Here is a 144,179-nt window from a genome sequence, read left to right on the forward strand (position 1 = left end):
CAGAAGCCTGTGTAAATTGAAAGGTTCACCTATGGACAGCAAGATCCTTCTCCCTCACAATTATATTTTCAAAAGTGTTGTGGAGGAACTAAATAAAGGAATGGTATGTCGGTCCATTTCTTTATTTAGTTCTTCCACAACACTGGGGTGGGTCTTATTTTTTTTTTCATTTCTATGGATAATCTCGGGCCCACCTGTGGTTTCAAATGGTCATCGTATAATTTAGAGCTTTAGAACTTTTGAATCATATCATTATATCGTTGATAAAAATTCCCAAAGGATCCTAGAAGAAACCTTAAACTGCAGTTAGACTAAAATGTTGAACTTTTGCAAGGGAGGTACCTAAAGAGTGAACCCATATGGCCCAATTTCGAACCTAAACTAAGTTCGGAAAAAATATTACGAGACCCAACGTTTGAAAATCGGTTGTTCCATTTATAAGATATCGCGCGACCGATGCACGGTGGATGAAAGCACTGATACAAGGGCGCGATATTAATAACTTGCAAACGAATTGAGATACGTCACTGAAATTTTTCACAAACTCAGCTTGTACCGTAATAATGGGCCAAATATGAAAAATATCGGCTAATGTTTTGGTATAGACCCAGCGTTGCCGACAGTTTTTGATTGGAAATCGTCAAAAAAATCGTCAAATCGTCAACAAAATTTGAAAAATCGTCAACATGGCCCAAAACTCGGTTTGGTTACGGTTCAAAGCGATTTTTTGCTGATATTTTTGCAGTAATTCAGCATGGTAAAACTGAGGACACATTGTAATTTTGAATGACAGCTTAGCGCAAATATCCCTTGGTTGACAGTGTGATCATCCATGTTTGTCTGTACACGTACATTTTGATTGTTGGGCAGGAAATCGACAAAATTGTCATTCGAAACTGGCTGACCGCTTAATAAGGACATTCGTAGAAAGTTAAGGGAGCTGGACTCATAATGTTTTTTTTTTTTTTTTATTAGATAGAAAACTTTTCAAGGAGGATTTTCATCAATTAACAAAACAAAACGAAAATTGTTTATACCCTCAGCATTTATGCTAACGAGGGTATATACACTATCATACGGCCAAAATGTGCCTCATCGAAATAATGGTTTTAGACCCCAAGTATGTTTGGACGAAATGTGTTTCAGACAATTTGGAGTCGATTGAGCAATGTCCGTCCCTCTGTCTGTCTAGCTGGCTGGAGCGCACGATAACTCTCGAACGGATCACCCGATTCGGTTCCAATTTTGGCTTTCGTAATATTTTGCCCAAACTTAGTTTAAGTTCGGAGATGGGCTATATCGGTCCACTCCTTCCGGTACCTCCCACACAAAAGTTGGAAAATGTTCGGAAAATTTGTGGGCACGATAACTCTTGAAGGGAGTAACCGATTTGGTCCATACTTTGCCCATCGTAAAACGTGTACCAGACTTAGATAATGGTTCAATATAGACTCAATCGGTCCACTCCTTCGGGTACCTCCCACACAAAATTTCGGAAAAGTTCAGTTTTGGGTCATCTCTCGAATCGCTCTGATTTTTGTTTTAGCAACTTGTATTCACTGCCCTTCATACGATGGTACAAGTTTCATTCGGGGCAAGTCCATACTTCCTGAGAAAAAAGCCTGAAAGTTGCAAAAAAACCCTTTGACACCGTGTGAGGTGGTTGGAGCGCAGGATAACTCTAGAACGGATCTGCCGATTCGGTCCAAAATTTGTAATATTTTGTCCAAACATAGTTTAAGTTTGAAAATAAGCCATATCGGTCCTCTCCTTCAGGTACCTCCCCCACAAAAGTTCAAAAATGTTCGGAAAAATTGTGCGCACTTTAACTCTTGAAGGGAGTGACAAATTTTATTCATATTTTGCACATCCTAATACATCTACCAGATATAGATCAGGTTCGAATATGGACAATATTTGTCTACTCCTTCTGGTACCTCTCACACAAAATTTCGGATAAGTTCACTTTAAGACCTGCTCTTGAATCGCTTTGATTTTTGTTGAAGCGATTTGCATTCGCTACCTTCATTACGACGGTAAACGTTTTTTCAGGGGCAAGTCCATATTTCTTGGGAAAACAGCCCGAAAGGTGTAAAAAAACCCCTATGTCATAATATGTGGCGGTCGGAGAGCACGATAACTCTCGAACTGTTCATCCGATTTGGTTCAACATTTGGACTTCGTCATATTTTACCCAAACTTAGTTTCATGGGGCAATACCTGTCCACAACTCCCGGTACTTCTCCCCAATATTTAAAAAAGTCCTAATATTTTGTCAAAATTTTGTTTACCTTCTAAAATGGTCCATATGGGTCCTCCCTAAAGGTATCTCCCCCACAATGTTCAACATTATTGTCTTAGTGCAATTAATTCCTAATCCACATTTCAAATGTCCAAAAAGGGCCACAAAATTCTGAAGAGACCTTAAATACATTCGATCTGTCCGTAGGTGAAAGTTTCACTTCACATTGGCTGAGGGTATATATCTGTCGGCAAAGCCGACTGACACTTTTTTACTTGTAGCTGATGTACAGTCGAATTCGCTTATAACGTCGTCGTTTATAACGTCATATCGGTTATAACGACGATATCCAAAAGTCCCAAATCTCTGGGACCCTTTATAGCCCTACCGCTTATAACGACATATCGGTTATAGCGACAAATTCCGTCGGTCCCTTGACCGACGTTATAAGCGATTTCGACTGTACCTGTATTCAAGACATGTGCCTACATGTAGCCAATTCGTCTGGAAATAGCTATAAAACATTAAAACAGCTCATAAAATCGAGTTTGACACATTGTTTTCCTTAAAGCCTTTCGTGAAATTTCGGTCAAAATATAGTTTTCGTGTCTTATTTCATGAAATTCTGGCTTACGTGAAAAATCGTCATTTTGAACCATAAAATCGTCAAATCGTCATTTTTCAATTTTGGGCCAAAAAATCGTCAAAATGACGATAAATCGTCAAATTCGGCAACACAGTATAGACCCCATATAACGGTACCTTCCGAGTTTCGGTATTTTGAGGATTTAAGTCAGAATTTCGTAGCAAATTAGCTGTAATTTCGTACTTAGGGTTCATAGTGGTCACAAAATATTTCCACCAAAATTATGGACATAGGTGCACGTTTTGATATAGCCCCCATTTAACCGTACCCCCCAATTTAAGGTATTTTGAATATCATGACCACATTTTTAAAGCAACTTGGCTGTAATTTTGCATTCCGTGTTCTCACTGCGTATAAAATCTTCTTACAAAACATTTTCAATACTCATTTATGTTTTGATGTAGCCCCTTTTATGGTACCCCTGATTCGTTGAATTTTTAATTTTTATCTCATATTTAATACCATATTTAGCTTAAATATGGATTATTGTTATTTTGCATTAGCTCCCATACAAATGCACAGCTAAATTTGTATGAATTTCATGCAAAATCCCTTAATTTAAAAGTGCAGTCATCAAAAGATTTGCAGGTATTTGCAGCCCTAATGTGGTTACTCCTTATCCGGAGAGTCCAATTAATTTCCCCAAAACCCATAAAAACACAAAAAAATTGTTTTTTTTTTTTTTTTTTTTTTTGAAAATTTATTGCTATATAACTAAGAACCTCCAGACCCCAAACTAATTTTTATAATTTAAAATTTAATTTAAAAATAAATCTTGTCCGAATTTATTTAACATTTAAACAAATATGACGATAATTTTTTGCAACATTTTTTTTAAAATCTGATGCAAAAAAACTCTTTTAATTCATTAATTGGATTAATCGAGCTAACATGGCCTAATGAGTTTTGTATTGAAAAATGAATTCTAGCGTAATACCCACACACTCAACCATTACGCTACGATCGTTAGAAGACAAAGGCTGATTTTGATAACTTCTATTTATACAAACACACTCTTTTATTTTTTATTTTTGCCTTATTAAGGCAAAGGTCATTTATAGTGATATTTAATTAATTCTCTTTCGAGTTGAGCTTATTAGACCTATTATATACATTGAAAAATTAGGAGTCTACAGAAGTCCCACACATTCAACCATTACGCTACGTATAACGGTTAGTTAAGCCGATCTTTAGGCGTATTGAATGTTGTTTTTGTGGCAGACGAAGGCAAAGCTTGGGAACTAGTGTATATATCGCACTTCATTAGATAAATGCATATCCGAAATTATGTCAGTTAATTGAAACTCCAAACATTTCCTATAGTCCTGCTTGGTAATCCCATTTTTCAATTTGATAGTGAATAACTGAGTGAATATTTACAACAACAAAAATGACAAAACAAAATCTTTGTCTGCAAAGTGCTCGTAATCGATACAATGGAAAATATTTCGCAATTTTATAGTTCGATTTTTTTACTTTCGCGCCGCTATATCAGTGGTTTCGACCAGTGTGCGATGTTAGCGAATATTTTTGAACTTTAGTGGTAGAGGATGTGGACCGAAAAGTACCATCTTGGAACTATGTCTAATATTTGCAGGAATATTCCGATATCCATTTCGACAGTTGTCGTGTCGGACAATTATTTAAGGAAGTATGGACTTTCCCTTGAAAAAATATGTACCTTCGCAATTAGGGCAGAAAAGTAACGGTACTATAACAAAATAGGCACATGTCATTATTTGTCATTATTTCGTGCCAATTGTCACGCGTCTGCTTTCTATAAGCTGCTGATTTTTTACCTTTTTAAAAAACCCCATTTCAAGCCAGACTGCTGTTTAAAAATAAAAGTTTTTCTATTATAATAAATAACTTTATAGCAAAGAATGTTTGTATGTTTGTATATCCTAATTATGTTTTAGATCAAAAATATTTAGATTTTCTGTTTTATGCTTAGAGAGATTAAAGTGACCAGCTGTACCAAATTTTCGACAAAAGTTACAACAAAAAAATTCTAGACATTAATGGGTTAAACTGCCCTTTTCCAAAATCTTGTGTGGGAGGTACCCGAAGGAGTGCGTCGGAAAAAATTTTAAGTATGCAACAACATGTATTCGCTGTCCCCATTACTATGGTACAAGTTTTTAAGGGCGAGCCCATACTTCCGGAGAAAATGGTCCGAAAGCTTTAAAAAGCCTCTACGATCTAGTGACTAGTGGGCTCTACAACTTTCGTACTGGATCAGTATCCAAATTTTGCATATTGTAATACTTCTGCAAATCTTAGACAAATTTCGAAGATGGTACATATCGGTCCACTCCTTCACGTACCTCCCCCACTAAAGTTTAACATGGTATGCGCCATATCTAATAACGGGAACAACGGGTTTGTCCATACTATGAATCTCTTAATAGTTTGTCCACGCTTAATTCGAAAATGGACAAAATTCGAGAATCCTTTGGAAATGTTTACTAAAGTTACTCCTTGTGGTCCTGTTTGCAGCCATATTATGTTTTTCTTGTTTATATTGGTCTAAAAGCTCTAAAGTAACGGTGACCAACTAAAATGTCTGGCGGGTGCGATATCTATCGAAAAGAATGACTCCCAAATAAGACCCATTTCCAAATGGGACGGACTTTGGTTCATTGCATCAGGTTTCACCTCCTCAACATGTTTGATTTATCTAGGGTGAGGGTATATTCCTGTCGACAAAACCGACTGATACGTTTTTACTCGTTTTATTCGAGAAGACCATACTCCCTCTGATAAAGACACCGAAAGTCAAAAAGATCCCAGGTCCCGTTATTCTGGTCCTTCTCTAAAAACATGAATAAATGTTACGTGAGATGCAGCATTAGGCCTTATTAAGGATCGCTTTAAAATTGTTATTATATTGTTGTTGTATTTATTTAAAAAACAGCTATCACAAAACCCTAGCAGCAACAGCAGGAGAATAAGTCCTAAATTTACCATATATGTGATTCAAATCTGGGGCCGGGACTTAAAGACCATTGTAAATTACAAAAGGCCTTATTTATATTTTCTTCTGTAGTGGTTTCTTTTTAGTTACCCCATTACATAACCTAATCCAAAATAAGTTCATATTTATATTAGGGTTAGATAGAGGACCTCCAATAAAAATAACTTGATATGACAGTCATCCTGCTGGCTAAAATATCTTTCCTTTTACTCTGGTTTTGACTTGTGTCAAAGGCTAAATAAGTCAAGTAGCTGCTGCTGTCTCTGTAAAGAAGGACAGGGGATAGGTAACGAAGAAAATATAGGCGAGAAAAACACAAAGTAAAGAAAGGATGTCAATTGAGTTGTGTGTGGTTTTCTACAGTATATTAGCATAATCTAAGTAACACTAGTTGAAGCGTTAGCTTTCATTTTCTTTCATAACACACACTTACGTACTCACACACACTGGAAAATGTATGACTACAAACACATGCAGATGAGATACATAACAGCAACAAATGTACAGGCAGGCAGTACATACCAGCTGTCTGAACGACAAAAAAACAATGCGTGATAACAACAACAAAAGTGAAAACAACATTGACAACGGCTACAGCAGTAACGGAAGCCATTGTTTTTAGGAGGAATCTGTTTAGAAGAAATTTTCTACTGTTACTGCTGCTGAAGCATCTGCTTGTGCTGCTTAATCGCACAGATAATGATGGTTTATCGTTTCTACTTATGCGAAGTTTTATTGCTGAACAGTAACAATATTTGCTTGTTTTGCCTCTCAAGCAGGTTGTTGTGTCACAGTCGCGGCAGGCAGTTTGTTGTGTCACTGTCGCCACTGGCTGTGCTATGCGGGTGTGACTTTTTCGTCGTGTTCTTGTATTTTACACTTTTTCACTACACCTTGCCTTGCTTTTTGGCATATTCATTTTTTTTTTAAATGGGGATTTACGTACATTTCGATATGGTTTGCCGGCGATAAGCTGAGTAATAAAACATGTAATGATCGTTTATAATTTCCTAGCTTTACTTTTTTACCTCGGCGAGTTAACGCTTTCGCAATTTTGCCATAGGAGAATAGGGTAAAGCGTGAGTTACATATGCAAATACCTGCCAACCTGATAAATTCGAGGAATTTATTAGCAAAATTAATAAAGCCAGACAGTAACCTAAATACCATTTCCGGTATTAAAAATTTTCACATTGTAAATTTCCAAATTACTTTAATAAGCATAAACAATTCCAGATAAATAAAATCAGACCATAAATAATTCCAAGTAATCAGCTCATAATATTTTCTCACTTTAGTAAAACTACAACTTAGCACTTTATTAAACAATGTAAATGATTTCGTTCAAATCAAATTGTCTTATTTTTTAAAAACGTCTCGGCGATCGGTTCCAACGTTTTTCGTGTGCTCTATGTTGTTACCCAATTGTGTTGTTGAATGTTGGCAAAGTGGGAGGGTGGGGGCGAATGAGCAATCCATTTTAGTTGTACTTAATAATCATACGCTCCGTAGAAAATTTATCATCGATATGGGAAGTTTTATAAATTGGTCTGGTTATTAAACGATTTTGTGGGTAAAAAATATTTAGAAGTTTTTTTCGCGGTGAATATATGAAGTGGAATTTTTAAAGTAGAATATTTGATGCCGGTCATACTTTCTATATTCAATCTTGAGTCACAGTAAAGGGGAATTTCATTAAATGTCATCTACAGATAACTAAGTTAGTTTGTCACAATCTTCTTCATAAAGCGTTTATAAGCGTTTTACATTTCATTAAGTTTCAAAAATCTCCTTAAAATATTTGCTTTTTCTTTAACAAAAATACTAACAACTCTTCACAATGCCTGTCCTTCCTTTCAAATTCCAAAAACTAAAACAAGCTTCCATAGCGGAGCAAAAACGAAAAACTATAACTGTAAATCTATCAAGCTGACATCAATCAACGGGTAAAATATATATGTGGCGAATAACTTCGTTCAGACAGGCGAAAACAAAAAGAAGAATGAACAAAACAAAGTTCTAAAAATGTTTTGAACAAAGCAAAGCTAGCCAAAAGTGAAGTAACACGATTGCAGTTAAAAATTTTTGCTTGTACCCATATTAAAAACCAGTAAGGAAAGGATCAAAGTCGGGCGGGGCCGACTATATAATACCCTACACCACTGTGAATATGTAAAATATAAATCGGAGCTATATCCAGATCTTAACCGATTTTAATATAATTTGGCACATTTATTTCCAGACCGAATTCAGTCACACATTCCAAATATCATTGAAATCGGACTTATATATCGTGTTTGGAGCCGAAAATACACGAAATCGGCCGAAAATATATATGGATGCTATATCCAAATCTGAACCGATTTCGATATAATTTGGCACATTTATTTCTAGACTGAATTCGGTCACACATTCCAAATTTCATCGAAATCGGAAATATATATAGCGTGTTTGGTACAGAAAATACGTGAAATCGGCCGAAAATATATATGGGAGCTATATCCAAATCGGAACCGATTTCGATATAATTTGGCACACTTATTTCTAGACCGAATTCAGTCAAACATTCCAAGTTTCATCAAAATCGGACGTATATAGCGTGTTTGGTGCAGCAAATACGTGAAATCGCGCGTATATAAATATATATGGGAGCTATATCCAAATCTGAACCGATTTCGATATAATTTGGCTCAATTTAAGTGGCGAAATTTCGTGGCCACTGGGAACTACGTATGTAAAATTTCAGCTAGTTCAAGCAAAAAATGTGGCTAAGATCCCTAAAATACCTTAAATCGGGAGGTATCGTTATATGGGGACTATACCGAACCGTGGACTTATCTTGACAATTTTTAGTGGAGCAATTTCGGGGCCATTGAGAACCTCAAATGTAAAATGTCAGCTAGTTTGGGCAAAAAATGTGGCTAAGATCCATAAAATACCTTAAATCGGTAGGTATCGTTATATGGGGACTATACCGAACCGTGGACCTATCTTGACAATTTTTAGTGGAGCAATTTCGCGGCCATTGGGAACCTCAAATGTAAAATTTCAACTGGTTCGGGCAACAAATGCGGCTAAGATCCTTAAAATACCTTAAATCGGGAGGTACCGTTATATGGGGGCTATACCAAAACTTGGACCGATATAGCCCATCTTCGAACTTGATCTTCCGACGGCTAAAAAAATGGTATTCCCCAGTTTTCAGCGAAATCGGTCAACAAATGCGACCTGTATGTTGCGAACGGACGGAAGGGCGGACATGCATAAATCGACTCAGAAAGTGATTCTATGTATATCCCTAGAAGGAACTATGGGTCTATGTATGTTACATACAAATGCACTAACACATAATACCCCTTACCACATAGTGGTGTAGGGTATAAATACAAAACTTTATTGAATAAGATTTATTATTTATGCGGAGAAGTATTGCTTTCGAATTGGGGAAGAACAGAGAGGACTTCAAAATTTTAATGTAGTTGGAGTTGAGAAAGTTAAGAGTTTTTTGAAGTGTTGTTGTTTTTCGAAAAGCGGCAAAATAAATGCTATGATTGGAGTTATATGAAGTGGTATAATATGTTTAAACAATTACAATTCGCTTAACAGAAAATATAGTCGACACGGAACAGACCATACCCTACATGATACAATACACAATTATTAGCACTCCACATCGCTTCCAGGAATATAAACGTTTGAAAAAATGTTTGAGAGTCATTTTGGTTGACGAGTTTGTTTTGATATTAGACCTAGGGATACGTTCAGTAGTTTATACCATATAGACTCCATAGCATATATAAAACTAATAGAATGTAAAGAGTTTATGCTATCTTTATATTGATATTTTCGCTATTGCCCGACCCAAAACGGGATGAGTACTATAAAAACGTAATAATAATAATAATTATAATAATAATAATAATAATAATAATAATAATAATAATAATAATAATAATAATAATAATAATAATAATAATAATAATAATAATAATAATAATAATAATAATAATAATAATAATAATAAAAATAATAATAATCATAATAATAATAATAATAATAATAATAATAATAATAATAATAATAATAATAATAATAATAATAATAATAATAATAATAATAATAATAATAATAATAATAATAATAATAGTAATAATAATAATAATAATAATAATAATAATAATAATAATAATAATAATAATAATAATAATAATAATAATAATAATAATAATAATAATAATAATAATAATAATAATAATAATAATAATAATAATAATAATAATAATAATAATAAAATAATAATAATAATAATAATAATAATAATAATAATAATAATAATATAAATAATAATAATAATAATAATAATAATAATAATAATAATAATAATAATAATAATAATAATAATAATAATAATAATAATAATAATAATAATAATAATAATAATAATAATAATAATAATAATAATAATAATAATAATAATAATAATAATAATAATAATAATAATAATAATAATAAAATAATAATAATAATAATAATAATAATAATAATAATAATAATAATAATAATAATAATAAAATAATAATAATAATAATAATAATAATAATAATAATAAAATAATAATAATAATAATAATAATAATAATAATAATAATAATAATAATAATAATAATAATAATAATAATAATAATAATAATAATAAATAATAATAATAATAATAATAATAATAATAATAATAATAATAATAATAATAATAATAATAATATAATAATAATAATAATAATAATAATAATAATAATAATAATAATAATAATAATAATAATAATAATAATAATAATAATAATAATAATAATAATAATAATAATAATAATAATAATAATAATAATAATAATAATAATAATAATAATAATAATAATAATAATAATAATAATAATAATAATATTATAATAATAATTATTAATAATAATAATAATAATAATAATAATAATAATAATAATAATAATAATAATAATAATAATAATAATAATAATAATAATAATAATAATAATAATAATAATAATAATAATAATAATAATAATAATAATAATAATAATAATAATAATAATAATAATAATAATAATAATAATAATAATAATAATAATAATAATAATAATAATAATAATAATAATAATAATAATAATAATAATAATAATAATAATAATAATAATAATAATAATAATAATAATAATAATAATAATAATAATAATAATAATAATAATAATAATAATAATAATAATAATAATAATAATAATAATAATAATAATAATAATAATAATAATAATAATAATAATAATAATAATAATAATAATAATAATAATAATAATAATAATAATAATAATAATAATAATAATAATAATAATAATAATAATAATAATAATAATAATAATAATAATAATAATAATAATAATAATAATAATAATAATAATAATAATAATAATAATAATAATAATAATAATAATAATAATAATAATAATAATAATAATAATAATAATAATAATAATAATAATAATAATAATAATAATAATAATAAATAATAATAATAATAATAATAATAATAATAATAATAATAATAATAATAATAATAATAATAATAATAATAATAATAATAATAATAATAATAATAATAATAATAATAATAATAATAATAATAATAATAATAATAATAATACGCCCACTTTTTTCAAATTTCAATTTTTGTCATTTCTACAAAAACTACTGAACCAATTTTTCTGAAATTTCCCATTTCGTACTTGGTGTTAGATTTTTCGAACAGTAAAATCACTTTTTTCAAAAACAGATGTGCAAAGTTGACTGTTCGAAAATTCGAACGCTGGTACTTAACCTACATATCGATGGGTATATCAAAACGTGGAAATTTACTACCAAATTGCGGGAAAAGTTATTATAGCACCATATAAGTCTAAATACAAAATTTCAGCCATTTCTAAAGGATAGTGCGGCTAAAATCCTGAAATACCCTTAAATCGGTAGGTACCATTCAACGGAGTCTATATAAAACGTGGACCTATGCTGACACATTTCTGGAAGAAAGTTAAGTAGCTGCAAAAAAGACTAAATATGTATTAATTTACATCCATTTCTGTAGGATAATGCTGCTAAATCCTTTAAATCTCCCGAAAATCGGGCGGTACCGTTCAATGGGGGCAATCCAAAACGTGGACCACTGCTGACACATTACGGGGAAAAGTTTTGTAGGCCCAAAGAAGTCTCAGTACCAATCTTCAACCATTTTTTCATACAAAAATGTTGAAATAAATCAATAAAATGACAAATAAATCAATTTTATTTTACTTCTATACATATAACTTAAGCGCCAGTGTTCGAAATTTCGAACACCACTTTCCGGGAAAACGAAAAATAGGAAAAATTTTTTTAGTTGATTTTTTATATCAGTGGGTCCTAATTACCCCAAAAAAGTGTTTTGTTTTTAAAAAATAAATGAAAGTTTTGTCTCGGTACGATATGGGTAAAAATAGGCTACAAATGTTGTTGAATTTCGGAAGGTTCGGGGTACCTATACCCTATGTCTTTAAAATTGATATCTAATCTATAAAAGATATAGTGTGTGTGTTCCGTATAGACTCAAAAACGGCTGAACCGATGTTCTTGAAAATTTCAGGTAATGTAAAGGTAACACCCATTGTGAAAATAGTCTTTATATATATTTAAATTTCGGAGAGGGCGGAGTACCTCCCCCATGCCCTATTTTTATAAAAACCCTATTTTATCACGCCCACTTTTTAAATACGTTACATACCCAAAACTACTGAACCGATTTTCCTGAAAATTTCATAGAATGTACAGGGAAGACCCGTAGGCTATACATTGTGTTGAATTTCGGAGGGGTTTGGTACCTCCACTATGTCTGATTTAATAAAACCGCTATTTTAGCAAAAATGAAACGAGTGATTGAATTAATTCTTCCGAACAACCACCCTCTGAACCACCCCGTTCCGAACCACCCTGCTGCGGACTTCCACCCTCCGAACAACCCCGCACCGAACTTCCACCTTCCGATCCACCCTACTTCGACCTTCCACCCTGCTGCGGACTTCCACCCTCCGATTCACCATGTTTCGAACTTCCACCCTCGGAACCAACCCACATTGAACTTCCATCCTCCGATCCACCCCGCCCGGAATTTCCAACCTCCCATCCACCCCGCTCCGAACTTCTGTATATCGAAACACTTTGCAACGAACCACCCTGCTCCGAACTTCCACCCTTCGATTCTCCGACCCTAGGTACTCTTTTTGGGACCTTAAGACCCGACCTCGCCCAATTTCTATCTCTGAAACTTCTGAGCCGATTTTCATACAAATTTCAGGGAATGTACCGGGATAATTCTGGTGAAAATAGGCTGCATTTTGTCCCCTGGTGCTTGGTGAAAATAAACTATATATTTTGTGGAATTTCGGCGGAGCGTTGTTTGAAAATTAATTCGATAGACAATGGTGGTTGTGTCTCCGTCCCGAGGGACTTATTTGTGGCTTTAAGACCCGGCCACGTTCACTTTTTTAAATGTGTTATATCTTCAAAACTTCTAAACCGTTTTCCATGTAATTTTCAGATGATGTACAGGGATGGTCCTTGGTGGAAAAATGCTATAAATTTTGTTACATTTTGGAGGTGCTGGTTATACCCTGCGTCCTATTTTTTAAATGCGCTATATATGTAAAATGTACAAACCATAAGACCCGACCACTCCTACTTTCTTAAATATGTTACAAATCAATGGAAATAACAGATCTTATGCATAGCGAAGCTATGGTCTTTTTGGAAAGCACGTATTTAAATTAGAACCCAGCAAAATGTTCGCTGCCAAAGATGCCATTCAATCATGGGTGCAAGTGATCTGGCATGTCATCTTTTTAGCATCTTCATTGATGAATTTTATAAGAGCGTGGACCCCAAAAGATGCCATTAATTTTTGGATCCAAAGCATGTCATTTACGCCAATACTTTGACATGTAATTTTCACCAATGCTGTGGCTTGTCATTTCCACCAACCATTTGCAATGACATTATCATTACGACGAGAGTTTTAACAACATTGGTTGTGATTTCGAGTCTCCGACAACATCAAGCCTATTGCAAATATTTAATCTTATATATTTAGAAAAATGTGTATAATAAAAACACAAAATTCATCTCTATTGGATCGATGGAATGGGTTCAAATGCTGATGAAAAGATCGGATCTTTCACGACTTCCTTTGCATTGGTTCAAATGCTAATGAAAAGATCGGATTTTTCACGACTTCATTGCATTGGTTTAAATGCTAATGAAAAGGTCGGATCTTTCACGACTTCGTTGGAACCAATGCAAAAGATGCCAAGAAATCACGTCATCGCATGGAACCCCTTCCTTCAAATTTTGCTGGGAAGGCAACATATCGATAGCTATAGCTTCATCAGGTATATAAGATGTACATTATAAAAAGGTGGAAGGACGACACAGTTGGCCCTTAGGTTGCCACTGAACATTCATGTGAATGAAGGGCACATGTGCAATATTAAATATAAGTTATCACCTGGAATGAATTTACAATGGCACATAATAATTTAAGAAGCAATTCACCTTTAGAATTCAGACAAACACTTCCAGTTATACTATTCCAGCAGATGAAATAAATGCATGCCTCACGTCATCAGCTTTTTGGCGGTATGTAAAAATTGCATATCGACACAAACAAATCTGAAGATTTTTTATTTATAATCACTTGCAGATCCTAAGCGATGCAATAAAAATACAATCGCTGGCATAAGGTAACATAAAACTGCTTCAAGGACCAGCAACGCGGACCGGGTCGGCTAGTTAGTAATAATTATTACTAATGTTGCAGATTTTTACAGTTGTATAAAGGAAAAGTTGCTGGAAAAATATGTTTCAGCAACATTTAGTAAGTAAAAAGACACACATATTCTTTCCTTCTAATGTCTCAGCAACATTTTCTCTGGCAACATTTTCCAACGCCACACGACTCTGTTGTGTTTGCCGGCTTTTCTAACAATGTAAACAATTTCATTTGGGGGTAACATACGAATACACGAAAAATGTTCGTGTAGGTTAAGAGAAAAAGAAAAATACGAGTAAACAGCAACAATCAGGAGAAAATATTTCCCCCCAATTGTGGGATTGATGATGAGCGACGTATATGTGCTTCTGTGTTGTATACAAATTGTGGCTACTAGGAATCCACAGTCCCAACAGAAATCTTTAGTAACAAATGAAACGTTGAATGAAACGGAATTCAATTCAGATAACAGTAAAAGCACACGAACGGTCAAATGATTTACTTGCATTTGAAGGGTACTAATTTTAAATAATAACAGAAAAATAAATTAAGGGTTTTTAAATGTAATAAATTAAAATTAAAAAAGATTAAATATTATAAAATATTAAAAGTTTCGAAAGAAATTAGTAAATTTGGAAATAAAATTATATTGTTTTAAAATGCATGAATGTGAAGCCCATTACAAGAAAATATGTTCCATATGTCCAAACCATTCTCCAAACCAACCCAAAGAAGTGTTGATTGAATAAATGTAGTGTTAAATTTTGTTAAAAAAATAGTTAAAGGCTGTCGAAGAACAAAAATACCTGGATATAATCAAAGGATTTCTTCACAAACGCCATTCAAGGAGCTCGATGGATAAAAGTTAAATTATTTTAATAGCAGATTATATGCCGGTAATATAGTTGAACAATTGGTATCGAGGGTTCTTTTAGACCATTCCTAATTATACCCTCAGCATTTATGCTAACGCTTTATGTTTTGTTGCAACATCTTGTATTCACTGCCCCCCCCACCACGGTGCCAGTTTCATCAGTGGCAAGTACACACTTCCTGAGAAAATAGCCTGAAAGTTGCCAAAAAAAAACCCTATGACAGTGTGAGGTGTTTGGAGTGCAAGACAACTCTCAAACGGATCTATCGATTTGGTCCAAAATTTGGTCTTAGTAATATTTTGTGGAAACATAGTTTAAGTTCGAAGACAAGTCATATCGGTCCACTCTACAGGTACCTCCCCCACAAAAGTTCAGAAATATTCGGAAATATTGTTCGTACGGTAACTCTTGAAGGGAGTGGCCGAATTGGTCCATACTTTACACATCCTAATATATCTATAAAGATCGTGTTCAAATATGGACTATATTTGTCTACTCCATCCGGTACCTCCCACACAAAATTTCGGATAAGTTCAATTTAAGACCTGGGCCCTATTCCTCGAAACAACTTATCGCTTTTCATTTTGCATTTATCAAAATGTAGTTATTTTGAAAAGTGATAACCTTTTTTTGTTCCACAAAATTACTTTTCAATTTCCCTTGCACTTAGCAAATTTGTCTATCACTGTTCTTTTAGCACAGTTGTTGTGCTCTCTTGCTCAATTTTTCCGCCATATTGGTAAGTCTCTCAGTTCTCTTGCAAAGTGTGAATGATATTTGTTCCACAGAACGTTTTATCATCTTTGCATTATTTTTTACTTGGCAATAATAAATAAGACATGTAAAATTGAGACGAGCGAAAAAATTAAATGAAACTGATATTATTAAAAGTAAATAAAATAAAATTAAATAAATTAAATTAAACTGAAATAAAATGAAACAAAATAAAATGAAATAAAATAATATAAAATAAAATTACGCGAAATAAAGTAAAATAAAATGAAATAAAGTAAAATAAAATAAAATAAATTTAAATAAAATTAAATAAAATAAAATAATATGAAATAAAAATAAAATAATTTTAATAAAGATTAAATAATAATTAAACGAAATAAATTAAAATAAGATCAAAATAAATCAAATGAAGTAAAATAAAATAAAAAAACAAAATGAAATAAAATAAAAAAATAAAACAATATAAAATGAAGTGAAATAAAATAAAATTAAGTGAAATAAAGTAAAGTAAATTGAAATAAAATAAAGTTAAAAAATAAATAAAATAAAGTAAAATAAAATTAAGTGAAATAAAATAATCTAAAATAAAATTAAGGAAATACAAATAAAATACAATAAAATTAAGCGAAATCAAACAAGTAAAAAGCGTTATGTTCGGCATAGAGTAATTAGTTTTCTTTCTCCACAAAATGGAGAAGTTACTTGTCAAATTATAACTAATTCGTTCTAGAAATGTATCTAAAAACCTTAAAATAGCTGAAATCGAACGGTACTGCTATATGGAGGCTATAAAAAAACGTAGACCTATATCCATAATTTTTTGTGGAGACGTTTCTTGGTGATTGACTGAATTATACCTAATTCGGCCTGGAAATGTAGCTAATAACCACAAATCAGCTGAAATAGGGCGGAATATGGGGGCTATAATAAAAGATGGGCCTAAGTCGGTAAGTTTTGGACGCATATTAAAACTAATTCGTTCTGAAAACGTAGCTAAAAGCCTCGATTTGTGAGGTTGTTCGCAGTGTGGAAGTTCGGAATGGGGTTGTTCGTAGGGTGGAATTTCGGATAGTGAGAGTTCGAAGTAGGATGGTTGATTCAGAGGGTAGAAGTTCGGAAAAATCTTTACAATTTCTTGTCATAACCGTGTTTTTAGTATTTCCGAACAAAATCTCGCTTTAACAATGTACATTGGCAAAGAGAACGTTTACCTCGCAAATTTAAGGCAAACTTATCAAAATTTGATCTGCAAAATCAAAATGCAGAGTTTTTTGTGGAACGAAAGAGCAAATTTTTTTGCAAAATCTTAGCAAAATACGCTTTGCCGTTACAACTTTTCACTTAGCAGAAATAACGTTTGTGGAACAGAAATCAAAAAAGAGCTACATTTTTTTGAAAAGTAAGCAAACTCACTTTATAATTAGCAACTTATCACTTATCAAAAAATAATGGTTCTGTGGAACACTTAACTTTGAGCATTGTCAAAAATATTGATAAGTGCAAAATGAAAAGTTGATAAGTTGTTTCGTGGAATAGGGCCCTGCTATCGAATCACTTTGATTTTTGTTGAAGCATTCGCTGTCTCAATTACGATTGTAAACGTTTTTCAGCGGTAAGTCCATTCCAACAGCGCGAAGGGTGTAAAAACCCCTATGGCACCATATGTAGTGGCTGGAGATCCACTTCCATAATGGTCAATGTCGATCATTCCTTTAAGTATCTCCTCCGCAAAACTTTTGATCTTTAATCATAATAAACATTTTTGTCGGTTCATACGCCCAACGTTTTTAAAACCCCCTAAAAACATACGTTTTTTGGGAAAAAATTGTTTCAATATACACATGCTGAGGTATTTCTCTGTCAGCAAAGCCGACTGATACTTTTTTACTTGTTCTTATTTTCGTTTCTTTTGCTAGGTAAACATTGGTCCTGCTAGCTGGATTATATGTACGTCTCTAGCCTTTACAAGGAAAAACTCAAGAAGCAACGACTACGTCGCAGCAACAACAACAAAGGATCTATGATCACCCACATCCAACAAATTGATATTATAACAATCACAACAAAGGTATGTACACTGGGGTTATGACTTTTTTACAACCTCTTATTCCAGTATCATAATTTGATGAGTTTTTACCTAAGATTAGATAACATTTTAATTCTAAGGAGATTGGATAAAAAAAGCTTATTTAAAAAATTGTCTATATGAGCTTTTGTGACAAATATCTCCATTCCTCTTTATTTGTTGCTGTATTTTCCCAAACTTCGATATGGAGTTTTCTGATATCGTATTTCACGTGTGCCGACATGCGGTCCGTATTTATACGCCTTTTTGGCGAGTTCAGCATCTCTCATTCTTATGACATGTCCTAGCCAACGCAGTCGTTGATATTCCCCACCAACGTAGTTAGCCACGAAGATTTTTTCAAAAAAAAAATTTCTCAAGCACACCAAGCGCTGCCGTATCTGTTTCCACAAGTACCCATGCTTCGGAACCACATATTAGCACGGGGAGTATCAGTGTTTTGTAAAGTGTTACTTTACCGCAGGATAAGTATCTGGTCAATGGTGGACTTGCTAGGTCTAAAGCCGCATTGGTATGGCCCAATTATTTCGTTCACCATAGTCTTTAGTCTTGTAGACAATAGGGAGAAGAGTTACGCCCCCGTAGTTATTGCATACAGTCTTATCTCCTTTCTTGTGGACGGGACACAGGATGCTCAGGTTCCAATCAGCGGGTACGCGTTCTTTCTGTCAAATGGTGCTAACTAGCTGATGTATACACCCTATTATTAAATGGTGCTAACCAGCTGATGTATACACCCTATTAGCGGGTCGCCTCCCGTTTTGAACAGCTCGGTTGGTAGGCCATTGGCTTATGTTGCCTTATTATTTTTCAATTGGTTTTTTTGCTGCTTTACCTCATCTTGGCCGGGCTGTATACATTCAATACTTCTGGGATTGGATCTGTGGTACCTTCGTCGTCTTCGCTAGTATTGGATATCAACAGTTTGGACAAATGCTCTTTCCACATACAGAACACACTATCTCTATAAGTTACCAAATTACTTTGCAAGTCTCAACAGGAGGATGTGCCTATACCAAAGACATCACACTATGTTTTACTCTTTGGTAGTATTTTCGGACTTTATTCTGGTCCCTGTACCTTAATTTTTTCACAATCCCGTATAAACTCAGCCTTTAGGCTAAATATGCCTCATCGAAATAATGGTTTAGAACCCAAGAAATTCGATTCAGACGATTTGGAGTCGATTTAGACGTGTCCGTCCGTCTGTCTGTCCGTCTGTCTGGGTGATGACATGATAACTTTCGAACGGATCAACCGATTTGGTCCAAAATTTGGCCTTCGTTATATATTGTCCAAACTTAGATTATGTTTGAAGACGAGCCATATCGGTCCACTCCTGTCCTGGGGATGTACCTCCCCACAAAAGAAATTGTACGCACTAAGCACTCGAACTGATTAACCGATTTGTAATATTTTGTCCAAACTTAGTTTAATTCGAAGATGGGCAATATTGGTCCACAACTTCCGGTACCTCTCTTTTGGGGAAAATGATTTTAGTTTTGTAGCCAGTATTCGATCAGTCCTTAGGTGAAAACTTAAATTCACATAAAAGCCGACTGATAATTTCATACTTGTTTCTTTTTTTTTGCAGAAAAGGCGTTTCTCCTCTTCAAATGTCCAAAAAGTCACAAAATTCTGAAAATCCCCTAAATAATTTATTTTTGGGGAAAATGATTTTGGTTTTGTAGCCAGTATTCGATCTACCCGTAGATGAAAATTTGATTTCACATGAAAGCCAACTAATACTTTCTTATTTTTTTGCAGAAAAGGCGTTTCTCCTCTTCAAATGTTCAAAAAGGGCCACAAAATTCTGAAAATCCCCTAAATAATTAATTTTTGGGGAAAATGATTTTGGCTTTTTATCCAGTATTCGATCTGTCCGTAGATGACAATTTCAATTCACATAAAAGTCGACTGATACTTTCATACTTGTTTTTTTTTTTATATACCCTACACCACTATGTGGGGAGGGTATTATAAGTTGGTTTTGGCCAAATAGTTTGTAACGCATCGAAATAATGGTCGTAGACCCATACAGAAATATAGTCCGTCCATCTAAACCTTGTAATCACGCTACAGGTCGCAATTTTGATCGGATCGTCACGAAATTTTGGATGTTGGTGGGGGACCCGGAGGGGAAGAACCCTATTGATTTTGGTGATGGTCGGATAATATTTAGGGGTCGGAATGGGCAAAAAACTTATGTGGATAAAAATTCAACGTTTTTTTCCAAAGCGAATATCTCAGCTTCTATACGGGGTATACCAAAAGCAAAACCTGACAATAAAAGTAGAAAATATCGCCTTTCTAGTGATGTAAAGTAGGTTCTCGTAGGTGATCAAACAACGAAGATATCACAATAGTCACAAATAAAACCCAAATTTTCATTTTTGCAATTTTAATTATAATGACGAATATCACAGCTTTGGTTGGGGACTATCCAAAATCAAAGCCTGGCTGTGAAAGTAGAAGATCCCATCTTTACAATGGTGTAAACTAGGTCGGCGTAGGTGACCAAATAACGGTGATATCGCAATAGTAGGTAATACATCCCATTTTTCCACTTTTTTGGAAATCACGCTACAGGTCGCAATTTTGATCGGATCATCACGAAATTTTAGGGGCTAATGGGGATCCTACAGAGAAAGAAGCCTATTGATTTTGGTGATGGTCGGATAATATTCAGAGGTCGGGATGGGCAAAAAACTTATTTGGAGAAACAGTCAACGTTTTATTTCAAAGTTAATATCTCCCTTCTGTAGGAGGTATATCGAAAGCAAAACCTGGCAAGGAAAGTAAAAAATATCACCTTTACAACGGTGTGAAGTATGTTGTCATAGGTGGTCAAACAACAGAGATATCGCAATAGTCGGTAATGCATCCCTTTTTCCATTTTTGTGCAATCACACTACGAAATTTTGATCGGATCCTCACGAAATTTTGGGGGTTGATGGGGGTCTAACACAGAAAGAAGCCTATTGATGGTTGGCATACATCCCACTTTTCCATTTTTTATTTGGGTTGTAATGTCGATGCACTTAAATGCGTTTCAAAAAAATTGACCTGTGTTAATGAAAACATTCAGAGCAAAGGCGCTAAGCTATCCCAATTTTAATATTTTTAATTTTATTAGTCAAAAGCTTATGAACAGGGGTAGTGGTGTAGGGTATCACATAGTCGACCCCGACCCGACTATAGCCTTGGCTCACTTGTTTTTTTTTTGTATAAAAGGCGGTTGTCCTCTTTCCTTTCCTTGTAAAGTAGCCCTATATGCCGCATTTTTCTCTTGGATACCAGCACGACACTCTTAGTAATACAATGGGTTCCATGGTAGAGGTCTCTGGTATCGAGTTGTGGATTTTGCGGGTGCTTGCATGTATGCGGATATATGTATATAACTGATATAACCAAAGTGGAATAACCTTTTGTTATACCCTCAGCCTTTAGGCTAAGGAGGGTATATACACTTTGATACGATGAAAATGTGCCTCATCGAAATAATGGTTTTAGACCCCAAGTATGTTTGGACGAAATGTGTTTCAGACAATTTGGAGTCGATCTAGCCATGTCCGTCCGTCTGTCTGTCCGTCTGTCTGTCTGTCCTGCTGGCTGGAGCGCACGATAACTCTCGAACGGATGAACCGATTCGGTTCAAATTTTGGCTTTCGTAATATTTTGCCCAAACTTAGTTTAAGTTCGAAGATGAGCTACATCGGTCCACTCCTTCCGATACCTCCCCCACAAAAGTTCGAAAATGTTCGGAAAGTTTGTGCGCACGATAACTCTTGAAGGGAGTGACCGATTTGGTCCATACTTTGTATAGCGTAAACTTTTTACTAGAGTAATATGAGGTTCCAATATGGTCTCAATAGTTCCACTCCTTCGGGTACCTCCCACACAAAATTTCGGAAAAGTTCAGTTTAGGGCCATCTCTAGAATCGCTTTGATTTTTATTTTAGCAACTTGTATTCACTGCCCTACATACGACGGTACAAGTTTCATCAGGGGCAAGTCCATACTTCCTGAGAAAATAGCATGAAAGTTGCAGAAAAACCCCTATGACACCGTGTGAGGTGGTAGGAGCGCAAGATAACTCTCGAACGGATCTGCCGATTCGGTCCAAAATATGGAATTAGTAATATTTTGTCCAAACATAGTTTAAGTTTGAAGATAAGCCATATCGGTCCACTCCTTCGGGTACCTTCCCCACAAAAGTTCAAAAATGTTCGGAAAAATTGTTCGTACGGTAACGCTTGAAGGGAGTGGCCGAATTGGTCTATACTTTACACATCCTAATATATCTACCAGATATAGATCAGGTTCAAATATGGACTATATATGTCCACTCCATCCGGTACCTCCCACACAAAATTTTCGGATAAGTTCACTTTAAGACCTGATATCGAATCACTTTGAGTGTAAAAACCCCCTATGACACCATATGTTGTGGCTGGAGTTCCACTTCCATAACGGTCAATGTCGATCCATTCCTTTTAGTATCTCCTCCGCAAAACTTTTGATCTTTAATCCTAATCAACATTTTTGTCGGTTCAAACGCCCAATTTTTTTAAAACCCCCTAAATACATACGTATTTTGGGAAAAAAATTGTTTCAATATACACATGCTGAGGGTATACCTCTGTCGGCAAAGCCGACTGATACTTTTTTACTTGTTTTTCACTAAATTAATCATCATATCATTTTATATATAAATATACTTATATTCCAGGCTTTCGCATCACCGAGTACAAATATTCGCAATTTGATCTAACATTCGGGTCAATATCTAGGGGAGTATGGACATTCCGAGAATAAAATTATTGGGTTGTAATAAAGGTGAAGAAAAATAAAGTAAACTGAGCACTAGCCTAAAAATGTTTAGGTTTTTGTGGATGGTCTCAGATGAAGTGATTTCAAATGTTCGACTGAAATATCCCATAGCGGCAAAGGAAATAAAATCATATTTCCTTTTTATACCCTCCACCATACTATGGAGGGTATAAATAAATTTGTCATTCGGTTTGTAACACATCGAAATATTCGTCGGAGACCCTATAAAGTATATATCTTCTTGATCAGGGTAAAATTCAAAGTCGATACAACCATATTCGCCTGACCGTCCGTCTGTTGAAATCAAGATACAGCTCGCAATTTGAAAGATAGAGCTTTGTAATTTGGTATAGAAGTTTTTATTACTCCAGAGATGTTTGGTATTGCAAATGGGCTATATCGGTCCACGTTTTGATATAGTCACCATAGGACGGTACCACACGAATTTCGGTATTTTGAAGGTTTTCGCTTTGTTATCACACCGAAATGGCTGAAATTTGGTATTTAGTCTTCGTTGGGGTTATAAAACTTTCCCCTAGAAATTTGGCGCCTTCCCAGCAAAATTTGAAGGAAGTGTTTCCATGCGATGACGTGATGTCATGGCATCTTTTGCATTGGTTCAAACGAAGTCGTGAAAGATCCGATCTTTTCATTAGCATTTGAACCAATGCAAAGGAAGTCGAGAAAGATCCGATCTTTTCATCAGCATTTGAACCCATGCAAAGGAAGTCGTAAAGAATCCGATCCTTTCATCAACATTTGAACCCATTCCATCGATCCAATAGAGATGAATTTTGTGGTTTTATTTATACACATTTTTCTAAATATATAAGACAATTATTTACAATAGGCTTGATGTTGTCGGAGATTGTGATTTCGAGACAACCAACGTTGTTAAAAGTCTCGATGTAATGATAGTGTCATTGCAAAGGGTTGGTGAAAATGACATGCCAAAACATTGGTGGAAATGACATGCCAAAACATTGGTGAAAATGACATGTCAAAGCATTGGTGTAAATTAAATGCTTTGGATCCAAAAATTAATAGCATCTTTTGGGGTCCATGCTCATATAAAATCCATCGATGAAGATGCTAAAAAGATGACATGCCAGATCACTTTCACCCATGATTGAATGTAATTTTTGGCATCAAACATTTTGCTGGGTTCATATTGCCCCCATAGAATGGTAACTCCCAATTTTCGGTATTTTGAAGGTTGTTGCTTTAATATTCCACCGAAATGGATGAAATTTGGTATTTAGTCTTCGTTGGTTGTATATAATTTTCCCCCAGAAATTTGTCCGTACAGGTCTGCGACTTTATATAGCCCCCATAGAATGGTACCTCCCGATTTTCGTAATTCTGAACGTCAATATCACACCGAAATGACTGAAATTTGTTGTTTAGTCTTCCATGGGGTTATAAAATATTCCAGAAGGGAATTATCAGAATAGGTCGACGTCTTCCTATATCCCCCATAGAAGCGTATCTCTTATTTTTAGGTTTTAGCCACATTATCTTACCGAAATATCGAAAATATGATATTTAGTCTTCCTTGAGTATAAAAAATTTCCGCCAGAAATTTGTCGGTAGAGATCGACGTTTTGATATTGTAGAACGGTACCTGCCGAGTTTTGGTATTTTGAAGGTTAGCCACATTATTTTACAGAAATTGCAGAAATTTGGTATTCAGTCTTCTTTATAAATGAAAGGAAACTAACAGTTCGATTTTACATAAATACAACTCGTGGTGGAGGGCTAACGGCCGAAATTTACGCCTTCATACTTGTTCTTTTTAACAACAATTTATTTATGTCTAATGTGTTTCCCCAAAATACCTGGCACAGAGAAGGCACAAAATAACAAATTTTCCTGTTCATTATATGAAGGTTCTTTAGAGCCTGCTTATACAAACAAATCGTATTTTAGCGTAACCACAAATTAGTGTCTATGAATAATGACGACGATGATGGTGAGGTTCTATACAAATTCTAATATTCAATGGATACTAATTGGTACTATTCATGCATTCTAAAAAGGGTATCAAAAATTATATTAACACACAACGAAATAGTAAATAAACTTCTTAATTGAATATGTACACGAATATGGGTGTAACATTCAAATATATGCAATGCAATTGATATAACCATCAATATGATGATTTTCAGCACACATACACAAAACTATTGCAGCCTGCTGGTTTTAGTTGTTAATTGAGCAACATAATAGTGCTGAATGAATTGAATGGTGGTTATTTTGAGGTTCATTTAAATGTCATAATTTCCAATGTCAATACATATTCTCCCCCATTTATCCCTCTCAATTATGGGAGATTACTCCAAATAACCGCAGATAAATGTCTTGTCTCAAGTGCAGACTGTTGCTTCTGCACCCAAGGATCTAATACATGTTTACGATATCCATGCTTGCATATCCTTAGTGCTAGTTGTTAAATGAAAACGAATACCACAAGGACTTTAACAAGAACCTTATGCCGGTCACATATAAACAGCTATCACTCCCACACCCACTCACGCAAGCATATTTCAGCGTGAGTGGGTGTGGGGGTGGTTGTGGTGCATATGTGACCGACATAAGGCTCTTGTTAAATTCCTGTGTGTAGTATATAGGTCCTACATTTTAAATACGACAAACACGTGTAACAACGCCAATACAATGGGCCACAAACAAACAACAGCAACAACGACATAGTTTTTTTGTTGCATGGTTAATGCTAGTGACAGACTGCAAAAAATGCGCAGAAAAAGAGAGTAATATAAAAGTATTTTTATACCCTCCACCATAGTATGGAGTGTATATTAAGTTTGTCATTCTGTTTGTAACACATCGAACTAATCATTTGCGACACTATAAAGTATATATATTCTTGATCAGGATAAAATTCTAAGACGATCTAGCCATGTCCGTCTGTCCGTCTGTACGTCCGTCTGTTGTAATCACTCTAGCGTCCGCAATAATTGAGATAGAGAGCTGAAATTTTGCACCCGAGGGTATTTTTTCCATAGGCAGGTCAAGTTCGAAGATGGGCTATATCGGTCCACTTTTTGGTATAGCCCCCATATAACGGTACCTCCGGATTTGAGGTATTTTGACGTTCTTCGCCACATTTGCAGACCGAATTAGCTATAATTTGGCACTTAGGGTTCCTAGTGATCAATAAACTTATATCCCAAAGGATATGGGGATAGGTCCATGTTTTGGTATAGTCCCCATATAACGGTACCTCCCGATTTTCGGTATTTTGAGAATTTTAGCCACAATTTTTAACCGAACTATGTGAAATTTGACATTTGAGGTTCTCAGTGGTCATGAAACATCTCCACGAAACATCGTCAACATAGGTCCATGTTTTGGTATAGCCCCCATATAACGGTACCTCCCGATTTTCGGTATTTTGAGAATTTTAGCTACAATTTTTAACCGAACTAGCTGTAATTTGCCATTTGAGGTTCTCAGTGGTCATGAAATATCTCCACCAAGCATCGTCAACATAGGTCCATGTTTTGGTATAGCCCCCATATAACGGTACCTCCCGATTTTCGGTATTTTGAGAATTTTAGCCGCAATTTGTAACCGAACTATCTGCAATTTGACATTTGAGGTTCTCAGTGGTCACGAAACATATCCATCAAATATCGTCAACATAGGTCCATGTTTTGGTATAGTCCCCATATAACGGTACCTCCCGATTTTCGGTATTTTGAGAATTTTAGCCACAATTTTTAACCGAACTATCTGAAATTTGACATTTGAGGTTCTCAGTAGTCATGAAACATCTCTACGAAACATCGTCAACATAGGTCCATGTTTTGGTATAGCCCCCATATAACGGTACCTCCCGATTTTCGTTATTTTGAGAATTTTAGCTACAATTTTTAACCAAACTAGCTGTAATTTGCCATTTGAGGTTCTCAGTGGTCATGAAATATCTCCACCGAGCATCGTCAACATAGGTCCATGTTTTGGTATAGCCCCCATACAACGGTACCTCCCAATTTTCGGTATTTTGAGATTTTTAGCTACAGTTTTTAACCGAAATAGCTGTAATTTGACATTTGAAGTTCTCAGTGGTCATAAAAAATATAACGGTATCTCCCGATTTTCGGTATTTTGAGTATTTTAGCTTCAATTTTTAACCGAACTAGCTGTAATGATCGGTATTTTGAGAATTTTAGCTACAATTTTGTCTATTCAAAAATAATCGTCAATATAGGTCCATGTTTTGGTATATCCCCCCATATAACTGTACCTCCCCATTTCGGGAATTTTCAGTGGTCACGAAATTTCTTCACTAAAATTCGTCAACATGGGTCCATTTTTGAGGGTCTACATTGTATAGCTATAAAACTTTTCCGCCAAAAAATTTAAAGATAGGTTGACTCTTTGATATATCCCCGTAGGTGGTACCTTTCACCTAGCTGAACACATTTTTAGATTAGATTAGATAGCACTGTGCAACAAAATGGAGGTGAAAGTCTGGGGCACGGAAAATTCCTCTTGGGGAAGAAAGGCCTTGGTGAGTATATTATGAACCCTGAAGGACAGATCCGCCGTGAGTCGAACTTCCGTGTTATGGCGTGATGAAATTTTTGTTAGAGACTCTGTGGGCCATCAGGAATTAGCGTTATATCTTTGTTCACTGTTGCTTAAGTGCTCTACAAAAACAACAAACAACGATATAATGGTAATTCATGATGGCTTACAGGGTCTCTTGAAAAAACTTCATCACGCCATAACGCGGAAGTTCGAATCACGGCGCATCTGTCCTTCGGGGTTTTAAATATACACACACCAAGGGCTTTCATCTCCAAAAGGAATTATCTCTGCCCCAACATTTGTGTTCACAGTGTAATTTAAGCAATAGTGGGAGGCAGTAAGAGTCTAACCATTGTCGAAAAGTTGTTCCACCTAAAATTGTAAAAGGACCCTAATTATTCCATTTAATTAAGACTATTTTATGGTGGAGGGTATAAAAAGTTCGGCCCGGCCGAACTTAACGACTTTTTACTTGTTTTGAACTAAAAGCGGCAGAATGTTAACAGCACAACAACAAAAAAAGGGTGTGTTAGTTAGTGCTTTCTAAATGGGTAATGTTGTGAGGCTTTCCTGTATACTTTCAGTTTAAACGCCAACAACATATGGATATTACAGGAATATACTACACTGCGCTGGCATATCGCTTTAATTGACTTCATAGTTGTTGCTGTTCGTGTTGTTTTTGTATTTTATGGAGTACTTGTCGTTTTGGTTTTTTCACTTTCTGCCGTAGTTATTGTTTGTTTGTTTTCATGTTGGAATGGTGGCGATGATGATGATTCTGTTAAAGAACAATATGAAGTGGGTGTTAAAAAGTGGGTGTTGAACAATTTTTTAACCGGCACATATTACTCCAACTGTTATATATTACTCCCACTGTCTGTTTTCTGGCACCATAAAAATCTTTAACAACCACCAACCCTTTTCTTATTTAAACTTTCAACTATAAACAAAAAAAAATCCCAGTTACATCTTTTGCTACTCAAACCAACCCAACCACCCACTTCACTCATCCATATTCATAGGTAGATGGGCATTGTTTGCAGCATTTGGAGAAGAGCAGAAAATCGTTAGTGACGCAACAATGACAAAATCAATTATTTTTAACAACATTGTTGTCGTTGTCATTTTTGTTTTCTTCTTGTTGGTAGATTGGGGAATCTGTAGTATTTTGTCGTATTCTTTTGGGTCTCAGTATGAGTTGTTCCCACAATTTTTTAGAATTTAAAAAATACTCCTGGGGCTGAGGCTCAGTTTCTCAGCAAAGTTTGGGGTGATTGATTTTATTGCGTTTTTTCTGCTTGAATACTTCTTAGGCAATTCAAATGAATTTATCTGTGTTTTCAAAAGTGTTGCATATTTTTAGGCCATCGGCTATCACATTTAAATATTGTTGAAAAACAAACTTTATATTAAAGTTATATTAAATATATGTGAGTAATATAATAACCATAAGTTCATAAATATTTTTCGGGAATATCGCCGAAGGACCAAGTTAGGACTTCTCACCTACCTAAGAGTACAGCCCGATTCCCGATTTTATGTTTAGCTCAATGACATGGAGCCTTCTGTTTGTTGTCTAGTCCGAACAACATAGTACGACTCACGTTATGAAGAATGAAATACTCAGAGGAAATAACTCCATCATTTCGTTGAGGCGTTTAACCACCCACACTGCACAGTGGATCCACTTGTATGGAGATAGTGGCTAAAAATATTTGGAGTGTAAAAATCAAGCCAATGCGCCGGTTACAGCTTTGTGCTGCTGCGAAGAGTGTTTTAGGAAACCACGAGCGTTACATCCCCCCTTTCTCCACTGTGGGGGGGTATACGGTAAGAGTTGTTTTATGCTGTTAATACAAAATGACATGAACAAAGGTCCCGATTATCTTATGATGCAAAAATAGGCTTGGGGAAAAAACATAAAATCCAACCAATTTAGCGTATTAAAAAATATCAAAATTTTTGTCTGAAAATTGGAAAATTTTTTAATATAGATTTATAGTGTTCTTCCTCGAAGGCACGTACCGCCAACGTAAGACAAATTTGGAAGAAGATACCTTCATCTTGCACTGATGCCAATTATGTTAATGTACGTGATCAGATAACAGAGTCATACGCTAATATATCCATAGAAACCCTATTCTAGGGCAGCTTTAGTCAGCGACCCACCATTTATAGTCTGGCACTATATGGCAGCTGATTTTAATACTGAATAATCTTAAACCCATGACCTGTGTTTACACCAACGGCTGAATTAGAATTGCGAGGGGAAAGGGAATGGACTGTAAGTATGGAACTTGGATGTGTGGACAACAAACGAGCTCTCTGAAGCCTAAACAAAATCAATGCAATAACTTTGTTTTGATTTTGCGGCTCACCAATAGATAAAAACGAAAGCAGTGCAATAGAAATAACCCAAAAAGGAATACACAAAAAATTGAATGCGAATGTTGATGAATATACCTTTATTTTCGTATATTGGAACCTTACCAAGTAGGTGTTTATGCTTCAGCGGTTAAAAAAAACAAGAAAGATTTCAATGTTAGGTTTATCTCAAAAAAATTGAATAGTTACTTTTCAGAATTAACATCAATTACTTTCGTTTAGTTAATGCCGATTTTACACTATATTTAAAGTATTTGGGAGATTTTCTTAAAAGTAGGGATTTCAGTTTGGACATATTCATTCCGGCCCCCATTGCAGTACAGCTGCAATAAAAGCTAGATTGTCTATCGCTTATAATCTAAATAAAATTCATTTATTTACTAAGGATTTGATATGATAATTCAATGTTTCTAGATACTTCAGATGGAACTTGACTTAAGAATTAATAAAATATTTAGATATACGCAAAGATATCGTATCTTTTGGATTAGAGTTTCACCTTCTTCTGTTCAAGTGGAGAATGAACCGTACAAAATGATTCCAAAAGTTGTATTTTGGGCTGAAGGTAATCCTGGTCGCACAAAAATGCCGTCTGAAACCATACGTGAAAAAACGTCTACCCCAAGGATTATGTCGACAGGTGACCGAATGTTAAATGTCTGGTCAGCCAAAACAAAGCTCTGAAACTTGGCCTTTATGTCATCGGGAAGAGATTTCTTCGGGGTTACATAACGGATTCGACCATTGACTTTAAGGGTGACATCCAACTTAACGTCGGGGTTAACCACAGAATGTAATGTTAGTGCACAAAGTGTCTCATTGTCCAACTCTATTGTTGCAAATTCCAGCTTCTCTATAAAAGTTTTAGAGATACAACTCATACGATAGGCAGTGTCCACCAAGCACCTTGCTAGTGTATCCCCTTCTTTGGTATGTATCTTTACTATTAAGGTTGGGAGGATAGTAGCTACGTTCTGTTTGAGGATCGACGTTAGAGTTGTTGTGCAAGTGGCTACATGTTCGAATGATGACCGCATTGGCGTATAACTGGATATCGCTTCCTTTGACGTGTCCGAGGTAGAACGATGGGGTATGTTGCTTTTGGAATTCGAGCGCTTGGGAGAGTTTTCTAAGCTAGTGTGCATGTGTAGTAGAGAATGGTGTTCTTTGTGACAATACCCACAACCCGTTTTGGTAAAGCACGTCTGTTGAGAGTGTGAATGGGCCAGGCAGTTAGGACAATATCCATACTTTTTAACAACCTCTCTACGCTTCACGGTATTCATTTCGCGAAATCTCCAACAACTTTTGAGTGGATGATGCTTCTTGCACACTCTACAAACAAATCTTGGGTTTTGTTTACGAGAAGAATTCTTAGGGCTCATATTTCTGGAATAAAGGAAATGGGATTAGATACATGGATTGGTATGGAAAGGTAAAGGAAATATGAAACATGTAATATAGGAAAAGAGAAACAATACTTATTCATGAGTCTGTGATAACGACGAGTTTTGTAATTGGACGTGTAATGGTGCCTTTTTGAGTAAGAACATCTGCAACCCTTACCTTCCTGTCGCTACCATAATATACTTTGGTTATTTTTCCCAGACGCCAACTGTTTGGGGGTAAATTCTCTTCCCGGATAACTACAATGGCGTCCTTCTTCAGATCGGTTTCCGGTTGTTTCCATTTATTTCGCTTTTGGAGTTCTTTTAAGTACTCGTTCTTCCATCGGGAGCAAAAATGTTGGTGGATGGATTTTAGACGTTGCCAACGATTTTGAATGGATATTTGGGCATAGTTGGCTTCAGGATCTAATGGAGTTAGTATTGGACTACCAATTAAGAAGTGTCCTGGAGTTAAGGCTGCTAAATCCGAAGGATCCTGGGAAATAGGGGATATGGGCCTGGAGTTCAAACAGGCTTCGATTTTACATAGCAATGTTTGCATCTCCTCAAAAGTATATTTAAAACATCCTGCTGTCTTCTTAAAATGCAGCTTAAAGCTTTTGACGCCGGCTTCCCATAAGCCACCCATATGTGGAGCCCCAGGGGGAATGAAATGCCATGAGATGTTCTGATAGGAATAGTTGGAGATAACTGCTCGGTGGGATGTTTCTATGTATTCTCTTGTGAGGACTCTTGAAGCTCCCACGAATGTAGTCCCGTTGTCAGAGTGCAAATGGAGTGGACATCCTCGTCGCGAAACGAATCGGCCTAATGCTGCCAGAAATGCGGAAGTGGAAAGGTCAGAGGTGGCTTCGAGGTGTATCGCTTTTGTGGAGAAACAAACGAAAACACACACGTAACCCTTGGTAATTCGGCAACATCGACCTGAATAACTCTTTATATCAAAAGGCCCGGCGAAGACCAGGCCAGTGTGAGTAAATGGACGGGAGAATTCACACCTCTCAGGAGGCAGCGGTTCCATGAGTTGGTTTTGACACCATTTTTTATAGAGAATACAGGGCTTACACTTGTGAATTGTAGTTTTTATCAAATTCTTTACCTTGGGGATCCAGTATTGTAGGCGAATCAAACGTAGAACAAGCTGATTGCCACCGTGCAGACTAAGAAGATGAATGAAGCTAACTAACAGTCTGGAATATTGACACTGATAAGGAAGAATTATTGGATGCCTTTCGTCTAAGGATAGTATGGACGACCTTTCTAGGCGACCATAAGCCCGCATTACCCCATCATTGTCCAAAAATGGATTGAGATTAAGCAAAGCGCTGGAGGACAAAATAGCTCTCTTTGAATTAAGAGAAGAATATTCATTAGGGTAAAAGGCCTTTTGCGTGGTTGAGATGAGTTTTTTACGAACAAATTGAATCTCACTAGCAGTTATAGTGTTATCAGTCCTTTGATAGTTTGATCTATATTTAGGATGGGTAGCCAAAAAGAACCGATATATGTAGGAAATGACACGCAACGCTTTGGGAAACGATGAAAAGTTTTCGAGGATATCCTCGAATTTTTCAAAATATGCAAAATGTACTTTTATGTGCTTCTGCTCCAATTCCGTATCTTGGATTCTAACCTTTTGATGGATTTCAGGCCAATGTTCAGAGGGTTCAGCGAGCCAACTCGGCCCTTTCCACCATAGATCCCTATCTAACAGATCATGGGGATAGACACCTCTGCTGGCCAAATCAGCTGGATTGTACTCGGACTCTACATGGAACCATTTGGTAGGATCTGCCACTTCGATGATCTTGGACACTCGGTTCGCCACAAACATGTTCCAGTGACATGGAGGCTTCGCTAACCAGGACAATACAATCGAAGAATCAGTCCAACAAAACAGGGAGTAATTGGACACGTTTAACTGTGGAATAAGTGCGTCAATCATTTCGGCCAAAAGTGTGGCACCACATAACTCGAACCTTGGAATTGATAGCGTTTTTATTGGCGCTACTCTTGTTTTCGAAGATACCAAATGAGTGCAGATGGAATCTGGATAAATAATCCGTATGTATATTACAGCGGCATATGCTTTTTCTGAGGCATCAGAAAAACAATGGAATTGAACCTCACCGCCTGGTACAAAGTTAATCCAACGAGGGATTCGAATCTTCTCTATACCTGGATAATGATACTTAAATGTTTTCCACAATTGTAAGGAATCAGGCTTTATTTCCGCATCCCAACTGGTCTGGTCCATCCAAATCTTTTGCATTATGATTTTAGCCATTATAATGATCGGGGCCAACCAACCAGCGGGATCAAAGAGTTTGGATATTTGTGAAAATACTTCTCGTTTTGAATAGGACTCAGCATCTGGAAGATTACACGTGGAAAAGTAAAACTCATCATCCAGAGCGTTCCACCTTATTCCAAGGGTTTTAGCAGCGCTATGTTCGTCAAAATTCAAAAAATCGGCATGCAAAAGATCTTCCCCTGGAATACCTTTTAAAATTTTCTTTGTATTGGAGGTCCATTTCCTCATGATAAAACCTGCCGATCTCAAAGCTTCAACTAACTGTTTCCTAGTCTCTATTGCTGAATGAATGTCATGGGCTCCGACTAAAGCGTCATCCACATACATAGATGTTTTGAGAACCTGACTAGCTAAAGGATACTTCTGTTGTATATCATCTGCTAATTGGAGAATTGTCCGTATAGCAAGATACGGAGCACAATTGAGGCCAAACGTTACCGTACGGAGTTCATAGTCCTTTATTGGCTCATTTGGATCCTTTCGGTATAAAATCCTTTGGAAGGGAGTATGGATAGGGTTCACAAGGATTTGGCGATACATTTTCTGTATATCGCCATTAAATACAAACTGATAGAAACGCCAGTTAAGTATTAGGATGGTTAAATCGTTTTGGAGAACTGGGCCTGTGTATAAAACATCGTTTAGACTAATGCCATTCGAAGTTGGAGACGATGCATTAAATACCACCCGAACTTTGGTGGTAGTGGAGTCTGGCTTTAAAACCGCATGATGCGGTAAATAGTAGCACTGTGAACTAGACGAACTATTGCTCTGAAATTCTCTAATGGAAAACATGTGGTTCAGTGATAGATATTCCAGGATATTTTTATCGTATTCTTCCTTGAGACTAGGGTTCCGGAGAAGGCGATTTTCACTTCGGAAGAACTGTGCCATGGAAATGGATCGAGAACGTCCTAGACACAGTGATTTAGGGAATTCTTCCTTAAATGGAAGACAAACCACGTATCTACCTCCTTTGTCTCTGTAAGTAGTGGATTTGTATAACTCCTCACAGAACTTATCTGCCGACGAGATCACACGTTTTCGTGGAACGTTCTCCACCTCCCAAAATTTGGAAATTCTTTCATCAAGAGAGATTTCATTGAACAAGGAGATGACATTGGAGAAACAAGAGGTATTCTCGGAAGGCACGGGTCCTGTGAGGATCCATCCGAACACAGTTTCATGTGCCATCAGAGATCCGCATATATTATTCGTGCACTTTGGTAACATTATTGATGGCAAAATATCGGCGCCTAAAAGAATGTCAATCTTTGAGCTTACATAGAAACTAGGGTCCGCTAAAGTTAAAGGCGGCAGCTCTCTAAGGATATCTCGGTTGATTGTTTTGGAAGGAAGACTGCACGACAAATGGGGAACAATGAGTGCAGATATGTTTATCTCAAAGTTCTCGTTTAAAGGCGAACCCAAACCAAAATTGCATTCCCTATGAACGTCGGCTGTGACTGTGTTATTCAGCCCTGAAATCGTGGCTGTTACACGTCTAAAGGGTAGCTTGAGAAAGTTAGAAAGCTTCTCGGAGATAAATGTACCTTCTGACCCCGAGTCTAAGAGAGCTCTAGCTCGATATGTGACACCTAGATGGACGACGTTGACAATTGCTGTTCCAAGCAACACCCCTTTGACATTCGATGCGAAACAATTTTGAACAATTTCTGCGGAAGGGCGAGAGGATTGTGCCTGTTGAATATCCTTGCTATTGGTGAAGGAATTATGCGATCTGGAAGTATTCTGGACAGTGTTTGGGAAATCGGACTCCCTATGGAGCAGTGTGTTGTGTCTCTTGTTGCACTTGAAACAAGAGTTCTTGCTCTTGCAATTTTTTACCGTGTGTAAGCTAGAAAAACAATTTAAGCACAAATTGTTGCTTTTGATTTCAGCTAGCAGTTGATTGTATGTCATGTCTAGGAATCGAGGACATTTCCGTATGATATGGAAATCCTTTGGACATAATCTACACTGCGTCTTACACACGTTAGTCTGGAATGTATTTATCTTCCCAGGTTTAATTTTAGAGATAGAAGTCGATTTGATCTTGGAGTTGTCGGGCCTTCGTTCATTGGATGGTGAGAAAAGTATCGAAATCCGACCATTTTGGAATACTGGTCTTATCATTTAAGGTATGCTCCCATAGAGTGAGAGTGGAGTCAGGTAAACAGTTTGAACAGAGGAAGATGAAAATCGGATTCCAACTCTCAGTATCAATTTCGTAAAGTTGCAGGTTGGATATGCATGAATTTATACTCATTTGCAACTTTTTAAGAGAACTAGAAGTTTCTGTTGGAATTTTGGGAAGATGGAACAGATTTTTCAATTGTTCATTTATCAGCACCCGCTTATTTTCAAATCGGGCACATAAATTTTTCCAAGCTGAAACAAAGCCGTCATTGGTGAGAGGGCTTTTGGAGACAATATCATGCGCTTCACCCTTTGTTTTCGGAGTAAGGTGAAAAAGTCTTTCCACTGGAGTTAATTTTGAATTTTTAATACAAAGGGCTGTGAACAAGTCACGGAAGGTCGGCCAGGATTTATAGTCACTATGGAAAGTGTTCAACTCAATCGGAGGTAAATTGAAACTATGGACCACCGACCGGCTCGGGGATGGGACTGAATGAGAAGGGGAAAGGACAGCTGTGGCTTCAGTCAACTTCGAGATACACCTACAATAGGTAGAGTAGGACCTTTTGTATTTATCTTTGACTGTCTCTGCAACACTAGCTTGTTTGCCTTCTTCATCTCCTTCTTCTTCGTCTTCCTGTTCGACTTCATTAGCTAAATCTGCCAAACATTGTTCGTAAACCTGCTTCAACCTTTGCCATATGGATTTTACTTCTTCGCGGTGGATATCTAAGAATGCTGAGGTGGTCAATGGAAGTTCATTCGCATTAAGGGATGCTTCGAATTCCACTAAACTATCTGCTAAGCGAATAAGTTTCTCCAGAGACATGTTTAAGAGTCGAAGGAATTGAAAGATTGAAGCAATCAGTCCTACCAAATTTACTAATGAAGTCCAAAAAGGCCTATTTGAGACAAGAGTCCTGTTGCTTTAGTAATATTTGAAAATACAGTGAAACCGTGATTATTCGAATTTCAAAGGACCAGGCAATTTAAAGAATTATCGATAGTTACGATTTAACGAGTTTATAATGTTAGTTTTCAATATGAAATGCACTAATTTCTGAGAAAACAATGCGAATCGATCACAATGTCAGTCGAACGTTGTAAGTTAATATTCTTCAAAGGTTGCATCTAAAAAGTTTTGGACTAGAGCAAGGAATTTCCCTCAAAACATATCGCTAAGGTTGGTGATATGATTCTTTGAGGGGAGGCGACTCCTTGATGTGGTCTACCAAAAAAGGTAGTAATGTGTGAGGTCAAAACAGGCTTTGGAAAAACGAGTTATTAAGGGAACCAGTCAGTAATCGCTATTCTACGGTAGATGCCTGAAGGTTTTGGAAAACCAACATAGAAACAAGTAGAAATAATTCAGGAAATTGACTTCGATTCTATTTTTGATTTTCAAATCTTGACCAATACTTGGCCACATGTGAACATGTATTGGCTAATCCCTTGTATGTTTAACGTAAGCCTCGAAATAACAACCTGGGACAGGAAAAGATTACCATTCGATTTATCTCAGTGACAGCAGTGTCTGCAGAGCTGTGTCAAAATTGTCGTTACTTAACTTCTCCCAATGTTTTTTAATTGAAGTCGACAGTAAAGATTTCCACAAAGAAAACGTAAAGCTGTTGTTTGTGCTTTAGGCAAATATATACAGTAATGATCTAGAATAATATGCGTTGATGACTCCCGTTTAGCCTGCAAAATGCATAAAGCCCAAGATGATGCGGTGTATAATTTCTCCAAAAACAAAAATAAAGTTTTATATTGAATTGATAAACAAAAATATCATGTGGCTTGTTTTTAATCTTGATTTTTCATTAATGTGATGAGTTAGAAACAGACCACTGTGCTCTGTATCATTGGAAGTATATGTTATTCTTATTGTATCTAGATACGAAAAGTAGGTCAAACAGTGTGCACTGGAAATGATAACAGCTGATCGCAACAGTAGAGAAGTAAAGCACCAAATAAAAGGGCATTGTCCTCACTAATGGAAAGTGCATGGAAGAATTGAAAATAAATTTAAGAGAGTAGTTCTCAGAGAAGGAATAGCTATGTAGAAATTGTGAGCAGTTACAATATTTGGAATCAGTAGCGGAATTGTGAGAAATATCAATAGGGAGAGCCCGTCATGTGCGGAATCGAGAGAATATTGTAAGCCAGAGAACTTGAGATAGGAATGAGTGATATTGTGAATGAGCGGACATGCGCACTCCACTCGCCGAAATGGATGAATTTAACAAAGAATAACAAACAGAGATAAAATGAGTGATTGCTGATTGAGTGCAAAATTATTACGGACAGAATGGAGAAAGCGATATCAAAACGGGTGCTACTAATGTTAAATATCAGCGATAATGTTAACGACCACGTGATTTTAAGTTGTGAGCTCGATTTATATTACACAGGTTTAGTATTGTAACACGTTATAACCAACGTTTACATTATGCACCAAACTTTCTAATACGATTTCTGTCCAATCATAATTAGAGTCAATAATAAGTATGTAACTTTAAGCGCTGCATGTGAGCATGTAACCGAAGATTTATGAACTTTTAGCGTAAATATGTGACGCTTGTAAAATAAGTTAGTATAGCTCTTGAAAACCACTGAGCTTAAAAACAGATTTGTGTTTCACTTACAGTTTGCTCCTCTTCTGTGGCGTTCTTTGGTTACTACCCAATGCTGTTGATGGATTAAAATGGGATTTTTCACTAAAGCACAAGTACACAAATATCACGTACAAATCTTGTTATTTTAATATTAAAAAATGTTTCGGTTTCAAATTAGTTTTTAACTAGACCAATAAATATATTTTACGTATTTATGAAACATGTAAAAAACTTTTTGCATCAGACGTAATGTCACCATGAATTTAGTTACAACACTTCTGCCAGAACACTAAAATCACATGCAAAGCAGAATGTTGAATATACCAACAAGGTTGAGCGGAAATCTTCTGAGAGTCGTTTGTCAATCCGGTTCGTTGTGGACCAATGTTTACACCAACGGCTGAATTAGAATTGCGAGGGGAAAGGGAATGGACTGTAAGTATGGAACTTGGATGTGTGGACAACAAACGAGCTCTCTGAAGCCTAAACAAAATCAATGCAATAACTTTGTTTTGATTTTGCGGCTCACCAATAGATAAAAACGAAAGCAGTGCAATAGAAATAACCCAAAAAGGAATACACAAAGAATTGAATGCGAATGTTGATGAATATACCTTTATTTTCGTATATTGGAACCTTACCAAGTAGGTGTTGATGCTTCAGCGGTTAAAAAAAACAAGAAAGATTTCAATGTTAGGTTTATCTCAAAAAAATTGAATAGTTACTTTTCAGAATTAACATCAATTACTTTCGTTTAGTTAATGCCGATTTTACACTATATTTAAAGTATTTGGGAGATTTTCTTAAAAGTAGGGATTTCAGTTTGGACATATTCAACCTGCTTTGGAAAATTATTCTCGAGGTGGACACTGGTGGGCATCATGACTAAAACCTTAGGTCAAATTTAAGTATATGATCGAATTGGCATTACAAAATACACTAAGAAAATATGCAGCTAACTAGAATTCCACAACACGCTAAACACTTAAATATAGGCTGTACTCACAACAAAAAATATTAGTCAAATGTTCCGACTTTAAGTAGATCGCGTTCGAATGAAACAAACACTAATATATTTTTAAAGAGGTCCATGTCATAGTTGCCAGATGTTGCACCAAAATTTTAACATTCATTTATTTATTTTTGGCCAATGGGTGGATCCACTGTGCACTGGTCTGAAATCCATTTTTTCTGGCCAAAACTATTTGTACGTCCTTTTTGTATTGATATTTAGTTTTATTTATAATTACTGTCACAAAATATTAATTCAGAATTATTTTCACCCTGAATTTCCAAAAAAACGTTAAAACATATTAAACAGGGTGATCCCATTGTTTGGGGTCTAACCAAAACTTCGACCTATGTTTATAATTTTTGGTGCGAAGTGTTCATATCTTCTAAGAAATCAAAATGCAAAATTACAGCTAAATCGGCTCAAAAATATGGCTAAATTGTCAAATTATCTTAAATTGGGGGTACCCCTATATGGGGGCTATACGGTATAGCCTATACCCCAACGTGGACATATGTCCACAATTTTTGGTTGAAATATTCTCTGGACTCACAAAATAAAAATACCAAGTTTTCAGGAAAACCGGTTCAAAATTGTGTTTCTTGGAATTAAATTTGTACCAGCCGAATATGAAATATTTCGGAATTTGATGTAGCCTGAAAAAATTGTGCATCATTTATCGCAACGAATCGCACTTTGAAACGATTTTTTATTAAAGTATACACATCAAAGTAATTTTGATTTTTTTTCTAACATCGACCACTAGCGATCAAAATTATTTCGGTCCAGAACAATTTTACCATTGAAACAAAATGTAAGAAATACATATGTTGATAACTTTGTCCTTAGACCGATTTTTTCTTCTGTTCTTTTTGGAAAATGAATCTATGTACATTCGTCTTTCTTCTCCATATTTGAGTTTTACCTTTACGTTTTTACTTATAGCGATTTTTTAACCCACAAATTATCACACAATACTGGGCACTCAACTCGATTAATAACACAGTAAACAAATCCCTACTTTGACTCCTTCTCGTCTACCGGTAAATGCAAATTTGAAATAATCAATCTCTGATTTTGTTGTTTTGGAGTGTTTACTTCCATATTGCGAAGAAAAAAACTCAAAAGAAGAATGTCAAAAAATTGACTTTTGGCCAAAGAATTCACAATTGGGGCCAATGTGCCACCGTTTAAAATGTGATGTTGTCTAGCATGGGACTCGTACTAAGGAATGCAATGTATAAGTCCGACATTCCGGAGATAAAATGGGAGAAAACCAGTAACGAAAGGATCAAAGTCGGGCGGGGCCGACTATATGATGTCCTACACCACTGTGAATATGTAAAATATATATGGGGGATATATATAAATCTGAATTGATTTCGATATTCGATTATTACTAGACCAATATCCGTCACACATACCAAATTTCATAAAAATTGGAGAGATATAGGGTTTCTGGTGCAGCATATACGTGAAATCGGCGAAAATATATATGGGAGCTATATCCAAATCTGAACCGATTTCGATATAATTTGGCACATTTTTTCTAGACCGAATTCAGCAAATACATGAAATCGGCCGAAAATATATATCCAAATATGAACCGATTTTCACCAAAAGCAATATGGCTAAAAAAATTATATTCTCAAATTTTCAGCTGAATCGGACTATTAATGTGACCTGTACGTTGCGAACGGACGGACATGCACAAATCGACTCAGAAAAGGAATTCTATGTATAGGCCTAGAAGGAACTATGGGTCTATCTCATTTTCTTTTGTATGTTGCATACACATGCATAAATTATAGGTTATAAATATTATTCGAATAAGATTATCTATAATAAGTGTGCGTTGGACACCGCTGATGTGCGGTTATGTGGTAATAAATCATCAAGATATTCAAACTCGGTAATTATTAGAAAACCCAAATTATTAAGCTATCCATAGACGTGTATCATCATCTTAGATTTAACAAAAGTCTTCCTTTTTCTCCCTGGAATGTTCTCAGAAATTCTTTAGGATATTTTTAGGCGATCGCCTATTTCACTGGTATTATTATTCTAATTTAGCTTATTCTTGTTTGATGGTATTATTCTATTTTTGAATGGCAATTCTGAGAAATATCTGTTTCATTATAGCTTAATTATCATAAAGAACGAAGAATATTTTCCATATCTTTTTCTTTTCCCTTTCGTTACTTACAATTAACTACTCGTTGCCGGTGATGAAATTAATATGATAATAATACCATACTAAGTATGGCATACTGTCTGGTGGTAGTCTACAGTGCCAGGCAAGTTAAAAGTCGTGTTACGGATTTTTGCAAATTCACACAGCCAAACCGAAATAAACGAAACTGAAATCAATTTCACTTTCACTCAACAGCCAAAGGAAACTTTGGTGTTAACTTTTAAAAAAATTGTACAATATAACTTTTACTTTTGCAAAAAAGTCATGACACCAAAAACACATAAAAACATCAACACTTTTTTCCTGGGTTCAACACCCAGACGAGTTATTGTTCCTTCCGTTATCTTTCTTCCTATACCAGACTTATGTTTCTACCAAAACAGAAAATTGTGCAAATCACTTCCAATTAATTATACTAAACTTTCAAAATTGCATTATTTGACAAGAAAAATATTTTGATTTTTGTAATGAAAACAAAATTAAATTGATGAAGGGGAACGTAACAGTGAAAAGCACAAGGACAACAACAACATAAAATACAAGTTTAATACCACAACATTATCTGATTTGATTGACAATACCTCACCCACCATCGTCATGATTGAAAATCGAAAAAAAACATTGAACATTGAATACCGATACTTCTTCCCCCCTCGCAAACAATGTTCGTTTACCATTTTTCGATATGTTATTGTTTGCAGGGAGTGCGGGTAAGGAACTGTCCAAGCAATAAACTTCAATTAACAGAAATGCCAATCCATAATACCAAAAACAACAGCAGCCCCACAATTTAATGCTATTTTGTTGTTATTCATCCCTTATTTGATGTAATTTGTTGGTTGGGAGACTACGACGACCAGACATCTACTGACGCACTGCCGAAAATGATTACATTAACAACAACATCGGGTATTATGTCAATTTTTGATGGCTTTGATGGCACTTTTTCGGTGTATATTTTTAAATTTTAATCAGGATTAAATTTAAAGGACGTTTTTTGGGATTTTTTGCTGGATTTCCTTTCTTTATGAAGTCCTGTAATGTACTTGGTGTTTTTTTCCCAATGGAATGGGATGCCGTGGATAGTTCTATATCTCTTTAAATAGTGTTGAAAAGAAAAACCCAAAATTCCCTCCAAAAGAGGTAACAACAAATCAGGTACATGAGACACACTCTAGAACGCCATTTCTTTGTGGGTAGAACATCTTCAATATTTGTCTGTACTCCCAGATTATCTATAAGGGCTTACTGCCCAATTTTGTCAGCTTACAAAAGAAGTTGACGTTTAGATACATTATAAATTTTAGGTAATTGTATTGAAAACTGAAAGTCACCGAACGGAATATATTTCTCAAAAAGTTTGTTTTCCATTCGAAAGTTTGTAAACTTTTCATTAAATCATTCTAATGGAATGACCATATTATGTGTTCTTATGTCTATTGCTTTTGGAAAAAGTAAAATAAACTTTGTTTTTACAGTCAGGTTGATTTTATGAACACCAAAAGAAAACGAAGAAAAACACATAACAAAGGGTCAAGTCAGTGATTTTCATTCCTCATTTTCTTTCTTTAAGAACTCAAAAATTTTTGATGTTGTCTCGAAAAATAAAGCTGTAGTTGGTATTTCTTTTATGGTTATTTAAATTGTATTGCAAGGAGTTGAAGGACTAGAAAGAACAAGCAGATGGAAGTGGGTTGTCGTATGAACAAACATAAACTTGAAATGTTTTACAAAAACCTAATGTCCATGCGTTAAATTACCTCATCTCACTTCTCCCTCCATCCTGACAACTTTTGGAAGTAAGGATGTTTTATTTTTAAGTGTGTGTATGTTGCCAATTGTATGAGTAAATAAATGGCATATATTGTTAACTGAGAAGAAAAGGAGAAAAAGCTGAATGAAATATATGGCCCAAAGGGTTGTTACTTTTTTTCTTTTCCTTTTTATTTATTTATTTTTTTTTTTTTGCAAAAGGTAAATAAGGCTACTTCTTTCCAAATGGCTTTAAACAACATTGGCACTTAAAGGCTTAAATATTTCCATTGGAAATATATTCTGGGATTTTTGTTATAAACAAGTAAGAGAGGGCTACAGTCGGATAGGGCCGAAAATGTGATACCCTACACAACTTCCCCTGGGCACTAGTTTCCCGCGGATTTTATTTATAAAATTAAATAATGGGACTAACGAAAATGTTTTAGCAGTGAAAATTCTCTACAACATTTTTGAGTCAATTTCAATACATTGAAATACATTTCCTGCTACATCTTCAAATTGTCTTTGAATATCAGGTTCATTTTTGGAATACACCTAAGATAAATAAATATATATACCATGCAATTTGTTATATTTGATAATTGGGAAAATTGCGAGTTTATTGAAGATCGATCGTCCAATGCGATCGATCGTCGATGCGTGACAATGCACGCAGTTTTGTGATTTTCAGGGCATTTCGAAAATAGTTCATTGTGGGCATATATTGTGATATCAAAAATATATTTTATACCGGTAGAAATAACTAACAATGAATAGAAATTCAAAAATGTTGCATGCAAACAAATTTATAAATCCCAAAATAATTCATATTCAATTACACGACAAAGAAGATAGTATAAGTCTGCCGTATAAAAATATATTTATTTTGAAACACGAGTTTGCTTCAATATACGTGGAATCTTTAGGTATCGTAATATGGGGCTGTACCAAATCAAATCATTTTGGAAAAATTTGAGAATTATTTTTTCGGATTTGTAATTTTAGTTGGAACCGACAGGGGTTTTTGGAACTTCTGGACTATTATCTCAGGAAGTATGACTTACCCCGGAAAAGGGGCCAGAATAGGGACCGTGAAAAGAACCTTCTTAAAAAAATAATAATCAAATAGATCCGATACGGGTCCTCAAACTGCACTTTTCCAAATTCTGTGTGGGAGGTACCCGAAGGACGAACCGATATAGTCCATATTCCAACCTGATACATGACTGGATGAAAAAATACGATGTGTAAAGTTTCGACCAATCAGAAAATCCCCTTGAGAGTTATCATTGAAATAAGTATTTTTTCTTCAAGCTCGAGGTCAATATATCAATTATCTTTTATTGTTCGATATTTCGCAATTCTTTGAATTGCATCTTCAGGAAGATCTACAATAAATATACCATAAATTACACTTGTTTAATAGCACATTAGTTATTTTTAAATAAGCAAAAATAAAAACTTACAAAACCGCAAAAAACACGTCGAGAAATAGTCTTAAAATATTTACTTAAAACTAAGGTAGCATCACTACCATCGTCAGCTGTTGTAAATATTGCACTGCTTTCCTTTTTTGTATTGCGTTTTGTTTATTTTCGTGGATTTGTTTATTAGGCCTCTATAACTGAGAGCGCTGTTGTCAATATCTGTTTTAAAATTCATACGATGTGTTGTTGGTACATTGAGAATGCAAAGCATCTCCATCGTATATCGTTTGTTGTTGTGTGTTTCGTTCTCTAATAGTCGCGTTTTTAATTTATTTTTGGTTGTTCCAACGTAAAGTTTTTGACATTTTTCTTTTTCATTTCCTGCACAAGGTATCTGGTATACAACATTGTTTCTCTCCATTTTGTCGATTTTGGTTTTGGTATTAGTGAAGAGTTTGTTTAAGGTATTATTACATTTGTGAGCTATAACATATTTCTCTCTATCAAATATATTCGAATTTTCCACTCTCTCCGAAAAATGGGGAACATAAATCATTGACTTGTATATCCTATCTGCTTTGTTTTGGGGCTCTTTACCATTATTTCTTTCTTTTTTATGATCCCTGATGAGCGTATTGATAATATTTTGCGGAAAGTTGTTGTTACGTAAAATATTTCTTATTTTTCTTTCGTTTTGGTGATGAAACTCATCATCACTTATTGTCATCACTCTGCGTATTAGATTTTTCGCTGTGTTGATTATTATTATTTTTGGGTGTTTAGAGTAGAAATTTATTATTTATTATTTATCTTGCGGATTTGCGGCGCAAGTACAACCTGCTGAAAAAAATTCAAAAGGATTCGAGAGGACTCTTAAATTTCTTTTTTCCAAATTTTGTGTGGTAGGTACCCTAAGGTATGGACCGATCTAGTCTTACCCGATCTATATCTGGAAGGAATAAAATATATGGAAAGTTTGGAGCAAATCGATTCCTCACTTCGCCAGTTATCGTTCACACAATTTTTCAAAAACAATTTTTAACTTTTTTGGGGGAGGTGTGGACCGACATATCCTACATTCCAACTTAAATAAAGCTTGGGCAAAATATTACGAAGTATAAAATTTGGTTCTAATCGGTAGGTCCGTTCGAGAGTTATCGTGCCCACCAGCAGGTAGACATTAAGGGAGACAGATGAACGGACAGGGCTAAATAGACTCCAAATAGTCTGAAGCGAATTTCGTCCAAACATACTTGGGGTCTAAAACCAATATTTCGATGAGAAACATCTTTGGTCGTATTTTCTTTGTATCCCCTTTACCCTAAATCCTGAGGTGAAGCGACCCCATGCTGCAATATTTGTAAAAAAATCCAATTTGACAACTGAACTGAAAATTTCTCTGTCACGATAGAGACAAGTTGTAGCATGGCAGGAAATTGTGGTTCTCTACACAAAACCCATTATATATTAGGCAGTAGGCCAGTTATCTAGCAGACACATTATTGATATTTGCATCAGGGGAAAGGTCAGTAGTTATTATTCCATATGTAGGCTTCTCTTACCTCGTGCAAAATTTCGTGACTATTGAGCTATAATTGCGAACTCTAGAGTGTTAATTACTACACTACAAACAAAAAACTGGATATATTAGGCTGTAGCTCTGTTATCTGATCACGTACATCAACGTAATCGACATCAGTGCAAAGGTCAAGAGATCGTTTTCCAAATATAACTCACGTGGGAAGAATGTGCCTTTCAGGAACAAAGATATAAGCTGTATATTAAAATGTTTCACAATTTTCACACAAAAGTTCTGGTCCATTTAACCCTCTAAATATTATCTGATCGCCATCTCTTCTTTGTCATATTCTCTTACTTTATTTAAAATTTCGAGGCGATCGGACTATTATTGCGACCTATAGAACAGCTACAAAATCGGATAAAAATTATGTTTTTGGTCCATTTCACCCGCTAAATATTTCACGATAATCACCAATTAAAATAGCGATCTATTCTGATATGAAACCGACATCCATACAAAATTTCGTAAAGATCGGTCCATAATTGCGGCCTGGAGTTTGTTTACAATTTATAATGGACAGACGGACACACGTCTTAAAATCGCTTTATCTCGTCGAGATGTGAAGATTGGTATACCACATTGGGGGTCTCCGACGAGTATTTCGCGGTGTTACATGAATTTTTACCAAAGCAAACGTATAATACCCTTTCCACATAGCGGTGTAGGGTATAAAAACATTAAATATAATATATAAAATATGAAATATAAACTATAATTCCAATACTTGTTGTTCTTTAAATAAATGAATAAAAACCAAAATCTTTGTTTGTAATTTGGGAAACACTTGAAAAGATTTCCCACAAACACGAATATTTAATTTACTTTCAACATTTATTGTGTGAAAATTTGGTGGGTATTCAATTTTCCACATTCCTTAACATATAACAGTTTTTCTCATACATTACTTTTGCCCCAATAACTTTTTTAATATCTTTCTGTCAGTCTGTATATCCATTGTATATCTATCCGCTGAATTAATTCCCTCCACACAGCATTCTTCGTTTGCTTGGAAATCCGATTATATTCAACTGGTATGAAGGATTGTGATAATTGTTTTTTATGTTAAAAGTAATTCCTATTTTTTCACTTGTGGCGTTTAATTTTTTCTGCAAAACTTACAAATGTTTTGCAACTACTGCAACATATTCTGCTTTTGCTGCGTTTCTTTTTTCATTTTATTCCAAACAATTTATATCAATTTTCCTTTGTGTGTTGAATTGTGGTTTAAGCTGCAGATTTGCGGATTTTGTGTAAAGTTTGTGTATTTTCATATGGGATAATCGCATTTTTTCCACTTGATGTTGGCAATCAAACTATTACGAGTTATTATTAATATTTTAATTGTATTTTTTGTGGAAGAGAAACAACACTAAATCGGAATTTGTATCAGTAATAATGTTTGTTTAAACAAAAATACAATTAAATTAAATGTATTTACATAAAATTACAGGAATTTATAAATACGGAAGAGAAAGGGATACATAGTAATAAAGATTGTGAGTTTTTGTTGGAATTTTTTCTTTTCAAGAGACTGGCACATTTGGTAATTAATTTTTAGTACGGCGTATGAACAAAAAATGTTCTTTAGTGGACCTTCTATGTAAATATACCTCTAATGTATCGAATAAATACGTATAAATGAAATGAAATATTCATTTGTTAACCAAAATCTTAAAATTTTTAATTACAAATTTCTAGAGTTTTTATTTTATTTTTCCGCCTGTAGCTTTTATTTGCATTGTTAACACATTATCATCTGTCAGCACCGTGTGATAGACAAATAAAAATCAAGGACTTTAATTGTGGCATTTTTTGTTTTCTTTTCAATATTCACTTCCGAAAAATGTGGAAAATGTTATTACTTTTGTTGCTGTTTATAACAATGCACATGGTGAGGCGAAGCTGGCAAATAGATATCGTACTGTGTTGTTGCAGCATGAGGGTCATTATGTTTTTACGCAAATAAATAAAATAAATGTAACATAACCAAACAAATATTTGTGAGAAAATTAGTTTTTGGAAATGAATTCCTGTAGATTATTGCCATAATATATTTCCATGGTTTTTCTGGAAAACTGCAAATTTTCCGGAGAGCAAAGCAAAAAGATTTCGTGTAAATTTTGTCTGTAATGTAAAACATAAATCTCAAAAATGCATTCTTAGAAAAAAACCCTTATTCTTGAACCGTTTTTAAGGAAAAATATCACTGCGCCTAAATATGAAGATAAAAGCTTGGTGGGTGAAATATTCTTTTTGCCGATGAAAGTCGATGAAGTTAATATTATGAACCCAGAAGGACAGTTATGCCTTAGGTCAAACTTCTGAGTTTTATTATTTAGTATTTAGTATTTAGTATTTAGTATTTAGTATTTAGTATTTAGTATTTAGTATTTAGTATTTAGTATTTAGTATTTAGTATTTAGTATTTAGTATTTAGTATTTAGTATTTAGTATTTAGTATTTAGTATTTAGTATTTAGTATTTAGTATTTAGTATTTAGTATTTAGTATTTAGTATTTAGTATTTAGTATTTAGTATTTAGTATTTAGTATTTAGTATTTAGTATTTAGTATTTAGTATTTAGTATTTAGTATTTAGTATTTAGTATTTAGTATTTAGTATTTAGTATTTAGTATTTAGTATTTAGTATTTAGTATTTAGTATTTAGTATTTAGTATTTAGTATTTAGTATTTAGTATTTAGTATTTAGTATTTAGTATTTAGTATTTAGTATTTAGTATTTAGTATTTAGTATTTAGTATTTAGTATTTAGTATTTAGTATTTAGTATTTAGTATTTAGTATTTAGTATTTAGTATTTAGTATTTAGTATTTAGTATTTAGTATTTAGTATTTAGTATTTAGTATTTAGTATTTAGTATTTAGTATTTAGTATTTAGTATTTAGTATTTAGTATTTAGTATTTAGTATTTAGTATTTAGTATTTAGAATTTAGAATTTAGTATTTAGTATTTAGTATTTAGTATTTATGATTAGTTTGTGATTCCCTTTCTGTATACGAAGTAGCGGGCACTTTGCTAGTAAAATAAAAATATATACAAATAAAAAGTGTAACATTATAGAAATATAAAAATATAAAAAATACAAAAATATGTGTTTGCCTCTACGTGATGTGGAAATATTCACACAATCGCGGAGGAAAACTTAAACATACTCCTATAACAACCCTGCCAGAAATTGGAAGTGAGTTTCGCACTCCCTCGCCCAAGAGGTAACTCCAGAGACACGACAAGGAAGATCGTTGGTGAATTACACAAACAGTTTCGATAGCCTTATTGTGATTACGTTTTATCGCGTATGCCGACACTTTGGAGTGACTCCTGAGTGACTTCCAAGGTGATTGTTAACATTTATTTAATGATTCAACACATTTGAACAAATATAGAACATTTTCTTTCTCATGATTATATGAGACGGTGGTGCAGTGGTAAGCATACTCGCACTCTGAAGGTCCGGGTTCGCTTCCCAAGTCAGGAAACAAAACATCACATTTTTAAAATGACAAAATTATTGTAGGCGGAAATTGCAAAGAATAATTTCTCTAAAAGATAAGAGAAATAAAAAAATAAATAAAAATAAAAATTAAAAAAATAAATAAACATAAAAAATAAAAAATTTAAATAAATTTTTTAATTTCTAGAACTATCGCGGAAATGATCTTCTAGAAGTGTCGCTGGAGTGACTTCCAAGACGACACGCCGGCGTGGTTCATTTCTTCACAACGGAGGTCACTTCAGGGTGACTTCTGCGAATATCGCCGAGACTGTTTTCATCGCCCTGGGCGACACGCCTAAGTCACTTCCGCGATAGTTTTTGCTTGCAGGGTGTACTTGTATATTCCCATCCATGTCAAAACAAACACAGTTATATGTATTGTAGTTTTCAGATTTGATTAAAATATATTGATACATTAAAAACGCATAACAAGTCAGTTAAAAAGAGAAGTAAAACATAGAATACAACATTCATGAAATAATATTATATATGTATGTACACTTCTCCGTTCCACAGCAGAATTTATTATACACTCCACGTCAGTAGAATAGAACACCTACATTTTTGTTAATGTTAGCTTATTTATCCCAAAACGAATGAATCTGCGTTTTCAATCATGTGGGGATGTAAGGTCGATAATGTTCCATATCAAACACAGAAAAAATTATGTTTCTAGTTCTTCGCGAAATGATTTTCTGATAATTTTTCCGATAGTACTATGAAAAATAGGCATTTATTTTTGGTCATCAGGATAGAACAGTCCCTTTATTTTCGCGAATTTTTGAGATATTAAAGCCGAATTTTCTTTCAGTCGATAAAAAAGGCTTTCTAATCATTTTTCACCAAAGAAAACCTATAAATTATTCCGCGGACACCGAAATAACAGCGTTAAAGGGTGTAAATTGACAGATATTGGAAACATCTCGGAATATCAATAGGAGTCGCGCAATTATGTCATATTTCTTCACAATATGATAGAATATGACACAGACAATCTCGACGGATACAATCGAGTGCATCGGATGCTGATAAGATGGAATATTTTCAAAATATTTATGAAAAAGGTCAAAATTTCTTAAAAAAACATGATGATTTGTTCAATAAAATGGATTTTCCGCGAACAAGTCTGCCATTTAATGGTTTGGAAATATGCCCCAGATTTAGAGGAAAATAATCTGATATGAACATAACCGCTATTTAATACACTGAGGGAAATTTTAGCACATTTTTCAAATTGAACACACCCTTTGGATTTTGAATTTTATATGTGTTCTTATTTCGGTGTCCGCGACTGTTCTTAACAGTGTTATGCTCCAATATAAATGGACCAGTTTATGCTCTCCATACCGGATTTTACGAATTAGTAGTTTTTTTAACTGAAATCGCAAATGTAAAAGCCCCGTTTTCGCGGGAAAGCACAGTCATGGAAATTGAGGTTTTAGGTTTCGTATGTTGTTTTATAAGGTGCTAAAATTTCGCTCAGTGTATTAAAATAACGGTTGTTTTCGTATCAGATTATATTCCTTCAAATCTGGAGCATATTTCCAAACCTTTGAACGGCAGACTTGTTCGCGGAAAATCCATTTTATTGAACAAATCATCATGGTTTTTTAAGAAATTTTGACCTTTTTCATAAATATTTTGAAAATATTCCATGTTATCAGCATCCGAAGCACTCGATTGTATCCGTCGAGGTTGTCTGTGTCATATTCTATCTTATTGTGAAGAAATATGACATAATTGCGCGACTCCTATTGATATTCCGAGATGTTTCCAATATCTGTCAATTTAAACCCTTTAACGCTGTTATTTTGGTGTCCGCGGAATAATTTATAGGTTTTCTTTGGTGAAAAATGATTAGAGAGCCTTGCTTTATCGACTGAAAGAAAGTTCGGCTTTAATATCTCAAAAATTCGCGAAAATAAAGTGACTGTTCTATCCTGATGACCAAAAATAAATGCCTATTTTTCATAGTACTATCGGAAAAATGATCAGAAAATCATTTCGCGAAGAACTAGAAACATAATTTTTTCTGTGTTTGATATGGAACATTATCGACTTTACACCCCCACAAGATTGAAAACGCAGATTCATTCGTTTTGGGATAAATAAGCTAACATTAACAAAAATGTAGGTGTTCTATTCTACTGACGTGGAGTGTATTAGTCCCAATTTACATTAGGCGAGTTTACTTGCGGCAATTGTCAGTTTGTAGGTGAGAGAGGGTGCTGAGAGGCAAAGGGTTACCATATGCCTCACCTCTCTCTCCTACAAAATGACAATTGCCGCAAGTAAACTCGCCCAATGTAAATTGGGACTAACACTTATTTATGTCTGGTTAACTTTCTTATGAATACTTCTCCTTCTTTATTTACTCACCCGTTATCCGGATATAAGTGATCGTACAATTCACTTTGTTTTTTAATATTTATCGCATTATATTTATGTTATAGTATAGTGGTTGTCAGCTCTCTGTGTCTTGCAGCATTCAGCAGATCAGTTTCGTCGGTATAACCTGTCCAGTCCATGATGTTTTTGAGCCAAGATGTTTCTTTTCTTCCTCTAGCACGCCTTCCATGAATTTTTCCTTTTAAAATTGCTTGTAAAATGTTGTATTTGTTGTTCCTTAATACGTGTCGAAGATATGCTATTTTGCGACTTTTTATTGTTGTTATTATCTGCCGGCTTACATTCATCCTTCTTAGTACTTCGTCATTAGAAATTTTCGCAGTCCATGGTATTTTCAGTACTCGCCGGTAAATCCACATTTCGAAGGCTTCCAATTTTCTTTCATCAGAGGATTTGAGCGTCCAAACTTCTGTTCCATATAGCAGCACCGACCAAACATAGCATTTTATAAAACGTACTTTCGTTGTTACGTTTATGCCATGGCTTTTCATAAGTTTGTTGTATTTACAAAAAGCATCTCGCGCCATCTCTATACGACTTTTAATCTCTTTCGAGGTCGTTTATTAGTATCCCTAGATATTTAAAAGATCGCACTCTTTGTATTTCTGTACCTTGTACTTTTAAGGTCACACCTGCATGGGGATTTTTTCTGCTTATGACCATATATTTCGTCTTCTTCATGTTTATTTTAAGGCCATATTTCTCACTTACACGTGCAAGTTTCTCTACAAGTTTCTGGAGACCGGATATATTTCCAGCCAGTAACGTGGCATCGTCCGCATACCTTATGTTATTAATTATTTTCCCATGAATTTTTATTCCGACGTTTTCTCCTTCTAGCGTTTCTTGGAATATTTTCTCTGAATATACATTAAACAATAAGGGAGATAGAAGACAGCCCTGTCTAACACCCCTTGAGATGCCAATTTATTTTGTTGGTTCTCCACTTACTTCAATTCTTGCCGACTGATTCCAATAGAGACTTTTTATGCACATAAGTTCATTGTCTTGCATTCCTATATCATGTAATATTTCCATTAATTTATCGTGTTTGACGGTATCGAATGCTTTTTCGTAGTCAATAAAACACATGAATACATCCATCTGGGCATCCCTACATTTTTGTGTTATAATTTGGATGCAGTATAGTGCTTCTCTTGTACCCATTCCTTCTTTAAACCCAAATTGGGTATTTCCCATGTGTGCTTCAGATATTTTGTATATTCTACTATGAATAATCTTTAGAAATATCTTCAAGGCATGACTCATTAAGCTAGTGAGTCTGAAGTCACTGCATTGTTTTGCATTATTTTTCTTGGGTATTGCGATGAAGGTTGATTTTAGCCATTCTTGTGGATAGTTTCCAGTGTTGTATATGTAATTAAAAAGGTTGACTAGTAGGTGTATATTGCTGGAATCAATAAGTTTCAGTAATTCTGATGGGATTTCGTCCGGTCCTGTAGCCTTTCTGTCTTTCAATGATTTTATAGCGCGTTCTACTTCGCTCTGCGTTATAGGCGCCCCTCTTCTTGGAATTTCCGAAACATCCTCATAAGATGATCGTTCGCTATCAGTAAAAAGATTGGTAATATATTCCTCCCATATCTGCTTCCTTCCCTCCAAGTCAAATACAGCTTCATTGTTTTTGTTAATTAGAACTGGATTGGTTATTTTCTTTCCATATACTCCGGCGGCTTCCTTTAGCTACTTGTGGAGGTTAAAATCATCGTGTATACTTTGTAGAAATTCAATTTCCTGGCATTTGGCATTCAAATTCGCATTTTTGGCTGTTCGGGTCGCAGATCGTATCTCCTTATTTATCTCGCAGTATTTTTCATAGTTTTTATTTCTGTACTTGCTTCGCTCATTCCATAGTTCTCGAATCTCGTCGGTAATCCATTCTTCTGTTCTTGATGATGTTCGCTTTCCCACAGTGTTTATAACATCTTTCACCTTGTTCCACAATTCGTGCATATTTGCTTCACTCAACTGTTGTAGTTGTCCATTTATATTGTTTTGCAGCTCATGTTTAGTTGCCGAGTCTTTAAGTTTTTCAATATTCATTTTATTTTGGGGCTGTTTTGTCCGATTTGATGCGAGCTTAATTCGTATATTTGCCACGAGTAAGTTGTGATCCGATGGCAAATCTGCTCCTGGGTAGGTCGAACATTTTGTAACACTGGAGAAATATCTTTTATTTATTATTATGTAGTCTATTTGGTTTCTCACAATTTGGTTTTCATTGTCCTGTGGGGATTTCCAGGTGTATAACCGTCTGGGATGTAGGGGAAAACACGTATTAGTCACTTTCATACAATATTCCTGACAAAATTGCACTAGTCTCCTCTATCATTTCGTTCGCCTAGGCCATATTTTCCCGTAATATTTTCAACTTCTTGGTTTCCGACTTTGGCATTAAAGTCGCCTTGTATTATTGTTATATCGTGTTTTTTTGTCATCTTTAGTAACTGCGCAATATCATTATAAAATTCTTCGACTTCATTCAAATTTGCATCTCCAGTGGGAGCATAGACTTGTATGATATTAAAATTTAGCGGTTTTCCGTTTATTTTTAACAACATTGTCCTGTCTGACTTTGGAACGAATCCCGTGACACAGGCCGCTATATGATTTTTAACAATAATATATGCTCCTCTTCTGTGAGCACCCTCCTGGTTTCCTGAATGATAGACCGTCATATTTTCTGATCTGAAATCACCGCATTCCGTTCACCATGTTTCGCTGACACCTAAGATATCAATTTGGAGTCGGTTCATCTCGCTTATTGTGTTATGAAGTTTTCCACTTTCGTAAAGACTTCTCACATTCCAAGTTCCAATTACAAGTTTTTGTTTAGTTCTACCTCCGGGGATTCTTAGCACCCTCTGATTGCCGGAGACTGAGGGCCGTTTGTTTTGCGTTGTATTGTTCATGTTTTGTACGATTTTCAAGGGATTATACATCAGTGGTTTCCCCTTGCCTTCTGATGGGTCTATAGTTTCCTTCTATATTTCAACCGCTCCACTGGAGTACAGACGCTGCTTGCTGCCGCCGAATCTCGATCAGACGCTGCTTTTTTCCTTTTTTTTTTTTGGTTCACCCCGCATATTTTATTTTTGCGGTACCCGTCATATCTGATGAGCGTTCCCCTATCCACCACCTGGGGAGGCGTCCGATGGGAGAAAAGAAGAAGGAAAAAAAACTCCGCACGGACTTATGAATACAATGTTTGTTATTACAATATACTTGTTTTGTCTCTGAAAATAAACATGAACAAAAACAAGAACGCATACATTCAAACCATAAAGGTGACTACTTTACCAATACACAAAGAAAAGCGCCTCGTTTTGCAATTGTTTCTTTATAAGCCTGGAAAATTGTAACACTTTTCATATCTCTGTGTATGTTTTTTGTTAAAGCCATACACATAAATAATATTAACAATGTATGGGTTCCACGCCAATGTTTGGGTTCGCGCAGTCCTTGTCGTATATGTGTAAATTTGTTGGAAAATTTTTGTTTATTTGTGTTAGTATTTCTCACACAAAAAGGAATTAAAGTTGTTTCTCATTGCGGTTATGTTTTTCACCAGCTACAACAGACAGTCTCACACCTCTGCCATTGAGAACCTATACGGGACTCTCTATATGTATGTCTGTCTTGCCTGCATGTCTAAATTGCTTGTATGTTTGTTTTTATAAGCAATTTTTTGTTTGGTATGTTTATATTTAACTTGTTGTCGCAAGAAAATGTAATCGGGAGTTGTGTGAGAGTGTGTGTTGGTATTCTAAAGGACAGTGTTTTATGTACATACATTTTATTTATATTGGAGGATATATATTAAAAAACACAATAAAAACAAAAAATATTCTTAAAAAATCCAAGTTTTGTGGCCTAATGTTCGTTGAAAACTATTCTTAAAATAAATATTCTGAGTTGTGTGAGAGTGTATGTTGTTATTCTAAAGGACAGTGTTTTATGTATATTTGCTTTATATTGGAGTATATACATAAAAAAACAATAAAACAAAAAAATATTCTTAATAAAAATTTCTACGTTTTGTCGCATAATGTTGGTTGACAAATATTCTTAAAACAACCGTTTTGTGGCCTAATATTGCTTGTAAAAATATCCTTAAAAATATTCCCATTCTTTTGGTTGAAAAAAATCTTAAAAAATCCAAGTTTTGTGGCCAAATGTTGGTTGAAAAAGTAAAAAACCCACGATTTGTGATTGTGATTTTTTTTTTAAATCCACTTTTTTTGGCCTAATGTTAGTTGAATAAATATTTTTGAAAATCTCCGTTATAAAATAAAAAATATTCTTAAAAAAGCCACATTTTGTGGCCTAATGTTGGTTGAAAAAATGTTCTTTAAAAACCCACATTTTATGGCCAAATGTTGGTTAAAAATATTCTTAAAAAAACTGTTGGTTGAACAAATATTCTTAAAAAAAACCCAGGTTTTGTGACATAATGTTTGTTGAAAAAAATTCTTAAAAAATCCCCGGTTTGTGGCCTAATGTTGGTTGAACAAATATTCTTAAAAAATCCCCGTTTTGTGGCCTAGTGTTGGTTGAACAAATATTCATAAAAATATCCACGTTTTGTGACATAATGTTGGTTGAAAAAATGTACATTTTGTGGCCTAAAATATTCTTATTTGGTTGAAAAAATATTCTTAAAAAATCCAGGCTTTGTGCCCTAATGAAAAAATTGAAAAAATATTCTTAAAAAAACCACGAGGATGACGTAGGGGATGGAAGATTCCAAGGAACGGTCCTGACCGGTTTTAACATGGCAAAGCCCAGGATTTATCGTGGTCCCTCTTTCATCTCACGTGGACACTGACCTCCCCGTGGATCGCCTGGGGAACTGCTTTTAACACCCGATAAAGGTAGTGAGCTAACATTTGCCGCGCGTTCACCCATAAGAACGTTAAAAACTTGGGTTTGGGCGTCGGGTTAGTAACCCTCCCCTAGAAAAAACAGCCTACTATAAAAAAAACGAAAGAAAAGAAAAACAAACCCCTCTAAAGTTGACGAACCCCCCAAACGTTTTAAGGACCATGATCTGCGAATCTGCACCTGGAATGTTCGCACTCTTTATAGAGAAGGTGCAGTCTTCGCATTGGCAGACGTACTTGAAAAGTACAAGGCCGATATTACTGCCATACAGGTGCCGATATTACTGCCTAAAGGTGACGCACTGTATTATAGCTGCCATGACGTAAAGCATGAGTTTGGTTGCGGATTTGTAGTTAGTCGGAGACTAAAACATCTGGTATCCAACTTCACCCCAGTGAATGAAAGACTTGCTACAATTCGAATAAAAGCTAAATTCTTCAACATCAGCTTTATTTGCGCTCATGCTCCCACTGAAGAAAAGGACGAACAGACCAAAGATATATTTTACGAGCGCTTAGAAGAAACTTATGTCCGTTGCCCTGCCCATGACATTAAAATTATACTAGGCGGTTTTAATGCCAAAATTGGAAAGGTAAATATCTTTGGCCCAACAGTCGGGAATTTCAGTCTCAACAGTGAAACATCTGACAATGGTATGAGGCTGATAGACTTTGCAGCTACAAAAAACATCATAAGGGCATCTGGCTGTCTCCAGATCAAAGAACAAGTAATCAAATTGATCTTGTTGTGAAAGATGGAAGACAATCATCGAGCGTGTTGGATGTACGATCGTTCCGAGGCGCAAACATTGATTCGGACCACTACCTTGTTGCTGCAAAGGTACGTACCCGTCTAAACCTTGCAAATAAAGCACCGACAGACACAACGCGGAAGATGGACATCGATAGGCTGCAAACACAACAGATAGCCACAGCATATTCCACTCAACTAGCCCAATTGCTTAATGCACTCCTTTTCCCATTGCACTATAGGTCAAACAGCCCATTTTACTGGCCAAAAGTCAGATTTCGCACTTTGTATTTTCACTTATTTTGTTTTACTTTCTTGTAAGAAACACTTCAAATATAATAAAAATAAATTTTGTTTTTGTATGAGAAATTATACCGTTACATGGCAGGCTGCCAAATATGTATTATCCGAATATCTTTAAAAACATGTTAACGAAATATGTTTACTTGTATACGTTCAGGGTGAAACAAAATCACAATATTAGCATAAGTAACGATTTGATTATAAAGTTTTCGATATCTATTTATTAAAAATGCCCTCCTATCAACATTTCTGTGTATAAATAGTTATTAAATGGGTGTTAACTTAGAATTTTCGAAGAAAGTAAAACATTTTGAGGTTATGTACGCTTTTAAAGTCTCGGCAACGTTCGGCAATGAAAGTGAAAATTGAAATTGGTTCATTAACTCGTACCGAATGCAGAAAATTTTATGTGATTTTGCGTAAATTTGCTCGACAAGAATTATACAACTTTTTTAGTTTACCATATTTTCCATATTATTGATTTTTTTGAAGTCAGGGTTAAACCTCTTACCAAATAATGTTAGCCAAATTGGAGTCTACAGCATTCTGCTGTGTTCTAAAGTCAAATTATTTACAAATCTTTTATAAATATATACAGTTATAGTAAAAAAATGTCACATCATATTGTGGAATTTTCAAGGTAATCATTTTAAGACATATTCACATTAAAACTAAAACGAAACACAACAAAAAAGCTTCTGAACTTATCGGACGTCGATGCCTTCAATTCTGTAGACAAATAATAGACCTTCTAGTTTTCGTCCCCAAAGAGTTAAGGTACCAGTTGTGTATTTGGTTCATAAAGGGTTAATTTTTTGGCCCACGTTGTTCCATTTTTCTCCCTGAATCTAAAAACGCTATATTAACTTAAACCGAATATTTGTTTTAACTTTAAGACTTTTGGCCAATAAAATGGCCCGTTTGACCTATAGTGCATTGTGTTGGCATAATATTGCCTACTCCATGCAAACAGCCGCAAAATCCATACTTGGATACTAGAGACCTCCACAAAGGAATTCATGGTATGACCAGGAGTGTCGTGCTACCACCGAAGAGAAAAATGCGGCATAAATAGCTACTTTACAATCAGTAGCAACGCGTAGCACACAAGAGAGATATCGGGAGAAAAGGACAGAAGAGAAACGTCTTTTCCGCAAGAAAAAGAGAGAAATAGAAAAGCGGGAGTGTGAAAAATTCGAGACGTACAGGGGCCAGAATGAAGTCCGAAAATTGTACCAAAGAGTGAAACATCAAACAGATGGCTTTGGTACAGGCACATCCTCCTGTAAAGACCAGCAAGGTAATCTGTAACAGATACAGATAGCGTGCTCAGGATATGGAAGGAACATTTCTCCACAGATCCAATCCCAGAAGATGGTATATAATGTATACCGCCCGGCCAAGATGAGGTAAAAACAGCAATCAACGGGCTGAAGAATAATAAAGCAGCAGGAGCCGATGGCTTACCAGCCGAGCTGTACAAAACCGGAGGCGACACGCTGATAAGGTGTATGCATCAGCTAGTTAGCTCCATCTGGCAGGAAGAACAAGCACCCAACGATTGGAACCTGAGTATGCTGTGCCCCGTCCACAAGAAAGGAGATAAAACTGTATGCTCTAACTAAAGGGGCACAAGTCTTCTCCCTATTGCCTATAAGATAGTGTCAGGGATATTGTGCGAACGACTAAAGCCAATGGTCAACGAAATAATTGGACCATACCAATGTGGCTTTAGACCTGGCAAGTCCACCATTGACCAGATATTTACCCTGCGGCAAATCCTGGAGAAGACCCAAGAGATGCAGATCGACACATATCACTTTTTTGTCGATTATAAAGCAGCATTCGACAGTCCCCTCCGATCGAAGGTATTTCATGCAATGTCTGAATTTGGTATCCCCGCAAAGCTCATCCGGCTTTGTAAGATGACTTTAACTGATACTAGGTCCTCAGTTAAAATTGGAAAGAACCTATCCGAACAGTTCAGTACCAAAAGAGGTTTCAGACAAGGAGACAGCTTTTCAACAGTTTGCTGGAAAAGGTAATACGAGATGCAAATGTAAAAAGAAATGGAACAATTTACAAAAATAGCCACATGTTACTTGCTTATGCTGATGACATAGACATCATGGGACGATCAGTAAAGGATGTAACTGATACCTTTAGGAAGGTCGAAGCAGAATCTGCGAAAGTGGGTGTGGCGGTAAACGGCGAAAATACCAAATTTATGGTGTCGACATGCAAATCGTCCATAGAACTCGGACTATCTGTGGAAGTTGGTACCTATAATTTTGAGGTAGTTAAAGAATTCGTCTACCTCGGCACTGCCATAAACACAACAAACAACATCAGTTGTGAAATAAGAAGAAGAATTGTATTGGCCCACAGATGCAACTACGGTTTAAGTATAAGCAATTTAAAAACAAAGCCACATCTCGTCAAACAAAAATAACACTATACAAAACGCTGATACTACCCGTGCTAATGTATGGCTCCTAAGCATGGGTACTTGCGCGTGCAGATAAGGCAGTAATTGGTGTGTTTGAGACGAAAATTCTTCGAAAGATCTACGTGCCGATTTGCGTTGACGGTGAATATCGACGTCGTATGAACCACGAACTCTTTTAGCTGTACAAAGACATGAATATGAATAGGCCATATCATAAGAATGAGCGATGATGAAACCGCTAAAAAGGCGTATGAACACATGCCACATGGCGGTTCACGCAGAATCGGCAGGCCTAAGCTTCGATGGAGCATACAAATGGATGAAGAAATGAAAAGGCGCGGTATTCCTGAAAGCGAAGCGAAAAACAGAGAGAATTGGAGATCTTTTCTTAGTTCGGTCTATGGAACAAATGTTCTGTAATGGGCCAGCTAAGTAAATAAATAAGTAATGTTTGCTTAAAAAATATTCTTAAAAACCCCAAATTTTGTGGTCTAATGTTGGTTAACAAATATTCTTTAAAAAATTTCGTTTTGTGGCCTAATGTTGGTTGAACAAATATTCTTAAAAAATCCATGTTTTGTGGCCTACCCACCAAAAATTTGGATCCGGTAGTCATTACGTAACTTTTTACAAAGTAATGTGAACAAGCTTCTTTTCGCATTACAAGTAATCTGAAAAGTAATGGGTTACTTCTTAAAAAATTTACAAGGTAAACCTACTTACTTTACTTCTCACTAAGTAATGACGACGGTGGCACAGTGTTTGTGTGTCCGACTATAAATCCTAGGGTTGTGTGTTCAACGCTCACCGTCGCCACGCGAATTTTTGACAGAAACAAAACCTTTTTGTTAATTAAAAAATAACATTTCGTGGTGCACATGTGCACTGCGCATTTAAGTTCTTAAGCAACCCTTAATGTTAGCGTGCATGGCACAGTGTGTTGAGTGTTTGACTAGAAATCAGAGGGTTCGTGTGTTCAACTCGGGCAGGGAGCGAAATTAAATAAAGTAAAATAAAACTAAGAAGTGTGTTGAAATTAAAAACAAATTCTCCAAAAATCTCCCTTTTGTGGCCTAATATTGGTTGAAAAAATATTCTTAAAAAAATCACCTTTTGTGGCCTAATGTTGTTTGAACAAAATATTCTTTAAAAAATCCCAGTTCTGTGGCCCAATGTTAGTTGAAAAAATATTCTTAAAAAAACACATTTAGTGACCTAAAAAAACCTAGTTTTGTGACCTAATGTTGGTTTAAAATATATTCTTAAAAATATCCACATTTTGTGGCCTAATGTTGGTTAAAAAATAGCCTTAAAAAATCCAAGATTTGTGACCTAATGTTGGTTAAAAAATATTCTTGAAAAAATCCACGATATGTGATCCAATTTAGGTTATTTTTTTAATGTCTACTTTTGGTAAAAACTTATTCTTTAAAAAATACTCGTTTTATGGTCCAATGTTGCTTAAAATCCACGTTTTTGACAAAATGTATTTTGAAAAATATTCTTTGAAAAACCACGTTTTGTGGTCTAACGTTGGTTGAAATAATATTCTTTAACAAATCTACGCTTTGTGGCCTAATATTGGTTGACAAAATATTATTTAAAAAATTCACGTTACAGCAATGAATGGTTAGCTCCAATGGAAACCCAATCTCCCATCTTGTTTATAATTTTTTGTACCACTGTCCAGCATACTTCAATGTCACCTTTCTTTTCATAACCATGTGTCGGATGTGTATTCATCTTGACATTGTTTGTCCCTTTTGTGGCGTTCTTAATTAACGTATTTACAACAGCAGGTGATATACATACAAGGTTTGTTAGGAATTGTGTTATCCCTCCTCGACAAAATTTTGTTTTGTTGCCTTCCTTCTCCACCTTTTAGTATAATTAAGATTTTAGTTTTTTCTTTGTCATTATTAAGCAACTGTCAAGGATTTGGGATTTGTAGACATTAAACTAAGTTTTTGTTATTTTGCATTGTGGGAAATGGCCTCATTGGGATTTTTTAAAGCACAGGTATAACGAAAAAAAATTGATAATATTTTAACAAATTAATATGAAACATGATTTGTGGGGAGAGACGAAATAAAACTGCCTTTGTTTTAAAAGTTACCATTATTTTTTCTAGCCAATATTTGCAGGTCTCTTTGAGATATTTCTTCTATCTGGGGAAAGATGTGTAAGACTATTATTTAATCTCTTAATTAAACATTTCATATTCAGATAGTGTCACCTAATATTGTTAGGAAAAAAGGCAAAATAATTATTTTCAAACACCGCAGCCGTATTTACTTAGCGAAAAAATGTGAATATGTGTCCCATTGGAATTGTTTGTTGTGGCCTCTAGGTGAACGAAAGTCCTTTTTTGCGCTTTATTTTTGCAAAACATTCCTTAATCTAGCCCTCTCATCCTCATCAATCTTACTTCATTTATTTTATTTTCTTGTAAATGTTAAATTAAGACCTTTAAGGTATATCTAGTTTTCCCTTTTCGTTTTTTGTTTTGTATGCTTTTTAATATCTTCAGGATTTACAACTTATTCTCTTTTGTGTGAGGCAAGAGTGGACTAAACATTTTTTTGACATGTTCCACTTCCTTTCTGGAAGGAAATAAATTGAATTTTTTCTGGGAATTGACATTCAAAACACAAAACATTTCGTGCCAAAGCCATTGAAATTATTTTGCGGATCCTTAGTAGCCGGACAATGTATTCAAATATGAATTTCTGGGGTATTTTTGTGGGTTTTCAATATTTTTTTGTTGTTGTTTCCGTTGTTGTGGAAATAAACCTTTCTCCTAGGTTTCCATGTTAAAATATTCGTATTAAAAGAGTCTTAACATTTTTATTTTTTTGTTTTCTGCATTTGTTTAGGACGAACATATCATTACGAACATTTGCAGAATATTATATGAATTTATGTTATTAGTTTTGTGGATTTAAGTATTATTGTTCTGTTGTTGTATTGAAATACGATATGCCATTGGATCGACGTTAAAACAGAATGCTGAGGCATGCACACTTTTGGATGACGCAGAAATTGCGGTCACTAAAGTTAGCGCATTTATATTTGTTTATTCATTATCTAAAAAAATTCCTGAATCCCAAAAACAAAAAATGCTCTGTTTACTATCAATTATTTTTGATTTGTTTGAAAAAAAAATTATATGGCGAAAAAATTGTAAAAATGTCAAATTGCTGATTCTGGAAGAGAGCAATAATTTAACCTACTCTTGTAATAATTATTGTTGACCTTTGGACTTTTATTATCTTTTTCTTACTTTTTTGGCTCGAGGTCAGAGAGAAATAAAAACTAAAATTTTGTTTTTATTTTTAAGATTTTTTATTATTTTGCCAATATTTCGACCATAATCTATGGTCATCATCAGGGCGTTTTGACTTTAAAAGAAAAACAAAGATACAAATATATAAATATTTAGCAAAAATATTTGTACACTGTAGAATAATTACATTTGTTGTTTTCTTTCTTGCACTACATTCCACGTCTCGATCTTGTTCGAGTTCAGAATTCAACTAACTAACTTTTTGATGTTTTTCAATTATGCTTCTGTATATCTGCGCACAGTGTTCGGTGTCCGTTTTGTAATTGATGCGCTTTTCTGCAGGAATATTTATGATATGTAGCATTTCTAACATATATCTCCGCTTATAATTATTTTCCTGCGTTAGGATTTGAACTTCTTTAAAGTTGGGCGTGTGTCCAGTTAAGGAACAGTGAGCTGCTAAAGCAGTTTTTTGTTCCATAGGTTTATTTTTGGCTCTCTGGTCGGATTTATGGCCACTTAGCCTAGTCTTTAGTTTGCTTTTTGTATTACCAACATATGCCTTGTGGCATATGTTGGACTCGTCACCATTACAGCTGATTTTATAAACAACATTTGATTTGTCGTCACGAGGAATTTTCGATTTTGTCCGGCTGAAGAAATTATTATTGGTGTTATAGTTCTTTAAAGCTAGTTGATATTGGTCCGAATTGTAAAGGTTTGATTTAGAAAAACGTTCAGAAAAGCCAGGGACGTATGTGGACCTTTTATATATTTTTTCTTGTTTTGGTTCTGTATTCTGAATTTTGCTAGACGTTGCATGTTTCAGCAGTTGATTTATTGTTTTGATGGGGAAATCGTTCATCTTCAGGATTCTTCTGACGTCATTTTTGTTTTTTGAATGGAACTTTTTGTCGCTGATTTGAAAGACTCGCCGAATAAAATTTGTTGCGGTATTGATTTTGATGCGACGAGGATGTTTTGAGTAGTAATTGATGAGGCGTCCTGACGCGGTAGGCTTTTGATACCAATCTAATAGCAAAGAGTTACCTTGCCTATGTATCATTGAGTCAAGGTACGGCAAGTTATTGTTAATTTCACATTCCATTGTGAACTTTAGTTGCGTATTGTACGCGTTTAATGCTTTAAGTGTATTGTCTATTTCGTCGTTTTTTATAATGCAAAATATGTCGTCGACATATTTCGTCAATAGTCGTGGTTTCACAGTCAATTTTCCAATTGTTTCATCGAGTAAGTTCTCCATGACTATGTCGGCTATCACCGGCGAAATCGGTGAACCCATCGGCATCCCCTTTCTTTGTTCATATACTTTATCCTTATACAAAAAATATCGTGCGTCTTTGATGCACATAGTCAAAATGTCGATGAATAGATTCAAAGGAATGTTGGTATGTTCCTTGATTATATCCCATTTTTCTTTTATAGTGTTGATGGCTAAGTTCACAGGCACACTTGGAAAGAGAGATATGACGTCGAACGATATGAGCATTTCTTCTTTGCCTATGCGTTGATTATTGATCCTGGTTTTGAATTCTATTGCGTCTCTTATGTTGTACTTGGAGTCTTTTGTAAGAACTTTAAGTATTGAAGCTATGTATTTCGACAGTTCATATGTCGGTGAGTTCGTGAAAGAACATATTGGTCGCAAGGGGATTCCTTCTTTATGGATCTTTGGAAGTCCATAGATTTTGGGTGGCACTGAAGTCTTGTTTAATAGCTTGTTTTTTTCAAAGTCGGTTATTATTTTCAAATTGAATAATTGCATTATTAACTTATTGCATTTATCTTGAAGTCTTGTTGTTGGATCTTTGTTAATTCGTCTGTATGTGCATAAATCCGAAAGTATTGCATTCATTTTCGCTTCATATTCACTCTTTAGCATAGCTACTGTCTTACTACCCTTGTCTGAGTTCAGAATTAGAATATGTTTATTTTCCCTCAGGTATTTCGTTATCTGTCCCACTGTGTCTATGGTGTAGCGATCTCTTTTGTCCAATTTTGTTTTTCTCATGTGATCATTTATCAATGTTACTAAATTTATTCGCGCGTTCTCTTGTCGCTCTCTGTTTTCTAGTGTTTGTATACACTCTTCTCCCTCTGCGATAATGTTAAATAATGGAAAAGTTGTTTTAGTTGTTGGGAGACCGAACTTTGGTCCGAGAGAGAGTAACCATTCTACGTTAGTCGGAATGTCTGTGTTTGTTGTATTAACAAACCACTCTTTATTATGTTGTATATTGAGTTCAGATTGTTGTTTTTGTTTCAGTGTGTTCAATTTATTGATGTGTGTCTCTTTTTGTTTTTTGTTCTCTGTTTGTAAAATTATATTCTCACTCTCAATGAGTGATGTCAGATCTTCGGCATCTAAGAGATTCTTGAGTTTCTCTTTCGTGTTTTCTAACCTCTCTTTTATCTTATTAGACTGTTTGTGTTTTTCTTGTATTAGTAGCTTTAGTATTTTTATGTTGAAATTGTATATGAGTGTGTCTAATGGAGTCCTTATGTTTGTTGGTATAATGTTGTTGAGTTTGAATATGTTGCGTGTATTCTTTGTAGTGTTAGTAATAAAGTTTGGTATAGTACCTGATTGCTTACATTTTATGAGAAATGTTGTCGCTGACTTTAGGCGTGCTGATTGCCTGTTACATTTTGTATAATCCTTGATGATGTTTTGTGTATCCTTGTTATACTTTTGCTTTATATGTTTATATAGATGCATGTTGTTTGTTTTATTTTTACTCGACGTGCCTTCCGTGTTATGATTCTTGTAATAATTATTGTTGACCTTTGGACTTTTATTATCTTTTTCTTACTTTTTTGGCTCGAGGTCAGAGAGAAATAAAAACTAAAATTTTGTTTTTATTTTTAAGATTTTTTATTATTTTGCCAATATTTCGACCATAATCTATGGTCATCATCAGGGCGTTTTGACTTTAAAAGAAAAACAAAGATACAAATATATAAATATTTAGCAAAATATTTGTACACTGTAGAATAATTACATTTGTTGTTTTCTTTCTTGCACTACATTCCACGTCTCGATCTTGTTCGAGTTCAGAATTCAACTAACTAACTTTTTGATGTTTTTCAATTATGCTTCTGTATATCTGCGCACAGTGTTCGGTGTCCGTTTTGTAATTGATGCGCTTTTCTGCAGGAATATTTATGATATGTAGCATTTCTAACAGCGACAACATTTCTCATAAAATGTAAGCAATCAGGTACTATACCAAACTTTATTACTAACACTACAAAGAATACACGCAACATATTCAAACTCAACAACATTATACCAACAAACATAAGGACTCCATTAGACACACTCATATACAATTTCAACATAAAAATACTAAAGCTACTAATACAAGAAAAACACAAACAGTCTAATAAGATAAAAGAGAGGTTAGAAAACACGAAAGAGAAACTCAAGAATCTCTTAGATGCCGAAGATCTGACATCACTCATTGAGAGTGAGAATATAATTTTACAAACAGAGAACAAAAAACAAAAAGAGACACACATCAATAAATTGAACACACTGAAACAAAAACAACAATCTGAACTCAATATACAACATAATAAAGAGTGGTTTGTTAATACAACAAACACAGACATTCCGACTAACGTAGAATGGTTACTCTCTCTCGGACCAAAGTTCGGTCTCCCAACAACTAAAACAACTTTTCCATTATTTAACATTATCGCAGAGGGAGAAGAGTGTATACAAACACTAGAAAACAGAGAGCGACAAGAGAACGCGCGAATACATTTAGTTACATTGATAAATGATCACATGAGAAAAACAAAATTGGACAAAAGAGATCGCTACACCATAGACACAGTGGGACAGACAACGAAATACCTGAGGGAAAATAAACATATTCTAATTCTGAACTCAGACAAGGGTAGTAAGACAGTAGCTATGCTAAAGAGTGAATATGAAGCGAAAATGAATGCAATACTTTCGGATTTATGCACATACAGACGAATTAACAAAGATCCAACAACAAGACTTCAAGATAAATGCAATAAGTTAATAATGCAATTATTCAATTTGAAAATAATAACCGACTTTGAAAAAAACAAGCTATTAAACAAGACTTCAGTGCCACCCAAAATCTATGGACTTCCAAAGATCCATAAAGAAGGAATCCCCTTGCGACCAATATGTTCTTTCACGAACTCACCGACATATGAACTGTCGAAATACATAGCTTCAATACTTAAAGTTCTTACAAAAGACTCCAAGTACAACATAAGAGACGCAATAGAATTCAAAACCAGGATCAATAATCAACGCATAGGCAAAGAAGAAATGCTCATATCGTTCGACGTCATATCTCTCTTTCCAAGTGTGCCTGTGAACTTAGCCATCAACACTATAAAAGAAAAATGGGATATAATCAAGGAACATACCAACATTCCTTTGAATCTATTCATCGACATTTTGACTATGTGCATCAAAGACGCACGATATTTTTTGTATAAGGATAAAGTATATGAACAAAGAAAGGGGATGCCGATGGGTTCACCGATTTCGCCGGTGATAGCCGACATAGTCATGGAGAACTTACTCGATGAAACAATTGGAAAATTGACTGTGAAACCACGACTATTGACGAAATACGTCGACGACATATTTTGCATTATAAAAAACGACGAAATAGACAATACACTTAAAGCATTAAACGCGTACAATACGCAACTAAAGTTCACAATGGAATGTGAAATTAACAATAACTTGCCGTACCTTGACTCAATGATACATAGGCAAGGTAACTCTTTGCTATTAGATTGGTATCAAAAGCCTACCGCGTCAGGACGCCTCATCAATTACTACTCAAAACATCCTCGTCGCATCAAAATCAATACCGCAACAAATTTTATTCGGCGAGTCTTTCAAATCAGCGACAAAAAGTTCCATTCAAAAAACAAAAATGACGTCAGAAGAATCCTGAAGATGAACGATTTCCCCATCAAAACAATAAATCAACTGCTGAAACATGCAACGTCTAGCAAAATTCAGAATACAGAACCAAAACAAGAAAAAATATATAAAAGGTCCACATACGTCCCTGGCTTTTCTGAACGTTTTTCTAAATCAAACCTTTACAATTCGGACCAATATCAACTAGCTTTAAAGAACTATAACACCAATAATAATTTCTTCAGCCGGACAAAATCGAAAATTCCTCGTGACGACAAATCAAATGTTGTTTATAAAATCAGCTGTAATGGTGACGAGTCCAACATATGCCACAAGGCATATGTTGGTACTACAAAAAGCAAACTAAAGACTAGGCTAAGTGGCCATAAATCCGACCAGAGAGCCAAAAATAAATCTATGGAACAAAAAACTGCTTTAGCAGCTCACTGTTCCTTAACTGGACACACGCCCAACTTTAAAGAAGTTCAAATCCTAACGCAGGAAAATAATTATAAGCGGAGATATATGTTAGAAATGCTACATATCATAAATATTCCTGCAGAAAAGCGCATCAATTACAAAACGGACACCGAACACTGTGCGCAGATATACAGAAGCATAATTGAAAAACATCAAAAAGTTAGTTAGTTGAATTCTGAACTCGAACAAGATCGAGACGTGGAATGTAGTGCAAGAAAGAAAACAACAAATGTAATTATTCTACAGTGTACAAATATTTTTGCTAAATATTTATATATTTGTATCTTTGTTTTTCTTTTAAAGTCAAAACGCCCTGATGATGACCATAGATTATGGTCGAAATATTGGCAAAATAATAAAAAATCTTAAAAATAAAAACAAAATTTTAGTTTTTATTTCTCTCTGACCTCGAGCCAAAAAAGTAAGAAAAAGATAATTTAACATACTTTAAAAAATTCTAGGCATAAGTATTGTTGTGGTTTCTTGTGACAGTGATTACTGTAGTTTACCATAATTTGCTGACTGCCACAAACATTTTCACTTTTCATTAAATATTAAACAAGCAAAGTTTACAAATTGCAAAATCATTTTCAAATGGCATAGAGCCAATGAACCTTATGAAGAGCTTTCTCCAAAAACAAAAAGAGCTTAAAAGTAATTTTAGCAAAACAAATCAAAAATTCATTTTTAGGGAGGATGCATTCTTATAACTGTCTTCTACCGCCACATTTACTGTCAAGTCATCTTTCAACTTTTCTACTGTTGTGTCGTGTGATATTCTAGACAGCTGTCAGTTTTGTTATTTGTGTCTGTCATGGTTTTTAATAAAAATAAAACCTCGACATTTGTGTGTGTCTTCTCTAGTTGTCCCAGGCTAAACTATTTAGGACTAACTTTATCTACTTTTGGTATATCAGGCAATCTTCAGTTAAATAATTTAAAGAATATAAATGCCAAAGGTTCTACTTACTTTTGCATGCCAGCATAGTCTCAATTGCCTAAACATAGTTAAAGTTAGTTGAAAAGTTTTCATGAAATATCATTCACATATTAATCATTGATTGCCATATTATTTAAGGTTATTACTTTTGGATTGCTGTTTGGATTTTACACTGGATTGGAATAGCAGGAACACATTTAAATACGAAAAACTAATATTTAATTTAGACAAAAGTAGTCTGGACAAGAATTCACGGTAGATATTGCTTAACTACCTTAAATTCTGGCTCTTTGAATTAATCTTTTTCTTAATGGGCTAATACCACTTACGAATATTAATAAAATTAGATCAAATTACAATTCTATATATTAAAATTTTCATCATTATTTCTTTATAATTATTCCATTTAATTATCTGTATTTTTATTCATTAAAACAATAAATTCCCTTGCTTTTAATTACCATTTTAAAGGCAAACTATAAAAATTCCTAAAATCATCATAAAATGTCATCAAAATAGATATCTCTGCAAAAGCCACAAATCGTTAGAAAAATAGTCCAAGTATTTAATTATTGTCATTTTAATGAGCGACCCAATAAAATTTATTATGTCATAAAAATGTTGCACAGCAAGACTTGCACTTTTTTCTTCTTGATTTTTAATATAAAAACCCGTATACGAAGGATTCTTATGTGTCTCTTAATGAAATGCAATTCTGGAAGAAACATAACATTTCATCACAAATATCCACACCCACATACCAACGTACACCAACTGGCAATTCAACACACATTCCGTTTGTAGTTGTACAAACACTTACATATTTTTGAGTTACTGCAATGTTTCTGGTGATGTAGCAAGAAGCCATTTTACCAATGTTTTTCACTTTAATTTTTATGACTTTTCTTCCTCTACCCCAAATAGTTGAGTTATTCTCTCCTGGGGTTTTCTTGTAAATAGAAACAACTCCCTTTTTCATTTCATTACATGTCGTAATGTAATGTTTTCCCGTCGTTTCTCTTGGTTTGCTCTTCAGACAATTTAAAAGCATTTTCTTAATGAAATTTTACTTTGTTATAAATGTCATTAGACGTCGTCAACATCTCAAGTGCAAGTGGGTTTAGTCGTTTCATTAAATGTTTATATTTTTGTTCCAGGAGAGTTTTAAATGAAATTTGTTTAATATGCTAAATATAACATTGAAAAATGGGTCAACACTTTCTTAAAACAATAATATGTAATTTAATAAGTTTCTTCAAATAATTACGGATTCTAAAGGCTTTATACTGATTAGAATATTCTTCCGAAGACCTTTAGAGAAAAAAATCGTTGATAGATGGAAATAATATTATATAATGAATAATATTTTTCATCAAGGTAATTATACTGTGACACAAAATGGAACTCAAAGTCTGGGGGGTGGAAAATTCCTATTGGAGATGAAAGCCCTTGATGAGTATACTAAGAACCCAAAAGGAAATTTTCGCCATAAGTCAAGTTTCTGAGATATCGCGCGATGAAATTTTTGATTTTTTCCCTATAATACTTGGGAAAATAGCTTTATATCTCTGTTTGACGTTGTTGTAGCTACGTTTTGAGGTGACATGACTTCAGTCAAATCGATTGGCGAATCTTTTTGTAGAACATTTCATTCTTCTAACTCAATGCCTTTCATGTCCTTTTCGTCCTTTATTTCTTGAACCGTACCACAAGTACCACAAGATGAGATTTTTCAGCATCCAAATATTCTACAAAAATTTTGCTCAGAAGATTTTAGGTACGGTTCTCTTTGACAACTAATCGATTTTGTCCTGTTTTCATTGTCATTTTTGATATTTATTCGGACTTGGTTGAGAATTAAACTATTTTTTGTTTTTCTATATATTCGTTATTGGTTATGTATAGGTATGTAGACATAACAATTCGAAGCCTCCAAACAATAGTATGCTAAGTCGACTTAGCATGTTTTCAAGTTCTTTACATTTTTATATTTAACGTCCTTTAACTTAAATTCTGTCAAATTTTGGTAATAATCGGACAATCCGAACAGAAGTTATAAACAAATATTTACTTAGCATAGTACTGAAGGTCAAAGAAATTTCCAAACTTTTAGGGCTTGTCCTGCAAATCTCACTGTTCAGAATTAGCAAACTATTATTTGGAGGTGTCGAAAGTCCTTTAACTTAAATTCTGTCAAATTTTGGTAATGATCGGTCAATCCGAACAGAAGTTATAAACAAATATTGACTTAGCATAGTACTGATGTTCAAAAAAATTTCCACACTTTGAGAGCTTCTCCTGCAAAACTCACTTTTTAGACTTAGCATACTATTATTTGGAGGTGTCGAATTGGTTATTGCTTATGTAGACATCTGGGGTGCATCTGAAATATTTACCACAAATAGCTCTTGTGATGATGAACACGTTAATAACCAATTTTCTTGGAAGATAGATCTGGTTATCTCAGTTTTTGAACCGTATATTCCGACATTAAAACCGATATTTGAACCGGTTTTAAGTAACCGATTAAACTTATATGTATACCATTAAAAAGCTTATAGAGTTGTCAATCAAATTAACTTAATTCGCTTATGAAAAATTTGCTAGTTGCAGTTCTAGAACAAAAAAACCGTTTTATTAAACCGTTTTTAAGGAAAAATATCAGTAGGCGCTAATATGGAGATCAAAGGCTGGGGGGTGAAAAATTCTTTTTGGCGATGAAGATAATATGACGAACCTGGAAGGACAGTTTTGCCATAGGTCAAACTTCTGTGTTATAGCGAAATGAATTCTTTCTTGAAAAACTGTACATACCTACATGACAAAACAGCTAATGAAATTTGATCACGCCATAAATCAGAAGTTTGACCTATGGCAAAACTGTCCTTCCGGGTTCATCATATTATCTTCATCGACATTCATTGCCAAAAAGAATTTTTTACCCCCAGCCTTTGATCTCCATATTAGCGCCTACTGATATTTATACCCTGTACCACAATGTGGAAAAGGATATTATAAGTTTGTTTTGGTAAAAATTCATGTAACACCGCGAAATATTCGTCGGAGACCCCCAATGTGGTATACCAATCTTCATATCTCGACGAGATAAAGCGATTTTGAGATGTGTGTCCGTCCGTCCGTTCCTCCGTCTGTCCATTATAAATTGTAAACACGCTCCAGGCCGCAATTATGGACCGATCATCACGAAATTTTGTATGGAGGTCGGGTTCAGATCAGTATAGATCCCTATTCTTATTGGTGATGATCATAAAATATTTAGCAGGTGAAATGGACCAAAAACATAATATTTATCCAATTTTCTAGCGGCTCTGTAGGTCTCAATAATAGTCCGATCAACGCGTAATTTTAAACAAGGTAAGAGTATATCACAAAGGAGAAGCTTGCAATTTGAGATGGCGATCGGATAATATTTAGAGGTTAAATGGACCAAAACTTTTGTGTGAAAATTGTGAAAATTTTTAATATACAGCTTATATCTTAATTCCTGGAAGTGACATTCCGGGCAAGTGAGATATACTTGAAAGTGGAACGCTTGACCTTTCAATTGATGTCAATTATGTTGATGTGCATGATCAGATAACAGAGTTACAGCGTAATATATTCCGTTATTTGTTTGTATTCTAATAATAAAAACTCGCTAGAAGTCGCAATTATACATCAATAGTCACGAAATTTTGCACCGGGTAAGAGTATAGGTCGAAAAAGATGCCTACAATTTTGAATGATGATCTGATATTCTATATCGGGTGAAATGGACCATTACTTTTGTATGAAAAATATAAAAATTTTATTTTTGGTCGATATTTTAATTCCTTGAGGACATTTATATTTCGCAAAGTAGCCTACATATGGAAAAAAAACTACTGACCTTTCTGCTGATGTAAATTGCAATAAAGTGTTTGCTAGATAACGGGCCTACTGCCTAATATATAATGGGTTCTGTGTAGAGAATTACATTTTTATCCCATGCTACATATTGTCTCTCCAAAAGTTTATGTAACAACACGAAATATTCGTCCCAGACCCCATATTTGGTATGCCAAAATTCATATCTCGACGAGATAAAGCGATTTAGCGATGTGTGTCCGTCCATTAAAAATTGTAAACAAACTTAAGGCCGCAATTATGGACCGATTGTAACGAATTTTTTAAGGAGGTTGGGTTCGGGCCAGAATAGAAATGATTAGTTTTTGGTGATGATCGTGAAATGTTCACGGGATGAAATGGACAAAAAATAAAATTTTTTGTAGCGGCTCTGTAAGTCAAAGTAATAACACGCAAAATTTTAAACAAAATTTGAGTTTATGATGAAGACGAAGCGTACAAACCAACGTGAAGATCAGATAATACTTAGCGGGTTAAATGGACTGAAACTTTTGTGTCAATAACGTAGCGTTTAACAACGGAAGTAGTAGTACTACATAAGTGGGTTTCATTACATTTTAGTTTGTGCGAACTAAATTTTCCTTTCCTGCTACAAAAATGTCTTTGCTAGATAACTTTTTGGTTTAGGCCATAAGTTTTATACATTACATCTCTGATATTTGATAATTAAATTTTCACAATCACTGAAAAGAAGTTCCGTGGAGAGCGATTGTCCAGGGATAGTGGTATAGGGCAGGGACGTACGCAGGATTTCATTTCGGGGGGGGCACAACTTGACCAAAAATCATAAAAAATTCAAATGTTGTGTAGCGTTACGTAAAGCTATTTTAAGGGGTTATGGCCACTTATAAGCATGAGAAAAGCCATTTTCATGCATTTTTCATAAAAAATCTATTAAACCTTAAGTTACCTTCTATTTTTTTTGTTTTTTGAAAAATCTTACATTCAAATGCCCGCTTATAAAGCACTGTTTTTACTAAAGCAGTTTGCGGTACCCACTGTAGTTTGAAAAAGAATAAACCGATCAGCATATATTTTAGTGGGATCATTACGAACCTAATAATCTTGTCCATTATAGAAAAGGAATTAAAAAAATCAATTTTTAAAAGTTTTGAACAGTTAAAATCAATATTTCGATTTTAACAAAAACAAAACACTGCACAGTGTCCGATTTTCCAAAAAACCTGGCCAAAAATCGAAAAAAAATTATCAATTTACACTAAAAAGTTTCAGATATTGTTTATAGGATCCCAGTGCGTGTAGTTATGAAGAAATATATACATTTCTTGTTTAATATATAAAAGCAGGTCGAAGTGACCCTATTTGGATTTTTTTTCTTTTCAATATTTAAGTTGTTTATAAATCTATGATAATATGCAAAATAAACAACGGTTATTAAATATTTTCTTTTTGTAATTGTAACTAAAGGTATGTTAAACGTATTTAAGATGTTCAGTGTCGCCAATGAATTGTGCGTTCTTTAATAATTGATGTCCGTACTTGTTAATTTTTTTCAAGATCAATTTTCACAATAAATTATGAAAATAGTTGTGAGTAAGATGGAGTTGGGCCGTGTAATTTATCATTTCATACATTTTTATGTGATATTTTGTCTTGCAGGTATGTACAGATTTTCTTTCATTCAGAATGTCAGAATATATGTAGTATAGGGTCACTTTCTAGCGTTTGGGTATAATTTGGAGTTTTGGTATATTCCAAGACCTATAGTAAAATTTTATGGCGAACAAATTTCTAGAATATTTTGGTCTGATCCGATCACATTTTATACGAGATTTTAAAGATTTGTGGAAAAAGGGACCAAAAGAACCCCTTTTATGACTCGCACTAGGGTTAATTTTTTTAAGAAAAATATTCCTCGCTTTCTTGCCAATATGGTTACCAAAGACATTATCCACCTAAAGTGCAAGGAATCCAAGTGATCTTAACTCAAATATTTCCAAAACTGTAGAAATGGTGGAAGCTTGCAACCCTATTTTAGTTTCTTGGTTTTTTTTTTTTTGGCAAAATTTATACCGATATTTTCTTATTTCTTTTCTTTGGAAACTTATAGTGAAATTTAGCAGAGAACTTTTTTGTCTTTGACGGCATTCTTCTAAAATGATGCTTTGTATGACAATTTTGCCAAAACTCACATGAATTACGCCCTTAACCCTAAAATGTGTTTATAATTTTGCATATTTCTGAAGTTTAGGTAAGGTATAGAGTTTTGGTGTATTCTAGGACCCATAGTAAAAATTGATGGCGAACAAATTTCTAGAATATTTTGATCCGATAAGATCACATTTTGTAGGAGGAGGGAAAATCGGACACTGTGCACTGTACAAAATTGATATTTTTCTGACTCCGTCAGCAGTTTTATTTAAAGACTCTCTCGGTTAAGCACATGATTTATGTGTACATTAGTCCCACAAAAACATACAAAGTGTCACTTCGAGGAAAAGACGTTTTTAGGTTCTATGCTACATACAAAACACAATAAATGTTTCCCTTCGAAAGCTCATATCTCGGTAAATTTTTGTCCGATGGACTGGAAATTTTGGCACATATTCTATTCTATATTTTATATGAAATAATGGTACAAAGTATATAAATTCAATAGAAAGAATTCATAATATTTAGTCCCAATTTACATTAGGCGAGTTTACTTGCGGCAAGTCTCAGTTTGTAGGAGAGACAGGGGGTACTGGGTATGGAAGTGGAAAAAAAATTGCTCGTACCGGCAATTCTCAGGCAATTCCTTTTATATTTTTCGTTTTTGACATTATATTCATTGTTTTGAAAACAGAATTGTCTGTATAAACGCAAGAGGCAAGTTTAAAAGAGAACGGCAAAAATTGCCGCAAGAAAAATCGTTTAATGTAATTTGGGACTAAGGATACAATTTTAAATACATTGAACCTCGATTATCCGTGAATCGATTATCCGGGAACCTCCATTATCCGTGATAGAAAATAAATGTTGGACTTTTTTCAATTTCTTCTATTTTTCGTTATAAACGTCATTACCCGGGAGTAAAAACACACTTTCCAATTAATTTGATTAAGCAAACAAAAGGTAAACGAACGAAAACTGGAAATTCTCCCGTATTACACAATTTGTGTATTTATGGTATCACAAAAACCATGGGACAAAGTCAATTCAGATGAATCTGATGATGATGATATTATGTATCCTTCTAACATTTGGTGGATTAAAGTAACAAATTTAATAAAAATTGCAGATTTTAATATTATTGTACAATATTATGCCATTTTTACTTAAAAATATGTTCAAAAACTACATAAAAGCCTTGCCTCCATTATCCGGGAAAATCGATTATCCGTAATGCCTCCGGTCCCGACCATCACGGATAATCGAGGTCCGACTGTATTTACAGAGTAGGATATTTAGAATTGAAAATAGACAATATCGGGCCACGTTCGGCAATGTCGCCATGTAAAATTTATTGAAGTATATTGAAGTTTTTAATCATACAGGTCCATGTTATGGTTTATCGCAGAATTTTACAACCACAAAGAATTGCCGTTGTCTTTGCTATAGCAAGATTTTCACTATTTCGATGATCTTAGCCTAATTTTTAAGAATATCGGCTGTCGTTGTCGGTGATATGTTTCCAAATGAAAACATTAAGAAAAATTTAACAGTTTTCGAGATATGGTGCGAATTATGGCATTTTTACATATATGTATTATAAAATTTATTTTTTTCGATCCTTATTGAACCCCACATAATTATTCACTAATAATTATTTGAGAGACACTCCTCTCAATAGTTACCGCGCCCATAAGCTTTTTAGTTGGCCACCGTAGTATTTAGAGCTTTGTCAGGAAGCATAAACTTGTCCACGAAAAGTAGGATATCGCTGTAAACAAAAAATCATCGAACAGTCTTTAAACTGCAGTTATGTTAGACTTGTATAAGAGACCTGAAGATGTTGTCCAAACATATGTACTTTTGGAAGTAATCTTGCGAACCATATTAGGTTCGATTTTAGACCGAATTGGTTAGTCCCTTCGACCATTTTAGTGAACATTTTTGAAATTTTACGGAGGTACCGATATGACTTAAATTTAATTTGGACAAAACATTACGAGATCCATAACTTGGACCGAGATACAGACGGACGGACGGTGGTAAGTACTTCCATCTTGGCTGAAACGAATATCGTCCAAACATATGTGAAGTCTTAAATCATCATTTTGATGAAATCTATACGATACAATCCTAGTGTATATAATCTCGTAATCTTTATACATTTCATTCAATAGATTTTTTTATATATTTCCATTCCCATAATACTGAACTCGTTATTTTTGCTATAACCGAATAAGTTTTAAGCCTCGAGAGCTGTATATTCGAATAAATAATAGACATGGGGTATATTCATTAAGGAATTAGCATTTGATAGTGGTATGATATTACATGAAGAAGTAATTCAGATTTTATTGGAAGTTTCTCTCAAAAACAGCATACAAACAAAACTTTTTAAAATATTTTCTTACAAAACTTGTTAATGATGTACATTTTCTGTTCAGAAACTTAAGAAAATATAAGTTTTAATTTGAAATCTTCAAATATACAAACATTTTTATGAGAAAAAAATATAATAACTAGTTACAGTAGCTTAAAAAATTTTGTTCCACCAAACCATTTCGGGGGGGGGGGGGCCGGGCCCCCCGTGCCCCCCCCCTGCGTACGTCCCTGGTATAGGGTATCCCATGGTCGGCTCCGTCCGACTATAGACTTTTCTTACTTGTTTTTCTTTCACATGAAGAAAAAAAATCTGCCAAAAATTACGTAGTTTCCTCTGGGGGTCTCCTTTAAAGGCTAAGCACACTAAAATGTTGGCTAACATCCAGTTTGAAACTTGGTCATGAATTGCTTATAATTTGTACTGCATGTTATCCTTATGATTTGTATTGCCCCTTCATTTTCACATATTTTGAAAGCTTAAAGATTTTTGCACGCTGAAAAATTCCGTCCAGAACATACTCGTGAAAAAGGAAATCTGACAAAAACTTTCTATCTTTGCTATTTTTCAATGTAAGATTCGGCAGAAACAATATTGATGTGTTCGAACGAATGTCCTATCTAATGAATATGTAAGGAAAATATTCCCTTCGGGGAACCTGTAACCCCTATAGGGCGCGTCCCCAGGTGGCGGTTAGGGGAATGCTTCCCAGATATGGGTGGTAGTACGGAAATCAAATACGTCCCGCGGACCAACAGGTTGCTGCGTCTGTCCTTAAGTAAAGCGGCAGCAAACAGCGTCTGAACTCCATGAGTAGCGGCTGAAAACTAGATGGAAAACTGTAAACCCTTCAGAAGGCAACGGGAAACCCCTGGAGTACTATCCCATGAAAATCATGCAATTTATGAATATAAATAATGAACGGCCTTCAGTCTCCGGCCAAACGAGGGTGCTAAGAATCCCCGGAGGTAAAACAAAAAATAACGTGAATATTGGTACCTGGAACGTACGAAGCCTATATGAATCTGGAAAATTAGCTAACACCATTAATGAGATGAATAAACTGAATATTGATATACTTGGAGTTTGCGAAACATGGTGGCCTGATAATGGAGAATTTGCATCTCAAAATGTCAAAATATTTTACTCAGGAAACCTGAATAGAACTCAAAGAATAGAACTTAAAAGACCACATAGCACAATGCGCAACAGGATTTGTACCAAAATCTGACAGAGCAATGCTTATAAAGTTAGAAACAAAACCCTTAAAACTAAATATTATACAAGTATATGCGACCACTGCAGACAAGAGCAAAGAAGAATTGGAAGATTTTTACGAAGATGTAAAATACCTAATAAATATGACAAAACCCCATGATAGAACTATCATCCAAGGAGACTTTAATGCCAAAGTTGGACAAGATATTTTACCAGGCATAACAGGCAAATTTGGACTAGGCGAGAGAAATGATAGAGGTGACAGACTTATTCAATTCTGTCAAGAATATGGGTTGAAAATTACAAATACAATGTTCTGCTTGCCAAAAAGAAGATTGTATACCTGGAAATCCCCTCAGGACAAACCAACAAATATAATACGGAACCAGATAGATTATATTTTGATCAATAAACGCTTTTCTTCATGTGTAATGAAGACATCCACATATCCAGGGGCAGATGTTCCATCGGACCATATCCTGTTAATGAAAGAAATAAGAGCAAAATTGAAGAGAAACTCAAAGAGAAAAACACGTGGAAAACTCAATACTGGAAAACTGGAGGAACCAAGGGTAAGGACAAGAATGAGGGAGATCATTGATCAAGAATTTAGAAAAATTGAAGCTGCAGACGGAATTCTGTTAAAAATACGCTAAAATCCATAGCGGACAATAATCTAGGAATCACAACAAAACCACAAAAGAATGAATGGATGACAAAGGAGGAACGATGATGGAGGAACGTCGAAGACATAAAAATCGAATTGGTTTTAAGGAATTTGGTTTTAAGGAAGGCATGGGAACCCGCGAAGCTCTTTCATCCCTACAAATCCTAGTTGAAAAATGCAAAGCTGTTCAAAAAGATGTATACATATGCTTTATTGATTACGAAAAGGCATTCGATACAGTACAGCACGACAAGTTAATAGAGATTCTTACGTCCATTGGTATCGGGCAGAATGAAATTCGATGTATAAAAAGCTTGTATAGGCATCAGACTGCACATGTTGACGTAAACGGAGAATGCACGGAAGACATAGTAATATCAAAAGGTGTCAGACAAGGATGTATATTATCCCCCTTATTGTTCAATGTATACTCCGAAAGAATATTCCAAGAATCTATCAATGATGTCAAAAAAGGAATCCTGGTTAATGGTATTTTCTCAACAATATTAGATATGCCGACGACACAACCATACTAGCCGATAGCATTGCAGGGCTGCAATACCTACTTAATAGACTAACAACGCACAGTGAAAGCTATGGTCTAAAGATAAATATTAAAAAGACTAAGTACATGGTTATTTCCAAAGAAAGTATGAGTAATCAAACACAATAAAAAATTAAAGATATGGACGTGGAAAGAGTACATAGCTTTAAATACCTCGGCGTCACAAAAAATGACAAGTGGAACATTTCAAATGAAATAAGAAGCAGAATCGAAATGGCGAGAGAAGCTTTTGTAAAATACAAGAAAATTTTTTTAAGTCATGATATTACTATAAAGTCAAAACTAAGATATCTGAAAACATATGTATGGTCTGTTTTGCTATATGGAGTCGAAATGTGGACCCTGAAGGCAGTTGACATGAAAAAACTTGAAGCTTTCGAGATGTGGACTTACAGGCGAATTCTAAAAATACCATGGACCAAGTTTGTAACGAACAATGAAGTACTGCGAAGAATACACCAAGAAAAAGAGCTTATACGTACAATAAAGAAACGAAAAACAGCATATCTTGGACACATCATGCGAAACAGCAAATACAAACTACTCCAAAACATCATCCGATGCAGAATAGAAGGCAGACAGTCCAGGGGAAGAAAAGAGAAGTCTTGGATTAACAATATTCAGGAATGGACCGGCATAAACGATGCCTCAACTCTACTCAGCAGGTGCAGAAATCGACAATCTTTTGCTGAAATAATAAACAACTTATAAATACATATAAGAACTTAATATAATGTAATATATTTTATGTAATTGCACTGATCGCCATAAATTCGTAAAACGAATAGGCAAATAAAGAAGAAGGAAAATATTAGAAAAATTTAAAAATTTGTGCACATTTTATTCATTTTTAGTGGTATAGGAATTCACTCTCGGAGTCGACCCGGAGTGGGAGTCGGAGCCGGAGTCGTGAAAAAAATCGTCTGGAGTCGGAGTCGAGCCAAAAATACCTCGACTCCGAAACCCTGCTCAAAACTACGGTAGTGGGTAAATAACCATCACCCATTTAAATTTAGACTAAAGTGGATACTAATGTTCATTTCTTTCTCTTCCTTTCTTCTACTTGTAGAGCGGCCCAAAATCTATCAGCACAAAGTACATCAGCAAAATCATCACGCGCCAGCGATGTGTCAAATACTTCCGCACGCAATGGTAGCTTCTGTGGCGCCTTGCAAAGGGTGTCACCGCCAGCCACTCGGTTTGCAACGACGTTCAACAAACAAGGAAAATGGTGGTAAGTGAGATTTAGGACTACCTAATAGCTTTTGCATGTCAAATGAAAATCTGAATAAAAATATTTCTATGAACAAATTTTCCGACATGTAATAAGTAACAAAAAATGCTTCTTTGAAATCCATAATGTTTGTTTATAATATTAGTATTTTTTCTTTTTATTTTCATCATAATTTTTGTTTTTACAATTTAATGATTCTCGTTTACAGGTTAAAGTTATGCTGCGTGTTTCCGATAATAACACAGATCCGGATACACCACTCTTTATAACAGTCGATAAGAAAAATCGTCAAGTTACACTCACAGATCAAGCTGCGGCTTCTAATTTGGCTGCTTGTTCATCGCGCCCAAAATGCCTTCGATAATCTTTTTACAGCGGAAGATCAACAGGTGAGTGAAATAGGGAATGCTGGTCTGCTGGTGTTTTTATTGGCAAAACAAATGAGTCGTGTATCACCAACACAACACACCCACCAATTTCATGGCGTTCTAGTGCTTTTCATTTCTGTTTCTTCTTGTTGTTTTTATTTTGTTCTCCATCTAGTCGGTTGTCTGTGCATCTGCTTCGTCTGAAGTAATCCCTGCCGTTTTAGAAGGTTCCGATGGCTGTCTATTTCCAATTGGTTATTCAATTTCCGGTAAGTTGCCTTTTTGAGACTGCTGAGCCAAATGCAGTAGACTGCATACTTTCTGTCCGTGCATTTATATTCATTTCCTCATCATGTGCATGCACATTCACACACAAGGAAATTGCAATAAATTCCCTTCGTGCCTGAGTTCGTTAGACAACTAATCATGCTTATCTTGCAGTATTTTTCATGTTATATTCTATCATCATGTTGCAATCTTCACTGATTTCAGTTTGTTCTGTTTTTTTTTTTTTATACCTTGACTCTTTCATGTTTTTGTGCGTATGCCTGTCTATAGGTTAGTCCAAGACTATGCTGGGCAGTGGTAATCCACCCACGGAATCGGGTTGCATCCATGTGCCATTTCATGGCCATATAAAAGTATTAATGCACGTCGCCAAAAGAGTGGTGCACGATTTTCGGTGCGTGTCAGTGCTTTGGGTGTTAGTGCCACGAAACCGGATACAACGTCAAAGGATTTAGTAGCTGCCCATGTAACGGGTAATTGTGGTGTTATGAAGAAACAAATTATGAGATATTTATGTATGTATGTATTGACAATTTTATTAAAGTGCAAATGTTTTTGGTCGAAATGAGCTGTTGTCGAAATAGAAGATGTGTTTAGAATATTTTTCTAGAGGTTCTTTAGGTTTCGTGGATTGATTAGTATATTTTTTCTGAGGGCCTTAAAATAGCTTGTAATTTTTTAAAATACTTTTTCAGACGACCTGATCTATATAAATTATCATTCTAAACGGCCGTATGGTAGTATGCAATTTTTTGGTATATATTTCTAAGGACCTTAGATCTCGGAATTTTTAGAATATTTTTGTAGAGAACATTGTGGTCCCTTAAGTCTTCAGTGTTATTACCTTCGCATGTTTAGGGATTACCGACCGTTGGGACTTCTCAAAAGAAATTAACAGCCGAATAGAAATAGCGAGAGATGCCTTTTTTAAACACAAAAAAGTATTAACAAGTCACGACATAAATGTGACAACAAAAATAAGATTTATCAAGTGCTATGTTTGGTCAGTCCTCTTATATGCTTCCGAAGACTGGACACTTAAAATGTCCGATGAAAGAAATTTGGCAGCTTTTGAAATGTGGACATTCCGACGAGTACTGAAAATACCCTGGACTTCAAAAATATCAAATGACGAAGTACTTAGAAGGATGAATGTGAACCGACAGCTAATCTCAACAATAAAAAAGCGTAAAGTCTCATACCTTGGACACATACTTAGAAATAATAAATACAAGATTCTACAAACAATCCTTAAGGCAAAAATCGACGGAAAGCGCGGAAGAGGTAGAAAAGAAACAACCTGGCTCAAAAATATCCAGACATGGACCGGCTATAATGATGAATACACACTTTTACAAGCCGCTAAGAACAGGGAGCTGAACATCATTGTGTAACAACAAATAATTATAAATATATACTTGGTATCATATATGTATCATTGAAATATTATTGTACGATCACCAATATCCGAATAACGGATGAGTAAATAAAGAAGAAGATGTTTAGGGATTAAGGGATTTCAGGATCATTATTTTTAAGCTATTGAAGAATAGTTTTCTAAAGGACATAAGGAGCATTAGCTTAGGATATTTAACAAAATTTATTTAAAGGGCTTTTGGGTATTTGGATTCAGTTTTATAAAGATCTTCATAGCAATAAGCTTGGAGTTCTTTCGAATATTTTCCTAATAGACTTCAGGGCCATAAGGTTGGTATTTTTATACCCTACACCACAATGTGGAAAGGGTATTATAAGTTTGTTTTGGTAAAAATTAATGTAGCACCGCGGAATATTCGTCGGAGACCCCCAATATGGTATTCCAATCTTCATATCTCGACGAGATAAAGCGATTTTGAGATGTGTGTCCGTCCATTATAAATTGTAAACACGCTCCAGGCCGCAATTATGGACCGATCGTCACGAAATTTTGTATGGAGGTTGGGTTTAGGCCAGAATAGATCCCTATTCTTATTGGTGATGATCGAGAAATATTTAGCGGGTGAAATGTACCAAAAACCTAATATTTATTCAATTTTCTAGCGGCTCTGTAGGTTGCAATAATAGTCCGATCAACGCTAAATTTTATATAAGGTAAGAGTATATGACAGAGAAGAAGCTTGCAATTTGAGATGGCGATCAGATAATATTTAGAGGGTTAAATGGACCACAACATTTGTGTGAAAATTGTGAAAATTTTTAATATACAACATATATCTTTATTCCTGGAAGTAAGCTACCTTTGGAAATGGAACGCTTAACCTTTCAATTGATGCCAGTTGTGTTGGTGTGCATGATCAGATAACAGAGTTACATCCCAATATTTTGAGTTATTCGTATATAGTGTAATCATAAACTCGTTAGAGGTCGCAATTTTACCCCAAGAGTCAACAAAATTTTTACCGGGTAAGAGTTTAGGTCAAAGAAGAAGCCTACAATTTTGAATGATAATCTGATATTATTTAGCGGGTGAAATGGACCATTACTTTTGTATGAAAAATATAAAAATTTTATTTTTGGTCGATATTTTAATTCTTTGAGGACATATGTATATCGGCAAAGTAGCCTACATATGGAAAAACATGATGATGCAATTTGCAATAAAGTGTTTGCTAGGTAACGGTCCTACTGCTTAATATATAATGGGTTCTTTGTAGAGAGTCACATTTTCCTCCCATGCTATAAACTGTCTCTATCATTCCCAGTGTTTACATCATTGGATTTTTATACCCTACACCGCAATGTGGAAATTTTGAGTTTCACAGTTCAAAATTTTTTTAAAAATCGATATTTTTAATTCTTAAGATTTTAAGGTCTTTTATGATACCGCAAACGCATACGCTGATCGGTTTATTAGTTTTCGAGATACAGTGGGCACGCAAACTGCTTAATAAGAAGTAAGAAAGTATCAGTCAGCTGTGTCGATAGAGGTATACCCTCAGCCACGTACCTAAAGAATAGAAGTTAACAAAATACTCTCGACGTCTTTAGGGAGTTTTGTAGCTTTTCGATCAATTTCTTTGGAAGTATGGACTTGCCCCCTAATAAAATGTATCTTCAATGTACAAGGGCTGCAAGGGTAACATCTTGCAAAAAATTTCAAAACGATCCGAGACGAGTCTTTAAACTGCACTTTTTCTTAAATTTGTGTGGGATGTTTCCGATGGAGTGGTCCAATGTAGTCTATATTCGGACCTTATACAAGTCTGTAAGAAATAAGACGATTTGCAAAGTTTGCAACGAATCCGTTCCTTCCATTATCTCAGGAAGAATGGACTTTCCCCGAATAATTTCACCGTCGTAAAGGGGCCGCAAGAAAAACCTGTTGCAACAAAAATCATGATAGTCCGAGACCCGCTGTTAAACTATACTTTTTCCTAATTTTGTGTGGGAGGTATCCGCAGGAGTAAGTCGATATAGGGCAAGTTTGACCCAATTCGGTTACTCTCTTCTAGAGTTATCGTGCGCACAATATTTGAGAAAAATTTTGAACTTTTGTGGAGTGGTCCGATATGGCCTATCTTTGAACTTAAACTTTGAACTTAAAGGTATAAAAACAGTAAAAAATGGATGAAAAAATATATTTTTGTTCTCAATAACAGACAATAACCCCTAAATGTAGTGTAAGATAAAAAACAATGCAATAACAAGGATGCAAACGGTTGGAATTACGGTTTAATAGTCATTGAATTTTGCAAAAATATAGTAGTTGAGATGAAAGGACGCCGTTTGGACTTGGCTATAAAAATGAGATCACAAAACATTAAGCCAAAATATAATATGCCTCCACTCATTGAAAAGAGAAGTCCCATGTTAAATCCACTGTAGATATATCCGATGGTATTCAGCTGATGAAGTAGCACTATGAACTTTACAAGACTTCAATCTATTAATTTTTATATTTATACCCTACACCACTATGTGGAAAGGGTATTATGAGTTTGTTTGGTAAAAATGCATGTAGCACCGCGAAATATTCGTCGAAGACCCTCAATGTGGTATACCAATCTTCATATCTCGACAAGATAAAGCGATTTTGTGTCCGTCCGTCCGTCTGTCCATTATAAATTGTAATCAAACTCCAGGCCGCAATTATGGACCGATCGTCACGAAATTTTGTATGGAGGTCGGTTTCACATCAGAATAAATCGCTATTTGAATTGGTGATGATCGTGTAATATTTAGCGGGTTTGTAGATAAGGTAAGAGTATATGACAAAGAAGAAGCTTGCATATTGAGATGGCGATCAGATAGTATTTAGATGGTTAAATGGACCAAAACTTTTGTGTGAACATTTTTAATATACAGCTTATATCTTTATTCCTGGAAGAGACATTCCGGGCAAGAAAGCTGTACTTGGAAGAGGAACGCTTGACCTTTCTATTGATGTCAATTGTATTGGTGTACATGATAAGATAACAGAGTTACAGCCTAATATACCCTGTTATTTGTTTGTAGTGTAATCATAAACACACTAGATGTTGCAATTATAGCTCAATAATCACGAAATTTTGCACGAGGTAAGAGTTTAGGTAGAGAAATGCTTACAATTTTATATTACTTAGCGGGTGAAATGGACCATTACTTTTGTATGAAAAATACAAAAAAATTTTTTTGGTCTATATTTTATTTCTTGGAGGGCATATACCGGTAAAGTAGACTACATATGAAAATAGAACTACTGATCTTCCACCGGATGAAAATTGCAATAAAGTGTCTGCTAGATAACGGGCCTACTGCTTAATATATAATGGGTTTGGTGTAGAGAACCACATTTTCCCGTTCCCAGTTGTTGCATTATTGCAAATTACATGGTGCCCTAACGTTTTAATTGTCCAACTGAATTTTTATACATACATTGCAGGATGGGTTGCTTTGCCACCTTTTTGCAAAACGATTCCTAAGCCAGGCAAAGTCAAATTTTCAACGGTGGCAAAAAATCCTTCTGTAAGGTTTGCGACATTTTCTGAGTATTTCAGCCGTATAAAACTTTTCTACAAGTGGTTCCTTAGGGCACGCCGTTCGGACTCGGAGATAAACTGTGGATCCCATATCATTGAGCGAATATGAATTGGGGTGCACTCATTCATTGATATGAGAGAGATGTTTGTGAAACAAATATTATATTTTTATTTAAGTTTGGTGTGATACGGTACCAGAATCCCCAAAGTTATTTCTAACAATAAGTTTATTTTTTCCATAACGAAATGTTGATTTGTGAAAAGCTAATTCCCAGTGGTAAAGGTGTAGGATATCACATGGTCGGCCCCGTCCGACTAATTTAATTATTTTTTTAAAGGTCTGCAGGGATATTAGCTTGGATTTTATAGAAATGTGTTAAGGGCACTTCGGAGTTCCGTTATGTTTTTAACAATTTTCCAAAGAACTTGCGGTTCATAATCTTGTATTTATTTTTCTAAAGAATTGTTCTTAGGGATTTTTTGACATTTTTTGGAATATTTTTCAAAAGGCTTTAGGATCGCATGGATTTTTTAGAATATTTTTCAATAGGATCTTTGGTTTCCTTAAAATAGCGAATAATTAAAAAAGAAAACACTTTTTTAGACTACCGTATTGTAGTATGCAATTATTTTCCAAAAGGATCTGGAAATTTTTAGAAAATTTTTGTAATAAGAAGACCTAAGGTCGAGTTACATTTTTTAGAACATTTTTCTGGAGGATCTTAAGGTTGGCTGGATTTTTAAGGATATTTCTAAATGATCTTAAGTTCGTTCGAAATGTTTTATAATTCATTTCTAAAAAAATATTATGATCGCGCGATTTTTTAATACTTTTCTATAAAAACTTAGGGTCTCGTGGAATTTGCAGAATATTTCACAGTACATTTTTGGAATTTTTTTTCTAGAGAACCTTAGGGTCACCTGGAATGTTCAGACTACTTTCCAAGACGACCTTAAGATCGCGTGGATATTTTACAAGAGGACTTAAATCTCGAGTGGAAGTTTTTAAATTATTTTTCTAATGGACCTTAGGGTCGCGTGAACATATTCAGAATATTTTTCTTAAGGGACATCGAGTCTCTTGGAATTTTGCAGAGTATTTTTAAGGGGCACCTTAAGGTCGTGTGAATATTTTAAAATTATTTTCTAGAATGTGTTGGGGTTGCCTGCTTTTTTAAGAGATTTGTGTAATTTTATAGAAAAAAAATTATAAGTGGGCTTTTCTTAAGGGGTCGCGTGGAATTTTGAAAATATTTTTTTTCTCGATGTCCTTGGGGCTGTGTGGAATTTTGAAAATATTGGTCTAAATTGTTGGTGTTCAGGGGTCAAGGGATAGACAGTGGGGTGGGTTTTCTAACTATAGTAGTAACGATTTCACATACAAATTGTAATTCAAATATTCATATATATTTTTTATATAGGATTTCAGTATATGTAAATCTAAAACTTTTCTTTAGACAGTTGGTGTTGCGTGGATTTTTCAATATATTTTTTAGATAGCTTCGGGTTGCGTGGAATATTTAAACCCTTTTCTTGTAGATGCTTGGGGTTGAGTGAATTTTTTAAAATATTTTTTAGAGAGCCTTGGATTTGCTCGGATTTTTTTAAAATATTTTTCTATATGGCCTTGGGATTGCGTGGATTTTTTAAAATATTTTCAAGAAGACTATGGCATTGTGTGGATATTTTTAACTTTCTAGACGGTCCAGGGGTTGTGTGGATATTTTTCTAAATATTTATCTAGAGGGCCTATATTTTTCTTGAGGATCTTACAGTAACGTAGATTTTTCAATAATATTTTTATGAAGAACTTTTGCATAGCGTGATTTTTTTAATGTTTTTTCAAATTCCGCGTGGAATTTTTTAGATTTTTTTCTTAAGGACATTGGACTTTTTTTATGTTATTTTTAGAGGATATTAGGTCGCTTGAAATGTTTGAAGGTATATTCTAGGAAACCTTGGCTTGTCTGAAATTTTTTAGAATATTTTTAAGGACCTCAAAATTTTAGAATATTATTCTAAATTGCATTTTTTTATTTTTAAACAACAGGTCAAGGTTCATATGTTACTCTCCTCCACTATTACGGTTGAAAATAACCTGTATAACACTTGGAACACATACCACGCTATTTAGTACATGTTAAAATTGTCTCTAAATGAGAGTTTTTTAAATATTATTAAAATTTCATTGACAAAACTAATAAAAAGTCCACGTTTGGCCCCTTCCCTTGGCATCCATTGGCAATACCTTGTTAAACCCTCATTTCCATATATTATAAAGCCATAATCGTTGTCATTACATATTAAGTTTGTATCCCGACATGTTTACTCATTCCACGTTGGATATTACTATACGCCACAGACGAACATTCATTTCCTTTTTGGATTCACAAAGTCCTTAAAAGAAAATCGACAATTTAAATTGTTATTATGGCCCCAATGCAGATCAAAGTATTTATCCTTTTTGTTTGACTTTCGCTCCTTCACATAGGGACATATAACAAATAGCTTTAACCTGCCAAAGCTATCAAACGGCTGGCTATAAGACGCCTTCCTTTAAATTCTTTTGTTTTGTCCTATTTTTCAGAAAAATTCCTACCTTTGGTGTTTTAAGCATATATATTATAGCAACATTTAATATAAACAATGGTGGTGGCAGTAGGGCACACAAAAATTGTTAAGGGAATGAAATGGCAAAGATAATCTAAAACTGTTCCCCAAACTTGAATAGGGCACACTTATCCCACGGCCCCAATTTAAATGTTCGTTCGTTGTTCTCCTTTACATTATGACAATATTCACTTTACAACAATTTAGTTATTTTCTCCCCCTCTCAGGGTGGTTTGCGAGGGATGGCGGGCTGTTTGGTTGGTAACCACAATAGTTTATGCATTTTTAAGTTGTATTTCCCCCTCTACACCTCCCGCTTGCTCCTGTTTGCCTTACCAAAACCATTTGCATTTTATATTACTATGAAGCGTGTTTGTTTAACGTTTAATTTCACATTGTTTAACTGGCATTTTGCTTTGCCGTTTTTTTTCTTCTTCTCTTCGACTGCTTTCTCTGCTTTTCTTTTTGACTTATGTATGTGTGCTGGTGGGTGCTGCATAACTTGGCCCATAAACCAGACTCTGATGACTCTCCGGTTTCCTGGTTGGCCCAACTGAGTTGCGTGGCCCCACTGCTGAACGTGCTGCCTTGTTCTTAGAAGCTGTTCTGGCAGGATACTTACCCTACATGTCTATCAGTACAGTGTATCACGTAAAGGTGGAAGTAAGTAAAGTTAGAGGGCAAACAAAAAATAATTTAGTGCGTTTAAGCATGTCCTCAGAGCCTGCCAACATATTTTGCTGGATGAATTCCCACATTATCGCTGGGAATTGTATTTCATTTTCATGGAATTTTTCGTTTCTTTTCCTTCTCCTTGAAAATATAGTGGCCGAAGTCGTTTGCATCTTAATATTATATTGGCCGTTTTGAGTGGCCAACGCCATCCCACCAACAAGGATCATCCACTGACTGGCTTCTGTTATGCAAACCCAGGTAAGTAATGCCGATAAATGGAATGGAATGCAGTGCACTTCCAAAGGATGGTTCTAGGGGAAGGGAAATGATAATACGTGATAATGAATTCTTAATCATTATGTATGGGTTAAGCATTTTCATGTCATTCCTGGTAGAGAGTCATAGAGCCCTTTGCCACCCACTTCCGCCTTACCAAGTCTTGTCTGTCCAACGTCAACTGTTTGATTGTTAAGGGTCTTTGAGTCCACTAACATGCAACTGCATTTCCTTTGTTTTGTTCTGTTTTTAGTCGCATACGGATGCCTTGACAACCTTACAATTGGCTTCACGTATACACCGAATTCGAAAGAGAAAACATTGTTTTCCCTTGTCTAACTGGCCTCTGTTGCTATTACTTCTGATTAATTTGAAAACTTAGATGATATATATTGTTGTTAGGCCAACAACATAGACAACAACAAAGTAAGCGGCTAAAAACTAAACAAATTTGTTTGCTTTTCTTCTTCCATTCTCTATCCCACTCTCTTTTCTCCACCCAAAGGTCATCAATCTACAGGTTCATCAGCGGGTTACGGTGCTGGACTCTCAACTGACACAATCACTTATATGGGACCAGGTGCTGATGCCACGGATGGTGAACATCCCCCAGTCTATGTACCCTTCTTGAGTAGTGGTGATAATCGTGGTGTGAGGAGCAAAGCTCTCAAAGATTGTGGCGTGGAGAAAGAACAACACAGCCCTTCAAAAATACCAATTTCAGCCAAAAAGGTGGTTAGCCTAAAACAAATACCACAGATTCCCAGCATGGCTGGGAGGACGGGTAGTTTGAAACGTGGAACCCACTCGCCCCCACGGCAAGCTAGACCAGCACGAAACATCAACACAAGCAACAATGAACAAGCACAACTCTTTTTGCCTCTATACAGTGTCAAAACATTGCCCTATTCGGCTTCATCGCCGAAAATTGTGGCCGGTTCTATAAGGCATCCTGGTATGACCATGATGTTTTCGAAGGCTTCAAATGTTCCATCGCCCAAGGGTTCGTCTTTAAGGCATCCCGGTGTGGATGGTACAGCTTTAACCGGCAACAATGAACCGGGTGAGGGTCCTGGTAGTCCCATGCGCAAAATTACCGAAGAAAAAGTAGCTGAAGCTCACCATATAACGCGTGAAGTAAATCAGATAAAATAATATGAAACCTCGATAGATGATCCCAAATTGCTCCTGGCACAGCTGGCAACGTGCCCCTCTCAAGCTCATGGTTATTGTTTCATGGATTCCTACAAAGAAATCCATGACACTGCAATGGGTTGAATTCCAAACACCACAAGTCTTCCAAACGGTTTCAGCTGGCTCGTCACCCACTCACACTCATCGCGAACAACAGCCCCAACATTTGCGTAACATAACCACATGTCTCAACTGAAGCAAAAGACTTTGGACAACACCGAGGATATCTATGCCACAACTATATCCTGCCAACGGGGGCGATCAAGATTCTCTACACAGTAGTCAACTAAAATTGGTAAATCCCATGGGTCCTGGTCTCAACACGGCGGTACGGGAAGCCCACCATTATCGGCAAAGTTCGACACATTCTCAGCCAACACCGCAACACCGCCACCAGCAGCAACAATCAGCATCCAGCCAGCAGCATCCCAGTGCCAATATGCAATATAATAAGGAAGAGACTGATTTACACTCCTTACATTCACACACAAATGTGGCTTATGGTCACATTGGGGGTCAACATCATTCCCAGAAGGCATCACCTGGGCATCACAAATCCGCAAGAAGTGCTTCAGAGTCTAATTTTCCCATGGATCGACAAAATGATTGTGAAGAAGATTAATTTACCTCTGCCATTAATTTACCTCTGGGTTCGCAGGAAATTTCCCATATAAGCTTAGATGCATACTGCCAAGGCATGTTTCCAGGTAATCTCTATATCAGCAACATCACCATCACCAGCAGTCGCAGCATCAACACCAGCAACAGCACCAGGAACTCTGACGCAAAAAGAGCAGCAACATTTATTGCAACGTCAACTGTCAATCTTCTCATCTTTATTGGCAACAAAGTATGGGCATGTCCGATTGTGGTTTACAGGTGACTGAGGAGGAAATTGCCCTTACCATGTCAGGAGGGTAAGTTGTTGTTCTTTCTTACATTTGTTGAATGGGGTGAGGGGAGATTTTTAACGGAGAGATTTTAATGGGGTTTTTGTATTTTCTTTTTCTTCTTCTTTTTGCAGGGATCATCCTTTGGCTGGTTTGTGTCATGTGGAAAATATGCCCATTGTGTCAAGTTTCAACGTGGTTGGCGATGCCTTCAGTGATTGTGCCATGGTAAGAATAATTGACAAATTAGGATGGACATTTCGACAGAGATATGGAAGTAATATAATTAAATTTTAAAACCGCAAAGACAAGCGGATAACATGGATAATTTTCTTAAAATGTCACCGTCCATAGTAGCCCAACACTTTCTAAGTTTTCTTTTCCGTCTTTGTATTTTTCACTTTCTAGAACCAATTTGATCAATTAACTCTTTTACTTGAGATATTTACCTCACATGGAAGTAACACCGGTACTTCGTTCTGGTTGATGATATTTTTTTATTATTTTCTTAAAGCATATTTACTTATATACAAATATCACCCCCACGAGAAGATCTTTCTATATATATAAATAAAAAATAAAAACTATATTTTAAAAATTATAGAGCATAATTATTAATAATAAATGTAATTATTAAATGTAATTCTATATTAAAAACAACAAAATAAACTGAAAAGAAAAAAAAAACAACAACAAATAAAATACAACCCAAAACAACAAATTTTATATGTATAAACTAAACACAAACAATGGTGTTTTTATTTCCTCCATATGTGGTGAGGTGATGTATTTGTATGTGGAACTACATAAAAAGAAACATTAAAGTAAGTTTTATGGTCGAAACACATAATTTTGCAAACTTTGCTCGCCCATTGCATGTATAAAGGTTGTAAATTTGTGCCTCAATAAAAAAGAGAGAAAACAAAAACGTCGTATTCTCTTTTTTCTTTTTGTTCTTTTTCCTTATCTTCCTCTTCATGTTAACGAGTTTGTTTTGACTTTTGTGTGAAATACCCTTAAATGTTGTCACATACTGCGATTAGTATTAGGGACATTCTTTTCAGCACGAAATTTAATAGACCTGGGCCTGGATTCTCACGGTGCTCTTGAATCAAATTTAAACGGAAGGTGCTTACAACAATGTTCTTACATACTTACTTACTTAGCTGGCCCATTACAGAACATTTGTTCCATAGACCGAACTAAGAAAAGATCTCCAATCCTCTCTGTTTTTCGCTTCGCTTGGAATACCGCGTTTTCATTTCTTCATCCACTTGTATGCTCCATCGAAGCTTAGGCCTGCCGATTCTGCGTTCACCGCCATGTGGAATGTATTCATACGCCTTTTTAGCGGGTTCATCATCGCTCATTGTTATGATATGGCCTAGCCAACGCAATCGTTGCATCTCGATACGTTTAACTATATTCATGTCTTTGTATAGCTGATATAGCTCGTGGTTCATACGACGTCGATATTCACCATCAACGCAGAATCGTCCGTAGAACTTTCGAAGAATTTTTCGCTCGAACACGTCAAGAACTGCTTATCTGCTTGAGCAAGTATCCAGGCTTCGGAACCATACTTCAGCACGGGTAGTATCAGTGTTTTGTAAAGCGTTATTTTTGTTTGACGAGTTGTGGCTTTGTTTTTGAAGTGCTTACTTAAGCCAAAGTAGCATCTGTTGGCCAATACAATTCTTCTTTTTATTTCACAACTGAAGTCGTTTGTTGTGTTTACGGCGGTGCCGAGGTATGCGAAGTCTTTTACTACCTCAAAATTATAGGAACCCACTTTAACATTTGGTCCGATCTCAATGGACGCATTGCGCGTCGACACCGTCAACTTGGTATTCTCGCCGTTTACCGCCAGACCCACTATAGCAGATTCTCCTTCGATTTTCACAAAGGTATCGGTTACTTCTTTTACTGATCGCTCCATGATGTCTATATCATCAGCATAAGCAAGTAACATGTGGCAATTGGTGTAGATTGTGACACTTCTTTTGACGTTTGCCTCTCGTTTAACCTTTTCTAGCAGGATGTTGACAAGATCACACGAAAGGCTGTCTCCTTGCCTGAAACCTCTTTTGGTACAAAATTCTTCGGGTAGGTTCCTTCCTATTTTAACTGAAGATCTTGTGACAGTTGGAGTCATTTTACAAAGCCGAATGAGCTTTGCGGGGATACCAAATTCAGACATGGCTTGGAATACCTTTGATCGTAGCGGGCTATCGAAGGCTGCTTTATAATCGACAAAAAGGTGACTTTGCCGCGGGGTAAATATATGGTCGATGGTGGACTTGCCAGGTCTAAAGCCGCATTGGTAAGGTCCAATTATTTCATTGACATGGGCTTAAGTCGTTCGCACAATATCCCTGACAATATCTTGTAGGCGATAAGGAGAAGACTTATGCCCCTATAGTTGGAGCATAATGTCTTATCTCCTTTCTTATGGACACAGGATGCTTAGGTTCCAATCGTCGGGTACGCGTTCTTCCTGCCAGATGGAGCTAACTAGCTGATGCATACACTTTATCAGCATGTCGCCTCCGCTTTTAAACAGCTCGGCTGGTAGGCCATCAGCTCCTGCTGCCTTATTATTCTTCAGCCGGTTTATTGCTGTCTTTACCTCATCTTGGCCGGGTGGTATACATTCAATACTGTCTTCTGGGATTGGATCTGTGATATCTTCGTCGACTTCGCTACTATTGAATACCAACAGTTTGGAGAAATGCTCTTTCCATATCCTGAGCACGCTATCTGTATCAGTTACCAAATTAACTTGCTGGTCTCCACAGGAGCATGTGCCAGTTCCAAAGCCATCAGTTTAATGTTCCACTCTTTGGTAGAATTTTCGGACTTCATTCTGTCTCCTGTACATCTCGAAATGTTCACACTCCCGATTTTCCATTTCTCTCTTTTTCCTGCGGAAAAGACGTTTCTCCTCTCTCCTTTTCCCCTGATACCACTATCGTGCGCTAGGCGTTGCTAATGACTGTAAAGTACTGGACACTCCTGGCCATATAATGGATTCCTTGGTGGAGGTCTCTGGTATCCAAGTACCGATTTTGCGGCTGTTTGCATGGAGTGGGCAATGTTATGCCATTGTCCTGATATGTTATCGGGACGAGGAGTGCTTTGATTAAGCAGTTGGGCCAGTTGAGTGGAATATGCAGTGGCTATCTGTTGTGATTGCAGCTTACCGATGCCCAACTTCCGTGTTGTGTCTGTTCTCACTTTGTTTGCAACGTTTAATCTGGTATGTACCTTTGCTGCAACAAATTGGTGGTCCGAGTCAATGTTTACACGCTCGATGCATGTCTTCCATATATCACAAAATGATCAATTTGATTACTTGTTCTTTGATCTGGATACAGCCAGGTGCCCTTATGAATATCGAGATGATTAAATCTGGTACTGCTAACTACCATGTTTTTTGCAGCTACAAAGTCTATCAGCCTCATGCCATTGTCAGATGTTTCACTGTGGAGACTGAATTTCCCAAATGTTGAGCCAAAGATATTCTCTTTTCCAATTTTGGCATTAAAATCGCCTAGTATAATTTTAATGTCATGGGCAGGGCAACGGTCATATGTTTCTTCTAAGCGCTCGTAAAATATATCTTTGGTCTGTTCGTCCTCTTCTTCAGTGGGAGCATGAGCGCAAATAAAGCTGATGTTGAAAAATTTTGCTTTTAATCGAATTGCAGCGAGTCTTTCATTCACTGGGATGAAGCCGGAGACCAGATGTTTTAACCTCCGACCAACTACAAATCCGCAACCAAACTCATGCTTTGTGCCATGGCAGCTATAATACAGTGCGTCACCGTTAGGTGTTGTTGTGACGCCTTTCCCGTTCCATCGTGGCAGTAATGTCGGCTTTGTACTTTTCAAGTAAATCTACCAATGCGTAAGGTGCAAATTCGCAGATCATGGTCCTAAAAACGTTTGCGTGAGTCGTCAACTTTTGAGGGATTTGATTTCCTTTTCTTTCGTTTTTTCATATTAGGCTGTTTTTTCTAGGGGAAGGTTTTTAACGTTCTTATGGGTGAACGCGCGGCACATGTTAGCTCACTACCTTTAACGGGTGTTAAAGGCAGTTCCCCAGGTTACACCACTGTGAGGTCAGTGTCCACTTGAGATGAAAGAGGGACCAAGATAAATCCTGGGCTTTGCCATGTTAAAGCCGGTCAGGACCGTTTCTTGGTATCTTCCATCCCCTACGTTGGTTTCATTTTAGCGGATAATTATATTTAAAACTCTTGGGGATCTCAGTATCGGAGGGATTATTTCATACGTTTCCTCGTTTTGTCATAGTAATTGCGAAGTTCTTCTAAGCCAGTTCTAAATCTTTAGGTTTCCTTGTTTAGGTAAATATACAAATCACATTTAGATTATATGTATAATAAAAATATAACTAGGTCGTTTATTTATAAATTAACAATATACATTTGTTAAAAATTAAATACTACATTAATATGAACAACATCTAAAAGATGTGAGGAATCATACAGCCTATAAGTTTCCTTATCCGATGTATAATTATATAAATGTTGCCCATTTACTCGTATAAACATCATCCTCTCACTTTTGTTTTATATTCCTCAGCATTTTGCAATAATTGATTTACCATAAAGAAACATTTTCCGAACAATTAACGAAATGCAATTAAACCGAAAACAACACCAAGTCCACTGGAACATACCTGACTGAAATGTATGATTAAGTGGTCGGATAATGAAAGCGGATATCGTTGCGGAATTGTGTCTGGTTTGTCGCTCAATCGATGATATTTAAATTATCTGATATTTGCGTGTGCAGCTACAGCCAAACCTGCAGCTTACACTGCAAAATGTGAACAATTCGCCATTAGCAATCAATGGCAAGTGACACCAAACAACAAATTATAATTTTTTTATTTTACCATGTCTTCTTTTTTCGCGGAGAGAGAGAGAGATAAACAGAAAACACCGTATATGCGAACATTATATGAATTTAAATTTGGCGGCTTATTTGTTTGGACAAAAAGTGTTGTAATGGCGGAGCAGGTACGCCAACCTTCAACGAATATTAAAGATATAGACAATACAGCGGCGGAGGTAGGCGAAAGCACAGAATTATGACCATTGACAAATCGGCAAATTAACACCTTACGTGTTGTGTTGGAGGCAGTGGTGCCAGGATGGAGCGGGCATAAGCAAATTATATTCAATATATTGGCTGTAATCACAACATCTACATGCAACTAACACATAACTTCAACTATACAAATGCATGTAAATACATACATATTTATAAACCCACGATTTCACTTCCCTTAAATGCATAATGTTTATTGTTGAAAATTCGCATTACGAATGACTAAGTTTTGCTTAATGTGTAAAGGGGCTTATAGTTGTCATGCCGTTCGGCTGGTCGGACGGTCGTGCGGCCCATAATAAAGAGAATAATAATTTGCATATTTTTGGCATTTATATAAAATTCATAAAATCTATGTGCGAAAGCATTTTTGTTAAATCGACCAACACTATTTTGTATGCATTTAAAGGCATGTAGGTAGAGGAATGACCACTGGAAATGAACGGATAAAATATCCAGACGGGCTGTGTTGCGCCATTCGCTATGTCATAGTGTATTCAAAACCTTTTGACACGACAGCAAAGCAGACATATTTTTGGACAACGTAATGCAGTGTAGGTCTTCGGCAGTCCTTATACGAATATACAAGTAGATATGTATGTATATGTAAGTGAGTACGTTTCATTACAAATGCGCTAGAGTTCCAAATCGGATATTAAACTTTAAGTGGCTAGCTACCAGAGGAGGCAACAATATCACCTTACATCTTTTAATAAATTCATTGTAGAAGTTTCCGATGTTTTAAAATGAAATAAAGGTAGTTTCGATCTAAGAATGTCACAGTGGCAAAGAAATAACAAGATAATTTTTATTAAATGTCACTGGATAGAAGAGGTTAAATAAGCTCCTAACAGTAATGTTAATACAGGGTGTGGTGTGATCCCAATCCACATGCATCGCATGTGTTGGGTATCGTGGGATAAATTCGGACCCAATATGAATTAAAGCGGCTGCATCGTCCCGATATTAACTCGGCTGAAAGCATTCGTATTTGCCTTGGCTGATGGCGTTCCTGAGCTCCGATGGATTGTCTCCAAGTATGGCATTCACACTGTACCTTTTTAAGGCCTGCTCAACTGCATCAGTATATATGTTCGACAGGCTCGTTGATCTAGAGGTTCTCGTTTATACTTTTGGAACTCTCTCTTTCCAGATCAGGAATATCTCTCCTGACGTGCCTGCGTGACGGAAGCCTATCCTGTAAAGTTGTCGTTTCCTCATGGTGATGGTCCACCGGTGTCATGAGGACGCACCCCGTTGCAGTCCTCAGGTCGATATTCTGGCAGGTTTTAATATTCTTCCCCTTCGTAGCGCTAGCTTTTGCATACCACACTGGCGCAGCCTATTGGTTGATATATGATATCTAGGATTTGCCTAAACTAAACATGCTGTCGAACGTTACATCCAATCTGTTGGGGTAGTTAGTGGTCGGAATCAGGACATCATCGACCAATATGTTCAGGGGGAATCGCCTCCAAAAAACAAAACAAAAATAAAATAAAATGGAATTAACTTGTGAACATTTTCGTCCGATAATTGTTAACAACTTTCGACGTGGATAATCACCGCAAGAATGCATCAATCGAATTAAACCTTTGTATGTCGATAAAGGACCGTCCTATAGCACTATGAAAAACTGGTTTAATGAATTCAATCGTGGCCGAAACTCGCCAAAAAAAAAAAAGAAGTACGCGAGGGTAGTCCAAAAACGGCAGTTGTGCCAAAAAAAATTAAGCCGTGTGTGAATGGATAATGCAAGATCGCCATCTTATATAGAAGTATCTTTGGACATTAATTCCACAAACAAACATTTAATATTTCATGAACACCTGGAGGGGTTTTCTCATTGGATCCCTTGTTGATCGGTGCAAGAAATTTCGAAAAAAATCGATAGCGGTGCTTCAAAAACGTTTATAAGATGTATCGAGATGACGAATCATGGAACTATGCGCATGAAACCGAATAATAGCAGCAATCGCCAGAAGATGCTGTAAAAGTTTTCAAAAACCATGTTTTGTAGGTGTCTCAATCAGGCCACTGTAAACAACCCAACACACGGTCGTATGTCAAACTGTGCTGAGTACGCTTAGATTAACAACTGTCAAACTTTCCAAAAAATGTCAAATGACGTCTGGCGGTACTGCGTGTTGCCTAGGCCTGAAAATTTTCTAGTGCCCCTCGTATTCCTAATATGCAAGAACTGCTCAAAGTTAACTGTGTCAACATTTAACCTATCACATATATCATCAACGATAGGACCCGATGCCATCATCCGCATAAATTAAAATCTCTATGCCGTGTGATGGGTGTCGAATTCCAGAAAGGTAGATGTTAAACAATTTGGTAGATATCACGTCAATGTGGGAAACAACTTCTTATTTTTGAATTTCCTAAATAGTGGACGTCCACATATACAGTTGATTATTCATAGTCTGGAGGAAGTCTTCTCTATGTCCTCGAACAGCTTGGAATGGTCGACGGTTTCAAATGCCTTTGATGAGCCCTTTTCCCATGACTGGACGATCACTCGACCCGTTCTGGTTCAGTTGTCGACTGATATGTGTGGATATGACGAGTAATACTGCTGTGGTACTGCGAATACATGCTTAAGTTGAGCAAATGAGCATAAAGGAACTACTTCCTATGGAAACTCAATGCTGGTGACGCAAGGGGAATCGGGCTTTACGATTCGCCTCTGCTGGCATTTTTGCCTGACTTCAGAAGCTTAACCACCTGCAAACAATCCCACGGCAGCGTGTTCTTCGTACCGGGTTGTCCTGAAGCCAAATCCGTTTCGGCCAGCAGCTGTAAGCCCTTACCAAACCTATGCTGCTACAACAACAACCTACAATATTTCCAGAACTCTGGTACACTATCGGGGACAAACGATAAACAATGGGCACTTGTTGAATACTCAACTCCGAGTCTATCCCGTTTCTTAAGCATTTCATTGAAATTCAGAGTGGGCTCAAACCTTTGGATGAATTCGAGCTTTGGATGACGTCGCATACCAGCCTGTTGGCTTCAACTCATGGTCTTCAGGTTTGGTCTTATTTCTGGTATCGACCATTAGTTGACTGCAACTGAAATGTTGATTTCTCAACTACCCGAGGATCTGAGAGAATGGGCGGCTTTCTGAAGCGGTGATTGCAAATTCTCTGAACCCATGTCAAAATTTTCCGTATTGCATGCTGATGTTGGGCAACACGAAAAATGCTTCTCCTAATGGGGAAGAGTAGACCCTCTAGAATATTTGCTACTGGCGACAAGAGGGAGATCGGCATGTACGATACAAGCCTGATGGCATCCTTGCCTGGCTTTCTGGACCACCCTGCAAATTTTTCAGGCTTCTGGTACAACGTGAATGGCTAACGATAGATTGAGGACACTTGTTAAATACTCAACCACTGTTTCATCCAGTTGCTTAAGCATTATCATTGAGTTTCCTTGTGGGTCCAATGCTTCGTGTTTCGGATGACGTCTGCGACTTTCCCGTCGAAAATTGTGTTGGTACCTCCTGGACTGGGAGGTCTCTTCTTTTACATCGTACCACACTCCCATTTGCAAATCACTCTCGGGGTGCTCTATAAACTGCCTGTTAAAATTACACGCACACCTCTTGGCATCAGTTACTGTCAGCCTACTAGCATGTTGACTTCTAGAATAAGTTCTGTTACTTTTGGGGTTTCAGGGTTCGTACAACGATGCTCATCGTGCTCATTTGTTAGTCGCGTTGCCTCCGGAAGGTTCTCTCAGCTATCCGAACATCTGATATTCCTTCAGACTCTCTGAAGCGGTGATTGGCAAATTCTCTGAACACTGTCCAATCAGCTTTTCTATGATTCAGAAAAGTATAGAGTTCCAAGGTTATGAAGGGGGTTTGTCCATTTACGAAGACTATGACAGGAAGGTGGTCCGAGTCAAGGGAAATGACTGATTGCCAGGATAGGTCATTTATCACACAATGGTGATATCTGAAGAACTGTGGCAATCTCCTCTTAACCTCGTAGGAACGTCTTCATTCGTCGTGCAAAACGAGGAGCTATCAATTTGCTTGGCCATCAATTTTTATTTACTCTGGTCATTGCATAGGACGGAATGCCAAAGCATTGAAGTTCCCTAGCACCTGACGGTTATTGTCTTCAATAGCGAACTTATGTCGGACATAATATCGAAGTCACTAGAGTCAAGCTCAAATGAGACCTAGTATTGGACAGACTGGTGTTTAATAGACTGGTTTTAACTCAAAGAAATAATATCGATTTCGGATTTTTTATGCGGCACCCTCCTCTAGAGTTTTTAGTTTTGTTAAATTTTAAGATTACCAACGTTTGAGCACGTGCCACTTGGGCCTCAAAGTTTCCATGGGAATTTGTATGTGGCCAAAGGTGAATTTTCACGAAATTGCTCCAAAGTCCACATTTGTTGTCATATCTAAGACAATTTTACCAGTTCATTTCTGTGGCTAAACAAGTAATCTTACAAAAAATTTTTAAAATCTGCTGGATTTTAATATACGGCTATATTATAGGGCCCCAATTGGCCAAATATACTATTAGAGCAACATCAAAATCTTAACTGTATTACATATATTCTTGTAGGATTTAGTTTCTATCCATAGCAATGAACTGGTAAAATATTCCCATCGATTGGACAGTAAATGTTGACTTTAGGGCAATTTCGTGAAAATTCACCTTTGGCCACATACAAACTACTATGGAAACATTGAGGACCCAGTGGTAACACGTGTCACATATTACGTTTGTGCTCAAATGTTGGCAATCTTAAAATCTAACAAAACTAAACACTTTGGGGGATGCCGCATAAAAAATCTGACATAGATTTTAAAAAACCATCCTGTGTATATGGATGGCAAGTCCTCCTTCCGCAAAACGTTAAAAATATCGCAACGTTGCAAGTTCCAGGTGACTGTGAACTTTGTTTCCGTATCGCGGCGACCATGATGTTTCTCTGGGAGCTGAACAACAACATGGAATTTAGGATGCTGCATTTGCTGACGTTGGGCAGACTGCTGGGGTTTCTCGTATTCTGACGACGACAAAGAATCTGAATTATGTTGTATCGCAGTAGCCCTGAAGGGTTTGACTGACACATTAATTCTTTAATTGAAAAACTCATTTGTTCCGAACTTTGCATCTCGCAATATTCCGCCCAAACTTAGAACAAGTTCGAAGATTGTCCGTACACTCCTTTGGGTAAATGGTGTGCACGATAACTCCCGAAGAGTATAATCGATTTGATATAAACTTTGCACACCGTAATATTTCTTCAAGACATGGATCATGTTCGAGCATGGACTGTAGAAGTCCACGCCTTCCGAAAATTTTGAAATTTTATGTCCCAAAAGCTCTAAAAACAACTGCCGAGATGAAGTCAAATGACTGATGAAAACTAAAACTTATGATTGATTATCCGATTTGACCGAAACTTTCCAAACGTACAACAAGTTCTAAGAAGGTATTGGAAATCGGCTATATCGGTCCATGTTTTGATATAGGCCCATAGAATGGTACCTCCCGATTTTCCGTATTTTAGATGTCGTGTCCTCACTATCTCACCGAAGGCACTGAAGTTGGATATTAAGACTTTTTTGTGGGGTACACAACTATCCACGAGAAATTTGTCGGTATAGGTCCATACAGCTTCATAGAACGGTACTCACTGATTTTCGGTATTTTAAAAGTTTTAGCGACATTACCTTACTAAAATGGATAAAAATTGGTATTAGCTCTTCTTTGGGACTACAAAATGTTCTCCTCCATAAATTTGTAAGTATATGTCCAGTGTTAATATGGCCCCCATAGGAGAGTACTTCCCAATTAATCTTCTTTGGGGCTACAAGATTTCCCCCAAAAATGTTTACGCAAAATTCCATGTGTTGATATGGTCCCCATAGAACGGTACCTCCCGATTTTCGGTGCTTTTAGGGTTTTATCTACATTATCTTACCAAAACGGCTGAAATTTGATATTTTGTTTTCATTGGGGCTACAAAACTTTCCCCGAAAATGTATCAGTATACACGTGTCGACATGACCCCCAAAGAACGGTACCTTCCGATTTACGGTATTTTGAAGGTTTCAGCCACACTATCTTACCAAAATTGCTGAAATTTGGTATTTAGTTTTCTTTTAGGTTACAAAACTTTTTCCCAGAAATTTGTCGGTATAAGGTCCTCGTTTTAATGTAGCTCCCATAGGAGCCAGGGTCCATAGGGTTCTCAGATTGGAAGATACTACGATACCACTCTATGTATAGTCTTTCTAAGGATTATTTTACTATAGTGACTGTAACTTGGTATTTTGGATTCTCAATGGGTAGAATGAAATGAATAATATAGGTTCATATTAATGAATGAGTATGAAGCAACCCGGGTGTCACCGTGGTGCAATGGTATGCACACCCGCCTTGCACACATAAGGTCGTGGGTTCGATTCCCCGGCCAGGCAACTTCAAAACACTTTTCAACGGCAAAAAGGCAAAATATCCCTCAGTAATGTTGGCGACATTTCCTGAGTTTTTTAGCCATGTAAAACTTCTCTACAAAAGTGTTGTCTTAGACACGCCGTTCGGACTCGGCGAGGTGCACTCATTGATATGAGAGATGTCTCCCTTGTCCCCTATGGGATGTTTGTGGAACAATTGTTATATTATATTATGAAGCACCCCCAAAAGAAAGCGATATTCTTCTGTTAGCGTAAAGGAAGAGCTTAGTACTTTCATAAACGGAAGGAAACCAATTGTTCCATTTTACGTTAGTTCAACTCAAGGTGGAGGGTATGTTAGCTTATGTTTTTTATACTGTAGGAAGGCGGTATTCAGTTTTGGTGTTCTTTTTTAGCTTAATCAACATTTGCCATTCAAAACCCATATTATAGTATAGTTTCTTGCGTCGCGTCAAAAATGCTTTTTAAGATGCATTTGTGTAAGGTAACACAATACCGGCCTTTACACACATGACAGCAGCCTACTTCTTATACCCTCAGCATTTATGCTAACGAGGGCAAAATGTGCCTCATCGAAATAATGGTTTTAGACCTCAAGTATGTTTGGACGAAATGTGTTACAGACAATTTGGAGTCGATTTAGCAATGTCCGTCTGTCTGTCTGTCTGGCTGATTGGATGAGCCGATTGGGTCCAAAATTTGGCTTTCGTAATGTTTTGTCCAAACTTAGTTTAAGTTCGAAAATGGGTTATATCGGTCCACTGCTTCCGGTACCTCCCCCACAAAAGTTCTAAAATGTTCGGAAAAATTGTGCGCAGGAAAACACTTGAAGGGCATAACCGATGTGGTCCAAACTTTGCACATCGTAAATTTTCTACCAGACTTAGATGTGGTTCCAATAAGGACTCAATCGGTCCACTCCTTCGGGTACCTCCCACACAAAATTTCGGAAAAGTTCAGTTTAGGACCAGCTCTCGAATCGCTTCGGTTTTTATTGTAACATCTTGTATTCATTGCGCGTCATACGACGGTTCCAGTTTTATCTGGGGCAAGTCTATACTTCCTGAGAAAATAGCCTGAAAAATACAAAAACAAAACCTATAACACCGTGTGTAGTGGTTGGAGCGCAAGCTAACTCTCGAACGGATCTGCCGATTTGGTCCAAAATTTGACCTTCGTAATATTTTTTTCGAAAGTTAGCTTAAGTTCGAAGATAAGCCATATCGGTACACTCCTTCATGTACCTCCCCCACATAAGATCAAAAATGTTCGGAAAAATTGTGCGCACTATAAGTCTTGAAGGGAGTGACCGATGTGGTCCATACATTACACACCCTAATATATCTACCAGAGGTATATCAGTTTTGACTATGGATTATATTTGTCCACTCCTTTGCGCACCTCCCACACAAAATTTCGGATAAGTTCACTTTAAGACCTGCTCCCGAATCACTTTTAATTCTGTTGAAGCAACTTGCATATGCTGCCTCAATTACGACGGTAAAAGTTTTTTTTTTTCCATAGCACCAAATCGCTCATTTACTCAAAGAGTGACACATCTCAAAAAATCGACTTTCGAGAAAAACGCGTTTTAAGTTGGCGATTGAAATTTGACTACCCAACTAAAAACGGTTATTATACAAAAACTAAAATAATAACTTGGACCATATTTTGTAAAAAGCTAGCCAGATATCTGTGCTAAATTTCTGTACAAGATCAAGCATGATTTAAAGTGTTTTAGTGCTTCATAAATTCAAAAAACTTTTGTGTTGAATTATGCGAAACTCGTAGTAAAGGAGCTGTAACTCGTCGAGTTTTAGAGATATCAGCATGAAAATTTGACACAAGATAAAGTAGAAGTCGTAGAAAAAATAGAATTGCTAACTCAGAAAACGCATTTTTTCAGTTATGCCACTCATTGAGTAAATTAGCGATATGTAGTCGCTGGAGAGCACTATAATTTTCGAAATGATCAACCGATTTGGTCCAAAATTTGGCTTTCGTCATATTTAGTCCAAACTTAGTCTCAGTTCGAAGATGGGCAAAAATTTCCGGTACTTCCCCCTCAATATTTAAAAAAAAAAAATCACTAAAAATGCAAAATGCAGTGCACGGTGTCTCTTGAACGGGGCAACCAATTTGTTCAAAACTTTGGATCTTCTAATATGTTGTCCAAATTTAGTTTAACTTCCAAAATGACCGATATTGATTTTCTGGTCCAAAATTTATGCGATGACCCACAAAAATGACTAGTGGGTGCGATATTTATCAAAAATACTATGTCGGTCCATTCTTTAAGTACCTCCTCCGCAACACTTTTGAATTTTAATCCTAATCCACATTTTTGTCGGCAAGTTCAAATGTCCAAAAAAGACCACAAAATTCGGAAAAAAAAACCTTAAATACATTCGATATGTCCGTAGATACTACGACTGATACTTTTTTACTTGTTGTATAAATTATGATTGTCGTAGAGAAATGAATGCAATAAAATATTTATAACCATACACATAAACTGGTGGTATAGAGTCAGTGGAAATACACATCCCACCTGCCCCTGCAACACACATTTAAATTGCGTAGCACAGTTGCGACGGGCATTGGTAATGCGTTTCATATCCGCAAACAAGCCATTGCACTGGAGGAAATTTCTGAACGCTATGCAAAATGTCGAAATACAATAGCAACAGGAACCTAGTTCTATGACAGAACAATAAATGGCTATTAATGTTGTGTCGCTGGAAATTTACCTCCTCCAGCGCCCTTTCTGTCCACACATCCTGCCAGTTCCTTTCTGCTATAAAATTATGCAATTGAATGCATTTGAATATGTCAGGATATCTGTGTGAATGTATTCGTAATGGTATGCGATTGTGTTGTGCAAAATATAGAGAAAATAAAACATTGCCGCAAATAATATCGATTGTAAGGTGACAGTAATTTATAATACCTTGGGGGGAATAAATTTTACAATAACGGACATTTGAAAAACTTCAAACTACAACTGGCAGAACGAAAACTCTTCTTCTCTATTGTCAATGACTTTTGTTGGAGTTTTGCAATTGTTGTAGATATTATTGTAAAATGTATTTGTATTGGGGGAATTGCTGTTGTTAATTTTCGAAATTATAAAAATACTAGGGGACCCGGCGAACTTCGTCTCGCGGTCTGTTAGATTTATTACTGAAGTCGATGGCTTTGTTGTCGAGTTCAATTGCAAATATTTCTTTGTTTTGAACTATTTAGGACGATCTTTGACGCAGATGCCCATTAGACAACTGTACTTTCTATAATTGTCAGTTTGACGAAGAAAGAGGCTACTGAGAGGCAAAGTGTTTCTATTTTCCTCGAATCTCTGTCCCATAAACTGACAATTGGGCAACTGTAAATCGGGAATAAGATATATTTATTAAGAAAATAACATATTTTGCGACGCACATTTGAAACAATGTAGTATCATAACGCCCCCATTCGTTTCATAATCGATGGTTTTCTTCTTATCAGTACCTCCTACTGGCTGGTGTGTCTGGCTGGTGTGCACGATAACTCTCAAACGGATCAACCGAACCACATTTTGAACTTCGAAAAACCTTGCCCAAACTTAGTTGAACATATTGGTCCATTCCTTCGGGTACCTCCCCCACAAAAGGGCGCAATCGATTTGGTCCAAACTTTGCAAATCGCATTACTCCTTCCGGATATAGATCGGGTTTGAATATGGACCATATAAGGAGTACCTTCGTGTACCTACCACACACCATAAATGAAGTTTAGGAGCTTCTCTCAGATAGTTTTGAAATTTTTTTCAGCAGTCCATACTTCCTGAGATACTGGCCTAAAATCTCCAAGAAATCCTGACGGCATCATCTAAAATGCCAAATCCTGAAGATAACTTTCGCAGGGAGTTTCTGATTGGTCCATACTTTGCACATCGTATTATTTCACCCAGTCCAGTCGGTCCAGTCCTTCGGGTACCTCCCTCACAAAATTTGGGAAAAGTGGACTTTGAGGACTCGTCTCGGATCTATTTGATTTTTTTTTTGCAGAAGGTTGTTTTCACGATTCCTATTACAACGGTAAAATTTTTTTCCGGAGTAAGTCCATGACACCCTGCCGGCACATGCTTAAACTGCTGGTATGAAGGATAACTCTCAAATTTTTCAACAATTTTTTCCAAACTTGGTTTAAACTGGCTGTTTAAACTTGTGTTTGTTTCTTTTTTGTTTTTGGTCAAAGGCTGAGGGTACAGCTGACTGATACTTTCTTACTTGTTTTTTTTTCCAATTTTGAATATCATACTTTTTCGATATACATACATACGTATGTATTTGACCATTTGCAATTGCGTTCCAGCTCTGCGGGAACTAAACTGATTTTCAGTGGGGGTATCAATATATATCTGGTACTGCTCAAATTTTATACGCCATAGATCGGAAGTTGATCTTTCGAATATGTTTTTACTTACGGTTCAAAAGTATACATATGTATGGTAATATGAGGCGGCTGTGCCACCGGGGAGGCTTTGACACCGCAGATTTTCTTGAAAACTACAAATGCTACAAAAAATACCGTTAAAAGGAAAATTGTGAGTTTAGCGAAAATCTATCATATCCCAAAAGCTGGCATTTGTATCAAATATATGATTGAGGATGCAAGCAGTATTGTGTTTTTCAGGGTATTGCGAAAAAAGTTCATGGTAGGTATATTTTGTTACATCTGGTTTGCCTTTGGTGATATCCAAAATACATTTTATACCGTTAAAAGACAACTCCTACAGAATAGAAATCCAATTAATTCGTATTAAAAAATAATTAAAAATGCCAAGATTATTCGTATTATGAAACAGGTTGGGGGTGGGCGCCTATGCCAGGATGGGGTGGGTTAATGTGAGAAATTTGTCGGGATTTACTTATATTGTTTATATTATAGATATACCACACTATAATGTGAAGTCAAAATCAAATATTATGCTAAATGTATCGTATTGACGTAATATTATATCTTTTGTATCGAAATTCAACATACCAACTTCAATTGAATTCTAGGATCTGTTTCTTGTTGTCAATGTTAGTATAATTTTTGATTTTTCAATAGATAAAACGTCCCTTTATTGTAAAATGTTGATATTTAAGGAAGAAGTATGGTAAATGAATATTTAGAGTCCCTTGGCGTAGGTATCCACGTCGGTGACGGGTGGGGCGGGGCGGCTTGGCCAATTTTTAGACATTTTATAAATTCTCAAAAATTATATTTTTAAAACAAAATTATAAACATTTATATATCAAAACTTATAGCCAAGATATGCTTATATTTTTTTATTGGAAAAATTTGAACAAAAACGTGGCACACCCTCCCCATGTTACCATATATGCCACAACCTCATTTCCAATGAAATTACCTCTGAGCTCTAGATTTTTCAAATAACCCACCAATTTTGTGGATTTTGTGCTTTTTTCCTCAAAACTGTGGAAACCATTTCCAGCGTTTTCATCTTCATCGTTTTAATCGGAATCTGACCGAAGCCACTATTAATCTTTACAAACTCTAAACTAAACTTTCTCTTTTTAACAAAGTTTTCGCTGTTAATTTTCTAAAAAGGCGCTTAAAAATAAATGAAAATCGATTTAATTGTTAATAAAAAATGTCTATACAACTTTTAGAAATTGACAAAACAGAGTAGTACAATGGACCCTGACAGTTGGTGCATATACAATTTCACCAAAAACTGTAAAAAAAGTGTCACTGTATACTCCTGACACGAAGCTACATAGAAATGTGTCAAAAAATTTTTTGCACAATTTTCGCAGATTTTCGCGATTTTTTTTAGGTTTTATCCTTTTCTGTCATGAGACCATTCCGAATTGGTGCGAATTGTCAAAATCTGTTCAGCCGTTCTTGAGTTATAAGCGTAGTAACTAACATCATCCTTTTTTATATATATAGATGACAAATGCTGAAAATGATGTAATGTGAAGTTTCTGTTTCAGAACGTTTAAATGAATCATTAATTCTTATTTAAGAATTTGTTTTACTCGAAGAGATAACAAAAACCTGCAAACAAGTAGTAAGGAGACCACAAACTTTACACTAAAAAGTAAAATGAAATGAAGCCCTACATAATGGCAAAAAATTTATTTGCTTTACCACAAAGCTTGAAAATCATGAAAGTAAATGTCTTTTCCACTAACTATTTAAAATATGGACATAAGATTTCCCCTAAAACACATTTGTTTCCGGGGAGCCCAAAAATTGGCACTTAACGTATATCCATCCCTCTTTTAAAATATTTTGTTTTAACTGTATACAAACATATATTTTATAGGGAAACTTCTCGCATATAAATGAGTACACATCGATTCATATTAGCTCAATGATAAGGGAACGCCTTTTTATCTCCGAGTCCGAACGTCACGACTAAGGACCCCACTTCTAATGGAATTTTACATAGCCTAAATACTCAGGACATTTTGCCTACATTATGTTGAGATTTTGGCCTGGGATTCGAACGGCAATGGCAGGTTGAACTCTTTCATATGACAGTTACTCAATTCAAAAATTTTCATCTTCTAGGTGCAGTACTGACTTAATATCGTTATTCGCCTTCTCATTCGTTAGTGTAGGTCATGAAATTGTCGGCTATCTCCAATATTGCTCCCTTCTTTTGTAATTTCGCTTACAAAAGATTTCATAGAATAGTTCATCAACCGCAGGAAAAAGCAACAGCACAACCCATATAATCCAAAATTACCACACCCCTGCTCACACTTTAATTAAAACCTCTAAAACTTATTTAGCATGTAACCCTTAATTTTCCTCATATTTAACAAAGAAGTTACATTTTTGTTCGTTGGTTTTTACTTTTCTACGTAAACCGGTTTTGGCAGGAGTGACAACATCATTATCCCTTTATATGGTGAATCCTTTGTACTCCAATATGGATAACAACAGTCTTTTGAAACTTGTACATTATTCCAAAAAGTGTTTTTGGAATAAACCATATGCTTTATTTCGTTTCTTAAATAGCTTTTTCGAGTACTGTGCTATCATGTTTACATTTGAGTATTTTTATAAAGTTATTCCTTTGGAAACACACACCAACAACAATATTATTGTCTTATGGTGTCTGACAAAGAACTTTGAAAATATCCTTTCGTAATATTTGTTGAATTATGAACAAAATAATTTATCATCTGAACTATTTCAAATATGTCTGTTTGTGGCTTGTGTCTCAGAAATCGTTCAAAACTAATTTAGGAAAATATTCATCTTTTTTATTTCCATAACTAAACATGGTTGCGGTGTGCTGATATGGCGACGATATGCAACAAAGTTTTTAAGGTTTACTTATGTAAACGAAGTGTAAATGTCAACAAGTAAAAAGGTATTAGTCGGCTTTGCCCACAGAGATATACCCTTAGCCTATATGAATAGAAACTTTCATCTACGTACAGAATTTTGTGGCTCTTTTTAGACATTTTAACTTGCCGATAAATATGTGGATTAGGATTAAAGTTCAAAATTTTGAGGAGGAGGTACTTGAAGGAATGGACCGACATAGTCCATTATGGAAGTTGATCTTATTTTTTGGAGGTAATATATTTTCGATTGATATAACGCCCACTAGTCACTTTAGTGGGTCATGGTATAACTTTTGGATCAGTATGCCCGGAAACATGGACTTGTCCACGGAAAGCATAATCTCGCTGTAAACGGGACCACAACGAACAGCATCGGTATACATGTCCCAAGGATCTCCGAACAGACCCTAAACTGCACTTAGAAATGTTAAACTTTTGTGGGGGAGGTACCCTAATGAGGGGACCGATATGGACCATTTTAGAAATTTAACTAAATGTGGACAAAATATTAGGAGATCAAAATTTTGGACCAAATTTAGTGGAATTTTTTAAATATTTAGAGTTATTTTGTACTCCAACCACTACACACGGCTTCTTACGGTTTTTTTTGCAACTTTCAGGCTATTTTCTCAAGAAGTATGGACTTGCCTCTGAAAAAACTCTAGCCGACGTAAAGGAGGTAGCGTATGCAAGTTGCTTCAACAGAAATCAGTGAATTTATCCGAAATTTTGTGTGGAAGGTACCCGAAAGAGTGCACAAATACAGTTCATATTCAAACCTGTTCTATATCTGGTAGACATATAAGGATGAGTAAAGTATGGACCAAATCGGTCACTCCATTCAAGAGTTATCGTGTGCAATTCAAGAGTTATCGTGTGCACAATTTTTGAACTTTTGTGAGGGAGGTACCTGAAAGAGTGGACCGATATAGCTTATCATCGAAATAAATTAAGCCCAAAATTAATGAAGGCCAAATTTTGGACCGAATCGGCAGATCCGTACGAGATTTATCTTCCGCTCCAACCACTACACACTTGCAACTTTCAGCCCATTTTCTCAGGAAGTATGGACTTGCCCCTGATGAAACTTGTACCGTCGTATGACGGGCAGTGAATACAAGTTGCTACAATAAAAATTAAAGCGATTCGAAAGTAGGCCCTAAACTGCACTTTTCCGAAATTTTGTGTGGGAGGTACCCGAAGGAGTGGACCAATTGAAAACCTCATCTAAGTCTGTTAAAATTTTCACGATGTGCAATATATGGACCACATGGGTTACTCCCTTCAAGAGTTATCGTGCGCACAAATTTTTCGAACATTTTCAAACTTTTGTGGGGAAGGTACCGGAAGGAGTGGACCGATATAACCCATCTTTGAACTTATACTGAGTTTGGACAAAATACTACGAAAGCCAAATTGTGGACCGAATCGGTTGATCCATTCGAGTGTTATCGTGCGCTCCAGCCAGACAGACGGGCATTGCTAAATCGAATCCAAATTGTCTGAACCGGATTTCGTCCAAACATACTTGGGGTCTAAAACCATTATTTCGATGAGGCACATTTTGCCCGTATGAAAGTGTATATATCCTCTGGATAAATCCTGAGGATATAAAAATATTCGTTTAATGGCATTCATTTTCTATTGTTTGTGAGATTCTTTCAGAGGATTGAAAGTAATATCTTTTATCCTATCTTATATCCTTATTTTACTTTTTGCTTTAGAAATAAGAGTTAAATTTTCCTAACATTTAATTCTAGTAACATTGGATTTAATTTTTTTATGTAAATTGCATTAATCGAGAATCGTCTGTAGTCAAATGCCTTACAAGATAAAGTGATATATTAAGTTTTTAACAAAACAAATCACCTTTATATGGAAAGCTAAATAATGGATTTCACTTTTCTATTAGTCCTTTTCATTCTCTCTGGTATCATCTCATCATCATTAATATGAAATCAGTAGGCATTTGCATCTCTGTACGTTTGTTTGATGGTTGATGATCCTTGTTTGTATACCATTGGCTTGTTTGACTCCATTTTGTTAGTTAATGACTTCTATGTAGCATGTCATTTTGACACTTGTCTGTCACTTTCCAAGTCCCATAAGATTGAGTGGTGGTGGCAATTACTTGTGTCTATGTGTGTGATATGTGCACCATTTGAATAGATGAGTTGGTATGTAGTAGTAGAAGATTGATAAGTGGAAAGGTGGGCTGGATTGTCTGGATTGTTTTTCTTGGATTATAAAAGCAAAACTTTAAAATCCGACCGACCACACACGGTTTGGCATATTGGCACATATGCTGTTGCATGATGCGCAGCAGAATACCAGCTTGCCGCTGTGAATTGTTTTAACTTTGTTTGCATTTCCCTCAGTGAAACGTTTAGTAAAAAAGTGAGCAGCAATGTTGGCTCTTTTTGTTGACATTATATCAAGCATAACATTGGATATAAGGACTATTACAGGTATATTTCAGCTAGAAATTATGGTTCCAATTGGCGCACTTTAATTAGTCCAGAAGTAAGTAATGCGAAGGAAACACCTTTTAGTTTGTCGCGAATATTAACTCTCAAATTAAAACCACGATACAGCATGCTAATATATATCTGTAACGAGGTTCCATTAAGGTCTATATCGGACATATCTTCGGATAAATGGTTTTAAGTGCAGCTAAAGGGCTGTTCGATGATAGTTGTGAAATTTTCAATGAAAGTAGTCCCTGTGGTCCTGATTACGATTAATCACAATGACATAATTGCTAGAGGGCTTTAAAAATCTTGCAGTAACCAACTTACAGTGGGTCGTGGACACAATATCTGTTAAAAGGAGTGGCTCACAAACATTGAACATGTTCCAAGGTCCATTCCTTCAGATACCTTTTGCACGAAAGTTCAGAAATTTTGCGTTTCAACTATGGTTACGGCTTAAAAGAAACTGGAGACCCTACGTTTTCATACGAGTAGAAAACGTAGGGTCTCCAGTTTCATCCCTGTGGATGAAGGACTTGCTACAATTCCAATAAAAACTAAATTTTTCAACATCAGTCTTATTTAGGCCTATGATACCGAATGATCTGAATTCAAGGACAAGGGCAAGCAGGCCAGAGTGTCCATTGTGATCAGAGTTGCCGTAGATCAATTGAATATGAGATTTCACAATTGACATTCGGGAAGGAATCCGAAGCACTGAACGTACTATATTCCACATACATAACGATCACAATGCCGTCTAGAGGTGATAGAATACAGAAAAGGTAGATTTTAAAGCTTGTGGATCTTGGGGAACTTCCTGTTTCACTTTTTGGGGCTTGTTCCTGAAGTCCATGAAAAACTGGTATGCACACATGTAAATGATCAAACTTGACCGTAGGGTATTCTGCTCGTCGTTCTCAAACAGCGTGGTTGAGTTCTCAGCTAATATGTGTGGAGATGGCGTGCAGCGATTTTGTAGTGCTGAGTTGCTTACGGAACCAATGCTGATGATCGGCATCTGGATAGCTATTTCTGAGTAAATGGTCAAGAGCCTTTGCTACTGACGGAAACAACGAGATCGGTCCGTAAGATTGTCCTTCGCTGGCATCCTTGCCTGCCTTTAGTGGCAGGACCACACCGTCCATTTTCCAGACTTCAGGAAGGAGATGGGTGGCTAGAGACAAGTTCGAAACTTTGGTGAGGTACTCGACACACGGCTCATCAAGCTATTTCCGCATTGCCATTGACATTTCATCAGGGCCCAACGCGTTCCATGATGACATTCCCAACATCATTCATTTTAAATTGTGGTGCTTCCTCTTCAGCAGGAAGAGATCTTACGTGATGTAGTACTCTTCTCTTCCCTCTATCACACCCGGGTTGCTCGACAAACTGTCGATTAAAATAACTTGCGCACCACTTCCGTTCGGTTCGGTCAGTCAGCGTAACGTTGCCAGGGTTCGATAGTAACTTAACCATTGTCCACAATACACCTATTCCGGCTACAATGGTGCAACTCTTCACATGATGTAACCACTTGTTCCGCTTTTACTCAACGATTAACCTGTTAATTTCCAGTGTCAGCTCTCTGACTCTTGGGTCACTGGGATTGACACGACATAGGCTCGAAGTTGCCTATGCACGATGGGGCCAATAGCAGGTTTTCGAGGCAAAAAGTCAATTTTTGAAGTGAACAATTTGAAAAAAATAATAACGGATTTCGATTGCCAACACTCTGAATCACTAAAAATAAAAAAATAAATCAATCTGGTAACATCACATAGCGACATACTGATCTGACAATGGTGACATATTTTCGTATGCATCATTTTCCGACATTCATTATAAATAAGTAGTGAAAGCATTTTAGGCGCCAAAAAGAACATTTCAACATTTTTATATTTTTTAAACATGGAATGCTCTTCAATGGGTATGTAAAATAAGATAGTGTTAACAAATAATAAAAATGTTAGGTGTGGTAAATGTATTTTTGAGTTAAGATGTTATGTCTTTTTTGGAGTATTTTGCTTTGTTATCCATGTGTTCTCTGGAGTATAACTTTTGAGATCTAGGTAGATCTAGGATATTATATATATGTGGTGAAAGGTTATAATGTGTACTATCATTTTGTGAAAAAATTAGCTGCGCCTATCTGCGCCTTTTCATAAAAATCTGATTTCAGATGTCGTAATACTTAAAATATGGACATTTTTATGTTTTGGTTGGCGAATAATCGGAAACCCATTAATGTTACCAATTGGATTTCGGAAAAATTTAATAGACGTATATAATAATAATAATAATAATAATAATAATAATAATAATAATAATAATAATAATAATAATAATAATAATAATAATAATAATAATAATAATAATAATAATAATAATAATAATAATAATAATAATAATAATAATAATAATAATAATAATAATAATAATAATAATAATAATAATAATAATAATAATAATAATAATAATAATAATAATAATAATAATAATAATAATAATAATAATAATAATAATAATAATAATAATAATAATAATAATAATAATAATAATAATAATAATAATAATAATAATAATAATAATAATAATAATAATAATAATAATAATAATAATAATAATAATAATAATAATAATAATAATAATAATAATAATAATAATAATAATAATAATAATAATAATAATAATAATAATAATAATAATAATAATAATAATAATAATAATAATAATAATAATAATAATAATAATAATAATAATAATAATAATAATAATAATAATAATAATAATAATAATAATAATAATAATAATAATAATAATAATAATAATAATAATAATAATAATAATAATAATAATAATAATAATAATAATAATAATAATAATAATAATAATAATAATAATAATAATAATAATAATAATAATAATAATAATAATAATAATAATAATAATAATAATAATAATAATAATAATAATAATAATAATAATAATAATAATAATATAATTTCAAAGATATCGCAAACTTTGGCTTTTGTGGCGGAATCTTAGCCGATTTTTACTAAATTTGGAACCTTTTTTTATTAACTTATAACAAACCACAGACAAAACCATGAAATTTGAACATATGTATATTAGGGTTATGACTTTTTGACATTTTTCCTCAAAAATGATTTCCTGTAGCAGGGATGAATGAACTTTTGCCTATTAATCACTATGCTATCGTTTATTCCATTGAAATATAAAAAAGTTCACGCACAAATCGATTTAAAAAAAAAAATAATTTTTTGAAAAAATATATGAAATGAAAAAAAATTTTTTTTCAAAAAATTATTTTTTGTTGCTCGAATGAATAAATATAAGCCTACTAATAACTATAATAACGTTTATTTCATTCAAATATTAAAAAAGTCGCGAAAAAAGTCACTTTGAAAAAATTTCAATTTTTTTGTTTTTGTTAAAAAATTATATTTTTGAATAAAAGCGTTTCTTCTTCTTCTTTATTGCTTATTCGATTTTCGAATGTTAGCGATCATATTACAATTGTCAAAAAAATTACATGTTTATGTGTTTATAAATTATTAACAAAATAGGAAAATATATCTCTATTTCTCGCTATGCTTATTAAATTTTCGGCGTTCTGGAATTCTGTCCATTGTTGGATATTTTGTATCCATGACGTCTCTTTTCTTCCTCTGGTACGTCTTCCTTCTATGTTTGCTTGTAGTATTTCCTGGAGAATGATGTATTTACGGTTTCGCATAATGTGCCCTAGATATGCCGTTTTCCGTTTCTTTATGTTGTTTAATAATTCTCTTGTTGTATTCATTCTTCGCAATACTTCAGTATTTGATACATGCAGGACCCATGGTATTTTTAGTGCTCGACGGTACACCCACATCTCAAATGCTTCGAGTCGTTTGATATCTGCCGCTTTTAACGTCCACACTTCGACTGAATATAACAAGACTGGCCATATATACGCTTTTATTAAACGAGATTTTGTTGCAACATTTATATCATGGCTTATTAGAACTTTTTTATATAAAAGCGTTTACGACATTTTTAACGATTCTCAGAATTTAAGAAAAATAGTGAGAAATCAATTTTATGTCATTTTAATTATTTCATGTGGCTCCAAAGTTTATTTTCAAATATATATCTGTTTTCATTGACTTCAAAAAATGTCCATAATTTTGATAAATTCAAATTTTAAAATCATTTTGTGCGTGAGGTTTTTTCACCGAATCACCTTTTAATTAAGATTTTATGTAATCTTATGGCAAAACTCATCACGCTATGATACAGGGATATGAGGTTGTAAAAAAGTCATAACCCTAATGTATATAGGGGAGCTATTTCTATATCTGAACCGATTTCAATGTAACTTGACAAACTTATTTGTAGTCCGAATTCCGTAACATTTTCCAAATTTTATTGTAATTTGATGGAATTTGCATGCTTGGTCAATCTTTTTCCTGAAATCGAGCGAACATATATATGGGAGCTATATCCAATTCTGAACCGATTTCAATATGATTTGCCAAAAATGTTTCTAGACCAAAATCCGTCACACATTTCAAATTTCATCAAGATTGGACATACATAGCAGGATTGGTGCACCAAATACCTAAAATTGGGCGAAAATATATATGGGAGCAATATCAAAATCTGAACCGATTTCAATATAACTTGGCAAAATTATTTGTAGTCCTAATTCCGTGATATTTTCCAAATCGCATACAAAATTGGGCAGAATTTGCGTGTTTGGTCCATCAATTGCTTGAAATCGGGCGAACATATATACGGCAGCTATATGTATATATGAACCGATATGAACCAAATTTGGTATATTAGTTTCTAAGCCCATTATAAACATCTGTACAAAATTTGGAAGGTCTAGCTTGCCCCAGTGATTTGTTGCCTCGAAAACCTGTCATTGGCCCCATCGTGCTATGCTGGGAAATTTGGTCTCACTTCGGGAATTCGACCAACAGGTATATAGAGAGCGGCTGCAGCAGTGATGATGTTTCGGAACGTTCTTTCTGCTAACGGAAAATCAGAAGGGTTGGGCAAATCTCTGAAGCGATGATTAGTCAACTCTCTGAAACTAGGCCTATTACTTTCACATAATTCATGAAAATGAGGGTGGATGGTTTTAATTGATCTTCACATCTTGAATTTGTAGACTACACTCAGAATCTGTTTCTGCTTGGTTCAGCTGTTGCAGCTGAAGAAGTTGCTATCAACTTCTTAAGATATTTTTGCCAGACGTTATAAGTGCGAAGTACGAACATATAATTTTTTGTGATAATAATAATAATAATTTCAAGAAACCCTGAAAAATTCGATTACACCAGTCGTCACAAACTATAATGCTGTTTTGTTTAATATGCACATCAGGGAAGAAGGTTTTTTTTAAATAGACAGACATAGAGATGAAACGAACTGAGGGTAGAAAAAATTCTCAAAAGGAGCATTAATACGAAATACATAAATAAAAAAATGTTGTACCTTCCAAATAACACACCAAATTATGTTCTTTATCTAGAAACTGGTCTCCCCACTTTATACATTTCTACTTTGAAAAAACCATTTCTGTTATATCAACCGAGTCTTGAGTTTAAGATCACACAGATTGCCACGGATACTGGTAGAAAAGATTATAGAGCTGAATATATACTGGGCGAAAGAATGGTCTAGTATTTGCGAAAAATTGCAATACTCTCCTCCAAGTAATAACTTTCCGCTTAGTTATTATTGGAAGGAGATTATTGACATCGTAACTACTCGAGAACGTATTGAATTCTGTAACAATGCTAATAACTCGCAATATCACGATCTTTACCCTTATCTGCAATACAACCAAATACCATATCTTACAAAAGATCTATCTTCACATGCAACAAGCATGGTTATAAAAGCAAGAGGAGGTTTACTTGATTTAAATGCCAGAAACTTCACTGGGATAATAACACAAATGTTCATTGCACTTTATGCAATTTAAATCAACCTGAAAACACTTCTCATTTTATTGGAGCTTGTCCTATCTTCGCGGAATTCAGAATTATGTTTTTTGGTAAAAGTATCATTGAAGAGAACGAAGTAATTGATATTTTAAATGGCGCGAATTTTCTTTCATTATATAATTATATAAATACATGTTGTAAATATAGAAAGTTAATTCTAAATGAATTTGATATCTAAAAATTCTTTTATTTTATTTTACAAATGCATACTACAAATTAACAATGGCTAACAGCAATAATGCTATGCCAAACATAGATGTAAAATACAAAAATTATATAAATGCTAATGAGGAATTAATATAAGTAAATATGTATTATATCATCTATTAATAAAATAAAAAAATACATAAATAATTCTGTTTTAACCTCAACAGTCCTTAGGCATTTTTAACTCATCACGGTGCTCTTGAAGCAACTTTAAATGGAAGGAGCTTACACCTGGGAAGTTTTTGGGGATTCTAAAACTATAATGTTCATAGATAAGAAAAATTAAAAAAAAAAACAAAAAAATCGCGAAAACTCAAAAAAAAACTAAATTTTCAAATTGAATCGCGATTTAGTTAAAAAGCGTTACGGCGATTTTTTTTTTTATTTTTAAGTTCGTGTAACGTTGTATGTACATATATATTTCTAAAAAAGGTGGTTATAGGTTACGGTATTGTCATTGTTATTTCTATTCTATTTTAGCTCAAACTGTGTCATAAATTGATGACAACCTAAAGCCGCATAGGATGGCAGAGGTTTGCAATAGTAAAAAATTATATAAAACCCGACACAAACTTTATATTTTTATAACATTTTTTTCTACTTTGTTAATTTGAGTGACAGTTTGCCCTTCCTCCGCAGTTGTCAGATTTTCACCTTTCTCACATTACTACCAAATTGTTTCTCTGTGTGCATGGGTTAGAAACTTAATAAAATATTTAAATGTTGATCCCTACCGCCATCACTTAAGACGTGCCACGACAACAAAGTTGTCACTTTTTTTCATTTGGTGGTTGAATTCATTTCGGATTAATTAAATATGTATTTAGTTGTAGGATTGGTTAAATATGTATGTATTTAGTGTTGGTTGGTAATGGACAACCATCGTTTGTAATTGATAAACTCTGGCAAACAGCACTTGTTTCTAATTCAACCAATGAAAGTTACCTCTGTTTTTAGTGGAAAACATGTTGAGACTTTTTAAAAGGTTTTCATCGTCGTAAACCACAAGTACAAAGTTGTAATTGTTTCAATTGAAATTCGGTTGAGTTTTGAGTTTTTTGTTGATTACTGATGAATTTAAAATGTTACAAAATTTTAGTGTTTTTTTTTGGAGTTTAGTGAGGGTGAGTTTTGGTAACACCACTTTTAGTTGAAAAGTATTGGAGTGTTTGTGGGTTTTGTTTAATAATTAATTAATTAATTAATAATGAATTTCTGGAAGACACTACGTGTGTCCAGTACAGAAATCGGACCAGGAGAATTTTGTCAAATCTATTTTATTTATTAGGTGTTTTTGATTTCCTATTATTTAAACTTTTATTTCTAATTAATTAAACTTAGCATTTTATTAAAAATTTAATTCAATATTTTCCATGGCTCGGTTAATAATTTTCTGTACCCACGGTGCGCCTGAGCTAACTTTAAATGAAGGGTGCTTACACCTGGGATGTTCTTGCGGTTTCTGAAACTAAAATGTTCATAGATGAGAAAAGAAACAATAAAATCGGTATTTAGACAAATCGCGGTCAAAGTTACCATTTTAGGCTTTGTTTTAGGGGTTCGATTTTCCATAGAACTTGCGGTTTGTGAAAACCTACAAAAATATTAACTTTGGCCGCGATTTTTTTAAAAAGCCCTTGCAGGTGTAACACAATTCATTTAAAGTTAATTCAGGTGCACCACGTACATAAGGTGTGTTCATACGAAAACAATTATTTGTCAATTCTTGCATCAGTATTTATAATAATATGGCCGTCTTCGTCACTGGGGCGGTTACGCCATCGCGGATTTTTTGGAAAACTACAAGTGCTACAAAAAACCCCTTTAAGGAAAATTGTGAGTTTGTTGAATATCTATCATTTCCTAAAAGTTGGCACTTGTGCCACAGGTATGATAGCAAACGCACGCGGTGTTGTGTTTTCAGGGTATCGGGGGAAAAAATATCGTACGTATGTATTGTGATATTTTTTTTTAACTTCTGTGATATTAAAAAGATATTTTATAACGTTAGAATACAAATACTGAAGAATAGAAATTCCAAAAAATTGCATGAAAGAAGCATTTACAAATGTCAATATATTCATATTATGAAATGTGTAACTGGTGGGGCGCCTACGCCATGATAGGGGTGAGGTGGGTTAATGTCAGAAATTTGTCATGCTTTACTTAAATTCATTATGTCATAGATATACCACACTATAATGTGAAGTTAAAATTGAATATACCATAATACGTATTTTAGTGATATTATGATTTCTTTTATGTTTTTTCTTATTTTATTTTCGAATTGATATTAAAAACCCACTTAATGTAATTTCAGAGAATAATGCAAAATCTCGACGAATTTGAAAACACAATGAAACATATGCAAAAATTGTTATCTAAAAATGTCACAAATATTTTCGTATGCAAATTGTCGTGGCAATTATTAGTGAAAAATCACCACTCAGGTGGTAATGGGAGAAAAGTAAACTAAAACGAACTGAACTGGGCAGAGCAAATAAACATACATATCACATTAGTCATTAATCACAAACAAAGTGACTGACTGTCTGTCTGCCTGCTTGCATGCAAAGCAAACCATGTAACCGACTCAAAATATATTGTATTGCTACGTTTCTCAATCTGTATTTGCTTCACTTTATCATTCGTATTACATGGGGGATTTTACATGGAATTTGAAGGCAGCACGGAAAGTGAAAGCGGGGTAGTATACATATCACCGAAACATAAGTTATCCATTATCACAAGTTTTACAAACAAACAAGCAATCACAGTTGCCGCAGGCAAAACTCCAAAAGAATTAGGTATTTGTTGAAAATGCATTATTGCATTTTATTTTATTTACACGAAATTGGTTTATTTGTTTTTGTATTTGGTATACATACACTGCTTAAAAATTATAAAATTATTTTTGTAAGATTTCCCCCCTTGGGGGAACCTGTAACCCCTATAGGGCGCGTCCCCAGGTGGCGGATAGGGGAATGCTTCCCAGATATGGGTGGTAGGACGGAAATCAAATACGTCCCGCGGACCAATAGGTTGCTGCGTCTGACTTTAAGTAAAGCGGCAGCAAACAGCGTCTGAACTCCATGCGGAGCGGCTGAAAACTAGATGGAAAACTGTAAACCCTTCAGAAGGCAACGGGAAACCACTGAAGTAATCTCCCTTGAAAATCATACAATATGAACAACACAAACCAAAACACACGGCCCTCAGTCTCCGGCCAAACGAGGGTGCTAAGAATCCCCGGAGGTAAAAACAAGCAAAAACTGAATATTGGAACTTGGAATGTCCGAAGTTTATACGAAGTTGGCAAATTAAACAACACAATTAATGAAATGAATCGGCTTAAGATTGATATACTAGGTGTCAGTGAAACCTGGTGGACAGAATGCGGCCATTTTGAATCCCAAAATGTTGTAGTATACCACTCAGGAAATATGGAAGGGATACACAGGAAGGGTGTAGGCATTATCGTCAAAAAAGACATTGCAGACTGCGTGATTGGTTCTGTCCCAATGTCTGAAAGGACTATGATGATTAAAATCTCAGCAAAGCCCCTGAATTTAAATATTATCCAGGTATATGCCCCTACATGTGATGGAAGTAACGACGAGGTTGAACATTTCTATGAAGAAATAAGTCAATTATTAAACATGACGAAATCACATGAAATAACTATAGTTCAAGGCGACTTTAATGCCAAAGTGGGGAATGATGAAGTAAATGGAGTAACTGGAAGGTATGGACTTGGAGAAAGGAATGAGAGAGGAGACAGATTAATTAAATTTTGTCAAGAGTTTAAGATGACCATTACAAACACAACATTCCGATTACATCCCAGGAGACTTTATACATGGAGATCACCAGTAGATAACAGAAGGAATATCGTTCGAAATCAAATTGACTTCATAATGATCAACAGCAGATTTAAATCTTGTGTAACGAAATGCTCAACATACCCAGGAGCTGATGTACCATCCGACCACAACCTGTTGATGCTCAATATTCGGCTAAAAATTGCACGAATTAAAAAAAGGAAGAAAAAGTCTCACAAGATAAATACTGAGATACTAAATAACCCATATACCAGAAATGAAGTGAAGATGCAAATTAATAACAAACTGGAAGTCATCGATTCAAACGATGTAGAAAATATATGGAACAAAGTCAAGGACACAATGTGCGAAATAACAAAAAATTATCTTAGAAACTGTACAAGAAGAACACAACAAGAATGGATGAACGAAGAAATTATGGAGCTTCATGAGGAACGAAGGAAATACAAAAACGTTGACTATGAACGTTACTGGGAAATCAACAAGGAAATTCGCACTGCTACCCGAGCTGCAAAAAATGATCTACTCAATCAAAAATGTAGAGAAATTGAACATCTGCAAAACATTCATGATGACTATAATCTACATAAAAAACTAAAAGAGTCCGCAGGAGTGTATAGGAAGGCATCACCAGCATTACTAATGGATGACAACAATCAGCCAATTTTCGAGACATTACACATAAAGGATCGATGGAAAAACTATATTGAACAATTATTCACAGACGACCAACGATCAAGAAATGATCAGAACACAATTAATTATATAACGGGAAACCCAATCACTACAGCCGAAGTAGAATATGCGATTCAATCGATAAAAGATAAAAAATCAACAGGACCCGACGAAATTCCTTCCGAAATCTTAAAATTAATTGATGGAAGCAACATCTCACTCATTACACGACTTTTTAATCATGTGTATGGTACTGGCCAATATCCAAATGATTGGTTGAAGTCTACTTTTATTGCAATGCCAAAAAAATCTAATGCAAAAAAGTGTTGTGACTACAGGCTTATAAGCCTTATGTGTCACATATTAAAAATTTTCCTAAGAATAATTCACAAACGAATTTACTCCAAATGTGAAAGAGTTATGGGAGAGTCCCAATTCGGCTTCAAGGAAGGTATGGGTACCAGAGAAGCCCTACTATCCATCCAATTACTTGTACAGAAATGCAGAGACGTCCACAAAGATGTTTATATATGCTTTATCGATTATGAAAAGGCATTTGATACCGTCCAACACGACAAATTGATTAATATACTGAGGGAAATAGGAATAGAAGAAAACGAAATTAGGTGCATACAGAATCTATATTGGAACCAAACTGCAAGAATCGAAATAAATGGTGAACTGACTGACGACATTCCCATATCAAAAGGAGTCCGACAAGGGTGCATACTATCACCGCTCCTCTTTAATATATATTCCCAAAAAATATTTCATGAGTCAATCGAAGGAGAACGAATTGGAATAAGAGTTCAGGGTAAAATTATAAATAACATACGGTACGCTGATGATACCACAATTATTGCCGGCAGTATATCTGGGCTACAACAGCTCCTAGACAAGCTCACGTACGTAAGTGAAACATATGGCCTCAAAATAAATACAAAAAAGACAAAATACATGATTGTTAGTCGGAAAGATGCAAGTTATGAAACGTCACTGAGTATTAAAGATGAACTTGTCGAACGTGTAAAAACTTTTAAATACCTTGGCGTTTCAATTAACGACCAATGGAATATTTCAAACGAAATAAAGCGCCGAGTGGAGATGGCCAGAAACGCCTTTTTTAAATACAAAAAAACACTTACAAATCACGAATTAAGTCTCGCAACCAAGATACGATTCGTCAAATGTTATATTTGGTCTATACTATTATATGCCGTAGAAACTTGGACCATCAAAAGTGCAGATCAAAAAAGAATTGAAGCATTTGAAATGTGGGTCTATAGAAGAATACTTAAGATACCCTATACATCGCACATTTCAAACCAAGAAGTTCTCAGACGAATGCATGTCGACAGGCAACTCTTACACACGGTCAAATCGAGAAAAATCGCATACCTTGGACACCTGATGAGAAATGACAAATACAGATTTATACAATGCATTATTAAATGCAACATAGAAGGACAACGACCAAGAGGCAGAAGAGAGATATACTGGCTAAGTAACATCCAAGAGTGGACAGGATACAGAGATGAAACAAATCTGCTACATGCTGCTAAAAATCGAGAGCTGTTTATAATTTCATAAAATAAAATAACATAACATGTACATATGATATATATAAATGTAATGTATACTATTGTATGACCGCTTTATATCCGAATAACGGATCCGCAAATAAAGAAGAAGAAGAAGATTGTTGAAGATTCAATCTCATTTGATTGCTTAAGCTGGAGTATTCCCCCAATGCACGATGGGGCCAATGGCAGGTTTTTGAGGCAAAAAGTCATTTTTTCAAGTCAGCGATTGAAATCAAATAATAACGGAATTATATTCTTAACACTTTCAAACCTCCAAAACCAAAAAATTACAATCTGACAACGACCCACGGCGACATGCCAAGCTGTCAAAGATGTTATTTCTGACATTCAGTCGTAATTAAACAATTTAAGTATTTTGGCGCCAAAACCTGATCTGTTGATATTATCTATTTTTTAAAAATGGAAAATACGGGAAATGGTATGTAAATTAAGATTATTATTAAAAGTGTAAATGTAATATTAGATGTGGTCAATAATTTGTTGTGTCAGTAAGTGATGGTTTTTGATGTAGTCTGTGGTATCGTCCATGTGTTCTTTGGAGTAGAACTTTCGGCTTCAGGGTGCTTTCTCGTAGAAATATGTATCTGGTGAAAGGTGACAATGTCGGCTAACAGATTTTGAAAAGAATTTTTGCGTATACTTGCGAATAAAAAAATGATCAACTTCCAGATTTCGTAAAACTTAAAAATTTGGATATTTTTAATTTTTGGTTGGAAAATCAGCGAAAACCTAAACACCTTATAGAATGGATTTCTGCAAAATTTAATCGACGTGTCAAAGACAACTTCATGACCGAAGTTAAAAAGCAAATTTATAATATTTGTGCACGCCTTAACCAAAAATGGATAAACAATTGGAGGTCAAAAAGTCGTGTATTACAATTTGAAAGCTTATGGTTAGCTAGCGACACAGTATTTACGCTAGAACAAGGTAATGATAAAAAGAAGAGAGAGCGCCCTAATGTGGATTATAGTGAAGGAAGAAAACTTGCTTCGGAAGTCTGCTATGAACACGGCAACAATACCAAACCCTTGATTCATGCCGCCTCTGTTTCGGCCAATTTGTCAAAAGAAAAATATTTTATTTTTGTATGACCGTGTTGTTGTTTAACTTTACTTTTATTTTGTATTTATTACTGGGCTTTGTCGGTCAAGTGTTGTATGAATTAAATAAAACTAATTTATTTTATATTTTGCTCAACGTTTCGTTGGCTTTATTCCAACATCATCAGGAGCTTTTTATTTGAATATTCTAAGAACAATAAACAATTTCCAATTAGATTTTTTTTTCCATTTGAATATTGTATAAGTCTTTACTTACAATTAGTTTATTTTTACATGTTTTAGTAAATTTATCCTTTTATAATAAAAACGGGACATCACGACACGAATTTTGTATAAATAAAATAATAATTACTAAAATAAATAAAATGTAAACTAATATTGCAGCAAACTTAAACTATATCACAGTACTGTATTTATCAAACTATTGCAACAGAGTATTGATATTTCGTATTGTCTTTATCTTCTTTGGTGTTCATGGATTTTTGCATTCTCTCTTGGATTCTTAAACTCTCAAGAGTGTATCTCTTGTTTTCATTTCGTTCTTTGTCAAGTATTTTTACAGACTCAAAATCTGCATTATGTTCCCATTGCTTCATGTGTTGGGATAAGGCTGTATTTTCTTTGCCTTTCTTTATATCTGTTTCATGTTCGCTCAGACGCACACTCAACATTCTTTTTGTGGTGCCCACATACACTCTGTTACACGTCTCTCCTTCCTTGCCTCTGCATTTGATTTCATAAACGACGTTGTTTTGTTGTTGTCTGTCTGTTTTTCTTTTTCGAGAGAATACTGTTTGCAATGTTTCTAATGATTTGTATGCTATTGTACTGTTGTTGTCATTCATGATAGTTGCCAATTTGTTGTTGTCAGTTAAATTCGGCACATATAGTACACTGTAAAAACTTGTCTTTTCTTTGTCTTGTGGTTTCTTTATCTTATTATCAGAATTTTGAATTTTTTTGTTGATTAGGTTTTTTATAATTGTTGTTGGGAAATTGTTTTTTAAAAGAATTTGTGTTATTTTGGATATGTTTTTTGGAATATATTCTGGATCGCTAAGATGAAATATTTTGTTTATCAGGTTGTTTGCTGTATTTATTTTCATGTTCTTTGGTTGCGTGGAATGATAATTAATCATGCGTCCTGAAGCTGTTGGTTTTGTGTACCAGTCGGTTTTTATCTGTTGGTTTCTTCTTATTATTTCCATGTCTAAGTACGGGATTTTGGTATTGTCTTCCATTTCGACGGTAAATTTAAGTTTATTGTGATACGAATTAAGCAGTTTGAGGGTGAGTTCCACATGATTTTTGTTTAGAATAGCAAATATGTCGTCTACATATTTCGATATAAGTTTTAATTCAATACCATTGTCTTTGAGTTCTCCGAGTACGTTGTCAAGAAGTGTATCTAAGACAATGTCTGCGATTGTTGGGGAAAGGGGGTTGCCCATTGGCATACCATATGTTTGATGGTAAAGTTTTTCGTCATATTTGAAATAATTGTTGTCTATAAGACAAAATTGCATCAGTTCCAGGAATCTTCTCTTTGGAATCGTCGTATGTTGTTTTAATGTGTCCCATTTGTCCAGAGTATTTTTTATTGCTAAATGAATCGGTATATTGGTAAACAATGATACCACGTCAAAGGAAACTAGAATATCATCTTCATCCAATATGATTTCATTTAGTTTTTCTTTGAGTTCTGTCGAGTTTTTTATGTTATATTGTGGTGAGATTATGTATTTTAGTATCAATATAACAAAAAAATGGAACTTTTATTAGAAGATCGAACAACTTACAAAATTACTAGAGTAGATCCAACAATAAAACTACAGAAAACAAATAATAATATAGTCACAGATCTCTATAAGAATAAATATATTTCAAAGGTTGTTGTATGGTTATAGTTGACCTTTGGACTGAAATTTTCTCTAAGTTTTGGTTTGGCTTGAGGTCAGAACATTTTATTTTGTTTTTAATATTATTTTTATTTTCCGATATTTCGGTCATCTCCGACAACCATCATCAGGGATTTAATCTTTAAAAAGAACAAATTACATTTTTATATATAAAAACATTCACAAAGAATTTGTTTTCATCAATAATTACAATAATTACATTTGTTTTATTTTGTGATCACTAAAAAATTACTTCCTCATCTTTTCACAAATACTTTCGAACTAAAGTTTTTGATGTTTTTCTATCAAGTTTCTGTAGATTTGCGCACAGTGGTCTGTGTCTGTCTTGTAATTCATCCGATTTTCTGCCGGAACATTTATTATGTGGAGCATTTCTAGCATAAATCTTCGCTTGTAGTTATTTTCTTGCGTTAAAATGTCCACATTTTTGAAGTTAGGAGTGTGTCCTGTAATAGCACAATGGGCGGCAAGTGCAGTTTTTTGTTCCATAGGTCTGTTTTTTGCTTTCAGGTCCGACTTATGTGCACTTAACCTAGTTTTAAGCTTTGATTTTGTTGTCCCAACATATACCTTATGGCATATGTCGGACCCGTCACCATTGCATTTCACTTTGTAAACGACGTTAGACTTGTCTTCTGGTGGAACTTTGGACTTCGTACGACTAAAAAAGTTGTTATTCGTATTTGTACTTTTTAGTGCCAGCTGAAGGTGTTCTTTGTTATAAAGATTAGAGTGAGAGAATCTTTCTGAAAAACCTGGAACATATGTCGCGCGTTTATATATCTTAGGGGGTTTTTGCTCTTTATTATCCTTTTTGAATCGAACTTGGTTGATAAGATCTTTCACTGTTTTATTGGGGAAATCATTCATTTTTAAAATATTTCTGATTTTAGTTATATTTTCGGTATGAAATTGTTTGTCGCTAATGTTTAAAACTCTGTGGATAAAGTTGGTTGCAGTATTTATTTTAATTCCCCGTGGATGTTTGGAGTTGAAGTTGATTAATCTTCCCGACGATGTGGGTTTTTGATACCAGTCTAGTATAAGTTTATTACCTTGTCTAAGTACTAAAGAATCCAGGTATGGTAATTTGTTATTGTACTCACACTCCATGGTGAAACGCAACTGATTATTGTACTTGTTTAGAGTCTCTAATGTGTTTTGAACCTCATCCGTTTTTGTTATACAAAATATGTCATCGACATATTTTGTTAGGAATCTTGGTTTTATTGTTAGCTTTTCCATTGTGTCGTCAAGTAGCTTCTCCATCACTATGTCGGCTATAATGGGAGAAATTGGAGAACCCATTGGCATCCCTTTCAATTGTTCGTATACTTTATCGCGGTATACAAAGTATCGAGAATCCTTTATGCAGAGTGTCAGGATTTCTATAAAGAGATTTATAGGAATATTCGTATGTTCCTGGAGAATATACCACTTTTCCTTTATTGTATTAATGGCCAAGTTTACAGGAATACTTGGAAACAACGATATGACATCGAAGGATATCAATATTTCGTTGTCGTCAATGTGCTGATGATTTATTCTGGATTTGAATTCTACAGCATCCTTTATGTTGTATTTGGACTCTATAGTCAAATGTTGAAGAATTGATGCCATATACTTGGAAAGCTCGTACGTTGGAGAGTTAATGAAGGAACAAATTGGACGTAATGGAGTTCCTTCTTTGTGGATTTTTGGCAATCCATATATTTTTGGGGGAATTGAGGTTCTCTTTGAAAGCCTGTTCCTCTCTGTCTCACTGATCACGTCTAAGTCCAATAACTTTTGGACCAATTTATTGCTCTTTTCTTGTAATCCACTAGTCGGATCCTTTCTCATTCTCCTATATGTGCACATGTCCATGAGTATTGCGTCCATTTTTGATTCGTAATCCGTTTTCAGCATCGCTACTGTCTTTCCTCCCTTGTCGGAGTTAAGTATTAATATGTGCTTGTTCTGTTTAACGAATTTTGTAGTTTCGGCCACTGTGCTTAGTATAAATCGATCTCTTTTTCCTATCGTTGTGTTTCTCATGTGTTCGTTAATGAGTGTTATGAAATTGATTCGTGCATTTTCTTGTTGTTCTTTGCTCTCTAATGATTGGATGCAATCCTCTCCTTCAGCGATAATGTTGAACAAGGGAAACGTCGACTTGGTAGTTGGCAATGAAAACTTCGGTCCGAGTGAGAGCAACCACTCAACATTCGAAGGTATGTCAGTGTTCGTAATATTGACGAACCACTCCTTGTTATGTTGAATATTGAGTTGACAAAGGTGTTGTTGTTTTAACGAACTTAATTTATTGATGTGTGTTGTTTTTTGTTTTGTGATTTGTGTGTTAAGAATTGTATTCTCACTCTCTATGAGTAGTTTTAAGTCCTCTTCGTCTATGAGGTGAGTGAGATGATCTTTCGTGTTGGATAGTATCTCTTTGGTCAAGTTTGACTGTATGTGGACATTTTAACGCAAGAAAATAACTACAAGCGAAGATTTATGCTAGAAATGCTCCACATAATAAATGTTCCGGCAGAAAATCGGATGAATTACAAGACAGACACAGACCACTGTGCGCAAATCTACAGAAACTTGATAGAAAAACATCAAAAACTTTAGTTCGAAAGTATTTGTGAAAAGATGAGGAAGTAATTTTTTAGTGATCACAAAATAAAACAAATGTAATTATTGTAATTATTGATGAAAACAAATTCTTTGTGAATGTTTTTATATATAAAAATGTAATTTGTTCTTTTTAAAGATTAAATCCCTGATGATGGTTGTCGGAGATGACCGAAATATCGGAAAATAAAAATAATATTAAAAACAAAATAAAATGTTTTTAATTTGCTGACCTCAAGCCAAACCAAAACTTAGAGAAAATTTCAGTCCAAAGGTCAACTATAACCATACAACAATTAAAACACGGTAGGCACGCCGCAAAAAAGACAAAGTCAACATGCATCTATATAAAAACATAAAACAAAAATATAATAATAACACACAAAATATTATTAAACAATATGCCAAAAGTAACAGGCAATCAGCACGCATTAGATCAACAACTACTTTCCTCATCAAGTGCAAGGAAGCCGGCATCATTCCAAATTTTATCCTCAACACAACCAAAAACATATACAATATATTTGAAAACAACAACACAATACCAGCCAATATAAAAAATTCTTTAGACACACTCATTTACAATTTCCACATGAAACTTCTCAAGCTTGTAATACAACAAAAACACAAACAGTCAAACTTGACCAAAGAGATACTATCCAACACGAAAGATCATCTCACTCACCTCATAGACGAAGAGGACTTAAAACTACTCATAGAGAGTGAGAATACAATTCTTAACACACAAATCACAAAACAAAAAACAACACACATCAATAAATTAAGTTCGTTAAAACAACAACACCTTTGTCAACTCAATATTCAACATAACAAGGAGTGGTTCGTCAATATTACGAACACTGACATACCTTCGAATGTTGAGTGGTTGCTCTCACTCGGACCGAAGTTTTCATTGCCAACTACCAAGTCGACGTTTCCCTTGTTCAACATTATCGCTGAAGGAGAGGATTGCATCCAATCATTAGAGAGCAAAGAACAACAAGAAAATGCACGAATCAATTTCATAACACTCATTAACGAACACATGAGAAACACAACGATAGGAAAAAGAGATCGATTTATACTAAGCACAGTGGCCGAAACTACAAAATTCGTTAAACAGAACAAGCACATATTAATACTTAACTCCGACAAGGGAGGAAAGACAGTAGCGATGCTGAAAACGGATTACGAATCAAAAATGGACGCAATACTCATGGACATGTGCACATATAGGAGAATGAGAAAGGATCCGACTAGTGGATTACAAGAAAAGAGCAATAAATTGGTCCAAAAGTTATTGGACTTAGACGTGATCAGTGAGACAGAGAGGAACAGGCTTTCAAAGAGAACCTCAATTCCCCCAAAAATATATGGATTGCAAAAATCCACAAAGAAGGAACTCCATTACGTCCAATTTGTTCCTTCATTAACTCTCCAACGTACGAGCTTTCCAAGTATATGGCATCAATTCTTCAACATTTGACTATAGAGTCCAAATACAACATAAAGGATGCTGTAGAATTCAAATCCAGAATAAATCACCAGCACATTGACGACAACGAAATATTGATATCCTTCGATGTCATATCGTTGTTTCCAAGTATTCCTGTAAACTTGGCCATTAATACAATAAAGGAAAAGTGGTATATTCTCCAGGAACATACGAATATTCCTATAAATCTCTTTATAGAAATCCTGACACTCTGCATAAAGGATTCTCGATACTTTGTATACCGCGATAAAGTATACGAACAATTGAAAGGGATGCCAATGGGTTCTCCAATTTCTCCCATTATAGCCGACATAGTGATGGAGAAGCTACTTGACGACACAATGGAAAAGCTAACAATAAAACCAAGATTCCTAACAAAATATGTCGATGACATATTTTGTATAACAAAAACGGATGAGGTTCAAAACACATTAGAGACTCTAAACAAGTACAATAATCAGTTGCGTTTCACCATGGAGTGTGAGTACAATAACAAATTACCATACCTGGATTCTTTAGTACTTAGACAAGGTAATAAACTTATACTAGACTGGTATCAAAAACCCACATCGTCGGGAAGATTAATCAACTTCAACTCCAAACATCCACGGGGAATTAAAATAAATACTGCAACCAACTTTATCCACAGAGTTTTAAACATTAGCGACAAACAATTTCATACCGAAAATATAACTAAAATCAGAAATATTTTAAAAATGAATGATTTCCCCAATAAAACAGTGAAAGATCTTATCAACCAAGTTCGATTCAAAAAGGATAATAAAGAGCAAAAACCCCCTAAGATATATAAACGCGCGACATATGTTCCAGGTTTTTCAGAAAGATTCTCTCACTCTAATCTTTATAACAAAGAACACCTTCAGCTGGCACTAAAAAGTACAAATACGAATAACAACTTTTTTAGTCGTACGAAGTCCAAAGTTCCACCAGAAGACAAGTCTAACGTCGTTTACAAAGTGAAATGCAATGGTGACGGGTCCGACATATGCCATAAGGTATATGTTGGGACAACAAAATCAAAGCTTAAAACTAGGTTAAGTGCACATAAGTCGGACCTGAAAGCAAAAAACAGACCTATGGAACAAAAAACTGCACTTGCCGCCCATTGTGCTATTACAGGACACACTCCTAACTTCAAAAATGTGGACATTTTAACGCAAGAAAATAACTACAAGCGAAGATTTATGCTAGAAATGCTCCACATAATAAATGTTCCGGCAGAAAATCGGATGAATTACAAGACAGACACAGACCACTGTGCGCAAATCTACAGAAACTTGATAGAAAAACATCAAAAACTTTAGTTCGAAAGTATTTGTGAAAAGATGAGGAAGTAATTTTTTAGTGATCACAAAATAAAACAAATGTAATTATTGTAATTATTGATGAAAACAAATTCTTTGTGAATGTTTTTATATATAAAAATGTAATTTGTTCTTTTTAAAGATTAAATCCCTGATGATGGTTGTCGGAGATGACCGAAATATCGGAAAATAAAAATAATATTAAAAACAAAATAAAATGTTTTTAATTTGCTGACCTCAAGCCAAACCAAAACTTAGAGAAAATTTCAGTCCAAAGGTCAACTATAACCATACAACAATTAAAACACGGTAGGCACGCCGCAAAAAAGACAAAGTCAACATGCATCTATATAAAAACATAAAACAAAAATATAATAATAACACACAAAATATTATTAAACAATATGCCAAAAGTAACAGGCAATCAGCACGCATTAGATCAACAACTACTTTCCTCATCAAGTGCAAGGAAGCCGGCATCATTCCAAATTTTATCCTCAACACAACCAAAAACATATACAATATATTTGAAAACAACAACACAATACCAGCCAATATAAAAAATTCTTTAGACACACTCATTTACAATTTCCACATGAAACTTCTCAAGCTTGTAATACAACAAAAACACAAACAGTCAAACTTGACCAAAGAGATACTATCCAACACGAAAGATCATCTCACTCACCTCATAGACGAAGAGGACTTAAAACTACTCATAGAGAGTGAGAATACAATTCTTAACACACAAATCACAAAACAAAAAACAACACACATCAATAAATTAAGTTCGTTAAAACAACAACACCTTTGTCAACTCAATATTCAACATAACAAGGAGTGGTTCGTCAATATTACGAACACTGACATACCTTCGAATGTTGAGTGGTTGCTCTCACTCGGACCGAAGTTTTCATTGCCAACTACCAAGTCGACGTTTCCCTTGTTCAACATTATCGCTGAAGGAGAGGATTGCATCCAATCATTAGAGAGCAAAGAACAACAAGAAAATGCACGAATCAATTTCATAACACTCATTAACGAACACATGAGAAACACAACGATAGGAAAAAGAGATCGATTTATACTAAGCACAGTGGCCGAAACTACAAAATTCGTTAAACAGAACAAGCACATATTAATACTTAACTCCGACAAGGGAGGAAAGACAGTAGCGATGCTGAAAACGGATTACGAATCAAAAATGGACGCAATACTCATGGACATGTGCACATATAGGAGAATGAGAAAGGATCCGACTAGTGGATTACAAGAAAAGAGCAATAAATTGGTCCAAAAGTTATTGGACTTAGACGTGATCAGTGAGACAGAGAGGAACAGGCTTTCAAAGAGAACCTCAATTCCCCCAAAAATATATGGATTGCAAAAATCCACAAAGAAGGAACTCCATTACGTCCAATTTGTTCCTTCATTAACTCTCCAACGTACGAGCTTTCCAAGTATATGGCATCAATTCTTCAACATTTGACTATAGAGTCCAAATACAACATAAAGGATGCTGTAGAATTCAAATCCAGAATAAATCACCAGCACATTGACGACAACGAAATATTGATATCCTTCGATGTCATATCGTTGTTTCCAAGTATTCCTGTAAACTTGGCCATTAATACAATAAAGGAAAAGTGGTATATTCTCCAGGAACATACGAATATTCCTATAAATCTCTTTATAGAAATCCTGACACTCTGCATAAAGGATTCTCGATACTTTGTATACCGCGATAAAGTATACGAACAATTGAAAGGGATGCCAATGGGTTCTCCAATTTCTCCCATTATAGCCGACATAGTGATGGAGAAGCTACTTGACGACACAATGGAAAAGCTAACAATAAAACCAAGATTCCTAACAAAATATGTCGATGACATATTTTGTATAACAAAAACGGATGAGGTTCAAAACACATTAGAGACTCTAAACAAGTACAATAATCAGTTGCGTTTCACCATGGAGTGTGAGTACAATAACAAATTACCATACCTGGATTCTTTAGTACTTAGACAAGGTAATAAACTTATACTAGACTGGTATCAAAAACCCACATCGTCGGGAAGATTAATCAACTTCAACTCCAAACATCCACGGGGAATTAAAATAAATACTGCAACCAACTTTATCCACAGAGTTTTAAACATTAGCGACAAACAATTTCATACCGAAAATATAACTAAAATCAGAAATATTTTAAAAATGAATGATTTCCCCAATAAAACAGTGAAAGATCTTATCAACCAAGTTCGATTCAAAAAGGATAATAAAGAGCAAAAACCCCCTAAGATATATAAACGCGCGACATATGTTCCAGGTTTTTCAGAAAGATTCTCTCACTCTAATCTTTATAACAAAGAACACCTTCAGCTGGCACTAAAAAGTACAAATACGAATAACAACTTTTTTAGTCGTACGAAGTCCAAAGTTCCACCAGAAGACAAGTCTAACGTCGTTTACAAAGTGAAATGCAATGGTGACGGGTCCGACATATGCCATAAGGTATATGTTGGGACAACAAAATCAAAGCTTAAAACTAGGTTAAGTGCACATAAGTCGGACCTGAAAGCAAAAAACAGACCTATGGAACAAAAAACTGCACTTGCCGCCCATTGTGCTATTACAGGACACACTCCTAACTTCAAAAATGTGGACATTTTAACGCAAGAAAATAACTACAAGCGAAGATTTATGCTAGAAATGCTCCACATAATAAATGTTCCGGCAGAAAATCGGATGAATTACAAGACAGACACAGACCACTGTGCGCAAATCTACAGAAACTTGATAGAAAAACATCAAAAACTTTAGTTCGAAAGTATTTGTGAAAAGATGAGGAAGTAATTTTTTAGTGATCACAAAATAAAACAAATGTAATTATTGTAATTATTGATGAAAACAAATTCTTTGTGAATGTTTTTATATATAAAAATGTAATTTGTTCTTTTTAAAGATTAAATCCCTGATGATGGTTGTCGGAGATGACCGAAATATCGGAAAATAAAAATAATATTAAAAACAAAATAAAATGTTTTTAATTTGCTGACCTCAAGCCAAACCAAAACTTAGAGAAAATTTCAGTCCAAAGGTCAACTATAACCATACAACAACCTTTGAAATATATTTATTCTTATAGAGATCTGTGACTATATTATTATTTGTTTTCTGTAGTTTTATTGTTGGATCTACTCTAGTAATTTTGTAAGTTGTTCGATCTTCTAATAAAAGTTCCATTTTTTTGTTATATTGATACTAAAATACATAATCTCACCACAATATAACATAAAAAACTCGACAGAACTCAAAGAAAAACTAAATGAAATCATATTGGATGAAGATGATATTCTAGTTTCCTTTGACGTGGTATCATTGTTTACCAATATACCGATTCATTTAGCAATAAAAAATACTCTGGACAAATGGGACACATTAAAACAACATACGACGATTCCAAAGAGAAGATTCCTGGAACTGATGCAATTTTGTCTTATAGACAACAATTATTTCAAATATGACGAAAAAGTTTACCATCAAACATATGGTATGCCAATGGGCAACCCCCTTTCCCCAACAATCGCAGACATTGTCTTAGATACACTTCTTGACAACGTACTCGGAGAACTCAAAGACAATGGTATTGAATTAAAACTTATATCGAAATATGTAGACGACATATTTGCTATTCTAAACAAAAATCATGTGGAACTCACCCTCAAACTGCTTAATTCGTATCACAATAAACTTAAATTTACCGTCGAAATGGAAGACAATACCAAAATCCCGTACTTAGACATGGAAATAATAAGAAGAAACCAACAGATAAAAACCGACTGGTACACAAAACCAACAGCTTCAGGACGCATGATTAATTATCATTCCACGCAACCAAAGAACATGAAAATAAATACAGCAAACAACCTGATAAACAAAATATTTCATCTTAGCGATCCAGAATATATTCCAAAAAACATATCCAAAATAACACAAATTCTTTTAAAAAACAATTTCCCAACAACAATTATAAAAAACCTAATCAACAAAAAAATTCAAAATTCTGATAATAAGATAAAGAAACCACAAGACAAAGAAAAGACAAGTTTTTACAGTGTACTATATGTGCCGAATTTAACTGACAACAACAAATTGGCAACTATCATGAATGACAACAACAGTACAATAGCATACAAATCATTAGAAACATTGCAAACAGTATTCTCTCGAAAAAGAAAAACAGACAGACAACAACAAAACAACGTCGTTTATGAAATCAAATGCAGAGGCAAGGAAGGAGAGACGTGTAACAGAGTGTATGTGGGCACCACAAAAAGAATGTTGAGTGTGCGTCTGAGCGAACATGAAACAGATATAAAGAAAGGCAAAGAAAATACAGCCTTATCCCAACACATGAAGCAATGGGAACATAATGCAGATTTTGAGTCTGTAAAAATACTTGACAAAGAACGAAATGAAAACAAGAGATACACTCTTGAGAGTTTAAGAATCCAAGAGAGAATGCAAAAATCCATGAACACCAAAGAAGATAAAGACAATACGAAATATCAATACTCTGTTGCAATAGTTTGATAAATACAGTACTGTGATATAGTTTAAGTTTGCTGCAATATTAGTTTACATTTTATTTATTTTAGTAATTATTATTTTATTTATACAAAATTCGTGTCGTGATGTCCCGTTTTTATTATAAAAGGATAAATTTACTAAAACATGTAAAAATAAACTAATTGTAAGTAAAGACTTATACAATATTCAAATGGAAAAAAAAAAAAAATCTAATTGGAAATTGTTTATTGTTCTTAGAATTTTCAAATAAAAAGCTCCTGATGATGTTGGAATAAAGCCAACGAAACGTTGAGCAAAATATGAAATAAATTAGTTTTATTTAATTCATACAACACTTGACCGACAAAGCCCAGTAATAAATACAAAATAAAAGAAAAATATTTAAACTATGTTCTCAAGGAAGTTCGGTATCAACCAACTAAATTGAGAAAACAATTAACCTCGACAGAGAAAATTTATGAACGATATATCCAAATCTGAACCGAATTCAATATGATGTCTCAATAATGTTTTCTAGACCAAATTCCGTCACACACTTTAAATTTCATCAGAATTGGACATATATAGCGTGATTGCTGCACGAAATACCTAAAATCGGGTGAAAATATATATGGGAGCTATATCCAAATCTGAACCGATTTCGATATAATTTGGCATAATTTTTTTCTTGACGTAATTTCGACACACATTTTAAATTTCATCGAAATTGGACAGCATTTGCGTGTTTGTTGCACCAAATACCTAAAATCGGGTGAAAATATATATGGGAGCTATATCCAAATCTGAACCGATTTCAATATAATTTAGCAAACATATTTCTAGACCAAATCCTGTCACACGTTTCAATTTTTTTTCGAAATTGGACAGAAATTGCGTGTTTGTTGCACGAAATACCTCAAATCGGGCGAAAATATATAAGGAGGCTACATCCAAATTTGAACCGATTTCAAAATAATTTGGCAAACTTATTTCCAGTCCGAATTCCGCCACATATTCCAAATATCATCATAATTGGACAGAATTTTCGTGTTTGGTCCATCAATTACTCGAAATCGGGCGAACATATATATGAGAGCTATATCTATATATGAACCGATATCAACCAAATTTGGCAGATTAGCTTCTAGGCCGATTATAAACATCTGCACGAAATTTTGAAGGTCTAGCTTGCCCCGGTGATTTTTTGCCTCAAAAACATGTCATCGGCCCCATCGTGCAATGGCTTAACTTCATTTATTACCCTCTGTTACAGAGAGTAATGTTTTTCAAAACGAACTGACAGTGCTGCAAAATTTTAATGATCGCTACCAATATCATGATTTCGGACCGGCAAAGGGAATTATCAACTGGCTTTTTCAGCTTTTTGAAATGATGCCTTTTTTAGCGAAAAACCGAACCCTTAAAGTGCCTAGTATTCTCAAATAAATTAGAATCAAACTCACTTTTCGGCTTTTCCAAAAAACATCAGAACAAAAATATTTGCAAACAACTATCAGCACGTATCAACTAAGAACTCATCGAGTTCTGAAAGTTGAAAACCAAGAAACATTGAATTGAAAAAAAAATGGAATGAATTGAAAAAGTCTCGGTTATTTATCAGTGGAAGTCATGAATACGGGCTTTGCTCTTGGGGAAGACATGGAATGTCTATGAATACGCTTTTTTTAAAATTTTACAGGTATGTTCTCCCAATAGTTTTTATTACCATAATTTAATTGCTATATAATAGAATAGTTTATAATTTTTGTTGTTGACATTTTTCTACATTAACCCAATGTTTTTGTAACTAAATTTTGTTCGTTCGTCTATATTCGTAATAATTTAGGCATTAATAGCTCAGACCCGAGATGAGATACTGACCTGTTTTTTCGTAGACGCGTTGCATATATAGCAAAGAATTTCTCATTTAAAAATCAGCGCTCTACATTTGCGCTAAGGCGAGTAAATCGATCAACCAAATTTGACAATTCGTGTGAAAACTAGAAAATTTTTTACAAAACAAGTAAGAAAGTGTCAGTCGACAGATGCCGACAGATATATACCCTCAGCCAATGTGAAGTGCAACTTTCACCTATGGACAGATCGAATGTATTTAAGGTCCCTTCAGAATTTTGTGGCCGTTTTTGGACAAATCGCTTCAACAAAAATCAAAATGATTCGAGAGCAGGTATTAAAGTGAACTTATCCGAAATTTTGTGTGAGAGGTACCAGGAGGAGTAGACAAATATAGTCCATATTCGAAATTGATCTATATGTCGTAGATATATTAGGATGTACAAAGTATGGATTACATCGGTTATCGTGCGCACAATTTTTCCGAACATTTTTTTAACCTTTGTGGGGGAGGTACCTGAAGGAGTGAACCGATATGGCTTATCTTCGAATGTATACTATGTTTGGACTTAATATTACGAAGCCCAAAGCTTGGACCGAATCGGCAGATCCGTTCGAGAGATATCTTGCGCTCCAACAACTACACACGGTGTCATGAAGGGTTTTTTTGCAACTTTCAGGCTATTTTCTCAGGAAGCATGGACTTGTCCCTGATTAAACTTGTACCGTCGTTTTGGGGGCAGTGAATACAAGTTGCTACAACAAAAATCAAGGCGATTCGAGACCAGGTCCTAAACTGAACTTCTCTGAAATTTTGGGTGGGAGGTACCCGAAGGAGTGGACCGATTGAATCTTCATTAGAACTTTATCTAAGTCTGGTAGAAATTTCACGATGTGCAAAGTATGGACCAAATCGGTTACTCCCTTCCAGAGCTATCGTGCGCACAAAATTTCCGAAAATTTTCCAGGTGGCCCACCTGTACAATAATGCAAAGTAGATTGGCGTAGGTAGCCAAATAACGGAGATACCACAATAGTCGGTAATGCATCCAATTCTTCCATTTGTTTGCAATCACCCTACAGGTCGCTATTTTGATCGGATGGACACAAAAATTTGGTTGCTTATGGGGGTCCTAGAGAGAAAGAGCCATATTATGTTTGGTGGTAGTCGGATTATATTCCCTAAAAGAAACGTTTACCAGTGAAAAGCTTATGCACAGGGGTAGTAGTGTAGGGTATCACATGGTCGGCCCCGTCCCGACTATAGCCTTTGCTCACTTGTTTTTTCTGCGGTTGCAGCACGACACTCCTGGTCATACCATGAATTTCTTGGATGTCTCTGATATCTCTGTGCTGATATTTATTGGGACAAGGAGTGCTTTAATAAAGCAATAGGGATAGATTAGTGGAATATGCTGTGGTTATCTGTGGTGATTGCAGCTTACCGATGTCCAACTTCCGTGTTGTATCTGTTCGTACTTTATTTACTTTGTTTAATCAGATATTTAATTTTGCTGCAACAAGGTGGTGGTCCGAGTCTATGTCACCTTTAGATGTTGTTGTAACGAGTTTC

At 35.0% G+C, this 144,179-nt stretch overlaps 2 protein-coding genes and 1 pseudogene across 2 annotated transcripts; 2 read left to right on the forward strand and 1 right to left on the reverse strand.

The window, feature by feature from the left end:
* The first annotated feature begins 15,159 nt into the window (after positions 1-15,159).
* LOC141392565 (kinesin-like protein GA13060) lies at positions 15,160-94,623 on the forward strand (annotated as a pseudogene).
* LOC141392564 (uncharacterized) lies at positions 31,567-36,883 on the reverse strand. Its single transcript, XM_073965498.1, has 4 exons — positions 36,601-36,883; positions 32,701-35,171; positions 31,759-32,076; positions 31,567-31,581 (listed from the first exon to the last, which is right to left on the reverse strand). Exons 1-4 carry the CDS (start codon positions 36,881-36,883, stop codon positions 31,567-31,569), a joined length of 3,087 nt encoding a protein of 1,028 aa, XP_073821599.1.
* Positions 92,318-93,048, forward strand: LOC141393395 (kinesin-like protein CG14535). Its single transcript, XM_073966390.1, has one exon. It carries the CDS (start codon positions 92,455-92,457, stop codon positions 93,037-93,039), a length of 585 nt encoding a protein of 194 aa, XP_073822491.1. The 5' UTR covers positions 92,318-92,454; the 3' UTR covers positions 93,040-93,048.
* Positions 94,624-144,179: the final 49,556 nt, after the last annotated feature.

The sequence above is a fragment of the Musca autumnalis genome, unplaced genomic scaffold (genome assembly GCF_047663935.1).
Source record: "Musca autumnalis isolate F117 unplaced genomic scaffold, ASM4766393v1 scaffold_2, whole genome shotgun sequence".
Classification (NCBI taxonomy): Eukaryota; Metazoa; Arthropoda; class Insecta; order Diptera; family Muscidae; genus Musca; species Musca autumnalis.

What these genes read in the sequence shown, in the direction of transcription:
- LOC141393395 (XM_073966390.1), top strand. Translation starts at nt 92,455, where the DNA reads ATGGGACCAGGTGCTGATGCCACGGATGGTGAACATCCCCCAGTCTAT.
- LOC141392564 (XM_073965498.1), bottom strand. Translation starts at nt 36,883, where the DNA reads ATGTCTCTGGAGAAACTTATTCGCTTAGCAGATAGTTTAGTGGAATTC. An exon ending in AAGGTCCTACTCTACCTATT is followed by an intron (nt 35,172 to 36,600) that starts GTAGGTGTATCT and finishes ACATTCTTTTAG; the next exon opens with GCGCCGATATTTTGCCATCA. An exon ending in TACAATACTGGATCCCCAAG is followed by an intron (nt 32,077 to 32,700) that starts GTAAAGAATTTG and finishes CCTATTTCCCAG; the next exon opens with GATCCTTCGGATTTAGCAGC.